The 117671-nt window shown below is 41.9% G+C and overlaps 1 protein-coding gene across 1 annotated transcript; it reads left to right on the plus strand.

Moving 5' to 3' along the window:
• The first annotated feature begins 46111 nt into the window (after positions 1-46111).
• LOC138595687 (gamma-aminobutyric acid receptor subunit beta-4-like) lies at positions 46112-111191 on the plus strand. The gene is made up of 9 exons (XM_069667058.1): positions 46112-46193; positions 48189-48283; positions 84770-84837; positions 87817-88037; positions 99353-99435; positions 104237-104374; positions 107066-107218; positions 109069-109325; positions 110313-111191. Exons 1-9 carry the CDS (start codon positions 46114-46116, stop codon positions 110664-110666), a joined length of 1449 nt encoding a protein of 482 aa, XP_069523159.1. The 5' UTR covers positions 46112-46113; the 3' UTR covers positions 110667-111191.
• The last annotated feature ends 6480 nt before the right edge of the window (positions 111192-117671 follow it).

Here is a 117671-nt window from a genome sequence, read left to right on the forward strand (position 1 = left end):
CCTTGTGTCACCTGTAAAGGAACCACCTGTAAATTCCTGTCTGTACTATTCTGTCGCTGTTGTGTTGATGTAGCATTATCTAGGCACAGCAGTACTTTTTTTGCTTACATGCTTGTGCGTGACCAAAGTTCTTACAGTTAATCATGTGGGCAATATGAATGACTGTACCAAATTTCATGGCAATCCGTTCTATAGTTATGTTTTGACCAAACTGATGGACCAACCAAGATTGCGACCCCAACAGTTGTTCGTTATCTAGACAAATCAGCAGACTCACAACAGCTTATCCAACATTGGGCTTAAACACGGGCAGAGTATACGGAGAGGTCGCGATATTATTGAGTCAGGAACAGAGCACGAGAAACACACACAGACCTGTGTCATATGTGCTCCTCTCCTAATGTCTGTCTCCTCCCCGAGCGGCATGATGATAGACTCTTGATAAATTACGCGTGGATCACCTCCGGCTCATCTCACTCACAGCGGAGATTAAGTTTATGCTTTATAAAGGTTGTACACGGAAATACAGGAAAGGTCGCGACCCTATTGAGTCAGGGGCAGAGAGACACACACAGATCAATGTCAATACTGCGCTGACCCACGTCGATTCGGGATCATCCCATATTAAAAACTTAAATGCATTCTACCTTACTGAAGAAAAATAGAATGCCACCAGCCAAATTGGCGAGTAGGAGTGACTGAGTGACCCACCACTGCTCAATTCTACCCACATTTGGCAGGTTGGCGGGTGCTAATGTCAAGCCCTGCTTGTGTCGGACAAACAAATTGGACAGCACTTCACTTTATGACCAATGGTAAGAGTAGTAAAAGTATTATGTTGCTGTTATGATGCTGGAACTAGCTACAAGCGTAATGTGACAGATGAATAAAGTTGAGCCATCGTTTAAGTTATTAGCTTCACCTGTGCCTTCCCTACCAGCTAACACGTTTCGTTGCTTTGCTTCGTGTGGCGATGAGATTTACTTTGGTCTGCAACCTCGTCAACGCCCAAATTGACGGTATAGTTTCTAGGAGCAGCGGCCATTTTTCTTTTGAATCGAATGTTAAATCGTCATCAGATGATAGCCAGTGGGATGCTAGATTGCACGAGGGCTGATGTGTTCGGCCTGTTTTGCTACGTTTCCTGTTTACAGCTAATGTGCGCTGAAGCACTAGTGGACAATGCTACCCGGACTACAAACAGAAACCAAAACACTTGTGACACCAAAAATCTAGTCCCTCGTCTACAGATTCTGCTCTTATAACATTGACACACATAAACACATTGACATAGGTGTATTGGTCTGTTAAAGCTACGCTACAATGTCGCTAGCATGACTAATAACCGATGATGAAGATTGCCATCTCGCTTGTTTGCTGCTCGTATTTTTGCTGCTTTTCAAACGTTTCAACTGTAACTTTGTTTTTGTTCAGTTCGGTTCTTCAGCACTTTGTATTCAGCCTCTCACGACGGCCTGTGTATCAAATACTGTCTGAATTGATTTGAGCTTTAAGGCTTTGTCAGGGTTTGAGCGCCGACCAAAACATGAATATTCATCCTCAACTGCTTAAAGAATTAGTTTCAGGGGTTCATGTAAGCTTAAGACTTGACCGTGTTTAAAGATTTACAGGTCTGTCGATGTAAGAGACACAGATTGAGGAAGGTTTAAATCTTCATAATAATACTATTTTTATGACTTCATGGCATACGTGGTTACGCAATTACTCCAGCAGCCCCTAATCATATGCTGAGCTGTAATGTTGGGGATTAGCCTTGGCCTATTTTTCCTTCCAACACTACAGAAGCTCTTCTACTTCTTCTTCATACGTCTCCCCTTTCCTTCCTCATCCTGTTCCCTTTTTTTTGCAGTTTATTACACTATCACAGCCCTCGATGATCTTGCAGGAGCCTAACACACATGATCATTTAATCGTGCGCTGGTGCAGCTTTAGTGTTAAGCTGTGATGGGAAGCTCTGCAAACCGGCAAAGCTGAAGGTATTTCAGAGCGTTCGTGTGCCCTTTTGCAGCTATAATTCTTCTACCATCTTTTCCAGTCCTTTATTATGTTGATGCTTTATTTTCCCATGATCTCGCCGCTCCTCTCTTTAAACACAGCCTGCGATGTTGAGGTGGGTTTTTCCTTTACCGACTGTTAAACTCTCACTCATCATCGCACCGTGTCCACTCCGGTTGATTGTCCTGTCCTGTTCACTCAGGGACGTTTGCACTGGCACGCTTTAATCTGCGGAGGCATTCTGGGTCTGTTGCCTGGTTATTTTGTAGCACCAGAGCACTCGGTGAAAACACTTCCTATAGCTACAGTAATTGTTTTTGCTATCAGCGCCTAACAACCAAATTGAATTAGGGAAACAGCTTCTGTGAGTCCGCTCCCAGTGTTGTTTTGGACAGCTGATGAGACAGTACGGTCGTCTTTCTCATATTGTTGAGAGGCAGTGTGATGGATATTCTCTGCTCTGTTCAGTGCTCTGGTACTTTCACTAATATTTGAAGAACAGGAGCGTTTTTCACAGAGAACAGTTTGAGATGTCACAGTAAGAAAGCACAGGTGTAAAGGATACAAATGAATGTTGGCACGCTGGGACAGATGAATAAAACAGAGCGGTCGTTAATGTTATTAATAACACCTGCGATGACAAAGCAAAATGTCTGCTGGGAAAAGAGCACTGAGGACCATCAAGCTGGTATTTATTGCATCCTTATTTGAGTTTTTGTGGTTAATGTAAGGTGACTGCCTGGGTCAGCCTGACTGACTGAGTGCCGGTTCTTTCAGAGCCCTAGAGAGAGAGAGTTGCGACATCGCAATGGCGGATAATGGAGTATATTGGACCTATGTCTTTGTCTATGCGGCTCTGGATACTTTGTTCTGGGAGTAGGTGGGGCTGCTCCTCCTCTGTCCTCACCTACGTCCGCAGCGCGCACCTGCTTTCAAACACGTTGTCATCTGCCTCATAAGGACAGTCCTTGTAACACAAAAGCGCACATTGACCTGATGCGGTCAGCCACATGCTAGGTTTTGACCTTGTCTTGTTTTAGAGCTGTCAGAAATTTTATTTGAAACTATTTATGTAACAGAATAATCATTCCAGGCATTTTTCATGTTAAAAACTATCAAACATTTGCTGTTTTCAGCCAAGACATTTTATTTTTCTTTCTTTTGTGATATTATATCTTTGTGGTTTGAACCGCTGGTTGGACAAAAGAAGTCATTTGAAGATGTCCTGTTTTGTCTTTTGGAAGTATTTATGTCTTTTTTCCCACTATTCTCTACAGAAGCCGGAGAGGACAAGCTGCCATACATTTTATTTACTCCATTTTCCCGTGTTAACGAGTAATATATGGTTGTGTTCTCAAAATCTCGACCTTATATGTTGTTATTCTGAGATAAAAAATGTTGTTTTCTCATGAAAGCGAGTTCCTTTCAGTTGTTTCCTCGAGATCTGAACTTATTTTTCTCGCTGGTTTTCCCAATATATAACGGGTTAACCAATCTCATTATCTCAAAATAACAAAGCTTGTTTCCTTGTGAAGACCAAACAACAGGATGCTCACTGTGACATCACAGACCAGGACATGCCATGCTGCCGTGGCCCACACTAATGAGGGAAGTTCAGCCTGTTTGTTTTTCTCGTGGTACGAGTTTTGATCACCTGACGTTACGTTTGCTCAGCATTGTCATCTCGAGATAACGAGATAAATAAGTCGAGATCTCGAGAAAACAACTGGAAATGACTCGTTATCACAGGAAAACTGGGTAAATAAAATGTATGGTGCATGTCCGCTCAGGGCTTTTGTACTTTTTGCACTTGGAAATGGTGCGTTAAGGAACCGGTTGTTTTTACCTTAGATCTAACTACAAGCCAGACTTCAGGAGGACGTCTGAATGTAGCTGCTGCACAGCCCTGTCAAGTTCTTTATTGCTGTAAGTAGGACTAAGTTGCAGTGAATTATGGGTAAATTAAGACCTTTCCCACACCTAAAATCATGGCTGAATGAGCATTTGATTGGTTCTGAATTGCTTTATATGCTCAAGGAGAATTTTTCATCTTTGGAAGAATTCAACAGTTTCAGAGACTGAGACGGGAAAATACATCAACAAGTGCAACAATAGAAGAAAGTAAAGTAGAATAAAATCACGATATGTCCGCGCTGTTGGATTTCCAAAAGGTTACTGGAGTCTAACCATCTTCTTTTTATTGCGTTGAAAGCAAACCAAAATTTGAAAGCCATTTTTTGTCACTTTTTTTGCCATTAGTCTGCAGGTGTTGCTGATTGTTACCAGTGAAACATGCCTCTTGGCTCAAGTGCATCTTCATCCAAATAATCCCAGAGGGGGATTTGTCTGACAGCCAGGTAAAAACATGGAACTTGAACATAAGCAAACAGACAAAACATGGCAAACTGCTGCCACAGGCTCTTTTTCATTCTTCAGTAAACGGTAGATGAGATGCAGGACAAGTGAATTTCCCTTTGGGGATCAACAAAGTTATTGTTATTGTTATGGTTAATGATATTGATGCTATTGATAATGATGACATTGAAGATACTCCTGATGACGCTTTGGATAAAAGCTTATTTTTGAAAAACTAATCGACGAGCAAAATTAAGTCAGGCCTACACACCAGTCTTAAATATCTTTGTGAAGTTCGTCCGCTTTATGTCTCACAGAACTTTTATTTTAAAGGAAGTGAATCTTTGTGTTATTGTCGTCTCTGACACATGATCTCTCCTCGCTGCCCGCTCACAGCGTGGCTGCTCATTAGCTGTAGTTGTGCCTGAGCTGTGTCATTCGCTACAGTCTGCTGTGCTGTTAAATATCACAGTGTTACATAAGGCTGTCATATAACATAAGGTAGTTAATATCAGAGCGATGTGAGGGATGCTTTAGGTAATCATGCACAGTGTAGACAAATAGCAGGTTGCATATGCAGACTTGCTTACAGTCATGTCATGCATGCCGACGACATGGAGCCTCTTGTCTTCGGTCGGGACAAAGGGCAGAATGGATCCTTGATTTCTAACAGCTAATACTTCATAAGGAAGCGTGGACAGACTATCTGTTAGATTCAGCGCGCAAAGTGACCTTGGCCATGTCTGGGACGGTGATACAGGAGCGGACGACCGACAGTGAATGTAAATCACGCAGGCCTTTAGCTGATTAGAGTGCCAAATGCAGACTAACAGGACAAGATGCGGAGGCCCACCCACGAGTCCCACGGAGCAAAAAGTGCCACAAATAATGCATTCGCCTCTCAGGAGCAGGCCTCAGGAGAGAATGACAGGTTTATGCGCTGGTTTTCAAACGTGCGCGTCCTTCGTAAAGAGGGCAGGCACTCGGACGCCAAATCAAAACCAATATGACAAACTGAGGCTGCTGTTGGAATACGGAACGGTGGAAGAGGACGGGCTTTTATCTGCAGGAATGTCAGGGAGTAAATGACAGCCGCAGAAGTACCCATCTCTAAAAAAACTTCCTCATACATAAAGGCCCTGGGGAAATTAGAGTGATGAGACGAGCTACGTACGGGGCGGCTTTTTGCAGAGTAAGCTGGGGGAGATGTTGTGTGAAGAGTTGCGTGAGGAGGGGGCTGCACTGAGGCAGATATTTAGTCTACTTCTCCACCATGAAATCTAATTTTCAGAGCGATAATGAGGCAGCTTTTTTTTCCGCATTCGTGATCAATTGCAGAGACTAGAACCAATATGTGTTTCCCTGCCGCTGCTCTTTTCGCGTGTGCCTAAAGAGCCAAATGAGAGACAGTCCTAAAAAGTGTGAAAAGCTCTTTAACTGTGACCCAGGAGGTCTCTGCGAAATGAAGGATAGTTTACACCTCATATTTATTTCCCCTGAAGCCCGCTCCGTGGACTCATATTTCACAATCTCTATTCAAATCAGAGGCCTCATTGTCTCGTCTGTTATGTCTCCTGTCGCCGCACAAAATAAGTTCCAGGAGTAAATCATATCTCGCACAAAGGCTCCTCTCAGCTTTCAGAGCCCCGGAATAAAAACTCTCTAACAGCTCAATGTGGAGTTTATTTGTTCTTTGCATCTTTGCTGAGCAGTTGCACCTTTGGTGGGGAGATTAAAGTGCACTTCAGCTGGTTGGAATCAGGTTTATAAGACGCACTCAAAGCTCACATAAGGGCTTCTTTTATCTGTTCAAAGGCACATCAGGAATCATTTCCTGCTGCAGTTTGAGATTGAACACATTTCCAAATGTAATAAGAACATTTATCATCCTGCAACACATGCCAGCAGGACACCAAATACATCTCATATCAGAGCTCACTAATGCTTAGACATTGAGAGATAGTTTTTATGATTCAGTGTGTTCCGGGTTTAGCTGTGACCATGTCTGATAAGTGGTTTGCACCAGGTGCATCAGGTGAATGTGCGCTTTTGTGGGCGGACTGTCCTCATTTGGCCGATGACGCGTGTTTGAAAGCAGGTGCGCGCTGCGGACGTAGGTGAGGACAGCGGAAGAGCAGCGCCGCCTACTCCCCGAACAAAGCATCCAGAGCCGTGTAGACAGAGAGTCGCGTCAGTGGAGGTCCAATATGCTCCATAAGCCGCCATTGCGATGTCGCGACTCTCTCTCTCTACGGCTCTGAAAATACCGTCACTCAGTCAGCCAAAAACAAATGAGAACAAAAGAGCGGTAACACCTCGATATACGTCAATGTCAAATAAGAAATGAAAACAATCCTTCTCCTTAAATAAAACAACTTCAGCACTTCTCAAGTACAGACTGTCCCTTTTACTAGATCAAACATGAAGCGTCCTCCTACGCTGTTGGAAAGCATTGAACACAAACCGAGCCAACTGAATCACTGTTTGTGAAGAGGCACTGAAGTCTGCATTCATCAGACACAAGCTGTGTCTCAATTCGGGGGCTGCATCGTTGGAAGAACGCACACTATGAAGGATGAGTCCTTCGTAGCCTGCGTAGACCGCCAAGGTCGAACTGAAATAACGGACTGGTCTACGGAGGATTTCCTGTTTGCGTCACCAGATCTTCCCGCCCTTACCGTTGCGTCACATAGCTCTGCTCCATGGCGCCGCTCCTGTCACCTAGCAACAGGTAGCTAGCTGGCTAACTAGCTAACATAACTAACGTCACTTATTATTTTAAAGACAATTTGTTTCAAGCCCCCTTTCGTTTTTTAACATGTGTATAGCTAGCTATTTGATTGAGTTGAACCAACAACTTTTACTTTTTACTTTTACCTTCGAAATGGGACAGCTTTCGATGCGCTGCTGTGACGCAATAGGCCTTGAAATCAGCCTCCGAAGGATGCAGCCCCTGAATTGGGACGAAAGGTGATCATTATGATGTGATACAAAGAATAATAGAACAAAAAGTGCATTTCATTTTCGACTTCTCTCAGATCACAGAGGGAATGCTTTCTGTTCTCCTCTAGAACTGAGTGGAAGCGACCTGTTTCCAGAGCCAGAGGCAGGATGCCACACCTCAGCTGTGCACGGACAGACCCCTGGGCTCTGGATTGTAAATCTCTTTAATCAGATTTATATGAAACTTCTTCAGACCATTTCTGTTTGTCAAATCTTTTTGAAAGCTCCCTTGCTTGTTATTCGGCAAATCCCAAAACAAGATTTGCTTAGTTTGTCTGTTATCAGCACGTTGATTCATCTATTCTGCCCTTATGCCACACCTCACATGGTTCCCAGTACAACTAACAAGAGGCACTTGTACTTTACCTGAGTTGTAATAACTTCACATGTAGATGAGTATCCTGGTTACATGAAGCATTACATCCTGAATTCAGAAGCCTGTATCCTGGTTATGAGAAAGCTAAATCTCCTCGCTATATGTCAACATTCATCAACGTTTCTGACTGATGCTGACTGCTTGTGCAAAACCACAATGGTGGTGTGAAAGCATCAAACTTCTGGAGTGATCAAGAGTGTTATCTTTCCATAACAATAGAGTTATACTGCCTCATTGGTTGTTCGAATGCATCAAAAAGCTGACCTATTCAAGTCTGTAGTATACAGGTCACAGGGTGCTGGATTCCCAACGCTTACATTGGAGCAAGTCAGATCATAGTATAAATACTAAGGAGACAATAGGACAGTATTTGGGGAGTGGATCTGATCCAACAATGTTCCAGCTCTAAAAAAGTTAGGATGACATGCTTGGTCACCGTACGCTGGCCCACTATAAACCAAAGTTTCAACAGCAACAGTCAAACTGATTAAATCTTTAAGTAACAGGTGCGTCAGGTTAAACATTTAGAATAGCTGGTTTAAGTTGTTCACGTTGCCAGTGTCAGATTTATCATGTAGACAGAGAAGACCTGTTACTAACCAGCGGATTGTCCAGGGTGGGATAGGCTCTAGCTCCCGACGACCTTTCGACCCTGAACAGGATATGTTTTTTTTTATCCCCCTAATTCATATTACAACCTATCAGATGTATGTTGTGACCCTCTGGCGGGGCCTGATCCCCAGATTGGGAGCTGCTTCATTAAGCTGCTAATGCATGTAAAAACTAATTAAAAGTATAACAGCTCGACCCGGTGCCAAATGCTTTTAGATGTGTCAGTAACGATTGTTTAATATACAATAATATATCAGTCACACATGCAGAGCTAGTTTATTTTATAAGTTGTGCTGACTAGACTACTACTGATTTTAAATGCCAACCTTTCACCTGTAATGGCGTATTTTAACTTTTTGTTTTATTGGTACTTTAAGGATCCGAGCACTTCTTGCACCACTGGTTTGCATCTGCATAATTGTTTTCCCTCTTTGATCGTCAATCATGATGTTTCCCTTCGCGTGAACAGAAGGTGTTTGGTCTTCTGTTTTCTCAGAACAGGATGAAGTTTGCTTTGTGTGTAAAGAAGCCTTCTTCTTTTATTTTTAGGGTTCTTTGTGCAACACAAAGGCCGAGCTGTGCTAATTTTATCTTGCTAAAAATAAAGATGAAAGCTGCTACGAGAACATCTTCAGTCTCTGATATCACTCAGGAACGGGCCAAAACCTCGACCCGCGGCTGATAAGAACACACGTGATGGGTTATTTGGTTAACAGGGTGCCTCAAACTTTTTGTAATCTAATAATAACAGATGCGTGACATAATTACATCAACAACACCACAGCTGTCGTTAAATCCGGATTTGTACTCAGAGGTACAAACGAGGCCCCGCCTACTTCATAACCAGGAAGAAGATTAATTACATAAATCTCTTCTGAAATAATAACCACAACTTTTCCAACATTCCCCTGAAAATGTTTTTCTCAACACTTGTAGCGAGAGGCTGGTTTGTTGTTGATGTTTTTTAAGGTGGAATCAGCTCATTTTACATAATTGTGCTGCAGTGCAGTTTTAGTTCTTGCCTTTACATCGACAGTCGTGTTAACAGAAGATTTGCTGTTGTTGCTGGTTTTACCTTTGAAAAATAAAACTTCCCTTGGACTCTTTATTTGTATATAAAACCACTACCACTGTTCCAGCCTGCATCAGTTAGTTAAATATTATCATAGTATGTCAGCATTCACTGTAGTGTTGGGAATTACAGCTCTTTGAAGAGAGCCGGATCTCATGGCTCCACTCCTTTCCGAGAGCGACTCATCCTTCTTTTGTTTTCTTCTTTTTCAGGGGGCAGAGATTACTAGGGTTAGGGTTTAGAGTTAGGAAATAACAGAATAATGTAGGAACATTTAATCAACGTCATTGATTTGCCAATCATTTATGATACGCTCTGTATGACGACAGAGATTTCAGCAAAAAAAACAGCAAAAAGCTGCCCGTGGTAATTCGGCATGAAGGGGAGTGGATCTAGAGCAGGCAGTCAAATTCCTGCCGTTCGCAGCAAAGAGCCGTTCAAAAGAATCGGATTGTTCTCGAGCGTCACGACACGTTCACTAGAATAAAACCTGCTTTTGTGTCCTCTCAGGGGAGGTCAAAGGTCAGGGTCTCCTGCATGAGCGTCAACCAACACTCAGCTGGTACCTTTCCGTGTGTAATATGGAAAAGGTAATTGAAACCGTAAAATAGCTTGAATGTAAAGAGCTGGATGAATTTTTTTGTCACTTATTAAATAGTGAAACACAAAGTAAGGTACTCCGGCTTCCTCCCACAGTCCAAACACACGCTCGTTAGGTTCACTGGTGACTCTTAATTGCCTGGAGGTGTGAGCATGAAAGGATGTCTGTCTCTATGTTTCAGCCCTGTGATTGACTGGTGATCAGTCCAGGGTGTAACCCCGCCTCTCGCCCAATGACAGCTGTGATAGGCTCCATTCCCCCACGACCCTGAACAGGACAAGCGGTATAGATAATGAATTGAGTTAAGAGTTACATTCCTGGTGTTGGTAAAATTTGAGCAAGAGTAGAGTTAATTATACTCCGGACAGACTCCAATCATTTAAATGTTTCACTCTAAGTTGATAAATAGTTGGTGTCAAAACCGAGTGTCAAAACTCCTCTAATTTCCGAACCTGGCTGTGACACTTGAAGTGTACATTCACCCCGCCTACATCGTCACACACGCACTGACTGAAGGAGTGCAGACAAGTGCAGACTGCACATTTGACCTTGGCTTTAGTAAATAAGGTACTTCCTGTTGGCATTATGTTTTGAAATGAACATTCCTCCTCTGGGACCTGGTCCATTTCAACGGTGAGCCAACGTGCTGCCACACTGTTACCAGCCACCCTAACCTGTGATAACTTTAGCAGCTTATTCAGACATTTTAGTTAGCTAAAACTTTACAACTGATGGAAGAGACTGTTGCTATGATACATGAACAGTTTGACGGACAGTTTTCCCGTTGAGCTGTTGACTATAGCTAAGTAGCTAAGCTAACGCTAAGTGAAGCAGTGTTTTGGGTTATGGGCTTTTAGTATGAAGTTAGCTTTAACCATATTGTTATATGTTATAAAAAGTGTACGTGGTGCATTTGTTTTAAAGTAAACGTGATAACCAAATATGACCTCTTTATTTTATCAAACTTTATTTTCCAAGGACTTTTTTAGTAATTCAGAAGCGCTAAACTGACACCACACAGTGTTAACATGAGGGTAACACCCACACAGACACTTCAGAAGAGTTGGAATGAATTCTGAGTGTTAATATGGGTATGCTGATTTTGCTGTGATGGATGGATGGACAAAATAGGGCTGCTTGTTGGGTCATCCTGAATATTTTAACTCAATATTTTGCAGCCTTTTATCATCCAAACTAATTTGTATAAAATATCAAAACCAAAAAAAAACAGTATTAGGAAAGATTATCCAAACAGATTTCCTAATATGTGACTTCAAACTGTAGACATTTGTGTCTCCAGTTGTGTCAGGATGAATGTGCTCAGCAGCTTTAATCAGAGCTCTGGGTGGGTGGGGGTTATAAAGGGGGCATGTGACCGTCAAGACAAATCTCTCATGGGGTAATTCATCCACATGTAGCTTAAGAGTCGTAGTTTCAGGAGGAACTTTGCCGACAATGAAGCAGGAAACATTTCTCATGTTTGTTCTCTGCAGCCTATAAAATCCCCCCGACCATCACTGAGGAAGGAGGACACAGGATTGAGACACCATCCAGAGGACCAGAGCGGTATTACAGGTGGGGAGCCTATAACGTGTGCAGGGGGGTTGAATTTTCTCTCCCCTCATTCATCTGCGAGGAGGCTTCCTGAATCACAGCAGTGGTCACCAGATGGTGCTGCACAGGCAGGTTTGATCCATGCGCCGCTCGTCCAGGCAGCTGGGTGAAGGAATGAGGAAGTGAAGGGCCACTCGCATCAAGATAATCATCATAACTCTGATGTCCTGCGTGCAGACAAGTGACTGATGACTGCTATAAATCCCACACAAGAAGAGGAGAGGCTGTTATGTATGCAGCGGAGGAGAGTGATGCTTTGCACTTTAGAAATTAGAGGTCCGGGGGGACAATGCTCCATGCGTCTTAATGGAAAAACCAGATAATCACTGCAGACAGTTCTCGCTATACTCGCCGTTTTGTGCCACAAATGAATGAAAGTTGTCGTGTTGCAGGAGATGGATGGACTTCTGCGGGGACTACATTTATCTTTTCAACTGTTATGAGTGTCTCTCTCTTTAGTGAGATTTGTAATACACTGATAAACACAATGGACAGGACTGGAAGCTTAGAAGCAGCAAGTTATACAGAATTCAGCACTTAGAGGCTTAACTGTACTCGTGTATCAGGTGTATCAGGTATCAGTAAAGGTGCTATTTCTTAAAACAATTGATATTTCCGCTGTAAAATTATTCATGTGTAAACATAAAAGCAGCATCTTTATGTTGTTGGTTGTCCAGATGCTAACTACTCTCTGTAAACTACAAAACAACGCATCAATGAAGAGCTTAAACTGAGTGGTTTGCTTATGAAGCCTCAAAGGAGACACTTGACATGCAGATAAAATATACACAGACATTTAGATGTTGTTATGGAGATGATGCAAATGACTAATATTATTATTAGTAGAAATAGTAGTAAAAAAGAAGAGCAAATAAATAGTCAATAATAAATTAAGACTTTCTCTGATACGAATGAATAATACAATATACAATGTTTACTGCTTGTATAATATTAGAAATGTCTTTTGTCACACAATACACCCACAAAGTCCACGCTGTTAAAACCAGACTATTATTAATGATGATTATACTCCACAACAACGATAATGTACACTTACTGTTCAGATAGCGAATACAGTCCATTGTTAAAGTGTAGTAAAACAGGTACAGGAGAACTTTGCACATCTGTTTCACAGGACAGGCGTACACGCTGTCCAACTGGCAGAGAATATATTTATTAGCCTGCAACGTTTCGATGCTCGACCTTCAAACAGTTTGTGAACAGGGGCGGGCCAACTTGGTCATCATAAGTAAACTCACAAATATATATCACAAATATCAGTCTCCTGACTAAGTGAACATAAAGTTAAAGAAATGATCCATGACAAATGATCAATTCACAAATTCAAGTTAAAGGAAACAATTAAGGTACCAAAGGACTGAATAACAACCAAAAAAACAGAAAACATAACAATAAATCACGAAAACAAAATAGTTAATCAGTAATATATTTTTTACAGTCAAACAGTGATTTATAATGAGTCACCCTAGTTAAGAAACAAAGCCCCCTGCAGCCACAAAACAACATGTTTTTCATGTTTTCAGTTGAGACAGATCATCTAGTTTTGATTTGGGACGTATTTGTTGTAGGCACTGAGTGATTTATTTCTGTGTTGTTTTCATCCACAGATATGTGACCTGACATGGAGAGCCACCATGGAGGTGCATTCTTTGACTGTTATTTTGGGGCCGATTATTGGGACTTTTTTTCTTGACTGGGGTGACTAAGAGCCCTAAATTGACGTCTTCTGAATGGTGATTTTCAACACAAAATCATTGTCCAGGTTTTCATATGCTGCACCTGCCACAGGCGTAGTGATACTGGATTTGTCAAGAGAGAAAATAGTGCCAAAAAAAAGGTGCAGTATATGAAACTGTTTGGAACCGGCCAGATCTTGGTAGCTAATAGCTTTGCATCCACTACACTGCTAGAAAGTATTTCATACAACTTGGGGTCCAAAAATCCAAACTTTCCCTTTAAAGGTGCAAAATCAAAACAGCAATTAATGTACTTTCAGCTGACTAATCAGTTAATCGTTGCTTTAGTGTAAAATATATCAAAATGGAAACATTAAAGTAAACAAGGCTTTAGTGAAATACTTCAAGTGCTTCGTCCACTGCTGCTTTCTGTCCACAGATGTGATCATCTGCTCTTTGATTCAATGTGCTTGCTGTGTCAAATATTGAAGGCGGTGAAATGGATGTGGTGTAAATAATGTTATGAGATGATGGATGCCAGACAGCAGGGAGCTCAGGACGTTTTCCAGAAGCAGAGGTTGGCTCTGCGATGGGCGCTGGGCAGGAAAACAGGGGCAGCAGATGGGGAGTCCCATTAGCGGTTGTCCTGTTAGCTGGAGCCAGCTGCCACTCTCTGGGCTTCTCTGTGGGCACGACGTCTCCCCTGAGTCTACAAAATAAACCTATTTTTATTTTAGGTCTGTAGCTTTGACAGCTCACTTGTGAACATGTAACTTGGACAAATGAAGCTGCATACAGAGCACACAAGGTCCTCTATATTTACCAGTCTATAATGTCACCAAACATGTCATAATATGTTAAATTTTTAAAGTATATTGAAAGTTTAAGCACATTCATCATTTAGTTTACCCTCAATCAGAAAGTGTGGCACCATTAACCCCACCCACCAGTGATGTCACAGCGTCCTTGAGTCCCCCTCTACATCACCGCAGCAAGGTGACAAGTTAAACCAGTAGAGGTCAGAAAAAACGTATATATTCAGTGGTTCTTGAGTTACTATTCAAGCAGTTTGAACGTGTAGGTGTTTCCTGCAAACCCATACTAGCTTAGCATAATTTACAGTTAACAGAACTCCTAATTTTTCTCACACTGGTGCTCTGTGCAGGCCCTCATACAGCCTCTACCTGAAACGACTCAGTCAGCTCTGTCCCTTTAAGAAACCCCGCCCCGACAAGCCTGCTTTCTTCTGATTGGCCAGCTCTCTAAAGCCTCTGAGCTCAGCGTTCACTTTTTGGATTTGAAATTAACCTCTGCTTCTCTTTTGGAAAAGTAAACACTGATGTCTTTCCTTCGCACCCAAAGAATCACTTCCTCCAACACATTCTGAACCAACTTGACGAGCAGAGCCGTTGAGCAGAGTGGTGGAGTGAAAACAATGTCCGAGGCAGACTGAGCTGCTGGGTGGGCGTGACCTTGAACTGTGCTGTGTCTCGAGCTGATGCCCAAATATAGAGTTCCTCCATTTGTGACATCACAAAGTGAAGCGTCTGGAGAAGTCTGTCTGAAACGTGGTGTTCCTAGCAGCCTGCAGGTAGGGGATTACTCCAACATACTTTTACCTACAGATTTGAAACCACTTTGGTACGCACATAAAACATTGTAACATTGTATATGCCCCCCCCCCCACCATCCATATTCCTGAAGTCCATTTCTGTTGTGCAGTGCATTCTGGGAGAACAGTGTGCATCATTAGCTCACTCCATGCTGCCTGCTTTCTGTCATGAGTTGCTCTTGTTTACTCGTGTTTTCTTATTTTGTATTGGGTTGTTTATTCACTTCCTGTTTTACTTTGTCACTTCGTCTCTCGTGTTGCTTTACTTCCTGCCTTTGTTTCTTTTCCCGCCTTTGTGATCGTGTTCTCACCTGCGTTTGGTTAGTCTCACCTGTCCCCAGTTACCCCCAGTGTCTTTGTCTTCCCTTGTTTCTTTGCCAGTTCGTCTTAAACCTTGTGTCAACCTGTTTTAATCTCGTGAAACCTTTGTCATCTGTTACCAGGACTGTTGTGGATTCTCCTCGTGGCTTCTTGTGTTTGGGACTGAGCTTGGACTTTTAGTCGGACCTTTTGTTGGACTTTTGCTACCAGGACTCTTACTCAGTAAGTCTCACTGTTAAAACAAAAAAACTCTTTCAGCATACTTAATTTTATCACTTTTGTCTTGTTAACAACCCTCTGTCAATATTCAAAACCTGCTAAGAATCTGTATGTGGCTGAATTCGGACGCAGAGCAAACTAGAGGATGTCATATCAGATACAATGTGAAGGGCTGCGAGGCAAAAGACACAGATAGACATATAGGCCCAATTCTTTTTTTACAGGGACATACTTAATACTTTTTAGATTTGCTATTTCCATATTGAACAGCACTAACATAAGTATATAAAATAAAAAAAGATTAAATAAGATGTCTTCTGGGATGCTGGTTTAGCTCAGCAGTTAAATCGAGAGTCCCATGTACAGAGGCTACAGCCTTGGATGTGGCTGCCCCGGGTTTGACTCCCACCCCGGCCCTCTGCTGCGCGTCATGTCCACTCTCTCTTCCCTTGTTTCCAACACTTTCCACTGTCCTCTACACGGAATCAATAAAATTAGGATGATAATGAACATAAGTATCACGATACCTAACAATAAAAGGAGAGTAAGCTAAGAGAGAGGAGGAGGAGTGTGAATGATGTACTACCAGTGTTAATAAGTGGTGTTTGTGGCTGTAAAGACAAAGCACAGCCGCCCCTCACTTTGTTCCTCTGCTGCTTTAATAAAGACAAACAGTAATGAAGGGATTTCCTCTCTCTCTCTCTCTCTCTCTCTCTCACACACACACACACACACACACACACACACACACACAGACGGGCTGTGTCTATCACTCACTCTGCTCCTCCATTTGACAGAGAAGCATGCATGCATTGTTGCTTCTCACCATTTCATTCACCAACAACACACACACACACACACACACACACACACACACACACACACACAGCTGCAGACACACACACGTGCACTTCTCTACACACGTCCCAATTTTTCCACAACCTTCCTTCTTCACTCATCTTCGTCTTTTTTTTTTTTAAATAGCTCTTTGTTCTCTGCCCATGTCTATTTTTATCCCGGCGTTCACGGGAGGAGTCAGAGAAATGACGAGGCTTGGGAGACTTGCTCATCTCCATGGCAACTATATTGCAAGCCTCCATTGTCTAACACAGCCTTTTTTTTCCTCTCCTTCTGTTATAAACCTTTGTTGCTCTTATCTTATTATCACATTTGTTCAGCTCCTTATTTTATGACGTTTCCTCCGCACATGCTCCTCGGAGCCTCGTTTTCCCCGGTGCACACTTCCTCTCGTGGATCCTCATCCCTCCACGCCGTGCTGTCCCCTCCTCCCTCCTCCCTCCTCCCCCCAGAAGCGGATTGAGCTGTCTTTTCCTCTCTGAACCAATGGGCGTGCTGTTGTAGAGTAATTCTCCGCTAACCCACGCCTCACTCATGAGACACACTTTGGATGCCGTTCGTTTTTCCACCACTACGAGGCCTACTTTCATGAGACCAAAAAAAATCTCTGTGGGCTTTGTTCGGTTCAAGGGGGTTTCCCCATTCCCCCCCTTCTCTCTCTTTTTTTAGAGGATCCTGCTGAGAAATGCAAATCTACTGGCATCCTCCCTCGTCAATAACTGCAATATGGCACCCTCTTTTGAGACACAAGCTGTACTACTGGCCTTGTTTATGATTGAGGACGTTTCTCACTATAAGTTTGCCGTGTTTTTACACATTATTTTGTACCAAGAAATATAGAGATCCTGAGATCGTAGATGCAGTAACATTTTTAGGATATTTCTGATTGTATTTCTGAGTCAGAATCCTGCCGTTGTGAGCACTAAAATAAGCAGCGCAAACAGACCATCCCCGCATTATCCCGACGTGGATTTCCCAGCGATTACTCATCTCCTCATCAAAATGTTTTCCACCATTTGTAGCTCGCTTAAAAAAAACAAAAAAAAAACAGGACATGCATTCAGTTCCACATGCGGGATTCCTCCTCGTCACGTGGCTCCGGCAGCACAAACATATGCTGTCAGTGGAAGCTGCTGTGTGCAGAGGCATTAGGTGCACAAAAACACACAGAGAGAGAAGTACAGCCAGTCATAGGAGCTATAATGGTACCAACATGAAGGGGGTGGGGGCTTCTGAGGAGGCGCTGCCATGAAACATAAGCAGGAGACAGAAATATAGCGTGGAGGCGAGCGGCAGACTGATACAGGCTGCACACGACTAACGGATCAAAGAATATGCTAGCGCACATGCTAACAATGCCAGGTGAGATAATGACGTTAATTATGTGTTGCCTTTTGTGCCAGACCACGCACGTCGACAGATGCCAGAAGCCCCGAGGAACTAAGTGCTCACCCATGGTCCTCCAGATTGCCCCTTAAAAGAAAATCCTTTCACCGGTCCGCCCGTTCGCTATGGCAACAGCCGGCCCCCCTCGGCGTCACCTGCCAGCAAGGGAGCAGGTGGAGCCAGCGGGGCCAGGTGGAGGCTTCACCTGTCACACTTCCAGAGTCGGGTCCTACGCATGCCAACGCTGACATGAACGCAGGCACACATAGTCCAAAGCTGCAGTATTTCAAGCAGGTTTCATTACGCGGAACACATGGAAGCTGCTGCACACACAAACACACACACACACACATGCAAACACACACACAGGCGTTATAAATAGACATATTTACATGTGATTAGGGCACATACAGAACACACTATATAACAGAGACTATAGGTGCTGATTTAAAGGAGCCTACAGCTCTGTTTCCAAGTGAATCTCTGGCAGTACTGGCAGTCTGTGTCGATTTCAAAGCTCATGTCAATTGATTAGTTTTGTGTTATTGCATATGTTTCCATTTGAGGTGTCACAATCCTCCAAATCCACGACTACGTTTCACTTTTGATTCAAACGCATGTTTTAAAGCTCTGTGGTAGAGAATCCATTTGCATGCTCACTTGATCTCCGTCATTATTCTTCAAATGACAATATAAGGAAGTTGATCCAAATGTTTTTATTCAGTGTATTTCTCAGGGACCCTGCATATTCTAAACTGTAGTCTGTAAAGCCAGCCCTGTGTGAAGTCGGTGCATATACGTATACGTGTAACGTTACCGTTAGACCAGATCGAGTGACACAGAAAAGGCATATTTGGTCTCATGACTTGGGGAGAAGCAGGAGGATTTTCCACTTCTGTTGAGCGTCTTTCTGTTGTTTCTCTGTTAACAGCTGTTGTTGCAGAGAAACAACAGCTTTTATGACGACACCAGTGGCCATGGTGGCTCAGAAAGTCCAGCTGCAGTCTCACATCCACTAAGCTACGCAGTGGAGTCACTGAAGTGTTTTTTTTTAGATGTTCACACTTAACCCCAAAAAACAAAGGGAATTATCAATTTCATTTTGATCAGTATTTGATGAAGAATGGAAAATTGACACCTTAAGGCGCGTTGACGCACTACAAGAAAATCGAGATGATTCTGGGCCTGACTCCCTCTTCCAACAAAAGTAAGCAAAGTCCTGATTTTGCGTGCACTGCCTGCCCCACGCCTCCTCCGTCAAGCGCGAAGAAGGGTGCAAGATGTCTGCGGTATGGCAGTTTTTGGACACTACAATAAGAGTAGGCATGATATCACTTCCTCTACAGGGGAGACTTGATGTTCTCTGCAATGACCTCAGACATAAGCCCCCCACTTAACCAAATCAGGACTTTTTATGAAACCTTGAAAGAAAGAAGATGGTTGTTCCTATTTTCTGGAAATAGGAACGCCGAGGACAGCCGAGCACGCTGTCCTTGAGGTGGACGTACCCTTTTCCTGTAAACTGTGTCACAGCTCTTGTCAATCAGATTTATTTGTCTTTTTAATATCTTGTGGATCTGTGGTTTGCCACGCGAAACAATGGCCAATTGGGAAGCAATTCAGTTTGCTGACTGAAGAAGGAAGCACAACAACAGCTAAGCATAACGTAACATGTACAGCCCATGTTCATCCGGTCTCCATGACTTCATCCATATTTTTTTCTTTGTGAATTTTCAGTATAAAGTAGTCTAAACTATCATCGCCCATCGTCCGCCGTGTTTGTTTTCTCTGAAGTCTCGTTTGACCGTGAGAGATTTTGTGAGATTTCCAGTTGTGAGAGCCGGGCCTCTGGCTGTTGGTGAATGAATCTGTTGGTGTGTGGTGTGCTGTTTTGGCCTTATTGTTTCTCTCCACACACAATCAGTATCATCATCAGTATTTGTCGTCATATGTGGGGTCTCTCACATTTTCAACATCTGATTAATATTTTTTGTTGTGGGCCAGCCTTAAAGTTATAATCCCGAAGATCTCGGTTTCGTTCTCTTTGGCGGCACCTATGGCGATAAACGGTAATTGCAGGAGCACACTTCCCTTGATATCCAGACAGTGTCGCATGTGTGACGTCCACGTTTGGCTCCGGTTGTAAATCTTGATTTTCCTCGCTGACGGTCGCTTTCCTTTTTAGACTGTTTTCCTTCATCTGAGCGTCGAGTTTGTTTCTTTTTCTTTGGATTTTCACTTCTTGTTGAAGTTGTATCTGAAATCATCCGTCTTTTCTTTGATTGTTCAGCCATAGTAGATTACTGTTTACTCGCAACACTTGCAGAGACCGGAAAAGCAGCCGCTTAGCTCCGCCTACCCTCTCTGGCAGACCAACCACTGCTGGCTAATGAAAACGCGTCACTGACTGGGCACCACTTCGTCGCACCAGACACCCAGCCTGTAATACTGCAAATGCAAAGGCTTTCATCAGTGGGCCACAGGCTCAGTCACCATTGTGTTTCCTCATTCAGCGATGGATAGTGACTTAACAGACATTTATTTAAATGGAAGTCTCCAAGATTTATTTAGATCAAGTTCTAATATTCAATTCTTTATCATTAAAACTGCAAATTCTTTGCATTTAGTCTTTGTTTTTGTCCTTCCAAGTTTAAGAATTCAAACCGAGACCCATCCTTGTATGTATATGTATTCTGCTGCAGAGAAAGTACGAGACCAAAGAGCACACTTTTAATAATCACAGAGTGCTCTGCACCAACATTAAAAGCAGTGATCTTGCGCCGGTGTTATGGCTTGTATGAGGGCTGCGTGTGACCCTTGACGTGAAGTGAGTGACAGTCAGGCAATCCACAACAGTATCTGAGGTCACAGCCCCCCACCCTGAAATACAGCGCAGTCAATGCTGGCAATGAGATGCGGTGTGACGAGCGGCCTATCAATACCTCTGGGCAGAAGGAGGTAGATTCATAAATCAATCCTGTCTTTGGGTTCTGATTGTACAAGAGCACTTACAATGGCAGGACAAGAGGGCACGTCAGCACTTTACTGTTTTATCCAAACACAAACAAATCTTCCGGCAGAAACGTTGACAAAACTTTATTGAACCACTACATTTATTAACTCCTACATTATGTAGCAGGGAGCTATTTTAAACAGGTTATTTGACTCTCTCTTTGCATACAGTGATAAAAATACGCTGAATGGAGGGAACTGAAGGACTTTTACACAACTCGACAAACAGATTGATGATTTTGAACCAAGATTTGACAAAGATGGAATACACCGCGATATTAAACTACCGGTCCGATGAACTATACTTGAAGTTGTGGCATTGACAACTAAAATCAATTCCAAATGCCATTAAAATTATATGTTTTTCTCCTTGTTTCATTCCTTGGCCTTGCTGTAGCGGCATGATAAATGTGCAGGGAGGGAGTCGCATGTCTCTTCTGCGCAGGAATGATGTAGTGGCTCCTGATACCAGGAAGGAAGGAACAGCGTCACTACATCACTACGAGGCTTACAAGAGGACATCAGGGGTTACTTATTAGAATCTACCTGGTCCCCCCTACCCATTCCCCCCTTAAAAGGGTGAGTATCCGTGCAAGGGCGCCGGGGTGTGACCTCTGGCTCCGCAGTTACCCTCAGTTGGGAAATCAATGAAGCGCGTGCGCAGAAGGGCTCCCTCAGGACAGTCCACATCTGCACAAATCAGCACTGTTTTGTCACCACCGTTTTTTCCCCCGCTCTGTCAGATGAGATCAGGAGGCACAAATGTGGCACATTTTACGCAACTACGCTGGATCCTCACACAGAACTAATCCAAGGAGGCCCAGGGGACGGGGTGAAGCCGGCGCTGCTTCACATGAGCCAAAAGTTGTTTTAAAATGAGAGAAGTGTTTACATGCGATATCGCGATGTGCGTGATCTCCTTGTATCTCACTGTTTATCAGTTATTTCATAGGCGCTGGACCCTCCACCTTTGTGAAAAGGAAGTGTCTTTTGTTGGTGTCTTGCAAGAAGAATTTCTGCAGGATAATTGAGCTAAATCAAAATGTTTAATGTGGCTGAAATTATCCAAACCTTTCTCACAACCACGACCTGCAATTAGTAATTTCCTCCAAATCTCTGTTTCTCTCTCGCTCTCTCTCTCTCTCTCTCTCTCTCTCTCTCTCTCTCTCTCTCTCTCTCTCTCTCTCTCTCTCTCTCCTGCTGCACAACCCATTTGCTTTCCAGGCCCTTCTGTCAGCTCTGCTCTTGTCTTCGCTTGAGACTGTACAGTATATGAGTTTCTCCCCTCGGGTCTCTTAGACATGCAGAATACTGAGCCGTGCACATTTAGGTTGACAGATTAGTTTACATTTGGTTTGACACCACGAGAGAAGGGCTCGGCTCGCCTGCAGTAACGGCCGCTGCTTTCTGGGTTGGTTTTGTGTGGAGGGACGGCTCGCCAGCGGAAATACTGAGGTCCAATATTCCCCCCCGACCCAGTAGGACCTGCCCACGAGTTCACAGCCCCCATGCCTGTAGAACACGAGGTGAATCATCTATATGGGAATCCATATATACCAAGTAAAGCAGAAAGAAGCCCTGGGGAAGATGCTGTTTCTAAATTAGTGGCCACTGAAGGCTGCGTTACGGAAGAATGCATAATCAGGCTTCAAGTGCGCTTAATTCAACACTGACCATCTCAGAGAGAGAGGCAGAAAACAAGCCAGTCAGTCATGTGCTTATTTGTAATATTGACTGTCATTATAGCGTATGCATTGTAGGCTTAATGAGGGCATTAAGCCTTCAGAGTTCACATGATTTCAAACAGGTTTAAATGAGCCCACTTCATCTTTTCAGACACTAACAAACCGAAAACAATAAAACTAGTGAGTTTGCTCCAGTGTGAGGACACCTCGCTAACACAGAAGCGCAGCTGCTTTTAGATGGATCAGGTCCCTTGGCTGAACCCCGGCACACAAACGGACACATGCACACAGAAAGACATGCACACATACACACACATGCAGAAAGACACACACACACACACACACACACACACACACACCGCCTTTCCCCTAGAGTGCGTTCTGCAGCTGTTCCTGTTGGGAGTCTGCGTGATCTGGATCACTAAGGCCAGCATGATGGTAGGAGAAAAAAAAAAAACGTGCCTCAAGGAAGATTAGTATGAATGAAAACAAATGTCAGATACTGAATAAAATATATTTTCAGACAGAGGAGGAATACTTTGTGCATTTATACGTCCGCAGTTTTGCTTTGGGAAAGGTCTTACAAGTCTTACACTGAGGCGCCCTTAAGCGAGGCATTTAACCCAGAGTTGCTCCGGTGTACATCCCTGGTGGCTGTGCGTTGGGTGCTCCCTGCAGCCTCTGTGTGTGACTGTATGAAGCTGGACAATTGTAAAGTTCTCTATAAAAGGGAAACAGTCTTATTATGCAAGCTAACTAATAGATATATATTGAGGTCTTATTTATACAAACTGTGACGTATTGCTTCCAGACTCATGCAGACACAACCAAAAAAGATGCAAATGCAATGAATATTTTTCTTGTGTGTTAAGTTAAGCACTCTGAATGTACCCTCATCCAAGCTGCTGGTGCAGCCTCTTTGCCTGGTCTTGGTCTGGCTCTGAAGTACTGAGTGGGGGATGGTTCGTCACAGCATACATTAGCTAAAGATTAACCTGCTCTGGTAGCTACGGTTGGGTTTCAATACTCTTTACCTTTTCAAAGGAATCAACCAAATAACCAAGTACCTGCACTCTGTCCTTTTTCTACACAGATCAAGAAAAAATGTCTAATTGCTTGAAGCTAATAAATGCAAGCCTTCTGTTTAATGTGACCTTTGATTGGCTCACAACCACAGCAGCTACAACCCATATGTATGTTTAGTATGACTATGCTAAGTGCCTGAGGCATGTGATGAAAATAAATGCATAAAATTTGAATTGATTATGTCAGGAAAAGGAAGGAATATTAGTAACATGATAAAGCACCTCATCAAGTTGTAAAGGGGTCTTATATGAATTACTTTCTTGGTACCGCTGTCACCTTCAGGGTGCTGGTTCTGTATTTTTTTCAGACAATAACCAGCCCTTCTAGTTGCTAGTCTATCACAACGCTTCATCAAAATATGCTTGTACATTTACTGTTACTCTTCTGGCAGCCGATGTGAGATTGATTTTCTTGCTATGCAGACGATGCTCTGCTTTCTCTGATCAAAAAAAGTGGCAGGAAGTTGACGGTAAAATTGAGGTTTTGTGTTGTGTTATCTTGAGCTGTCTCTTGAAGGACAACCGTATGAAGCTGAGTGATTGCTTACTTTGTCTTTTTATTGGATTCTTTGTCAAACTGTACGTTAGCACTGAGGTCAGGCGACAGTTCTTGTGCTCCAAACTAAAAAGAAATGGTACAAATTGTAAATTATGTTGAGACAATTCCAGATTTTAAAAAAAAACAAAGGATTTGCTGTCGGTGATGCTCTCAAGTGAAAGTTAGGTTGACATCAAACATCATACATATTACATCATCTTATGTACATACTCAACATAATCATTTAGTCAAAAAATGGCGACCTTTTTTTGTATACTTACTGCTACAACCGTATAGAATGAGAATTAGTATGTCATCGTGTATAGGACCAGTTTGTAGGATGGATTTGGGACATGCCAAAGGTTTCATATGAATAAAGGCGGGTTATGAAATTGTTGATGCAGACAATGGAAAAGAGTTTAATAAACTAAAGCAAAAACAAAGTAATAACACCAACAAACGACAACAGGTAAACCAAAAGGCAGAGCAAAAAGCTTACTTCCACAGAACCCGGGAAAACCGAAGTCCAACTGAAAATCCAACAAAAACAGGAAATAATATCAAAACACCAAAATACAAAACAACATAACTAAACTAGAATGACTCATGACAGAAATATTAATTCGATACACGTATCAAAATTGACTTTTGACTCAAAAGTCTGACTGACAATTTGACTCATGTACGTCCAAACGTCAGTGAGTATCTCCTCAACACGCGTCTGTTATCTGTGTGTCTGTGTAAAATCTAGTGTCTATGCACCATCCTGCATAGTATTAATTAATCTTATTTCATATCTTGATTTTGTATATAAATCATTACATACATTACGGCTGTGGCTCAGTGGTACAGTTGGTCGTCTTTAAATCGTAAGGTTGGTGGTTCGATCCCCGGCTCCCTCAGTCTACTATGGCGTAGTCTACGGTGGCATAGCCATGACATGTAGTGTAACAACACTTTGAGTGGTCGCTAGACTACAAAGGCGCTTTATAAATACAGTCCATTTACCAAAGTGTGATATTAGTTCTAATATTGTTCTCCCTGCTGACATTAAAGAATCAAATGTTGCAGCTTTAAGGAGAATAAGGGACATGTTTAACAGCCAGCCTCTCCCTCACCCACCGTATCCATGTATTGATCTCCTCACAATCAGGGAGTCCAATGAGGCATGAACTGTAAAATGGTTGCTGATTGCTCACTGCTAAAATGACATTGACCTCAGGTCATTTCATACATATTGTAAAGAGCATACAATGTTTCACTTGACCTGAACTGTAACACCGCATCACTCCTCGTTTGAAGTTATCTTAAAGCTTAATAAAGTTTAATAAAGCAGATGGAATCAACACATTTTTGTAGTTTGTACGAGAACCGTTAGAATATGTTAGAAACTCTGCAGCCACACACATCGCCTTTCTGTCTTGCAAATAAGGCAATTTCAAAGAAAAGCCTTAATTCTATTAGCAAGGGCGGTAGCTGCAAATCGACAACATCCTATTCATTATCTTTGCAGACCAACAGAGAGGAGAGACAGCAAGAAATCTATAAGGAAGTGTCAACAACTGAATTGGAAGTGGCACTATGCCACTAAGACTATGCATATGTTAGTGTCAAACATGAGAGCTCTTAGCATAGTTAGCATGCTGTCAAACAGGAAGACAATGCTGGCCTCAGTTATTTCACAGCCGTTTCGTTCTCCCCACTATGCCAGGATGGATTACGGGGTGGACCTGGATACTTGGATTGTTATTTGATGAGCCAGATGTGCTTTAGTGCTTTGGCTGGTATTGTGATCTGAATTGTATGGATACCAGCTGGTCACACTGCTTCTGAGTAATGTATAAAATAATGACAAGAGGAAGGGTCATTGTATACGAATACATTTAAAGCCATGCTAGTCATGGATGCACGATGGGAAGGAGGCAAGCCGGCGGAGGCAGTGTGATGCTTTGGGCAATGTTCTGCTGGGAAACCTCGGGTCCTGCCGTTCATGTTACTTTGACACGCACCACCTACCCAAACATTGCTGCAGACCAAGTACACCCCTTCATGGAAACGGTATTCAGCAGGATAATGCACCCTGCAACAGAACGGTTCAGGAATGGTTTGAGGAACACGACAACGAGTTCAAGCTGTTGACTCGGCCTCGAAATTCCCCAGATATCAATCCAGTCGAGCATCTGTCGGATGTGCTGGACATACAAGTCCGATCCATGGAGGCTCCACCTCGCAACTTACAGGATCTGCTGCTCACGTCTTGGTCCCAGATACCTCAGCACACCTTCAGAAGTCTAGTGGAGTCCATGCCTGGACGGGTCAGGGCTGTTTTGGCGGCGAAAGACTGACCGACACAATATTAGGCAATAATAGACCGAGCCTGTTCACCACCTGACCTGCACATGTAGGCACAGTGACCATCTGAATCTTTCTAACCCAGCCTGTTGCTGTATTTACATATAAGGATTATAAACTCCAGACAAAACTGTGTTTGGCACTGAGAATATCTGCTGGAAAAGCAGAGCTGAATTCCTGCCAGGAAAACCGCTCTGATCTCCCGTTTCTCCAGCAGAGAGGATTTCCCTCTTTGAAAGTGACACCTGTGCCATTCCTGCTGCCGATGGGATCACACGGCTGAAATATGAGAGAGAAGCGGCATACTGTAGTACATCACAGTGGTGTACTACATGTGTGATTTAAGATACGAGCGTCCAGGACGTCAGCAGTGGTTCTCGCTGATAAATGGAGCAATTTAAACCCATAGATAGATTATAGAATTACGGGCCTGGGCGCTCCCTGTGCTTGATCGTGATGGTGTCTTGATGGCCTTTATGTTGTGTGGTCTTCAATATGAAGATGTTTTTCAGAAGGACTTTGACTATCTAGGAACGTAATTGTGTTTTTATCATAACCAAGCTGAGGAGTCGGGCTTTGATAGCTCCTGAGCTGTTGTATTTGTGCGTTATGTCCATTGCCTGGCTGAACAGTGATAATAATAGTGGCTTTGAGTCCACACCGGACATGATTGGATGGTTCTTGCGTGTTATTATACACAACCAACAGCAAAAGTAGCCCAAAACAGTCTCTGCTCCTCCCCTAACCCATTAGAAATAATTATATTAAACAGGCTCTGGATTACAATGGCCATCCAGGGCTTGATGTCCCTCTTCTTTGACCCGCCTTTGGTACGGGTCAGCCAGTAACATCATGTACAATAGCAAGTCTGGAGTGCAGCAGCCAAGCTCATTGTTCTGGCTGTGAGTGTGTGGGCACAGTAATTTATCTGTCCAGCTGAGAGGCTCAGGAGTTACAAAGGCCTTCCTCTGGAAGCGTGGGTTTGGCTACCAGACGGCTGGCCTTGGGGGGGCCAAATTGTTAGCCCGTATGTTTTCTGTAGGAGGCTCCAGGGTCTCCATCTCATCAGAATCTCCGCCAAGGAAGGCTTAACTGCATCCTTGGGAGTACTGAAGGACGGGTGTAGCTCGCTGGCGAAGTCAGGTGTAATTGTAATTGAGAATGGGAAACATTGGCGTCTTCCACTCTTCTGTGGAGGGGAAGTAATGGAGCAGCAAGCCACAGCACGTGAAAGCATATGAGGGCAGAGGTTGGGCTGTAGGTCAAGAGGTCATTAATAGCTTCAGCAATAATAAAAATGGCTGCTTGAAGCTTGGAAGAAAACTAAAGTAACCTGGGAGGCTGACATTGTTCAGCTCCTGAGATATTTGAGATTCTGGTGGATTATTCCAATCGAGCTCCACTGCAAGATAACACGTCATTGTTTTAATCAAAGGAGACGGGAGTTAAAATGTATTTGCTACAAACCTTCGTGCACCACTTCAGCCGTGTGTCTTTACAGTTCGGTGGTACAGCTGGCTGCAGCTCTGAATTATGGGCGTTTTGACAGAAAGTCATAGGTGTGTCAGCAGAAGTGGACGTGTTGACAGATTGCCTGTGATTGGCTGTTGGGTTCAGGGTCTGAAGGTCAGCGAGCAGCTGTGTCTGAAGACATGCCCTGAACCACGACACATGCTGTACATTACTGTTCCATAAAACAGCTGAAATCGCCCCGTCGGCAGTTTTTTACCATCACTTCTCAACCTGTTTGGCTCGACATCGTTTAATACACAGCAATGTTTGCTCTGCTCCCTTAATGAAATATTATTCTGATTAAAATGACCTTGTGATTTGCAAGAGAAAAGAAGATATATGAAGACATTAAACCTAATATGGTGCAGCAGAAACATATGGTTTTATTATTATTATTATTATTTCCTATAGCATCTCCTCAGATTCCTTAAATAGTCCACACAGGTCCTGCTCCCCTGTTTGGGCCATATTTAACTGCCTGTGGTACAATACAGGAAGTCATAACTTGAATGTTTAATATTGCTCTAAACATTGTCGATGAAATACACCACCAGCTTAGCTGCTTTCTCAAAACTGAGAAAAGAGGTCTTTAAAAACCGTGACCTTCAGGCCAGGACCAAAATCCTGGCCTACAAGGCAGTTGTGATGCCCACCCTTTTGTGTGGGTCAGAAACCTGGACCACAGCAGGCACCTAAAGGCACTGGAGGCACATCACCAGCAGTGCCTCAGAAAAATGCTTCAGGTCAGCTGGGAAGAATAGATGCACCGACACCAGCATCCTGGCTGAAGCCAACATCCCCACCAACACTGCCACCATTGCCCAACACCAGCTGAGCAGGACGGGACATGTCACCCGTATGCCTGACTCTCGCTTCCCAAAACAAGTTCTCTACTTCCAGCTGCTCACAGGCCAACGCGCCCTGGGAGGCCGAAAGAAGAGGTGTAAGGATCAGAAGGAAGTCAAGATCAAAAAGTGCCACATAGACGTCAACACCTGGGAAATCACAGCAACCAATAAGGCATCTTGGGGGAAACCTGTCTGTGAAGGTGCGGCACTATAAAGCAACAACCTCCACCGCACTGCAGGGGAAAAACGCAGACGGAGAAAGGAGAGCTCCTCCACCAAAAAAGGCCCAAACTACACCAAACACCACAACTGCTCACACCTGCCCACACTGCACCAAAATATGCGGCTCCAGAATCGGCCTCTTCGCCCACCTGAAGACCCACGAGGACCAAGAAGGAAGACGGTCATACTCGACCCTGAGTGAAGATGATATGTTACAATGAAAATAATAATAATAAATGCATTTTGAATAAGGGGTAATGATTAAAAACAATTTGCCTTTATCATAGTGTAACCCTTATGTAACAACTAGAGATCACAGGGGAAAAGGACTCAAATGCACGACTCAGAACTCAGCGTTCGGTACACAGGTAGGGGAGGATCAGGCAAAAGGCGAAGTCAAAAACAGGATCAGTGCACGAGGATCAGGTAGACACAAGGGAATACTGCTGGAACGTTTGACACGGAGGTACAAAGACGAACTGGCAACTAGGAAGGGATACCACACAGACTGTTTACACAAGGAGGGCAGGGCTAATGAGACACAGGTGGAAACAATCGGGGAAGGGTCAGGTAATCACAGAGGCGGGAAACACGAGGACAGGATCTGAAACGAGAGAAGAGGAAACAGGAAACAAACAAACCAAACAGAAGTAGTGCACAGGACACCTGACGCCTTATGTCCTTGTAATGATTGTGATAGACACAATACAGCACATTACAACATACAGACAATACGTAACGTTTCTTTGAGTGGGAATGTTAATAGAACAATATGTTCATTATAAATTGCACATACAGTGTGAGATCATACACTACATGTTTATACTATTTAGACAACACTAGGAACGATACAGGAAGCATTCGAAACTGTTGGAGGATTTAGGGCATGGTCACTGATGTTTCTTATGTTTAAATTAATAATGTAGACAATCTGAACACATTGAATAGCAGTGTCCTTTACATACAATAAATGACTTCTTCAGTGATGCAAAACAAACTGTGACGACAGATGACAAATGCTACAGATCAACGACGTTAAAGGGACCGACTGAAATATAACCTTAAATCTGAGACTAATGTTTAATTTTACAGAAAAATTCTTCAGCTTTATTCATCCAAAGATTACATTGTTGTTTAACAGTAAAAATCACAGTGACTCCAGGACGGCGTGCAGATATTTATGAAAGAGGTGTGGCGGTGATAACACAGAGGCTCAAGGTCGCCGTGCAAGCAGAGCTGATTCCACAGCGAATATCAGGCTAAATAATGTCTGCAATAAATATCAGCTCCACATTACTGTAAAGGGGTAATAAGTAAGATTTTACTGCCCCGTCGCACAAAATGACCATAATATATCTGCGCCGGCCTGATAGGATTATTGATCAGGACCAGTGAATCAACACAACTCACCAGGTGCTGAGATTTTCTCTCTGATTTGGAAATGAAGCTTCCTGTTTGAAGACATTTTCCGCCTCCTGCTCTCCTTCCATTCTCACCTGATTCAAGATGGAGGACGGTGCTGTGAGAAACCGACCGGCATCGTCTTCTCTAACCAAAGTGTATGCTATGTTTTTAGCTTTGTGTTGAATGTATTTTACCTCATAATTACACTTTTCCTTTGCAGCGCCGCTCCTTTAAGGCCTGTAAGTGTCTCAGAGACGATCAGGCCTGAAAATGTGCCTTCGGCTGCTCGTCATTACTCTGGAGGTGTGGGCGGTGGAGACATGTGACTTGGTGAGATTGGTGAGAACCTCCTGCAAGTCCTGAAAGTCACAGAGACAAGTCACAGCAGCTTCCAAAGCTGTGTGATGCAACCTAAAGAGTTTTGTGTGTCACTTTGACATCTAAGGCACTACAGCTGTGGTGCCGACGACTTAAACGGCCAGGCTGTGTGATCTTACTTCTTAATGAGATAAGTAAAGAATCTTTGTTTCTCTGTTGTGCAATTTCTTTGTTGACAAAAAAACCCAGTAATGAATGCAGACTCACTCATAATGTCCACTTTGACAGTTTCCTGTAGAGCAATGTCCTCCATACAAAGCCATGCAGAGATAAGAGCGAAAAGAGGAAGTCATGTGACATTGTTACAGAGCGACAAAGTGGGATGCAGGATTGCATTGGATAGCACTGGACTACACACCGATCAGCCATAACATTATGACCACCTGCCTAATATTGTGTAGGTCTCTTTTGCCGCCAAAACAACACTGACCCGTCGAGGCATGGACTCCACTAGACCTCTGAAGGTGTGCTGTTGTTTCTGGCACCAAGACGTTAGCAGCAGATCCTTTAAGGCCTCCATGGAGCGGACTTGTTTGTCCAGCACATCCCACAGATGCTCGATTGGATCGAGATCTGGGGAATTTGGAGGCCGAGTCAACACCTTGAACTCGTTGTCGTGTTCCTCAAACTGTTCCTGAACCATGTTAGGGCTCATTATCCTGCTGAAAGACGCCACTGCCATTAGGGAATACCGTTTCCATGAAGGGGTGGACTTGCTCTGCAACGATGTTTAGGTAGGTGGTGCGTGTCAAAGTAACATCCACATGAATGGCAGGACCCGAGGTTTCCCAGCAGAACATTGCCCAAAGCATCACACTGCCTCCGCCGGCTCGCCTTCCTCCCATAGTGCATCCTGGTGCCAGGCCTTACCCAGGTAAGAGACGCACACGCGCCCGGCCAGCCACATGATGTAAAAGAAAACATCGGACCCGGCCACCATCTTCCATTGCTCTGTGGTCCAGTTCTGATGCTCACGTGCCCATTGCAGGTGCTTTCTGTGGTGGACAGAGGTCAGCATGGGCGCCCTGACATACACAACAAACTGCTCTGATGTGTGACGCTCTGTGTGTTCTGACACCTATCAGAACAAGCATTCACTTTTTCAGCAGTTCGAGCTACAGTAGCTCTTCTGTTGGATCGGACCACACGGACCAGCCTTCGCTCCACAGAGCAGAGAACAGAACAGAGATGTATATTTCAAAGGTGATCTGATACAGAGTTGGAAGGTACAGGCAGTGATGTGGTCCTGCTGATCGGGATGCCCAATCAGAGAACACTTTTAGGGGGCGTGTAAAAATGACACATGTGGGTACATTTTTTGTTTTGACCTCATGATGACCCCTCCCTAAAACCATAGCATGTGGTGACACTTGAGTGTGCAAGGGCAAGTGATTCTTGTTACGAGGCTAGCTGCTAGCCCCAGTCATGCTAAGCTATGCTAGGCTTAAAGTGGTTTTAATCTCCTTGTCTTCGTCTCAGCAAAAAGGTGAACATTTGTGCCCTCAAATGTTTCTGCTTCCTTTTGCAGCCATGGAGCAATCCTATTTTTTTCTACTTATGTAATAATAAATGAAAGAGGTCCTGCTGCAGCACTATAACAACATTTTGGTCATGGAGCTCAGTTTAAGTTTGTCATTAATCTTGACTGATAATTAGAAACATTTTAGAATGAAAACGCCCCCTTGTAAGAAAAGCACCTTGTAATTTCATACCTGCACATCAGCGTATAAACCTGGCGCGTAATGTCTGCCTATAAAAAATGATAGTGTCCGTCCACGGCTCATTTAGCAAATAAGATAATATCTGTTCGCGTACCTGTCTGACAAAGTCACAGAGCCTCCCACCCATTAGCTCCGCGACTTCCCCCTCTCTGCCCGTGTGATAAGCTCCGATCGTCACCTCCTCCTGTAACTTCTGGCAGCTGTGAACCATCTCATCAATTAAAAAACTCCCAGCGGACAGTTTGATCCCAAAAGGAATTACTAAAAAAAAAATGATTATCCAATTATGATCTGCTTACAGCTGTGTAATTACACTTGACCACATTTCGTCCTGCTGCGTGACGAGGGACTCGCGCAAGTCCGTCTGTTTTTAATTAACCTGCATGACGTGGCTCAAAACAGCTGAATGAGATGATGCTCTGGTCTGATTATGAATCGGCGGATCCGACGTGAGCCTTAATCTTTGACATTTGCTGACTAATTATAGCCGCTGTTTGTCGACCTCTGGAAATGGATTTAATTCATTTTTGTCGGTGAGGAGGTGAACGCTTGATGTCATCGTATTCATCTGTGCAGGTTTCATTATCAGGTGTTGCTTTAATCGAGTTATAAGGAAACAAATGAAAAGCAACAGCGGCATACTCAGGCTGATTGAGGGGCAGGGGCGAAACAAAAAGGGGCACCCGCTGTGTGCCACGGGGCACCAGGGCACAGACAGTTGTGAGAAGCCAACAGATTTTCCCACATGTATCATTTATCCATGGCAGGGGCATCCATGAGGGCACTTTGGCAACGTTTTTTCAGACCCCCATGTCTGAAGAAACGCTGCCAAAGTGCCCCCCCGGAGTACACCACTGAAAAGCAACATCACAGACTCTTTATTAATTTTAATTTACCGGAGAAACACAAATCACATGAAGAACAAAGTGGACACAGCAGCTCAAAACAACAAAGAAAACATACTGACTTATTCAAGACTCTTATTTTCTTGCGTCTGCAGGCCGTTACATGTCAGGTTGCTTTTAATGTAAAGCATGAAGAATGTTGTTTTTCCCCATATACTATGAAGTGTATTTATGTGGAGAAGTGGAGCACACTGCTCCCTCTACATCCCGTTTAATGGACAGGACACACGCTGATGGAATGTGGCTCAGTTCCTGGGAGAATTCCCTGCTCTTATTTCCGATCGGAAGAGGGAAAAAAAAGTGAATCTTTAAGACCAAAATGGACAAGAAACTATGCAAATTTCTGCAAGTAAAAAAAAAAGCTGATCTGTCTGCACATCCCTGTTTATTAATCTTTAGTATCAGTTTGTTTGTTTGTTTACATGACCCTCCTCGCTCTCTACTTCCTGCTGCACCTCCACTTCCTTGCAAACTCCTCTCTATGGACCTAAAAGCTTTTCAATGCACCTCAAAATATTTATGAATCTAAACACAGTTATTTTGCTTCGGCTAAAGTGCCGCCGAGCAGTGAATGCAGCACAAACCGGACCTATAGAGTCATATTTGCAGACTCAAGCATAAAAGTCCATTTGGGGCGAGCGCGGGAGGCTATTGACCGGCTATTGGGAGGATGGCTAATGGCACTGAAAGAACATGTTTTTGTGCTGAAGTGGATTAGGTTATCCCACCAGCACACGGCGTACTGCGCCACCTGGTTTGAAAAAAAAAAAATCTTCAGGGACAAATAATTATTGCATGTACGTGTGCGCTGCGTGTGCGTGCGTGGATTTGTGTAAGTTTTTATATTTGGGAGCCTTAGACGCATCACGGCCCTCGATCTATTCCTTCTTTTCAGCTCGACCGCGAGGCACATCGCCCGAGGTCTGTTTCATATTGTGAATTAATTATTCTCTGCTGGAATTGTGTGAGAGAGCATGTGTGTGAGTGCGTGTGTGTGTGTGTGTGTGTGTGTGTGTGTGTGTGTGTGTGTGTGTGTGTTTTCCTTATTGCAAAGGAAATGACAGAGCAGAGTATTATTTCCCATCTACCACATCCAGACCTCATATTTTTGAATGCATTAACTCCATGGCTATTGCAAATGCATCTCCAATGCCAATCACATTCCTTTGAATTGCAAAGATGGAGAGAGAGAGGGAGGGGGGGGGGACACTGGAGGAAAGAAGGGGGAGGACCCGGGGTGAGGGTGCAAGGTGGCTACTCCTCACTCTTTGTGTCTCCGCGCTTGTTTTTTTTTTTTTAAAAGGAAAAAAAAAATCCTGAATGCAGCCCCGTGCACTGGAAAGCCTCCGCTCGCTGAATTTTAAAACACCTTTGGCACCATTGTTTTTTTTTTTCTTTTTTCCCTCCTGTGTGTATACAAGCTGCAAGCAGTCACGCAGCTGTTTCCATGGCAATATCTATCTGTGTGAGGAATTCATTAACCCTTTCTCACAGGAGCTCCGTGTAGAAATCCCACGTAGAATACAGATCGGGGAAAAAGAGGAAGGGATGCTACGCTGCTATTTTTGAACAAAATGCTACTATTTGTGAAATGCTACATGTGTGGGTTTTTTTTTTTTGCTGCATAGTGGTGAATCCCTGCTCTGCTTTGGAGTTGGCTTTCATTGTTTTTCCGAGTTACGTAGGCAAGTGAAGGCTGTTGCGTCAGGCTTTGACATTTAAATTTAAGGAAAACTGGAATGAGGACACTTTGAATGCAAATAAGGGCGTTACATGAGGTGCCCTTTTGCTAGAGGAGGAAGAGGATGACCGAATGAAGCTGCTACCTTACATTTTTAAACCATCCTCACAGGGAGGAATAGATAATAAGACTGTGTTTGATAAAAGAAAAATCAACAGTGTGCTGCAATCCATCTGAGCTGAGAGACATAGAGATATAAAGGACACATAGCGTATAGAGGAATATGAGACAAACCCATAAATACACACACACTCCTGAGAGGGAGAGAAAGACTTTGCTGGACGTTGTACGTGTCACACGCCTGCTGTTTTCATATTGATAAACCATTGAGAAGATTAACCTCATGCCAGACCTTTACAAACACTTAATTAATTATTTTGATTGTATCAATAAAAGGCCACGAGGGTCTGCTTAAATATGCGCCAGCCCGAGTGTTTCCATAAATGAAAAGCAGTGAGAGTTGCAGAGGGACACGCGTGAGGTAAGGGACAGAATTACAGATTGGTATTAGTGTTTGTCCTGCATCAATAGCTATTTAGCATCGAGTGTCGCGCCTCGCCCATGTTAATTCTGGAGCCGGGGAGTCATGTGACTGTGTGAGATGTGTGTGTGTGCTCCTCCGGTGAGGAGGACACATGAGGGGTTCAGGTCAGTTAGTTAGTGCTTCCTGCAAAGGGGGGGCTGCAGTGTGGCGTTTGCTCTCTCAGAAGGATGAACAGGTAGGACACAGCTGGATGTCTGAGGATGACGGTGACGCTTTAAAGGAAGTTAAAAATTAGCTGTCGGGGCGCCGGTGTAGCCCAGCGGGTAAATTCCGCATCCCATGTACAGAGGTTACAGTCTTCGATGCAGCGACCCCAGGTTGGACTCCCACCCTTGGCCCTTTGCCGCGTGTCATCCCCACTCTCTCTTCCCCTGTTTCCGACACTATCCACTGTCCTCTCTTTCTGTAAATAAAGACATAAAAGGCCAAAAAACTAAAAAATAAATCGAATAAAATCCTTCATGTTCACAGGCCCAGACCTCACACCTGATCTCATTTCACCAAAACTTGGTTCATTAATCACCCATTGGCATCATCTTAGATTAATAATCTTAATTTCAATTAACATGTTAAAAAAACATCATGTTTTACCGTTAGATTAAAATCTCAAAGCTCAAAGTTACAGTCCTCTTTGTCTCACAAAGACATGGAAACAGCTTTCGAAGCATTCAGAACATCCACTCTGGACGGCTGTAACCTACTCCTCTCCTGCTTTAGTAAACGTAAACACTCAAGACTTCAGCTAAGTCAAAATGGAGCTAGCAATATATCCCCAATTTGAGCTTCATTATACCGGCTACCTGTCTGTTTTTGAATTGATTATCAGATTTGAGTAACCACTTTTAACGCCCTGATGGGACTGTGTCCTGAAGGCATCAATGATTTTTTGATCCCTGATGTGCCTGAGAGCAGCCGGAGATCCTCCGTTGGGTCACAAAACCAGGTTTGATCCGACCTTTCTCTCTGGAATGACCTCAGGACAACCTCTTCTTGCTCTTTTTAAAAGCACTTTCAGACGCGCTTTAACATCATTTTTTCCAGTTATGTCAATCACTTTATTAATTTATTCTTTTACGGTAATGTTCTTTTTATTCCTTTGTCTTCACACAGTAGCGCAGTCGACATGTATTTAGCTGTTGTGAAGCACTTTGAAACCATTTTTTGAAAGTTTTTCGGGCCTGTGTGCGTGTAGCATGTTTGTACTAACAGAGTGAAAATAAATTGAATTACGCCTCGGGGATTAATAAAGTATGTCTTCTTGTTTAAAGGTGCTGCACTATATAATACAGTTTGTTATTATTACTATCGGGGTGCTGGTTTAGCGCCGTGCGCCCCTTACACAGAGGCGACAGCCCTCGACGCGGCAACCCCAGGTTCAACTCCTGCCCTTGGCCCCTTGCCGTGTGCTCTCTCTTCCCCTGTTTCCGACACTGTCCACTGTTCTCTCGCTCAATGAAGGCCAAAAAATTGTCTTTAAAAAAATTAAAAAATGTAATATTATTATTATTACAGGTATAATTGCACAAAGAAGACATTCATTGTTATTATCCAGGAGGTGGTTTGACGCATCCGACCTTTGCTTCGTCTGATCAGGATTTTCCCGACCTCCGAGGACAGCCCCGCATGTCATCATTATTGATCTTTTTAAAATATGTATCGCATTTTCCCTCGTATCCTTCAAGCCCCATGGATTTCATGTTTATGGTCAACAAGGACGTGTCCATTAGTTTCCAATTACAGGGGATCGTTGGCACACAGCGGAGAGGAATCTGACATTAGAATTTAACAATCAGACATGAAACAAAGCAGTAAATGTTGAAGCCAGATGTGTTTCATTTTTATGGCCATGTTTAATAATCATGAATGAATGTCAGTCAGGATGTCATATATCACATATATCTGCCGTCCTGTAGTGTATAAACCACACCACATATAGTATTATGATCAATGGTGGATATTATTCATGTGACGCATCAGTCTGCCTTCCTCACATGATGTTTTTTTCCCCCACAGAAGCCTGAGGTGGACAAAGCAGAAGCATTATCATGCATTTTCCTTCTTTCATGTGTGTTATCTGTGACTCGAGTGTAAACAGCGCTCCTCACAAGTATTTGGAGCGTCGTGGTGCAGTTCAGCCTCGACGAGCATCACACTGCACTTTGATTGGGCTTTCCACGGTAGCATAGCAACAATTGCCTGGCTGCCTGCTTCGAGGTGGTGCTTCAGAGCCGTGTGTGTGTGTGTTTTCAAAGCCTCCAATCTCATCTCTGCGGTCAATGAATGGAGTGATGTACATTGAAGTTGAACCTTCATTTTCTCAAAGCTTGTCAGGTGCAGTGTAACACGGTGGGGAGGTGAGCTCTGGCTGCTGGTTTGACCTGTCAGTGTGATCACAGGGGGGAACAGTGGTCATAAAGCAAAGTCATACAGTACATATACAGTATAGTGCCCCTAATTAAATCAAGCTAATTCACCTGCTATCAAACTACTAATTACAGAACTTCTCATACATCATATATTTAACCTTTAATGTGAGGTCTTATACATTTTATAGGGTCAAACAAGTCATTCTTAATGAGCTCATTTAAGAGGGACCAAAACCATTACATTTAATACTTTGGATATATGCATGACGTTGTTGTCTTTTAGCGTCCTGTTTTACTTTCATTTTTTTGTTTCACTTCCTTTGAAGTACCTTGCCTATTGAATTAAGTTCTTACAATAGCTTCCATGTAGAAAACTTCTGGGTGAGGCTACTACAGGTAATTAAATGGTGCAACGCAAATCAGGGCTCAGGACAAAGAAACATTTTTAAGCCTTGTCATGTCAGGGGCAGCAGGTTAACAATAACATGTTTTCATCTGCGGAGAGCAAACATGCTTTGCATGTAGCATTGGAAAAAGAATGGAGTTAGCTAGGCTAAAAGTTAGTGTTAGCTAGTTGAGACACACTTGATTTTATGATCATTGCCTGTGTTTAAAAGCTTAACAGCTGGCCTGTGACTTAATTTCATTGATGTTGATAATGCTGAAGGGCTGAAGATTGTGTTTGAGTTAGTCCCAGGTGTCAAAGTTGGGTAGATTTGTTTATCAAAGTTGCTAAGAAAGCATCACATTACATAAAATAACTACAGCAACCTCAGTTAGGTCACACCCAGTGCTGGGTAACGTTGCTTTAAAAAGTAAGTCTTTACTTTACTGCGTTACCTGCTGAGAAAAGAAACGTGTTAGATTACTTTTGCGGTTCCAAACATTTCAACCACCTTTGCGACTCGATACACATGTCGGTTATATTGTCCACCGTAAATCTACCACCATCATTGCCTGGCCTCGTTTACGGCCCATAATCTGTAACTCTAGCGGGATAGTAACTGAAATGACACACATAACCTTTACAGCTGTTTATTATGCTAACAATCTGACTGTGAACTGGGCAGAGGCATACAGTATTAGGCACAGCTGTTTGAATGAAATCAACACAACACAGGCTCTTAGTCCCACCAGTGTTGCGGAGCTGTGTTTAGCTGCAGATGCTTCTTCACATTTGAAGTCGAGCTCTTCACAGCTGACAAGAACTTCTCCTCCAGGTACAACTTACTTTTCACTGTGATGTTTTTCTTGTTGTTACTTTACAAATTCAAAATAATGGGAATATTTCCACATTGTAAACGCTGTCCTCTCTGCCATCTTGCTAGCTTTATTAGCTAGCTACACATGCGCTCTGACACAACTGTGTATACCTTCTGCTGGTGCGCAGCTACCTACCAAGAAGCAGCAAAGAAACAGAAACAGTGCTTTAGGGATTTCCGGTTTTTGCGGTGACAAAAGGAAAAGAGAAATACTTTTTTTCCAGGAACGGATTACTTTTTATGAAAAAATAAATAAATAACAAATGAATTGCAGAACGCTTTACGTTACTCGTTACAACAATAAAGTAATCCGAGTACTCTAACAGATAACTTTGTAACACATTTCCCCAACACTGGTCACATCACCATGTTTAACAGTATCTCAGTCTTACGGTTATGGCTGAAAATTACAACAGAAATCAAAAAGTTTGCTTTCACGTATTGTCTATGATCCTGCAGTTACCTGAATATGACAGTTGTATTTAGCACAATCCCTCAGTGATTCATTCTTGAGCAGTGAACCTGAAGGCATGCAACAGTTTTCCCGCTTTGGCTAACCATGGACGCAGCGTGCCAGGGACTCAGGACTGTTTCTGCATTCTCCTCCATGAAGTAACATTGCTAACTCCTCTATCTAGTCCTGGTAAATCAAGTTGGGATAACGCAATACATTTTGAAATCTCTGTCTCTCCAGGGAGCTCTCCCGGTCTGCTCTTCCAAATCGAGCACAGCGGTGATACCGCTTATTTAAGTAGAGCTTTCTCACTGTGAGTTTGACCAAACACGAACCTGAGCTGTCATCTCACCTCACAGTTAAAGACCTCGTTGCCTAGAATACAACTTCTTCGCGAGGAGCTTTGATTGTGTTCTCTAATCAAAGGGAGCGCACAAAATCCCACAACACTTTAAGGCTAAGTGAACTTCCATCAAGTCACCCGCCTTTTATAAAACACAGATCTTCACTTCTGTCACAGGCTGCTGGTGAAGCTGAAGAAACATGTTGAAACATGTCTAAACACTTCAGTTATATATAATCTGTTACTTCGAGCAGATTGGGGTGTTTGACAGATATGAACAGCAAGAGGAGCAGGGAGTGACTGGAAGGCACCAATGCATTAACCATGTGATACTATTTATATCGGAGGAGCAAGGGTGACCCAGTAACTCACATGTTACGCAACATATGAATGGAGCAAAAAAGAGCATGCTCCATGCACATCTCAGGGGCTTGGATCTCCTTGTCATAGATGCCAATTACAGTTAATTGCAGTAATCAGGGAATGCTGTAAATGGGAGAACTGTTGTGATGAGACGGACTGTGGAGGAAAACACTTACAGAGAATGCCCAGAGACCATAGGGATCCATCTAACACGCTGTCACATTCCATACTACACTACACTTTACCATACTGACAGTGCTCTGCGCTGGCTCTCACTATTACTATGGTGCAGTTAGAGAATACATACGTGTATGGGCAAGTTTGCCCGCTAAGCAAATATCCAGCACACAATTAATGTTGGCTCGGCACCTACGCATGAACAGACTGATTAAAAAGCGATAATACATCAGGCTAGTTTATTCTCAAATTGGCTGGTGAATAATTTGCATTTAAATCACTGAATCCCATTTTGAAAAGGAGCCTATTACTAGTTAGGACAAGTAGCACAGATTTAGAGGTGACCGTCGCCTGAATGTCCAGGTTTAAGAGGTTACAAAGAAATACAGTATTTCTCTACATTTAGTGAGTGTACAAAATGTATTTTTGTTTAAAAGCAGACACTCCTTGGGGTTATTAAGATTTGCTTTGGATCCTCTCTTACAAACAAATGGCTTTTCAATCGCCGATAATCCTAGAATTGCCAAATGAACTTTATTTTATTCAGTGTCAGGGGCCATTGCTATAACCACTGTCACTATAGATGTGTAGAGGGTGCAGGTGGCAGCTCGGTGGCTTTTAAGGGGCCTCAGCAATGTAATATAATATTACAGGTTTCAATGTGTTAAAAGAGCATTATGTTGTAAGATAAGATGGGTCAGATAAGATAGGATCTACTTAATCATTCTCCAGCAGAAATTAGCCTTAGAAAATAGTGGTAAAGCTACACTCACTTCATACAGTATATACTAAAATACATGCCGTTTGTACACCAGACATAGTGATAATTTAAACTCAAAAGAGAAAAGGATGTACAGAAATCAACTGTGAACAAAAAAAGTGGACTTGTTACCAGAACACCCCAGGCCAGAGATCAATGACTGACTTTACTGTCATATCATCGGATCTGCACAAGTATTGAGGGTGAACTGGGGACATGTGGCGAAAACCCTTGACCACTTTTGAGCCATGTTCAAAGCTTTCATATTGGAAGCGGCTGCTAGGAGTTGTGGCCAGAAGGCTGTCCGTGCCTGTCATGGCAGCAACCTAAAAACCAGTTGGAGGACACTGGAGGTAAAGGAAGCCCTTCACCTGAAGAGGAAGTCCTTCCTGGTTTGTTGAGCCAAGCTGTCTTTGGAAGCAGCAGGCAAGTACCGGGTGGCTAGAGGGGCTGTGGCTTCTGTGGTTGCAGAAACAACAACCCGGGAGTGGGAGGAGTTCGGGGAGGCTATGGAAGAGGACTTTTGGTTGGCCTTAAGGAAGTTCTGACAAACCACGAGACAACTTGGGAGGGGAAAGCAGGGCTTGGCTCAGGCTTTCAATAGCAGTGGAAGGGGGATCTGCTGACCCAGACTGGGGTGGAGATGGCCTATGATCATGTCCAGTGGGGGGTACTGTGGGAATTTTGGATACTGCTGTGGCTGCTATGAGTCATCCGGTCACTGCATAACCAAAGTTAGAGCTGTGTCCGCATCTTTGGCACAAAGTTCCCAAACACCAAACACGTTCCCAGTGGGTGTTGGCCTCTACCAGGGTCGTCCCTAGTCTTGATTGTGTTTGTGATTAACATGGACAGGATCTGAAGGTGCAGCCGGGGGTAAAAAGGGTCCGGATTAGGGACATCAGAATTGTATCTCTGCTTTTTGCAGATGATGATGTTCTTTCGGCTTCATCAAGCTGGGACCTCCAGCAGGCATTGGGGTGGTTTGCAGAGGCCATGGTTCTCTGCTGTAAAACGATCGATTGCTAACAAGTGAGTTGCTGCCCAGGGCAAAGGAGTTCAAATATCCAGGGGTCTTGTTCACAAGTGGGGGTTCAAAGGATCGTAAGATTGACAGTTGTTGGTGCAGCATCACCAGTAATGCAGGCACTGTGCTGAACCTTCCTTTTCAAGAGGAGGCTGAGCCTGAAGGCAAAGCTTACGATTTACCAGACGATCTATGTTACAACCTTCACATGTGGTCTGGAGCTCTGGAGATTGCAGATACAAGTGGCCAAAATGAGTTTACTCCCAAGGGGGGCTTGGCTCAGCCTTAGAGATAAAGTAAGGAAGTCAGACATCCGGAGGGAGCGCGGAGTAGAGTCGCTGCTCCTCATCAATGAAATGAGCCAGTTGAGGTGGTTTGGGCATCTAATTAGGATTCCTCCTGGGTGCCGCCCTTTGGAGGTTTTCCGGGAACATTCAACTGGGAAGAGACCTAGGGTACACTAAGAGATTGCTGGAGAAATTATATATCCCACTTGGACTGGGAACAGGATCCCCCAGGACGAGCTGGAGAACATTGATGGAGAGAGAAACTTCTGGGCTAACTTGCTTAGCCTGCTGCCACTGCAACCAGACCCTGGATAAGCCAAATAAATGGATGGATGGATGGACGAACAAAATACAAAAAATTTACATTTACTCTAAATGATACTAATTAGTTCTGGGATAATGCCCAATAAAGTAAGGAGGACTATTGGCAAGATAAAACAAATGGCGCCCTCTTTGGAGATAATGTTCAATGCTAACCTAAAAGATCAACATCTGCTGTTTCTCAAAACTGACACATTGGTTGGATTAGCAACTAAAGCTCCGGTATTGAACAGAATTGTTGTCCTGGCTGATTTATGATCCATGGTGCCCACTACTGGCCAATTTGGGTGTCAGCTATATTTACATATCTATTCCATTTTACAGTTAATCCCACAAAAGGAATGCAGTTCAAACCTTGTTGTCCAAAGCATTTAGACAACATCTTTTCCGACAATTGTGGCTGTATCCAACCAGATTTTAACAATAGACTCGCTCAAGTGATAAAAAGCAGACCAGTCAGAAAGGTAAACAATGACTGGCAAACAACGCTGCAAAATAGTCTTTGAAGATGTAGATGATGACTTTATAAAGTAGCAAATGATCCAAGAAGCTGTTATTTGGATTGTAAAATAACCCCCATTGGCGATAAAAATCCCCAATGTTCAAAAACTCAACAAATAATTAATGGATTTGTTTCTGATACTTTGCAGCCATTCAACTATGAGAGCTGGTAAACTCTTGACTCCTGTGATGTAACTGTAAGAAAAGAGTAGGCTGGTCTGTGTCTTGCAGATCATGTTATGTTAATTGCTCACCCTGGGGTGCCAGGTCATGGTCAGCCATAGTGTTGCCCTTTGATGTAGTGTATGTGTTTGCAATGCAAGTCTATTCAAAATACCCACATTATGTTAATCTTATGAGTCCAGTTAATACACCATGCCGCGCAGCTGGAGCCCAGACAAGCTAAAATACACTTATATGTTTAAGTTTAGCATTTGAAGCAGTTCAGCTTATTTGATGAAGTTCATGTACTCGCTTGATTCTTGGCATTATTGGGCTGTATCCACTCAGATAAACACACTTTGAGTTATGTTGTGTAAAGCATCAGCTGAACAAAATGTAACTTAGGAAGACATTATTGACTCAAGTAAAAAAACATCACCAGAAAATCAAACACAATCATTACCTTTTCTTCTTGTCCGATTTCTTACCCTATCTGTTGAGAGCTGTGACATCACCTGTGGGAGGGACAAACTGAGGCTCCCTCATTTCTGGGTTTGGAGGACAGCAGCGAAAGAAAATCAACAGCAACAAATGTCTGCTGAGTACGAACATGTTTCAAACTGAACTGAGGCTACAGACTGATTGACTCGGTTATTTATCACAGCGCCTGTGGGCCTGGCGATGATGATGGTGATGAAGAGGATGAGGAAGACAATGATGATGAGGCAAAAGTGGAGTGTGATCCCCCCTGACACGCCACATTTCTTTTACATGTATCATTGTTTAAAAAAAAAAGTCTTCCCCTTAACAGAAAAGGCTCCATGGTACATGAGTTGCTGTCTGCTTTTGTCCCACTGACACCCCAGCGGTGACAGCACCGGGTCTGCTCCTTTAAATGAGCCTTTGCGCAGAGCCTTCAAATCACCACAACTGCATCAGTGCTGGCTGAGGTTGCTTAGCAACTGGACAGCACAGAGGTCCCTGAAGAAAACCTCTCCTCCTCTGTATGAAACACAAGCTTGTGTGATTCTTCAATTGTGATGTGCGCGGAAGCGATTTTTCCAGTAAGAGTGTTCATGAGTCACAAAACAAAAGAGAGAGACTTTTATTCATGACAGGAAATAAAACAAATAAATAAAAATAAAGACGGTGCGTGTGCCTGTTGTGTTGCGCGCGTGGAGCTGTATGGGTGTCTGATTTTAAGTGTGTCTCTGTTCCAAAAAATGTGCCAAAGTGGAAGAAAAGCACGAAAACACACCGGCACACACACTCCCAGCATCCTAATGCGCTTCAGAGAGAATAGGCAGACAATTCAGCAGCGCGTGAACAGGCTGTCGCTGAGGAATTCACCTTAGGTGTCCCCCCTCCTTCTCCCCCCTTTTAGGACATTATTTTAATATTAAACTAAGAAGTGAAGAAAGGAAAGGAAAAAAAGAGAGGAGAGTTCTTCATCGTGTGTTTTTGGACTGTTCTCTGTCGTTTGTTGAATTGTTTGGCGGAGGAGACGCGCGTGGCACATTAACGTGTTGAAACGCCATTTAACGTCGGTCAGCGGAGGCAGGTGGACTTTTCGCACAGGTTTGCTTCTTTTTATATGAAACAAACCTTTTGATACATACATTGGCGTATTAGTGGCCATCCATATTTTCTCGGCATGTAATTTTTTTTCCAGCAGAGGAGTGATATAGCCTGCTCTGACGTCTGCATCAGATATTACCCACTGCTTTTTCAATGTGCATTTTCCCCTCAGTGACTTTGCGCTGATCTACATCAGCAGCAGCAGCGGCAGCAGCAGTAAGAAGAAGCAGCGACGGGGGCACAAAAAACAAGGAATGAAGATTTCATTTTTCTTTTTTTTTCTTTAAACCCACCGCTCCCCTCCAGTCGAGCAGCGTTTCCAGCTCCAACAACAAATATCTGTGAACAACATCACGGTGTGGAATAGTCTGGCGCCGGAGCCTCGCTGGAACCATGCCTCTTCTGCAGATTTGGACCAGGAAATTTCATCCACCGATTTGATCACCGGGAGGCTGCTGCTCACTCATTCATGCCAGTGTTTGTGTTTTTAAGGGGAAGAACACTTGTCATCACTTTTAAAAGTATTGTGTATGCTGTTTTTTGAGCGAAGATGTCTGATCTCCTGGTGCTGGTCGAGGGGCTCTGTGACCTGCACGGATTTCCATAGCTGAGGGAAAACAGCGGGGGCCAATTTACACGAGATTTTAAAAAAGCCAGAAGCCTGTTTTAATGAAGACATCGCATGCGTACATGTAGGCTTAGTTTAGTCGACATTTTTAACAGGCAATTATTTTTTTTAATTGCCACTTTTTACTTTGTGCGTTTTCTGGAGGGACCACTGGACTGGTTGGATTATAGAAACTATATCTAAGGATTTGTGGAGATGTTGGGTCGTCAAGAAGATAAATTATGTGGAATTTTCTCTGCTCTGGCGGCTTTGTCCTTCGTATGCTTTGTTCAAAGGTAAGAAAAATGTCGCCTGGAAGAACCTTTCACACCAGCAGGCGTGATAACCGGTCATTAAAAGGGCTGAGATGTGGCAAATCGCATTAACGGGGTACCCAGGCCTACTTATTAGGGGCATTGGTGCCGATATAGGCTCTAATAGATGGAGCTGTTGCGCGCGCGAGCGTAAAAACATGCGCGTGCACTCTATCAAGCCTATTGTGAAACGTACTCCTCCTGATATAAAAAATGTGAATATACAGTTCATGTTTAGGTAAAATGAGCCGACTTTTAGTGTGATCTGAAAATGACAGCTCTCTGTAGGCTTCAGGAGGCTCAGCCGATGATTTGATGATCGGATCAATCAGCCGAAGATCGATTGATTACGCCATGGCGAGCAGCTACATGTATGAGTCTACAGTGCTCTAGCCCCTCGGCCTACAAGCCTACTTATTTAATTCATCCCTATAAACGCAAACTCTCCTGATAATCCCATTCATGTAATCAAATTAATTGCCTATTTTATTGACCGGAACCAAATCAATCAGATTTTCAAAATAAGCCCAGCAGGTGATCATCTCTCTCTGCTGTTGCTTCAAGATAGGAGTGTGAGATTGAACGTTTCAATAAATCAGCTCTTGTCTGCTCCTTGTAGTGTAACAGTATGAATTACAGCACGAGCCTTTATGAACATCATCACAGTCACAATCCCCCCTGATCAGCCCCCTTTATTGTTCTGTTGTTACAAATCCCCTGTGGCCTCCTCCTCCTCCTCCCCCCCCCCTCCTGTCTGCAGTCACCTACAGCCTCACTTATGAGATTTAGGCGCTCAGCCAGAACTGGGTCGCACCACTTTTTGACATTTTGATTCCATTAAAATAACCCGGAATAATCCCGTTCCGTGTTCCAGGTGTCACTGATATTCCCTCTCAGTGATGCTCTCAGGTGTCAAACCTACAAGTCGTGCAGCCGGCCAGCTTGATGAACAGCTGCACAGCCTATGAGCTAATTGAAGAGTGCTTCCCTGACTGAGCCCAGGGCTAGTGCTCCTGTCAGGGGAGCAATTCTAACCCACTTCCTCCACCTCGTATCCCCCTCCCGCCTACCTACACTCATCACACACACACACACACACACACACACACACACACACCCTACCCCGTAACGAGGAACCTCAGCTGGAGAGCTGGTCTCCGTCAGGTGAGGCAGGTCATGGCAACAATGTTATAGGTGTCAGTCAGAGTAGTGCGGACTATACTGCTCCTCCTGGGGACGGTCTGTCTCTGTTAGAACAGTGAGCTTATTTAAATATGTGCCAACGAATAAGGCTGGGGCCCTGTCTGATACCTCAGCCAGAATTACTTTAAATGCTACAAGTTTAACATCAGTAAAATGCTTGACAGGTGTATCATCATCGCATCCCCTCGTCTGGCTAGATGAACACACTGTAGGTGGGGCTGCAAGGGACATTTCAGAACATTCTGACTGTGCTTTTAGTTTGATGCATGACGTACAAACAATATACTGTATTTGCCTGAAAACTAACTGCAAAACCCCCCCTATCGACCTGCTTTAACTGTTTGCAGTGCGTTTAGTGTCGAAGGCCAACAATGCAAGATAAAAACAGATTTTTGTTCTTCTTTTCCGTCTCCTTGTTTCTATGTGAACCACTTCGAGCTGCATGTTTGTGTTAAAGGGGCTTTATGATTAAAGTTGTGTTGATTCTGACTAAGAATCAGATTGAAACCGACCGAATACGACAAATAAATGTTTATCCTAGAATACATTAGGTGTTTTTTAAAGTCCTCTTTCCGTTCGTCGATGCATGTCGACGTAAGGACTTCCTCCTCAAAGGTGCCACTCATGTCATTAATGTTGAGAACACAGAGTATGTGCTGTAATACATCTCAGGCTTCTTGGTACAGAATGTGTCCTGTACTGTAACAAAACATCTAGAACAAAAGTCTGTGTTTGGTTGCTGTTAAAAAACATCTCTTACTCTTGTGTTTTCAGCTCCACCAGTGGAAGCACCGGAATGTCTGTGGCCAAGACTACCGTGGACAAGTTGCTGAAGGGATATGACATCCGATTAAGGCCTGATTTTGGAGGTGGGTGTTGCCGCCTTCTTCCTCTGTTTTGTTGGGCTGTGCTCACGGGGCGAGGTGTGCACACGGCGATATTTACGAGTCTGTCGAAGAGTCGGCCTGTGGCACAATATAGGGGGTAGCTTTGAAGTGGCTGCTCCCATGTCATTACTATGCATCTATTCACATATCGAAGATGGCTGCTCCCTGAGAAATAGGGCACACATGAAGAACAGCAAGCAAACGCTATGTTTCTTTTCAAATCAGGCATAGTCAATGCATTGATTTTTAATCTGATTAGTATTTCCATGTCCTCTTTGTACCACATAGCCGTGTTTCTAAGCGCTTGATTTGCAGATCAGAGACTTCTGCCCCATTAACTTTTATTGGAAATGGTGCATCTTTTATATCCGCTCTTAGGAATAATGGTTATTTTGATAATTGCTGAAAATAGAAGGCGTGGGTTAGAAGTCATTAGTGTGCGTCATTTGGGTTGATTGTTTTGCGGAAACTATTTAACCACAAAGGATGTTAAGCAGCATAAAAATAGTTCATTTCTGCCTTTTAGCCTTTAACCCCGATGATTTAGATAATAATAGCGCTACTTTCATGTAAAAGTAACGGTTCGAGGACATTTTCAACACAAAAAATGTTTGCTAATAGGATGAATTTAAAGAGGATGTTTCCTGTTTTATGGTATGACATCATCATCTGAGGGCCGCGCAAGGCCGCTAACTGATGACGTCATACCTCCACACATGACTGACAGCCGCACTGACGGCCCTAATTCAGCACGGTGAATGATGACTGCTGTTAATTTCAGCCAGCAGCCTCATTGTTCCTGCTCGTACGCATGTATTCAGAAAGTTTGTATTCAGAAAAGCTCATGGCCACTTACTACACTCGCTGTCTGCAAAACAAAGAACAAAGGAGCCTTTTACTTCCAGCATGTTAACAGAGTGTGATGTTAATTTAATGAGAGCGAGTAACACAATAGTGTGTCTGTTGCCACTTAGATTTTACTCCAGCTCCAGTGTTGCACGGCCAAAAGTCTGCTCGATCTTAGAATATGAAATTTTCTCTGTTAGTACATCAAGTACTTCTGTTTTTCTGGCATTATGTGTTAACAAATTAGCAAAGTCAGAGAAGACTGACAGCACATTTAACTTTAATGAATGTTCGGCGAAGACAGTGTGGCATGACTCACCTATAAGATATCGGTATGTGCCTGGCAGACAGGTTATGTGAAACAAAATTTAAATTGTAGATATAATTTTGGTGATTATTACATAAGATACAACCTCATTAATCCCTGCTGAGTGTGTATTGTTCACTATTACGTTTTTCAAACAAGCTGCAGGCAGCTTCCTGTCATCACACCACCCTCGATAAGAGGATGCAGTGAAAAACGTAAAGCAGGTGCTCTTCCTCATATAACCTTCCTCTGGATGGGTTCTCTGCCAAAAAACAGATGCTCTGATGAAGGCTTCTGTGCCAAAATGCGTTAGCCTGATGTTAGCCATTGTGAAAATATGTTATAGTTGGGGTTACGTCTTCGTTCTGAGTTTTGGAGCGCTGCCAGTCCAGAGTGGTTTCATAGATGCAGTGAAAGTAGAATGAGCGCTAGCTGCAGAGAAATGCTTCTGACAGTTCAACTTCGTGTTTTCTTTTTTTCATAATGATCAACGGTAGTTAGGTTGTTTGTGAGAATATGTCATTTGTGGCAATATCTGTCGGGGAATTACAGCTTACAGGGTCTATTCTCTTTTAAATATTTAATATGGCTTCAATGCAAACAAACACAGACTCTAAGTCAATGTTTCTATAACTTATTCACACTGTACTCAGCCCCACTCATGTAGCTAGCAGGTAGTTAGTGCTGCAAAATGCCAACTCTTTGAGTTTCTCTTTGTTGGGATCAATACGCCAGCATACATGAACATACTTTTTGCGAAGAAATCACACATAACCATTTCAAAGCACCCATTTTTTCCCACCATGAATCATCAAACTATGCATTCATTTTTAGCACAAGATAAAAGAAGAAGCTAATTGCCCGACAGTTTGAATACCCATGCTTTATGTAAGGGATAATGTATAGTTAAAGTATAGTGAGCAGGTTGTTATCACAGAATGGAACCCCCTGCTCCCTATACATTATACCGCTGATTACGCGGCTATTTACTCCAATACCCTCACAATGAGAGCTGCATCCATAGGTTAACTCTAGCTTCTTTAAATGAGCTAACCAAGCTAATATTAATCACATTTAAATGAGCTAAGCTAGCTGTTATTAATCACATTAAAATGAGCTAAGCTAGCTGTTTTTACTTACATTAAAATGAGTTAAGCTAGCTGTTATTAATCACATTTAAATGAGCTAAGCTAGCTGTTTTTACTTACATTAAAATGAGTTAAGCTAGCTGTTTTTACTCACATTAAAATGAGTTAAGCTAGCTGTTTTTACTCACATTAAAATGAGCTAAGCTAGCTGTTATTACTCACATTAAAATGAGCACAGCTAGCTGTTACTACTCACATTAAAATAAGCTAAGCTAGCTGTTTTTACTCTCATTAAAATGAGCTAAGCTAGCTGTTTTTACCCTCATTAAAAGGAACTAAGCTAGTTGTTATTTCTCACATTAAAATGAGCTAAGCTAGCTGCTATTACTCACATTAAAATAAGCTAAGCTAGCTGTTATCACTCAAATTAAATGGAAACATTTCCACTGATGGTGAAGTAATGATTACAGTTAGTCCTCTGGATTGTGTGTTTAGAGCTGCTAACCTAGCAATGGTCTGTTTTTCAAAACAACGGTCTCTTATCGAGAAATAGCAGACCTCGGAATGCCGTAATTAACCAATCAGAATCAAGTATTTAAATAGCTGTGTAATAAGACAAAACAACCAATTCATACAAAACAGCCCCTGTGTATCACATACATGACTGCAAATTGCAAAAATGTGAGGAAATAAATAAGGAAATGTTTTAATTTGGATCTAGATTAAACTATTTCTCATTAACTTCTTTAATGGCAGCATTAACACTTGTAGACCTGCCTGGACTTGAGGATAATTTCAACAAACACATTTACTTTGGTTTGATGATTAAATGTTTGTTGCCCACTCTTGAGCAGCCTGTGAATGCACTTGAGTGGGTAGAGTAAGTTTTAAAGAGTGAATATCCCAGGCAGAGAGTAGCTGTGCTTTAGCCTCAGGCCCGGGAGCTGCAGTCCATCATGTCTTGATATTTCCAACATCAGTCAGCTACTTCTGTCGTGACACAACTGCTGACGACCTTCAGCTCTTCAGATTCGACAAAGAGGGTTTTAATTTGGCTCAATGCTTGACACTGACTGTGGCTCCTAACAGTTGAGCCAGCACCCCTGTGTGAAATGAAAGCTTACTCAAAGGTGTACTATGATGGAAAAAGACTCAGAATGAAGACATGATGCCAAGCGTGATGTGTTGTGGTCCTACCACCAGCAATTAAAGATGGAAAGCTCTCTCTGCAGTTACTTTGTTCAGACCCTGCCCTCTTCTCTGCACTGATTCAGGATTTTGCAAGGGATAGAAATTTTACTTTTTAAATATCATTTATTTAATGTTGTTTTTTAATTTGCGAAAAAAAATTGGGGATTTGTTGGATTTTTCTTGACTAATGCATTGGTTGAAAATGGTATCTCTCCTCTTTCATTATCTGTTTGCTTGGATTTATCACCCTTGGCTGTATCTTCCTGACAAACTGCCCGTGGTCATAGAGCTGAGTCATAGACCACAACCTCCATATAACCTGAATGATGCATAACTTAGATTTAGATCGAGCACGGCACAGTAATTACAGCAGTGCATGCCCAGCTTCGAAAGCATCATTTCTTTGAGGATAGCGGCCATGTTTTTCATTTTTAAACACATTTGCGCATTTTGAGTCATAACACTTCACTATGATAGAAGTTGACTGTGTACTGACAATGTTTAAGTGTCCAATTTAAACCAATGCATACTACTACGACACTATTAGAGTACTTCCTAATCCAAAGCTGAGATGAAAGGTGTGCTTTGAAAGGAGAACACCATGTCCTTTTAGGTCTCTGTTTCCAAGTTTCAGTTTTGTAATGTATATTATGCCAGGGCCCCCTTGAAATCTGATTGGCCACCCCAAAATCCTAAACTGATTGGCTATTTGCCTTGTCAGAGGCGGGACTTGTGATAAAAACTATTTGGGCTGTGTTGCAGGCTGCTAGTAGCTTTCTTTCCATTTCAATGTGGCACATTTCCTTTCTTACTTTAAATTGTTACTCTGACCACACATCTTCTGTTTGAGTCCTTAAAGAAGTAAGCTTAGAAGGAAGGGTTAATTAAATGCTCTTCATTTGCGTGTGTGTGGACACATGCCGACCATACATAAGTCAGTGCCCCAGTTGGGCCACCCCAGTCAAAAAAGTCTGGATCCGCCCCTGCTGTAGACGGACTGTACATGTAAAGCGCTTTTCTAGTCTTCTGACCACAAAGCTAATTTTCTAGTCTTTAGTCTTCCGACCATTCACACACCGCCCCTATAGTATAGTACATACTTGCTAGCTCAGTTTTGATGAGTTTTATGTTAGGGTAGGGTTGGACAAACCATGAGGTTGTTGGGTTCTGTTGGGAGTATCAGTAGTTGTTGATGTAATTAATGGTTGGACAAATTAGGACGTTGTTGGGACATTGGAACTTGAAGTAATGGACATTAAGATCAGCTAAAAGGAGCTTTGTTCCACTGTGTGTTTCTGGTGTGTTCAATAAAACATATGAGGAACTGGTCTTTTAACCACCGTGATCCAAAGTCTTGATTCTTGGTAGTCCTGACTTTCAAAGAAAATAGGCATTCCAGTAATTTAGGGCGGTTTGATGCCTTTGTTGTGGCAGATATGCACCAGTCATGCTCCACACCATCATTGTTACTTTTAAAGCTTGTTTGATGACATGCTCTTAGGCAGGCTGCTCTGAAGGTTTAATGATGGTGGCATACGGTGCCTTCTGTTGGCTTTTGTTGAGTTCCTTTCTTGACTTTTAAGATATCTCAGAGCCCCAAAGATGACTGCAAACAATGGACATACTAGGGTGTCAATGTCCGAGGCCAGTACATGTGCAACTGATACAGGGAATTATTATCAGTCATCTGTAAGGAGATTTACAAGGATATGTTATCCATCATCATTCAACCCTAGACAATATGATTGATACACACGTGTAAGCCCATACACACTGATTGTGGTTTCTGCAGATGTTTTACCCAAAGGCCAGTCTGCAAATCCAGATTTGTGATAGCTAAGGGTATGAGTCCCATTCTGCTTGGCCATGAATGGCTCACAGAGATTTGACTGAATTGGCAAGATGTCAAATACGGCACTATATCTAAACCTCAGTGGTTTTAAAGTGAGGATGCACATCGATCCAAAGGCAACCCCATACTTCCTAAATGCAATGATCATTCTGTGCCATGAAGGGAATAGTACAGTAAGAATTGGTACATTTGAACAGATTCAGGATTATTGTCCCAGTCTGTTCATAAAGAATGTGTCACTCCTTGTATCAGTCCAGAAAGAAACCAATAACCAAGAGCCCCACTCTTTTGCTGTGCCCATACCTGCAGATGTGACTTACCATGTACTAGGGAGAGCCAACCGTCTGGCTTTCGATGGAATGGCCTTAATGGTTTGCATAGACCGTAAATGTCAGATGAGTTTGCTCCGTGATTGCCATTGCATCCTGTGCATGGCCTCAGGTAGGCTACAGCTTTTGCAAAGGCCCACCAGTATAGTTATTATGTACAGGGGGTTATATGCATTTATATCTACATAGATAGAAGAGAAGAAGGGCAGTCCACTTCATCCTGTCCTATATTGGAACATATATGTACTGTATTGGAACAAGACCGTGTCTTGAAGATGGATGCATCTTTCGAGGAATGAGAATAGGAATGCTACCCTGTGACTGATCAAAGGTCATGGAGGAAATGCACAAGGATCCTGCTCCAAGTGTTTGGTCAATCAAAAATGGTTCAACCACCACCTTACATGATTTAGCTGGGCCCGGTTGCCTCTAGGCTGGCTTGGATTTTGCAAGTCCAGTCCAAAAGGGAGATGGTTTTCATCTATCCCAGGAATTGTGGATGCTAATTTAAAGATGGCCCCATCAGAACAAAGCGTTCACAATCCATGGCTTGCACAATTCTGCATTGCCAGGCGATGGGATTACTTTCACCTGCGACCTCTCAAAGTGTCTTTCTGAAACAGAATGTCACTCCCCAAGTAGCCAGACATTAAAGGAAGCACAAGAGGATGACTAGGGACTGTCCCAGGATTGGTTGTTTTAGCACCGCCTCACGCTACTAATGACCATGAGCTGTGAGTTGATTGGAGTTAAACAAACCCAGAGTCAAGAGTTAACCTTGCTTTTGACGTGACTTCGGACAAGAGACTGTTGGTTTGCGAGAGCTTCTCGTGGCAGCAACCTTAACACAACACTGTCACCATCATTGGACCTGGTACCATCAGTGTTGGTGCCAGGAGACCAGAGACCAGCCGACAGACTCGAAGGGTAAAACCCTTTCTAAAAAATGAACAGGGAGCTCTTATTCAGTCAAACCCTGATTGCTTTCACCCTCCTGCACCTTGAAGGTCTTCTGTGACACTGCGGTTCCAGCACAGGTCTCACTCGTTAACGTCCTGTTGTTGAATCAAACATGTCTTATTGTTAAGGTATGTCTAGTTTTATAGTTGCTAGTTTGTCCCATGTGCTGTTATTCTAAAACAAGTGTTTTTTCAATCTCTAGAGAGTAACTCAGTGTCAGGCAGACATCAGTGAGCATGCTCAGGGACAGTGCAATATTAACAGTTGGCTCTTGCTTTGCTCGTTTAACCGGCTGGGAGGAATGAACTACAGCGACCATTTTGAGTTTAATGAGTATGTCACCAAATTGCAATAATTGCTCTGTAGATTCCTTAAAAATTCTGATCTCTGTTCTTGCACAAATGCAGAAACTAAATCAGGTTCTGCATAGAGCCTTTATCACATAGGATACATATGATAGTGTGATTCAATGATACTTTTTGTGGGAATTGTTGATATCAATTAAAAGATAAAATAAAAATGATATTTCACTTAGACTCTGTTCCTTTTATAATTAAGATTTCTGGTTTTTGCGCTTGAATTGCACTTTTAACTGCACATTAAATAAGAAGCAGATTATCAGAGCCAGAACTATTTGTTCTATAGTTTTACTTTATGTTGCAACAATATGAAAGCATGATTTATAATGATGAATCAAAAAAAGACAAAATACTTCGATGCAACTGTATTTTTATTTAAGTAAACACATGTTCCTTTGAGTAAAAAATGCTCTTTGTTTATATTTTCTGCGTTCCTCCTTTCATCCCACTCGTCACATTTTTAATTCACACACACTTGAATACTTGAGACGTTGCATGTTTCTTCATCAAATGATTATTATTTGGCAATACAATAGAATCACAACCACAAACATACAATACTGCCTTTCCTGGATAACACAGTCCACACTGACGTATACAGCCCCTCTGAAACACATGCCATGGTTACAAATAGCTCTCAGTCATACAGTACATGTATACAGGATGGGATGTCATTCTAAATGATGAAGTGCTTTCAGAAAAGTAATGACCCATAAAATGTATGTGAGTAAATGTATTAAGTAGAATAATAGAACACATGACCAATACATGGTCAATGCATTTACAAATACGCTGTGACCTTATGGTAGATTAATGTTTGAACATTTCTTACAAGTAACAACTGCAAAAACATGAAGGTTTAGTGGCGGTTTATTTATATAATGGTAAAAAAAAATTGTATAGCATGTTTAGTGTTAGCTATAATATGACATGTCAAGTTCTTCTTCAGATATGTTGTACATTAATTTCAGTGTTGTGACCAAGTCATCTTTGCTTCAGTCCCAAGTAAGTCTCAAGTCATTTGGTCCAAGTCTCAAGCAAGTCTCGGGTCATTTTTTCTTGGGCAAGTCAAGTCAAGTCAAGTCCTTAGTCAAGTCAAGTCGCTTTCTTCCTACCCAAGATACATACTGTATCTTATACCTGTAGTACCCGGTCTTTATAAAGAGAAAAGACAAGGTGTTAGTAGCCCGTCTAATAACCATATTATTGGCCTATTTATATAACATGTTCAGTAAGTATGACAGTGAATTGTATCTGTATTATCTTGGCACAGACGCAGCCATGATGATGGTCTGGTCTGAGACAGTATTGAGTAGTAATGAGTTCGACTGATGAGGCTTCTATTTGGGGAAAAAACATCAGGTAGCGGGGGTCTTTGATGTTGTGTGTTGCCATAGCGAGGAGTTTGACTGACAGCCAGTCACCCAGTTATGACAATCACAGCTTTTTGAGTCGTCCAATGATAATTCCCAGTTTGCGCTGCATACATACTTGATAGTTGAAACTCAACAATTATATCAAGTCACCTCAAGTCAAGTCCCAAGTCATTAACCTGAAAGTCCAAGTCGAGTCTCAAGTCATTTATTTTTTGTCAAGTGAAGTTGCAAGTCACCAAAACAGTGACTCGAGTCGACTCGAGTCCAAGTCACCAAGTCTCAAGTCCACATCTCTGATGAATTCTACCTGCATCCTTTGTCTGCTCCGCTCATAACTTTGGTATACAGAAAAAGACTCGTGGAAAACTGTCCCATCCAATCAGAAAAACTACATGACCTTGCTTCCAGAATCAATCGATTAAGCATGCTGCATTACGATTAATTAATTGATGAGTTGATGAGTCGATCATAAGAAAATGAATCGTCCAATTTTTTTAAGCCAAACATATCCAACATTTCCTGGTCCTGGCTTCCTAAATGTAAGGATACGCTGCTTTTTGTTACAATGGCAGCCTGGCCACTCAGGGTGTGGTCACATGTCTTTATTAGTATCTACATGTGATCTAGTCAGAGATCTTTTCTTCATCAGTGTACTTCTGCTGCCAGAGGTCATGGTCTGAGCTGAAAATGGTTTGTACTTATGGTCAGGACAAAAAGGCGGGGTGGTCTGACATATTTTCTCTCACTCTACAAAGTCCTTGTATTGATCACGTCCAGTCAGAAGACCCGGCTCGGCTCTCACCTCAGTCACACATTCGTCCTTCTGGAGGACGTTTTTCATATCTAGCTGTCATCATCACGGGGATGGGTTTTATGATCTCAGCTTCCACCATTAACTAAGCATGAAGGGTGACATATCACACGCGCTGTGAACATGGCAGTCGTCCTAACGTGCGTCACCCAGGTGCACGACGTGTCCGGCTGAAATATATGTGCTGTGTGGACAGAGTGTTCCGACTGCATGAAGCTGGTACAAGGCGTGTCAAAATATGGGTTCAAAAACAAGTGCTGATAATGAAGAGTATAGAGTGAGGTTGAACACCTCCCCCTCCCCCCTCCAGTAAATATAGTTGACAGATGTCCGGGGGGTTTACTGAGGCAGCACTTTTGAAATGGTGACTTTGGGATGAGCTTGTAGTCATAAAGAGAATGTATTTTTAAATTGCCAACCATACAGGATGTCATTTCATAGTTCATGGACAGACGCAGCAAAGTAGACCCGGAGCATAAATATATTTTATGACATAAAAGGTCAAACGAATTTGATTTTAAAGTGGTAATCTCGAAGATCTCAGTTTCGCTCTCTTTGGCGACACCTATGGCGGGAATTAAGGGAGCATGCTTCACAGATATGTGTGTGACGTCCACGGTTGGCTACGGTTGTAACTCTTGACTTTCCACATGCTGGCGGCTCGTTCCTTTCTAGTTTGCCTTCATCTGAGCGTTGAGTTTGTTTCCTTTTCTTTGGATTTTCACTTATTTTTGAAGTTGTATCTGTAGTCATCGATCTTTTCTTTGTTTGTTCAGCCACAGTAGATTACCGTTTACTCGCAACACTTTCTTTAACACTCTACTTGACTTAACTTCTTACCTATGACAGTATCTGTACATGTATGTATATATGCATGTGGACTCGTGTTTACATCAGCATAGCTATATATAAATTATTTTATTTATCCATTTATTTTTATGTCCATTTTTTTATCAAGCTGAATTTAATTTATTCCTCTTATTTTCATCTTCCTTACTTATTTTTGCGTGAGTTACTTTTTCTGAAACATAGCATACTGTTGTTTTTGTATGTCTCAAGGAAGCAATAACAACCATAATGGAGAAAAATAATTCAAACAGTGTAAATAAAAATCATTATTTACATCATTAAACGTAAGGTCCTATTCTCTTAACATGATCATTTCTTTCTGTCTGTCTGTCCTCACTCCCAATAATCAATATACAGCACATACCACAGTGTTTAATGTGATTACAGGAAAGTGCAAGTTGCACTACACGTTACATTAAAGGGGACAATCACTCAGCGGCGGTTTGAAGCTCTTAAACTGATTAAAGAACACATTTATTTTCTTCTCCTCGTTACAAAGAAAAACCACGAGAGAAACTAAGTTAGCAGCTCGGGCAGGTTTTTGATGACTAAGGAGGTAATCTGCTTAATGGCAAATCTGTACCAACACATCAATTATTTTTAAACAGACGACTTAAATGAACTCGTAACAACCTGATCAGTGATACCTGTAAATGTCGAAGCATAGACCGCACAAACTGCAAGGATGCCGTGTGAAACTTAACTCACATTTAAGGCGTAAATAGGCGACAGAATGTAAAATACAGCTTTTTAAAAGACAATGGAGATGTACACTACTGCATGAACACAAAGAGTTAAAAACAGATCTCTTTATTGAAGTCCTGTACAGCAGTGGTGATGTGAGATAAACAGAAGTTCATGTACAGCTGGCTCTAAAGTCATATTTGTCGTGTTTGGGGCTGTTTCATACTATTCAGCTTCTTTGCACTGGTTGTTGATTATGTCAGCATTTACATTGTCTTTCTCCCTCTTCTATAGCGAACATGGAAAATAATTTAGATTATCAGCACAAATACAGTCCTGTGATGCTTCCCTAAGCTACTCTGCTTCCTTACTTTGTCCTTGTCTGCTGTAATAAACAGTGATACCGGCTTAGTGTGTGTTGAATGGTTTTCTGTCACTTGTGCAGCAGAGTGAAAATGAATTTCACCGAGCATACTGTAGATGTGCATAAACAGGATGACAAAGAAACTGTAGGGCCTGTAAATGTCTAACAGAAGGTGCTGCACTCGGGTAATTTATGAAGTGTTGTTTATTGATGGAGATGGCTCTGCAGATTTTAGAAATCCACGTGACTGCTGTGAAATGCGAGTGATAATTTGTCGTGCCATTTTGGACGACTTAGAATAAAGGGCTTTCAGAGGAACATGAGATTTATTGATCGAAGTTCCCTCACCTACTTTTAAGGCAGGAAGGCGGCAGAAGAAACGTCCCGTCCTTGGACTGTAAGGGCTCACCAGTGTGCAGCTCCACTGGGAATAAAACAGAGAAGGTGAAAAAGGTGACTGTAAGAGTCTCTGGAAGTTTCTCTGGGAGCATGCTGTGTTTCACAAAGGTTATCAGCTCCATGACATGGAAGTATTTTGGCTGAAAGGCCTCATAAAAACATTCAATACACCCACAAAGTCCTACATCCATGTAGTGAAGACCATGACATGGACATGAGTTTTGGTTCTCTGTAAAGTTAGGATTGGAAAATGAATCCTCTTTCTTTTTCTTTCCTGTCAGGCCCTTCACCACCTCATACATGCATAATCATTACAATGAGTTTCACTATGGTTTAAAGTCTATCATGCTTACACATATTTCTCCATGAGTTTCTTTTCCTTGACTGCTGCTGGATCTCCACTTAAGCATGTACAGGACAAAATCAGCAAAGAGATAAGAGGTACGACTTTGTCCACAGGGGGCGCCAAAATCAGCACAAACCCAAGGTTCCTCACAGGAGCTTTAAGGAGTCATCAGCTTCTTGGGGCACACAGCATTCAGCTAACACAGGCCAAAGTCGCTGTGCTGTGCATGTCCGTTATTTGGAACAAACACTTGCATGTACGTTACTGAGTCTTATTAAAGTGTTGACTCACAATCAAAGAGCAGACGACATATTGTAGCACAAAAAATAGTGAGCGGGTTGTTGTAGCAGAATGAAATAGGAGGGGTTCCTCCGCTTCAACAACCTGCTCACTATACATGATCCCACTTATTACATGGCTTACTTACGGAATCAATAATTAGGGAATTTGACACAAAACATTGATTTGGAAATTATTTTATTAATTTAAAAAAGATTTCTGTTTAAAAATAGTCTGTTACACCTACAGTGAGAGCTGCGTCCATAGCAACGGTTAACTCTGTAGCCTTCTTAAAATGAGCTAAGCTAGCTGTTTTTACTCACATTAAATGGAAACATTTCCTCTGATGGTGAAGTAAGACAAGTTGAACCAGACCGGAGGAATCAGCGCAGCACCCATCTCGTCACCATCAGAGTCTATTGACATTTTCTTTTCCATTCATCGTCTTTAAACGCCGCCTCTCCGCTGTTTCCACCCCTTTTCTTTTTTTCGGATTGTGTGATCAGAGCCGAACCCCTAGCAACGATCTGTTCTTCATAGCAACAGTTTGTTATTGAGAAATAGCAGACCTTGGAATGCTGCAATTTACGAATCAGAATCAAAGTTTGTTAAAAAAAACTCTTTAATGCTGTAAAACAATATAAAATATAGCTTCACAAAAGTCGAGCTGTAGATTTGCATTGTATGATTCTGTGAAGTGTCCTGTTTGCAGCCAATAAACAAATACCAGTTCAGTGTAGTCCTTCCAAAAAAGAGTATAGAAGAGGTCACAAATCCAAAATATCTGAACACCTGAGAGGGGAAATAAAATCTCTTATCATTATCACAATGTTCTGGTCTTCAGGCTTCTGCTTTGGCAAACTAAGCTCATGTACAAATACTGTATTTCTAATGTACAGTATGTTGAAAGTCACGCTGCTTCCGTAGCCGCTCATAATGCTGCACTCATACGTCTCCACACCAGGACGGCTGCCTCCCCGGGCTCCACTATGACTGGCCTCAGTATTTATCACAATGCACTGTAAAGGAATTTGAAATGATCCTTTAATGGCTTCAACCGAAAGAGCATTAGCGTACATTTTGCAGTTTAACGATCTCAAACATTAAAAGGCATCGATAGGTGCCAGGACCGCGGGGATGCGAGAGCCGGACTCCATCAGTAGGGCAGCTTGTGGCTATAACTGTAAGCACCTGATCTCTGTATACATGCTGCATTCATCTCTCCAGTCTGATGCAGCCTGCAGCCGTGTCATCACAGCACGCTCACCTGTCCCTGTCTGCCGTACAGGTTTTACTGATCTCATTTCACATTGACCCAAATGAGTCCCAGCTGCAGCCTGATCTTGTTTGTAATGGAAAAGCAGTAAATGTAGCCGTGAAACTGCAGCTCAGTTGCAGTGAGACTGTGAGTAGAATAGACACTTAATTGACCAAATATGAAGAGAGAGGCCGGATGTATGAGTTTAAGCAGGAGCTGCAGAGCTTTAGATCCGGTGTGTAATGTAATACACTGTAAGGGTGAGACTCAGCTGAGGCCCAGCAACAGGATACTCTCCTGATACTCGAGTCACAATCTCAACTACTGCGGTTTGAAACATTTTGCACTATACTTTGTGTTGATTTGGGGACAATGACATGGCTGGTTAGCTAGCTAATATTGTTGTTAAACACACTGTCAAATTATATTTACATTATGCCAACTGTATGCAATGTCACTGCTAGCTTTCTGTTAGCGTTCTTGCTCAAAGCTGAGCCAAAGTGCTCCACGAGCACTGCGCCACACACCAGGAAGTTGTACCTAAGATCCATGTTATTGACTGGAGAAGTGAACAATGTTTCCATCTCAGATGTTACCATAAAGTCAATGCTTGTTCTTTTAGTGACCATGGTATGATGGGATTGCGATCTGGCCTCCAAGTCGTCCATTAATTCCTGATAATGGACACCTTGACACCTTGTCGTGCATTATACCTTATATACATATATATATTACATTAAAAAAATTAAACAGGAAAACTTTGCCATAGCCACTGTATTTAATAAGATGAAGTTGCCTCACAGCTAGAAGGTTCCTGTTTCGAATCTGTGTGGAGTTTGCATGTTCTGCGTTTGCATGCGTGTGTTCCCTCCAGGTACTCCGGCTTCCTCCAACAGTCCAAAGACATGCTCGTTAGATGACTCTAAAATTGCCCGTAGGTGTGAATGTGAGCGTGAAAGGTTCTCTGTCTCTATGTGTCAGCCCTGTGATTGACTGGCGATCAGTCCAGGGTGTACCTGGACAGCTGGGATAGGTTCCAGCCCCGCTGCGACCCTGAACAGGATAAGCAGTATAGACAATGGATGGATGGATGTCAAGTAGTATTGGATCTTCAAACTGACTAAAACTCATAAAAACCTGCCATAAATGTAAAAGTGAACTTGCATTAAAATCTACACAGTCCAACTCAACTAAATGGCAACATGTTTAGACTTTAGATTTTGAACAATGCAACTTGCACATAAAAGTTATGCAGCACCTTCGTCAAGAGGGAGATTTTAAAATGTACAATACTGTTAAAATGAAATAAACAAACATGCCTCCATCTTTGTTTTAAACAACTTTTTTATCATTGTATTAAGATTAATTTGTACCGAGATAATTTATAAAGTTAAAGATTGATACTTGGATAAAATATTTCCATGCAGAATATTATGATATGATGCTGTACAGTTTTTTCATTACTCGTACCACACTGTATGTCATGTAGGTGTAATTGATCTGCGTGTGCTACGAGACATCGGACTAAATGCTCCTCACATGTGCAGATATTCACAGAAATCACTCCCCACACGATAGCGTTCCTCTCTGTGAATGTGACCACTGATGGATCCGAGGGCGACATCAGTTGCAACCTGCGTTTTGGCAGCTGCAGCTATTAAGGGATGTGTGGCAGCTGCTCTTTCATGAGCAGTGGACACTTTTGCAATACTGAGGACAATCTCTTAGTCTGAGCGCCGCCACATGTCAGATGGTGGGCTGCTTTGCATACGGGCTGATAGCACAGGCCATCGTAACTCAATCTCGCAGTAATGCCTATTCAGCGAGAAACAGGAGCGTGTTGTCAGAATCCCAGGATGGATGTCGGGGCTCGTACAAGTGATATCTATCCTGATGAAGAGAGAACACCCAGTGATTTATTTCACAGGGAACACAGGAGAAATGCTCGAGCTGGGCGCTTTTCCCTCTTCCCTTCACTTAGATTTTCTATTTGAATTAAATGAGGTGTGTATGTAGGCAGGCGGAGGGGGCCAAGGGTGCTGAGAGATAGCATGCAGGAGAAGGGACATACTTCATCTTCCCATTCAAAGTGTTGTTTTCAGCAACTTTGAAATGAAGGAGAAAAATGCTGATAGAATTGCACCAGGATGTATCGCAGTGGACTGCAAAGTACAAAAAGCCTGGGTCAGACATTGGGGAGGCATCCTGCATCCCGGGCATTTTTCCCCCTCCCCTTTTCTCTTCTTAAGGTCCCCTGTGAGTCACTTTTTGAACCTGCTGTGATTGATGGGAGGTGTGTCCTTGACAGGTCCGGGATAGGCTGGCCAAGGGCAAGATGCAGCGATCCAATTGTTTCACAAAGATAAACAAGGAAAGAAATGTCATTTACAGCATCTGGAGATAGATGCTGTCATCCTCACTACCAGGAAGCTCGCTTAAAAGCCCATCTCATTATTGAACTCCCGCAGCCGGCTGTATGAAGCCGGTTTCCACATAAAAAGGATGTGTGCATCTTGCGGGGCTGGAGGACAAAACAAGAAGGGAGAGTGGAGATGTCGGAGTCAACAATATGAGGGAAGCATTAAAAATACAAAGGGTAGACTTTATGTTTGGTTTGTGCTGTGCTAATACGCTTAAGGCCAGAGATACTAACAGAAATTTTTCCTTTGTGTTTGGCCGAATATGTGTACCACTGAACTACTGTCTATCTGCACCAAATCTTCACATTCAATCAAACATAGCAGCTTACTCTGTGGCTTCAAAATAAGACGATGTAGGTACCATTCTCTCTCATAATACATTATGCAACAGCTGGAAAGACTTTCAAAATAAAGCAGTCAAGTTAGTGAGAATAAATTAGCAAACATTGTTTTAAGATTTTGGCGATCAACAATAATTAGCACATGATTGACATTGCAAAACAGTGACAGCATGGTTATGATTAGGAACCAAAAGTACTTGGTAGATCATAGTTTTGATTTATTAACATACAGGAGCCTCTTAAGAGTTTCAAAGCTGGAAACATCCAACCAAAGATTTTACAACTAACAAAAGGAGTACCACAAGGATCAGTTCTCGGCCCAGTATTATTGACAATTAATTTTAATAAGATTTTCATTAACTGACTGTAATTTCCATCATGAAGCTAACAGAACCACATCATCTGCATAAAGCAGATACATTTCTGTGCTCCCCAAACTTGACACTCTCCGCTCCATCTCTGTTATGTCTTATATATTTAAGCAATATCACATGAGAGGGAGTGTTGTTGTAGTAACAACAGCTCCACCATTTCAACTAGTTCCACAATTTAACTGAAACTGGACTTTTGTTGCCAAGCAACACAAACATTCTCCTGCACTGTGTCTACAGGTTACCACAGATCAGCTGTTTTTATCATGTACATTTATCTGTTGTATGTTTTAATTTATCATCAACCAGCGAAATAAGTCTGATGTGTGCTTCAGAGGCACCAGTTTGATTAATATCGACATACCAGTCGGCTTTAGTCTTAATCAATAGTATTCAGAACACCTGGCTGAGGCGGAGTGATACACACAGTGAAATGTCCCAGTGATGTTGTACTCTATACATACAGTGACATATATTGATGCCATAACTAAGCTGCTACATATCTGAGGACTTACGATCAAGAAGAAGCAGATCTACAGTATTTACTATTACACCTTTCGAAGTCTTTAACAGTCTCATACAACTTACATTTATTTAATTGCAAGGGAAATTCTCATCCATTAAAATCATATGATAGGTCACCGTTCTAAATCAGGGAATAATGTATAGCAAACTGCACGTAACCATAACAACAGAACTTTGTGTGTTACAATCACGATAACACACTCTGAGCCGATATGGAAAGTGATAACAGCATTTTGAGTATTATCACTTACATATAAATGTTTGTCATCAGTAATTGTGTGCAGTAATTATGTTGTAATAATACATATATTATGTAGTCTCAGTGTGTAGTTGGCAAACATGAACCAAACTTTATTTTGAAAGTGTCTGGTTTTCACTTATATAACAGACATTTTAAAGTTAATTTATGGCGACATTTCTCTGTCACATTATAGGTATTTGACCTTTTCCCTGTAACTAGCCTGCATTATCAGCAGTGTTAGACTTATGTGCATTTGAACCACAGCATCGAGCTTTGTCATCACAAGCAACCGGCTGTTTGTTGGCACTGTTTTTTTTTATTTAATGCATGCTTTCAAAAGACGATCCATTATTCAGGATTTCTTACTTTATTTTCAGGGTCGGTACATTTATGTTGTGGGCACAGTGACTTTGTGGGTACACTGTGGCTGCTCTGTTTGACTCGATGGTTTCAATCAAACATGCAAACATCTTAAATTATTTCAGAATGTGTTACTCGGTCGACTTGACTGTTTTCGCTGGTGTGGGTGAAAATCAGTTGATCGTGGGACATTTTGTCCTTTTCCTAACTGCTGTATACAGTATTTACTCTTACCTTCATTTAACACCTGTAAAGAGCTTGATGAGTTTATAATATAAACTGTCTGGTCTCTGTTTAACGAGGAGATTCTTGTCCGGAGGAGGTCCATCCATGTGGCCTTAAAGGTCTCAGGCCTCATCACGTCCATATCAGCTGAATGATGACTGACTTTTCTTCCTCTGACATCACAACACACCTTCTGTATTTCTCTCCATTCTTCCTTTGAACACACACAAGCACAAACTGTCACTCCTTTTAAAATCTGTTTATTTTGTGGTCCTGACTTTACATTTATGCGCTTTTATTTTTTGATAAACTATTTTTAGATTTAGAGTCTGATTTTCAGCTCTGTTGACTTTTGTTTGTCACATTGTTGTTTCTTTGTTTTGTTTGAGGTGAGATGGTTTCTTTTTTTACCTCTCCGTCACAATGTGACTTTGTCTTCTCTGTGGTGCATCATCATTTCATGTGCAAATAAATGAACTCTACTCTGTTGAAGGCAGAGCAGGAGAAGCAAAGAGTATTAACTAGTGAGATTTATATGGCTAATTAATGAGTCTGATACCTAAATCTCATATATTTACATCACTTCCTTCTGCATTGGTTAACTTTAAGACAATGTTTTAATGTCTTTTTGCTAACTGTATTTTTTATATTGGCCGTTAGCCTTAGCGATAGGTTACGTCTCATGTAAAAGCAGCATCCAAACTCTTTCCTATGGGTAACAGAATAGAATATCTTTATTGTCATTGCACCAGGTACAATGGAAATTGAATGTGCAACTCGCTATCAATGCAACAATAAAACAAGTAAATAGCAACAGTAAGCCACATTAAAAACAGATAAAAGAGAGCGCAAAGCCACTGCGTTGGGACACGCCGCCATCATATATCACTGCATGTTATGAATTTGAATATTTAGGTGGGATGTTCAGCCTTATTTTGGTAGTCCCCGTAGTTGCCTTGAAGAGATGACAGTAAATAAGGAGAAAGACTGCATCCAAAGGTCCCCGGCCAGACTGAGATACAATATTTCAATGTCTTTGCCAATTCTATTTTTCATATTGTGCTTTTTATTCTGGTAGACATATGTAGATATGATGACATTTTTAGGCTATAATATGTGTTTAGTGTAAAAGCAAAATCCAATTTTCTAATATGTGTCACTATCGTAAGTACAAATTTGGATATCTGGGGACAATCTTGTTCTTTCTTCAATAGGCAGAATGTAAGAGATTACAAAAAAGATGACATACAAAGGCCCTCAGCTAGGTGTTCACCTTGCAGTTTCTTGTTGGTGCCTCAACCTTCAGGATGCCCCAATATATTGCATATCTAATTTTTGTACATATTTCTTCATAAAACATTCTTTTGCTGTTGCAATCATCATAACAGCTTGAACAGAAAAAGGATCAGATGTCATTAAAAACGTATTCGGCGTAATGGCATCCACCAACATGATCCTCCATTCCCCTGCATGCACACACAAGCGAGTGTAATGGTCACAACTCAACATATTAATAAAGAATTAATTCACAAATCCTGCTCTCCTGAGACGTATTAGCCATGATCGTTGAGGAGGATCTGCACATAATTACCACAAGTGAATGTAATTATGCAGACGGCCTCGGCTGGACTAACCGACACGCGGCGCGCCACTGAGGACGAACCGGGAATTACTGCACATGTCGGGTCACTCTGGAGAAAAGCTTTACCACACGGCATAAATACAAGGATTCAGACAGGAAAAGAATACCAAATACTGGTCCTACTTTTAAAAAAAATCATCTGTAAATTATAAAGAGACATCAAAATAACATTGATTAAAACTGTCAGTGTGCTACTCGCTGAATAAATGAGGCCTACGAGTAAATAAATGATAAGTTGGAGCATAAAGAGCTTTAAATGAATCATACTGTTCTGTAGCCAGTAAGTTTCCTAATGGCTTCAGGATAAACCCTGCAGTGGGCTCACTTTGTCCTCAGATGGCCGCACTGTACGTCGGCACGCTGCCTTTGTTTTTTAACCTTCAGGAGACTTTATTTCTTCTCCAATGTCATTTAAACAGAAACGTCACCTTGTGTACACAGCGTCATAAAAGATTCTGAGATTCTGCACCTCGATTGGTGCTATGAAGAATCATTTTGTGATATTTCAATGTTACGTCCAATTAATTTGCTTATATTTAAATCTTTTTTTTTTTTAATTGGTGGTTATGCTTCGATATTTCCACAAAAGGACGACTGATTCAACATTTTACACTTAAGAATTACACTTAACATTTACTTTTTCGGCCCATCCGGTCTCTGCAGATGGCTGTTCACCAGAGATGGGGACTCGTGCACAGTCTTTTTAGTTTGTATTTTTGGCTCATGAACATTACGTGCTAAATGTCATTCCCTCCCATCACTTGTAACCTACTGTATCTGGTGTGCACCCTCCGCAGATGATTCCATAGCGAGCGCATCACCTGCTGCGGCTGCTACACTGCCACTTCCTTCAGCTGAAACAACTTCACGCAAAAGCCCAAACAAAAGAATTACAGAATGAATCATTTGTGATAATAAAGGCTGCTGGATCGACAAACAGGCACCTGAAAACACACCCAGATAGGCCAGTCAAGTTAGCAAACATGTTTAGCTCAGCTGCATCAGCTATCTAACGTTAGCTTGCTTCGAACGTTAGCTTTGTGGGAGGTTAGCTTTTAGATTGGCGTTTGCTAAATGATAATTTAAAAAAGATAAGTGTTGATTGCCAGTGCTGTATTGGCTTTGCTATTACTCTAAAATTCATCCACGTTCTGTTGCCACGATCAGCTAGCTTACGTCGCTAACCGAGAGAAATACCACAATTAACGTCGGCTAAAGGCAAGGTTAGGTTACTTGTTGATTGTTGATACACTGCACTTGGGAGGCTAGAGGGAATGCTTCATTTACAGTAGGTCTAGATTATTAACGGTCATTAGTTGGGTCATTTATTAAACCCAAAATTGGACTTTTCGTTGCACACAAAGACTTGAGACTTGGACTTGTAAAAAGTGACTTGCCAAATACTTGGCCGATTAATGTTGGGTCTCTTTTAATTTGGCACTACATAAATAAATACAATTTAATTGATTGATAATCTTTTACTTAAAAAGAATATCTTATACTTAATGTACCTTGCTACGTCAAACTCTTCTAACTCATTAAAGCAAACCCTTCTGCGATCCACTCGTCCTCCTTTTAGAGAACTTTATTAATGATCCTCATCTAATTATAATTCATGAGTTGGACAGTCGGCCAGTAATATGTGCCGTGTGTCATAATTCACTGACAGGATCTGTGTATGTAAGTAAGAAGCATTGTTCACGTGTGGAATCTAAGTAGGTTTCATATATCAGGAGCGGCTCTGTGACAGGATAGGACGATCAGATGAGGCCACCTTTACTTCTCCTCTGTCTCTCCGGCTCCCTGTGATGAACTGCCTCTGCTCCTCTGTTGTCCCTCATCATTTTCTCCCACCGTCTCCTCTGTCCTCTCTCACTCCTCGTGCAGGAGCTGCTCTAATGATTTCCCTTTATTCGCCGGCTCTCACTAATCTTGCTCTGCTGTGTCTTTAAACATGGATGCTCTAACAGTGTACTTTATGTTCACAGTGTTTGGCAGTGTTAGCGCTACACAGTTACTCCACACTCCTCAGATAATGGTGAATGCTGCAACTGACGCAGTAACTTTTGAAACAAACATCAAGCTTTATAAATCAGACAGCATATTTATGTTTTGTTTATCTGGAAAGCAGTCATTGATTTCAGGAAATGCAAACATAATTGATGGATAAAGAAATTTAACAATTTCAAGGACTGAAGCTGGAAACGTTATCGGTAGCATCCCAGTGAATCTGCTCAGGAAAACATGGACACCCGCAGCTAACAGATGTCTGCATGGCACATCTCTGAACTTCTTTAGCCTCTACTGAGGACACTACAGCAGCTGATTAAACAGATTAGCATATGCTAAAAAGGATAGGAGGAGGAGGCTAGTACTGCATGCTCACAAAGACTTCTATCAAGCACAAACTGACTGTATGAGAAAGGCAATTACAAAGTTACAGCACAAACATGACAAAGTAAAAACTGATGATGCATCTTAGTCTCCAGCTGGAGGTCCGACTTCATGACTTCTTTTTTTGCGTCTTAAGCAGGGTACACTCCACAAGATAATCAGGCCAATTTTGGGCCTGATTCCCCCCCTTCTAACAAAAGATTTTCCAGTAGTGTGAGGTATGTTAAGAGTGATTTTACTTCCTCTGATCTGCTTGGAAGAAGCTCAAGGCCGCTCCGATGTGTATTTTCAGTAAAAAGTAGTCCAAAAGCTATTATCCCCAATTCTTCCTGCCCGCCTTTCACCATGTTTGTTTACTCTAAAGTCGCGTTAGATCGCGAGAGATTAAGCAAGATTTCCAGTTCTGAGAGTCGGGACTCAGTTGGTTGTTGATGAATGGAATCTGTTAGTGTGTGTTGTGCTGGTTTGGTCATACCGTTGCTCTCCACACACAAGATTAATAAAACTGTAATATTTATCACATCTATCTATTAAGATTTTAAATTCTTTTAGTTTTGGCCAAGCCTTAGGGATTCCATTTTAAATTGGATTGACGAATGTAAATATTCCTGTTTCAATTAAGATACTTTCCTCTTGTGGTCCCTCCGTCTCAGCCTGCTTATCACTGTATTTATCTAATCCCCTCATCAGCCTTACTGGTCATGTGAAAATAGGTGTAATGTCCTGCATGCAGCTAACAATAAAAGGTTTATTAGACACGTTTTACGGCGGACTAATCTTCTCTCAGGTTGAAATATTACCATTCAAGTTAAAAGAACAAAATGTCCTAACCTGGATTAGACATGAAATCTAAAAAGGTCCAGATTTTTTTTTTATATACGTATTTTTCAGGTAGAAAAGCTTTATTTTGGAAGAGACAACATTGGCTTTGTGAAGAACAACAGCTGCTGAATGTCCATTTGTGAGAAAAACACAATGTTGAATACGAACGAATAACAGTGGAGCAGTTATATCTAACTGTTACTGTCACAAAGAAAACAACATTTTGATAGCTACAGGTGGCATTGCAGAGCACAGAATGTACACACATGTTGAGCTCGGCCTGAACATATCAGCCTTAGCGAGTGTTACTTGCTGGTAAGACAACTTTTAAATGCTATTGAATATTTATGATACATTTGAATATTTATCAGGCAGCGTGGTGGCTCGGTGGTTAGCACTGTCGCCTCACAGCATGAAGGTCGCGGGTTCAAATCTGTCAATCTGTTCAGCGCGGAGCTCTCTCAGTGTGCAGTGTGATGCTGGCTCTGTGTCTGAGTGGGTGTCCTCCGGGTGCTCCACTTTCCTCCCACAGTCCACAGCAGGTCAGGTCAACTGGAAACTCTCAATCGCCTGTAGGTGTGAATGTGTTTGTCGCTCTATATGCATGTGAGGCCTGTGATAGACTGCTGACTCTGGAGCCCAGTGCATGCTGGGATAAAGGCTCCAGCTTCTTGCAAACATGACTAAGAGCAAGTAGAAATGAAATGATGAAATACATAAAAGATAAATTAATAAGTTAAATTTTAATTGAGGGCTAAAAAGTTTTAAATTTTATTTTATTGACTTTGTGAACTTGTTGGGAGTTTCTTTTGGTCCTGAGGTTGCAGTATGAATGATTTCAGCCAGGCTGGACAACCACAGAAGCAGTTCTCTGCTTTGACCTAAATATTTTCATTCATGAAAATGATCTACATTCACAACCTCGTGGATTGATGGGACAGTTTGAACTGATAAGGGGTAGGAGTAAGTAGATGTATTCTTCATCGTACTCCTTTTCGAACATGTACTGTTTAATTTGTTTTGAATGTTGCAGCAGAATTTGTTGTGTAGGTTTACTTTTCATATCATTTTTTTTTAAGTTAATAATCAATTTTAATTTATTAACATGTTTGATATAAAGCTACCAATCAATCAGTTAATCAATATATGCCTGTAATGGTGACCTGATTTGATACAATACATTACTCTGTCATATACAGCTGTGTAACCAAACTTTAGATACTGCATACTCAGATTACTGAGTGTTCACCCATAACGCATGTACCCTACTTTAAATTAATGTTTTTTTGGAATAAAATTTTTATTTTGAGTTTTCCAACATTATAATACGATACAGTACGATACGATACGATGTGACACGATACAGTATGATGCGATACAGTATAAAACGATACAGTACGATACGATACAATACAGTATGATACGATACAGTACGATACAATACAGTACGATACGATACAGTACGATACGATACGATGTGACACGATACGATGTGACACGATACAGTATGATGCGATACAGTATAAAACGATACAGTACGATAAGATACAATACAGTATGATACGATACAGTACGATACGATACAATACAGTATGATACGATACAGTACGATACGATACAATACAGTACGATACAATACAGTACGATGCGATACAGTACGATACGATACAGTACGATACGATACAGTACGATACGATACAATACAGTATGATACGATACAGTACGATACGATACAATACAGTATGATACGATACAGTACGATACGATACAATACAGTACGATGCGATACAGTACGATACGATACGATGTGACACGATACGATGTGACACGATACAGTATGATGCGATACAGTATAAAACGATACAGTACGATAAGATACAATACAGTATGATACGATACAGTACGATACGATACAATACAGTACGATACAATACAGTACGATGCGATACAGTACGATACGATACAGTACGATACGATACAGTACGATGCGATACAGTACGATACGATACAGTACGATGCGATACAGTACGATACGATACAGTACGATACGATACAGTACGATACAATACAGTATGATACGATAAGGTACGATGCGATACTATATATTACGGTACGATACAGAACGATATGATACGATACAGTAGGATACGATACAGTAATACGATACAGTAATACGATACAATACAGTACAATACAGTACGATACGATACAATAAGATTTGATGAAGTACGATGCAATACGATACGAAACAGAACGATATGATATGATACAGTACGATATGAAACAGTATGATACGATGCAATTTATGTTTTGTTTTCCCCTTAGGGACATTGGCAAAACAAATATACGGATTAAAGAATGAAAAAAGGAAACAAATAGCAAAAAAACAAAACACAGATATAAGAGAATAGAAAAAAACCTCCAGAGCTACAAATTACAAAACAAAAATTAGGGGACAGACCACCTATCAAATATGAGCAATGAAATAATTGTCACTTCCCAGATTTTTCACATTAATTCAGAGCTCTATTGGAACGATTTAATCCTCCAAACAAAATGACAAATTGGTAGAGATCATAGGATACTCTTATACATGAAAATATATACAGTGGTAGAGTTAAATTCACCTGACCCGCCCATAAGCACAGTGTGGATTTATTGAATTTTAAGGTGTCATTGTTACCTCTTACATCTTGTGCTTTTGATCACGGCTGCAGCCTTTGGTTGTGTTTTCTGCACTCTCTGCTTTGTATTAGTGTCTCTCTGCCAACATGGGAATAACTGATGACTCTGTTGTTTTAAACACAGAGGGAGAATTTGCTGCGACGTAACATTTTGTCCTGTGTGTTGATTTCTTGAGGAAAGGGCTTCATGAGAGCAGAGGCAGTTGAAAACAAAAGCGAACACAGACTCGACTGGATGAACCATCGTGCTTCTCCTGCAACACTGTCGGGGAAATGCTGCACAGTTGCTATGGAACCCTCTGTTGCTAGGCAATGGGTTGATTATCAGGGTTTTTTCTTTTTTATATATAAGAGGCAGAGTGTGTTTTCTGTGCAGCAAATTTGTTTTCAGCACTGACAGGACCTGTGGAAAACATGAGAACGCTTTCCTCGACTATAACGCCTTTTATTCAGAGTGATATGTTTATACTGTGCGCTGAAATCTGTTGCTTTCAGAAGATTCAAATGCTCCAAATTTACATAAAATGTAAACACCATGAAAGGTTTCACTTGTAAACATCGATGTTAGAGGAAAGCAGTGCTTCTCCGTCCTGTGTGTGACGTACGGAAGCGTACTTAAGCCGTCTCTTTAATCAGGTTTCATCGTGTGCTGATGCTGTGTGAGCCGCAGCGAGATCTCTCCGCGTCTGTTGCATTTTCCTGGCACGAGTACAGAATCAGACCCAGATATGCCAAAAGAGTTAACTCCGCTCCTAATCCTAAACCAGCACCTGCTAATTTATGCTGCTGCGCTTATTAAAATATCCAGTTTATAAGGAGTGGAGATGAATATGTGTGAGGGGATATCATGATGTTGCCCTCTTGTGGATGCATTCAGATATCAGGCTGATTAAGCCTTCATTAGTGGAGGAATCAATCCACCCTTTTTTAACTGCATATGTTGGTTTGTTGCTGCTTTTGTAGTGCAACTTTCCTTTATTCTCAGGCACATCATGAGGTCAAAGGGCATGCTAAAAAACAATGTTTTCAGGCTGTCAAATACTAAATTTACCAAATCCAAAACATGATGGATATTAGCAGGGAGATGTCACTCGCATAGCATCTTCATAGCTCGCTGAACACATGCTTACCATCCATGCAACCTGAACATACCTCTAATAAGACACAAACACAAACCTTTTGCACGGTCCCTTGAACACAACCATCTCGCCCCTGACGCCCTGTAAAGCCAGCAATTATAAAAATGACAGACATATCTTACGTTACATTCCATGAGGATGAAATTAACACGGCTGACCCTAACAAATGCCAGCCTGGAAGTGTCCTGAACTGTACTTACCCTTGTGGAGAATGCTATGCCAAACTCCATTCAAAAATGTGACAATTTAACGATTCTTTGCTCATGAGTAACGGCTGGTGTTACTGTCGTGTGTTATTTCTTTTCAGTGCTGTTGTTTATCGACAAAAACGGTGTCAGACGTCGTCAAAGAATATAAAGCTGCTCACATATACCAATGTAACCTTTGAGGAGCAATTTATATGCGAAACAGCAGGAGCTTTGGCAGACACTGACAATCCATAATGGCAGCAGTAAATGATTTTTGCTAATTTGGCGAGCAGCCAGCAGGGAAGCACATTAACTGTAACCTTTGACCCCCCATTATAGCCTTCTCACAGGCCAGGGTTTAGCTGGCATTGTCTTTACATTGACATGGACTGTCTTTTTAAATCTGTTTGAATCTGCATTTGTAAGATTTCTTCAGCGCTGACAGACACCTGTAGGATGTTGAGATGTTAGATATCTGAGAACACTTTAGTACTGCCCTCAGCTAGCACTGTAGTATGTCTTTTAATCTCCTGACCACTCCCTGACACTGATTTTATACCGTTTTGATTTCAACTCCCGTCACCGAGGCAAACATTAAATAGGGCAGCCTCATGCCCACTACATCAGTGTGGCTCGTCCGCCCCGGGGCGAGATAAGACTGTCAGACTGGAAGCCGAATGTGGCGACACGTTGTTGGAGTTGAGAGGACAGCATACATAGATAATGAGCAAAGGAGGGGACAGCTGAGCGAAATAAAAAAAGCAACTGTCAACAAGGGGTGAAAACATGATAAGCACGGCGAGATGCATGACTGGCTGGTTTTAGAGCCATCGAGGGAATGTGCTCGACACAGCAGCTGTCCTCATCGCAAAGTTGCCGGCTGGCTAGGAAACTCTTCAGCCGTTATGCAAGTCCAGCATCCGGTGCGAGAAACAGGATTTAGAAAGTTTAGAAGGCTTACTTTTTACATACCATTTTATATAGAATAAAAACACCATTTGATTTGGATACGTTGCTTTAACGATCCCTCATAGCTTAGCTGGATGACTCTCTGGGTTCAAGGTGCTGTTAAAGACATTAGAACATAATTTCTAGAACATTCTGAACACATGTCAACACGTACCTGGTGTTTTTCTAAACGTAGTTTTCTCTCTGCGTTTTGGCCTTTCGTACACACACAAACGCCGTTTCAGGTCACTGAAAACAGATTTTTTCTTTCACTTTATTTAAAGATGTTTATGAGGGAAAGGACGGGAGTGTTGTGAGAGGCAGCAGGATGACAGAGGTTAACTGTGACATCACTTTTTTTCGACAATTTGGGTTTTTATAATTACTGTCAGCAACATATAATACTAATACTATAACTAATTTTGCTCCTGCTATAGCCCATCATGTAACACCCTGTAAAACTTATCACAACTTAGTTTTTTTATATATTATATAAACAAGATACACAAATACGATGTTTGTACGTGAGTATTAGAGGTTGTTGTATGGCCAAAAGTTTTAAAGGTAGCTTTTTTTCTAGTCTTCATGCTAAGCTAAGCTAAGCTAAGCTAACATGCTGCTAGCTGTGGTAATATACAATAACTGGACAGACACGAGAGTGGTATCAAACATCTACGATGGCGTATTAGGGCCATTGTATAAAATTTAAAAAAAACAGGCGGAGGAGAAGAGTAATATTCTGAGAGAAAACTGAAATTTTGCCATTTTTGAGATTATGAAGTCTTATAAAGTTTTATTCTAGCAAATTTACCACTTTAATCTCTGAATTTTGGAGTTTTTTCTCAGAATATGACTCGTCTCCTCTGGCTCCGCTCTTTTTTTTTGTTTTACAATGGCCCTTATACGCCGTCGTTAACTTCTCCTCAAACTGCAAAATAGCAAATGAGCCAATTTCCAAAACTGTTCTTTAATTAATTTAACTGAATCACTGCAAATTCTGTATTTTACTGTACTTTACTGAATCATACAGATTTGATAGCTGTCGGGGTCAGTAGTCCGTTAATGTTCTGACAGATGACAATAAAATGGAAACTCCATTTAAAGTTAAGTTGGCCATCAGCTTCACCTCATACAGCCTCATCTAACCTGCATTAGTTAAACTCTTGTGCTCTATTATTGATGCACTGGTACCTTTACAGTGTATCACCACTAACCCTTGTCTCATGTGCATGCTGGTAGAACATGTGATCATCACTCCGCCGTGCCACAAATGTTCAAACACCACAGGGCAGCTTTTATTTTGTAAAGTACATCTGTTGTGTCTCTTAGTGATGTATCTGTGCCCAGTTTGTCAAAGGGGGCACACGCCGGGGTCAATTTCCAGCCCGTCTGTTGAAAGCTGTTCCTACTTTACTATCAGCCAACTCCAGCTAAAAAAAACACATGAAACATTTGTGGATTCTTGGAAGTTTGGATATTGTAATTGTTCAGAGACAATATGGTTTTCTTCGAGACAATCTTTTCCTCTCACTCCTCTTTCGCATGAAATTTTAATAATAAGATGACTGCATTTAGCACTTTGTTCATCAATTATTTTTAAACCGTTTCCAAGTATTCTGCGGAGCGAAGCATCTCGGAGGAAATATTTGAGATTGTGGTTGACAGTGAATGGAGACATGCTTATTTAAAGATGTTAGGGTTTCTTTTAAAGCAGTGTTTTTCTCCCAACTTGTGAAGTGCAAGTGGTTGCGGTATTATTTTGAGAAAGCTGTGGCGACAAAGTGAGCGCGCCTGTTTGACTAAAGCAGGGTCAAAATATGCAGAAAGAGAGAGAGAGAGAGAGAGAGAGAGAGAGAGAGAGAGATTTGGTGCTTTCTGTTTTCATCTAGCGAGCGAATGTACTTTGACATCTCTGGGGAAAACTGTTACTGGTTGCCTTCACAAAGTGCGATGGAAAATGGCCCTACTTTTTTGTAGAAAGAGATGGGTCAGGGAATATGACAAAGCTGCAGGGCATTTAGTGTAGTGGGAGGAGAGCGGGGGGGGGGGAAACAGGATTACAGCATGTAAGGGAGAGGATAGACGGGCCATTTCAGCCAAGTGGTTTGCTGGTTAATATTTTAGCACCATCAGTATTTGAAGAGAAACATCATAATTAACAGGGGGGAGGAATCAGCTCCATGAATTATTCACAGTATCTTAACGGTGGTATAGGTTGGAGTTTAAGTCCATCATAGATTTGAAAGTGTTTGTGTTGTTTGTGTTTCGACTCTGTGAGTAGTTTCCACTCCAGCGTGCATGTACCAGAGGTAGTCTCAAACAGGAGCAGAGTTTAACATGAGAAACTGTGACTGTCTCGTACAGTAACTCTGTGATGTCACAGATGAGTGCAGACACGACTGTATCCCTCCAGGCCTCAGAGGAGTTTCTGCTGACCCTAATACCTCCTGATAGTACGGACGGTACAGGAGAGTACAGGAGAGAACATGATAGTACGAGGTTTTGTGCAAAGCAGGGCCTTCAAGTAAAGGCCCAGTTATGATAATATTTCCCTAATGAAGCAGTTTATTAAAGGGCCAGTTTTCTGATTTTCAACCTCAGTCCTATCATGCTATTATGGGGAGCTAATGCCATTATGGTAGAACAAATTTGGCTATCCGCTTTTCCAATGGGCCCTGGAAAACCTCCGCCAGACTACGTAAAACGCGTCACCTGGCGGAGCCCAGGGAGCTCGCTAAACTACACTTTCTTTCAAAATCATCAGGTTTGAAATGTAGACTGCAGACCTGAAGATTTTTTAGACGATCCACTGGTATATTCTCGTCGTATCTCGCCTTCTTTACCGCTCTGAGCCGTTGCCTGCGGTGAAAACGGTTGCATTTCACTCCAGCGTCTCTCCCTGGGCCGTCCTTTCAGAGGGAGGGGCTTTCTCCTGTTAAGATTTGTCCAAATGGTGTATCTTTTGACTTCACTTAAAGCTTGAGCTTCGTGTTGTTCAGAAGTTTGTATCTATTCCATTCAATCTCCTGACTCTAGCTGGGTTTACATGTACACTTTTTTGTCATTCAGACTGAAGATTTCGGGTCAACTGTTTACATGGGGTGTGATCCACTACGATCTGGTGTTTACTTCGGTTCAACGCTTTGTTTATCAGCTCAAGATGGATATCCATCGTCTGTTCAGCGCAGTAGTTGCCGTTGTTGTATTGCTGTTAAGCTGCTCCTGAAAGCAATGGAGAGGAGAAGACGGGCACAAGAAGCTGTTAGTTAACTGCACATGCCTCCTCATAAGACCAGAAATCGCGGGATGAAAGTCCGCAGCAAAGATTGGTAGAGAGTTGTGCTGGTGGAATTTACCAATTTTGAATAGACGCAAAACTTTCGGATGACGCGCAGGTCATGTGTCATGAAACGTACATCACCACGCACTGACATCAAGACGGAGGGCATGACCGGGTCAAATCGTACATGGTACAATTTGTCATTTGATCGGTTTTTGAAAAGCTTTAAACCACCTCTCTGCAACCGGTTTGGGCCTTTTTAGAATGATTGATTGGTTTGGGCTTTTAAACCGATTATTAGGATCCATGTAAACCCAGCTTCTGAGTCAATTCATTCACCATATTACTCTCATTACAATTGACTTTTTTGGTACAAGCATTATTTGCATTTCTTTAAACCAATCACAATCCTCTCGGTTGGCTCTAAACCAGGATAAATCAACGCCTGCCCTGGATAAATAGTGTCAGGGGAACTTATTTTAGTGCAAGATGTGCGGAGGCGAGCCCGAGCAATAAAAGGGCCAAATGCCTGATACCACCAGAAGAATCGAGCAGGTCTGCCTCCTTGATTCACCATTTTCATCTTGTAGGATGATGCTCGGAGGTCAATGTGTGTTTCAGGTAGCAGCAGGGAATTTGCAAACAGTCACTCACAGATGGAGGAAGGGGAGGAGAGTTGTTGGCAGGCTTATACGCACAGTCTACATCCTGTGAGTCAGACTACTTCTGATGTTTCTTTCTACAGTAAACAGGAGAACAAACTTACAAACTGAGTGACTGAGGCCGCAGGAGAACACCTAAAACTTACATTTCCCTTCTGCACAGCTGCTCCGAGCATTTAGCCATGTTGTACTTTACACCCAGGTGGTGTTAGCACATGCATATTTGCTACTGAAATTTGCAAGCTGCAGCACAATAGCTGCTCAAGTTCAGATGGATTTGTGCACTGACGTGTTTGAGGTAAACGTAGTGTAGAGATGCGCATTCATTGGATTTTTGCCTCACAGTGCTTGAGGTAAGCGACATCACTCATGAATGAGGTACAAAATTATTCATGGGGAGTAGTTTCAGTGCAGATGCAGACTCCACAGTCCTTGTGGTCTGAAGCTGGATCGGATCCCGGCAGTTTGCCCTGCAGGGGGGCGTCTGGGCCTGCCCGAGCATGCAAACAAACACGTGTTAAACCACCTTATTCCCAAAAGGTCCCGGCCTCTCGATCGCTGCAGGTCAGGGAGACTTTAAACGAGGTGCTCTGACCTTATTATACTTTCATGCAGGTGTAGTTTGGATTCGATTTAGAATATGGGGATACACTGAAATGTTGTGAAGCATTGTACAATGAAATATGAAACCAACGTTGATGTTTCATCCGAGCAAACTGCTCTAATTAAAGATTAAAGTCTTGATAAAGTTTGTTTCCCTTTTGATGGACTCATTGCTCTAAAAACTAATTATTGTAAAAGTGATTTCCATTAATTACATTTTTCAGTCATTGTGTTACTGTTTATTCCTCCCTTCTTTCATACGCATCATATACAATGAGCTCCGCGCTGCACAGACTGAAGCCGCACACTGTTTGAGTGTGTGCTGCGAGGGTAAAGTGCAGACTGACAGCTTTATTTTTAGACACATCCAATAAACAGAAGAACAGTCATATGGCCTTTTCATGCACCCAGACTTTTTATTCCAGGCCTGTGAAGGTATTTTGGAAAGATAAGGGTTATATTAGCAATTTTAATACCTTGTCAAAAACCTTTACGGGCTCTGAACTGTGCAAGTCTGCAACCCATAAACATCTGCCTGCTGACTCCTGCTGTCTGCGGCAACTGTCAGGATCTGTTCTCTTTTTATTCTTTCTGCATTTCAAAGTGTGGTATTTCGAGAGGGTTCGGAAGAAAGGGAGGGTTGTAGATGCGCTCTGGTCAAAACGAGACTATGTATGCACACAGGAGGAGATTTGGTGAACTCGTGCAGTAGACATGAATCACCCTGTCCCCTGTGAGTCACGGTGACCCATCACTCTGTGTACCTTAGCCTGGTGTTTTACATACAATGTGCACATCATGTCACATTATGACCAAGAACATTAAAGGGCCAGTTCACTGATTTTCAACCTCAGTCCTATCATGCTGTTATGGGGGAGCTAATGCCATTATGGTTGGGGAAAAAAATGCAATTTGGCTCTGTGACTTTGGAGGACGCTATCCGCTTCTCCAATGGGCCCTGGAAAAGGGAACTTGCTCAACTACACTTCCACAATCTAGGACGCCCGCCTCTGCTGTCATGTCTCATTCAAAATCGTCAGGTTTGAAATGTAGACTGCAGACCTGAAGATTTTTTAGACGATCCACCGGTATATTCTTGTCATATTTCGGATTCTGTACCGCTCTGAGCCGTTGCCTGCAGCGATCAATGTCGTTGACTGGTCACAGCGCTGCCAGACTGAAAATACAGCAATATCGTGCTGCAGCTTTAAAATTATCGTACATATGATAAAAAAACAGAAAGGGTCAAAATACCACACTGAATTGCAAAACTATGCCCTGCACCATATTAATATAACAACGCAGAGATCCCGTCCTTTGTACGTGCTTCACACATCAGAGTCAGTTGCAGCCCATTCCACAATCATTCCTTCCGTTATTACCCTTCAAAACAAAAGCACCATATCTACACTGGTTGATGAAGAGAAGCCTCAGGGCGTCCCACTGTGTGCACATTCGCTTGACAACTTGGTGGAAGCTGCTTGCAAGCCGTGCTTGAGCAGCGATGCAAATGAGTGACAGGTGCATCGCTGAACTGTTAATGTGTGTTTCCTTGAAAGGGCAAAATTATCGTACATTCCGCCTTTATTGGCGTTATTGATCGTATATCGTACAGAGGGCAAAAATATCGTACAAATATGATCGTACATCTGGCAACATTGACTGGAATTCACTCCAGAATCTCTCGCTGGGCCGTTCCTTTGAGAGACAGGAGCGCAATGCACGCTGGGTGTTGTAGGAATGTAGACTGGGCGAAACCACAAGCTGTTTGTACAACTTTCTCCACAGCTATGGCGCCAATTTCAAATATTATTGCTTCTATCGAATACAGAGAACACCAGCTTTGACTGACTGGCTTTTTGCAGAGGCGAACTGCTCCTTTAAGAATCCTCACCAAAGACACGTTAGTGCTGCTCAAACTTAAAAATATATTCAGAATTTCCTGCACTTCCTGTCATTATTAGCTCAAAGAGGTTGTTAGCTGATAGCTGCTACATTGTGCAGATACATTGTCAAGGAAATAAGGCCTTGCAAAGTTTTCAAGGAGAGAGAAACAACTGATCTAACCAGATGTGCAAGGACACTTCTCGGAAGGATTGTATTGAAACATTTTAGCTCATTTCTCATCACTAGCGTCATCAGCTTTGTTCATAATTTGAGCAGTGAGTCAGTGGACAGAAAGAGAAAGGGTCTCCGGAAAAAGTAGCCTGAATAAACAGGAATTCAGTGTAGCAATAAGCAGAAGGTTTAAGGTTCTGCACATCCTGCATGTGACGATACACGTGATGAAGCGCATACTATATTACAGCTGTTCTCTGCGTTGTTTATGATCCATATGCTAATGTCATTTCCACTATAATACTACAGAACATCATCTGAATATACTGAGTCAGCACTGCCACATGAACCAATCACTGAACCGTTTCTGCTGCTTCTGTGTCAGCACTTCGTATTTTGTGGCTTTATCTTTCTCACTGGTGCTCGGGGAGGCAGTTTGAAGAGGAACGGAGAGGGGGGAGGTTTTTTTTTGTGTGTTAGGGATACAATAGATATACGTCAGGAGCCTTTACTTTACTGCTCGCTAAAAAAGGTGGATAAAGAGGAATAACAAGGACATTTAAAACACTTTGAACATGGGTAAACTTTCTGTTTTAACTTTAGAATGATCTCGCATGAATCACACTTTTCCTCTTAAAGGAGCAATTCACCCATGGAAATAGCCACTGTCAGTAAAAGCTGGTGTTGCCTGTAATCGATAAAGTTGTACAAACAGCTCGTGGTTTCGCCCCCTCAACATTCCTACAACACCCAGCGTGCATTGCGCCCCTCCCTTTGAAAGGAACGGCCCAGCGAGAGATTCTGGAGTGAAATACTACCGTTTCGCTGCAGGCAATGGCTCAGAGCGGTACAGAATCCGAATATGAGAATATACCGGTGGATCGTCTGAAAAATCTTCAGGTCTGCAGTCTACATTTCAAACCTGACAATTTTGAACGAGACATGACATCGGAGGCGGGCGTCCTAGATGGAGGAAGTGTTGTTTAGCAAGCTCCCTGGCCTCCGCCAGGTGACACATTTTACGTAGTCTGGCGGAGGTTTTCCAGGGCCCATTGGAGAAGTGGATAGCGTCCTCCAAAGGCACAGAGCAAAATTGCATTTTTTCCTACCATAATGGCATTAGCTCCCCATAATAGCATGATAGGACTGAGGTTGAAAATCGGCGAACTGGCCCTTTAATAAATATAGTTTCTCACAGGTTTCGTAAGTGCAACTTAATCTGCAAAGAGCTGACAACAACAAAATGCATTTATTCTATTTTAGTGTCTTAAGGGTAGAAGGTGGAGGCTCGGGGAATATCCCACTGAAGCACACAGTAATTAATCATGACAGTTAATTAAAATATATTGCAAGAAAACAGATGTTAAGTGTGAATTTGACTTTAATATCCCTAAAAATGAAGACAATGCTGTTGAAAAGTGTCTCTGTGAGGTGAAATACAACATACTACAGTCCCACAGTGTGTCTGAAGCCCTGTGATTGTGCTTACACGGACACTGTGAATGCATAATGCTTGTAAACCTATAGCAGTGTGAATACTGAAGTGCTCTTAGTGTTTACTGTACATGTAAGGGAGTGTATGTGCGGAGCTGTTTACATGTCTGCAGCATGTACTGTAATCATGTAAATGAGGCACAGTTTGCTCTCCCTGTTCCTTTACATGAATGCCCAGCCGAGACATCAGTCCGGATGAGCGCGTTTTCTCAGAGTTGTTGTGTAAGCTTCGGAGAGTAACTGATCTTTACTTTCTGTCTCTACGCAGGAAACGCATACGCTCTCACTAGTGTACTGTGCGCTACAAGATAGGCCTACGTTTATAGCCAGTAGTTTGCTTTAAAATGCTGTTTATTTTCCAGAATAAGCTTAATCTCTTTGTTAAAAGTACATTTGCATATGTTTTTATACATAATGTGTATCTTTCTTCTCTTACTGGTATTAAAATCTGTTACCAAACTTGCACAGAAAACGATACATACCGGTACTTGAAATTGTGTTAAAAAATTAGCATCCTGCTAATAAAAAGAACTCCTAAAAAAACAAACATATGCATATAATTTGTAATGCAAATCCTCTGCTGATAATGGTCCTTAAATGAGATGTATGGGTGCAAGAATATACAGTTTCACAAAATCCTAAGGACTTCATTTTATTAGATCTTAAAGTGAGTTAGAAATTATATTCACTATCCGATCAATTTACTTTGTTACAGTATCTGCACGTTATCCTTTAGTACTTTTTTATTGACATGTTTTCTTTTCTTCCCTCAGGTCCTCCAGTCATCGTAGGAATGAGCATCAACATAGCAAGCATCGACTCCATCTCAGAAGTAAACATGGTAAGTTGCAAACTTTACCGTAAAAGTCGTAACCACGCCAAAATCTGTCCCCTGCTGTCATGAGCCACTTCGGTTCCAACCACAGCGCCATAACGAGGCTCAGCCGTCATGCAGCCTTTGTCGTTTTACATTGGAGCAAGCAACTGCACCGTAAGGTCGCCCTAGTTTGTTTTTACGTAGCGTTCCGATGTTCTGGAAGCAAAATGTGCGCAGGGTGTAAACAAACAGGTGCTTCACATACACACACACACACACAACGCTGTTCCGCCCTGCCGGCTCCGCTGTTTACACAGAAGCTGTTTCTATTACACTATAAGGGCCTGTGTCCACTAACAGCATTTTTTGCTATACAAAACAAATGCAGTTCAGCGTCTTCAGTGCAAAAATGCCCTCGGTGTCAGCTGTTTTTTGTCGTTGAGCTCACAGCACTTTTGGAACACCGCTGCGCTGGTCAATGTCACTTCTCCCATACCGACCAATCAAAATCAAGCATGGGCAGGACTTCAGATATTAACTTTGTCAACAATGGCGGAGGAGAAAGCATATCGTTTCGATCTTTTGAGGGGACAATTTCTAGGGGTAGAGCTGCTGCTAATGCCGGGACACAATTCCTTTCCATAGTTTTTACGTGTTATTTATAAAATGTCCTTGAATAAAAGCAAATATTAAGCAAACAGAGCAATTTAAAACCGACTTAAGGGTCACTGCCAAGGGAAGTGCCGCCAGAAAACTTTCGTAACCTAGCAACAGTAAGCACCAGTGAGAACAGTGGACACAGACACTTACTGTTCCTTTAATTTTGTTTGAGTAGTGCACATTGTCCCTCACTGGCTTCCCACCCACAAACACTTCCATTTGTAAACCTTTCACTGAATGCAACCTTGAATTACACCATTTTCTCTTTCACTGCTGATAGTTCTTCATGTTTTCCTCACACTTCTCTGTTCGACAGCACACATTGTTCTGCGTCGGCACAGACTTGCGCGCAGTCGGAAATGCAGGCTGAGTAGTGAAAAAAGCAATATGGCGGCTGTCTGAGTGATGACGTCACTCTGTCTCTCAGCACTCTCTTTCTTTATTTCACTCAGCGTGACACACAGTCACTCACAGTGCAGCTCACGTGGCGAGGCAGCATCTCTGTTCTGTTGTTCTCTCTCACCTCCTCTGTCTTTCATTCTTTCATTAAGCATGCTTTCCCCTCGGGAGTGATCAAATAATTTCAACCAGCAGTCTTTGTTTTAAATATGATCTTGATTTGCTTTATATGTTTGCTTTTGAACATCTTGAATCATGTGTCAGAAGGCAGGACAGGAACATGTTTGATCAATGTTAAGTCAAGATGTAGATGAAATTCTCAATGAGAGCAGATTTTTTTTTTTCACACAATCAAGTGTTGTGTAGGTTTTTTTAAATGATAAATAATTAGATAATTTTTTATGACACATTTCAGTGAGAGGGTTGATTGATCTGTTTATCAGCAGTGTTGGGTAACGTTACCTTACTGCGTTACCTACTGAGAAAAGTAACGCGTTAGAGTGCATAGCCTCATTTACGGCCCATAATCTGTAACTCTGTAGCCGAATAACAGGAATGACAAACACAATATTACCAGCTCTTTATTATGCTAACAATCGGACAGTGAAGTGGGCAGAGGCACACAGTATTAGTCACAGCTGGTTCAGTGAAAACAATACAACACAGGCTCTTAGTCCCACCAGTGTAGCAGAGCTGTGTTTAGCTGCAGATGCTTCCTCAGATTTGAAGTCGAGCTCTTCACAGCTGATAAGAACTTATCCTCCAGACAAAACTTACATTTCACCGTCATGTTGTTCTTGTCCCTTTTGGCCACAAATTCAAAATAATAGGAATATTTCCTCAAAGTAAGCGCTGTTCTCTGCTAGCCGTCTCGCTAGCTTAGTTAGCTAGCTACGCAGGCACACTGGCACAACTGTATTTACCTCCTGCAGCTACTTGCCAAGAAGTAGGAGAGAAACAGAAACAGAGCTTCGGAGAATTCTATCTATCTATCTATCTATGTAGAACCTATTTAGAGCTTTGTATCATTAATTTCCATCTTAGCGATACTTAAGCACAAAAAAAATTTATAATTAAAACAGGATGTACCTTTTATGTTTTAGCTATGTTTTAGCTAATAATTATCTGAGCTTAATCCCACCCTTACTTAAAGATTGAATCTGGAAGATTTCACTTGCGTTCTCTTTGGCGGCACCTTTGGCGATAACCCTTGATTTCCATCGTTGACGATCACTTTCCTTTTCAGACTGTTTGCCTTCATCTGAGCGTCGAATTTCTTTCTTTTTCTTTGGATTTTCACTTATTTTTGAAGTTGTATAATTAATTACAAAAGCGGATGTATCTTGCTATGTTTTTAGCTATGTTTCAGCTAATAATGATCTGTGATGAATACCACCTTTCTTTAAAATAATTTTATTTAGTAACTACAGTGCTGTGAACTTCAGTACTTCGACCAGAGGGGCAGTGATGCATTAGCTGTCAGACATTATATCTCCACTTAAGCACTTTTCCAGTTGGACACAGTTTTATACAGAAGCACTAACACAGCTGTATTTATTGGTTTGCTGCCCATCGCACAAACGCTGAGCAGTCCAGTTTCTCTGATTGTGTTAAAAAGCTAAACAATTTTCATGATGATCATAGCAGAGCTTTTTCTTTATTGCTGCTGCATCAAAGTTGCTTATTTCTTCTTTTCTCCCTCATCAAATTACACTGTAGTAAAGCAGTGAATGCAAGATATGTAATATATATATATTAATTTGTTAGAACAAACCTTGTTCCTGTGATTTTAGGACTTTTCAGACTTTGTATGTTCCTGTGTGACTCAAATCTCTCTGAAACAATAAGCAGACAAGGTTAGGTTTTTGCTAATTGGTTTCTGTAGCTCATGATCTTGTTTCTGACTGAATTGTTTGTCGTCTGTGACTTCCTCCTTATCTCCAGGACTACACCATCACAATGTATTTCCAGCAGAGTTGGCGAGATAAGCGTTTAGCCTATGGAGAGCTGAACCTGAACCTGACTCTGGACAACCGTGTAGCAGACCAGCTGTGGCTCCCTGACACCTACTTCCTTAATGACAAGAAGTCCTTTCTGCACGGCGTGACGGTGAAAAACCGTATGATCCGGCTGCACCCTGACGGCACTGTGTTATACGGGCTGAGGTAAGAGAAAGCCTGCATTGTGTTACATACTGTATATATACAGATGTCTTATTAAGTGCATTGATTTTATTCACTCTATAGGGCTTCTCTGGTGGTTTACATCAGCATTTCTTCTTTTAATATGCGGCTGATCAATACTGTATAAGTTTGCTGTTTTCCATCCTGTTTGGTTTCATCTTCATTTAACATGAATCTACCAGGGGAACCTGAGCTTCTTGTTGTAGCTGCAATTTTTTGAGAAAAATTACAAACGTCAGGACATTTGACAGGGCTGTCCAACTTTTTGTTGTAGTAGCGTAGTGATTTAACTTATGAAGTAAGGGTGAAGAAGTACGGCTGTTTCTGTGCAAAGCTAACTTAACAATATTTAACCTAAATAATTATAACTCAGAAAAAAAAAATATATATATAGAAAATAATCATTAAATGTGGAAGGTCTTTCCAATCTGCATCTGCTCCAGTATCTTCAGGAGCCTCTGACTCTTCTTCACTTCTGTTAGACCACAGTTTGAAATGATTTCCCTAATAAAGGTCATATCACTATACAAATGTTTGCTCTTCCAATCCAAAGTCGAACAGGTAGGGTTACCTTGACGCTCTTGTTTCAAGGTGTTAGTGACTGATACTATAGCTATTGCGTCACAGTGCCGTGTCAAAGGCCGTCCCATTTCAACGGCTCCTTCAGATGCGACCGACCTATAAGTTTTCTTTTTTACCAGAAGGATGCACCCGATGGATCCTCTGTGGCCCAAGTATCCTGAGATTCATTGCACGCTAGTGCAAACAAGATGCCAGACGTCCGAGAAACACACTTTTAAATGTTTCAACTCTATTGAATAGCTAGCGATACATGTTAAGAAAACGAAAGGGGCCTTAAAACAAATTATCTTTAAAATAACAGGATAAGTTACGTGACGTTATGTTAGCTAGTTAGCCAGCTAGCTACCTGTTGCTAGGCGACAAGAGCCCCGTTTGGTGGAGCAAGGTTAAGGGCGGGAACAGCTGGTGACGAAATCCTCCATAGACCAGACCATCCCATGTCAGTTCGGCCTTCGCGGTCTACGCAGGGTACGAACGACTCATCCTCCGTAGACCGCCTTCTTCGAAGGATGCAGCCCCTGAGTTGAGGCACAGCTTGTTCCTGTATGCCTGCAGTTCATTCTGGGAGTTACTCTGGAAAGGAAGGAGCTACGGTATAGAGAAGGGATTTTTCACGTCATTTTGAATGGACTTTTGCAAAGATTTAATAATGCAGGAAGGCTCAAAAAATATGGATATAGAGGAAAATACTTCACCCCTGCGTGACCCTGAACAGGATCAGTATGAGCAGGAACAAACAGTTGATTAAATATTAGACCAGGAGACACAAAAGCACTTCATTGACGTAGGAAAAGGACGAGTTATTTTTGCCGTCGTCTTTGTTCTTTGTCGTTCTTTGTAATGTTTCTCTGTCATGCAGCATTAGTACAGCAAGTGAAAGTTTGATAACTCGCGATCACATGTGGCGTCAGACAAACAAGATCAGCGCTGCTAGTATTTGGTCCTGCAGCGGGATGAGATATGACAGATGTATTTTTGGCAGCAACAAACAGACTTTAAAGCTTTATTTATAAAGTTGAAAGTCGACAAAGTTCTGAGTGTGACTCGGGACAAACAAAAACAATACTTTGGAAGGAGACAGGCCCATTAAATGTAAAATCCATCGTCCCTGAAAGGCTAAAAAAAGGCTGCGAATGCTCACCACCTTAATGTCCCAGATCACTGTGACAAGACAAGTCAGTCATCAGTGAATGTGCACAGAGGGACCATCTGAAATCCCTCAGGGACGTCTAAAAGTAGGAAAGTGTCCTGAGGTTTGTTCAAACTCTGAACACTTTGCTGCTTTTCTTTAACACAAGATATTAAAATAAAGAATTTTGATGGAGGCAAAGGAGCTGCGAACGTGTTTTGTTCCATGAATAAAAGACACTGCCAGTGACAAGATGTGGATCATGTGAGCTGATGAATTATTAACGCAGTGATCAGTATTCACAAACTCTGAATTACTGGATTGGTGCTGACACAAAAGCAGATATGAAGGCAAAAGTTTCTCTTTCTTCTCTGATGACTCTTCTGAAGGTATCAGCGGAGCAGAAATGCAAACTCGCTGCTGCTGAAGACCCCAGATATCTGCCTCGTTTTATACACTGTGAGAATCACGCTTTGGCCTGCACAGGATGAATGTGTTGATTTGTTGAGAGAATATCAGCAGTTATGAGAAGGTACAGTTTGGCCGTGCTTCAGCAAAGTCCAATCCAATCACCGTCTGCCTGCTGTGTAATACAAAGATCTCAAACATCACACAGGCAGTTGCCGTGAACCTTATCAGTCAGAAAAAATCATTTTTAGACGGTTTTAAATGTGTACTGATCATAGACTGAACAAACGAAGTAGGTTTAACCCAATGACTGTATATAAAGATGGATGACGCGTCTCCATCTGCTCTCATTGTACAGATTGGTGCCAAAATAGCCCGAGTGATAGGCACTGTCATCTTGCAATGGGGACCTCATTTGAAGCCAGAGTTGCGCAATTGAGATTGTCGGGTGGAGCCGCTGCTTCCACTAACCAAAATACACACTTAACTTACCGGGGGGAAAAACAGCAAGGATCCCGCACGCCAGCTGAACAGCTTTTTGTGGTCTGAAGCAGCCGTTCACAGATATGAAACTTCAATAACTGTAGTGATTGTTTTAGTTATGTCTCCTATCACCTTTCCTGCTCTACTCTGCTAATCAGGAACTGCCGTATTTGTCAACAGAGCTGTCAATCATCCTTTTGACAGCATCAAATAACTAATTAAAAATAAACTTGTCAGAAAAATGAACACTTTGACGTAAATCAGTATGATAAGAACTAGCTATAATGACAGAAACCATGTTTGAGAAAAATGTATTTGGCGTGTATTTTGATTTTATAGTTTGACTCATGTCCCATCTGTTAACATGGAGGAGGCGGGCTTTATGATCTATACTGCAGCCAGTCAGCAGGGGGCGATAGAGAGGGTTTGGCTTCACTTTAAGGGAGCTGTCATGTCGGCCATCTTTTTATGCAGTCTATGGTTTAGCCTCTGATTTTAAAAGTGTAGCTAAAGCTCACAGGCCTTAAACCCTGCATTCTTGCTAATGGCCAGCAGGGGGCGACTATATTTGTTGTGAACATAAGTCCAAGTGTATGAAACCAGATGGGAAAATGACCCACCTTTTGAGTTGATTTGTTACCTCAGTAAGCATTTTCCCAATAAGTTTATGGTCTCGATCATTAGTTCTAATTCAGTTTGTGAATTAAGGTCCAATTTAGGATAATATTAGACTTTAAAGCAAGGTATGCTTGAGGGCGTGGCTACAGTGTCAAGACATAACAATGTGAATCCAACCTGCCATCCAAATACGGTCACTTCTGGTTCCAAAAAAACAAAACGTGACGGCCAAAGTGCTGAACTCGAGGCTTTAAAAGGGGTTAACAAACCAATGGGTGACATTATGGTCCATGACTCTGATGAAAACGTTACTTGCGTGTGCTTCAGCCCGACACAGCAGGTGGAAACAGGATCAGTTTCAATCCAAAATGGCACAGACATCACACCACCTGATCTGAATAAACACTCCCAGCTGCTCCTCTCAGCACATCCATGATCCCACTAGAGTACAAGCAGACACACGGAGGCTACAGTGGACTTGTGCCAGAAGAAAATGGCATTACACCTGCAGTTGCACCTCTGCTGGCCGTGTGCCTGCATGAAACACAAAGATATTGTTGCATCCTTCCATCTTAAAGCACGATGCACAGAGCTTTACAGCTAGCATCACACTTTGCAGTTATAGTAAAAGGCAGATGGCGTCGAGCCCTTGGATCTGTCCTCGGACCGTTTTTTTCAGCACTGTACAGTAATTAGAAGCGGTGCATAATCTGCATGCCGTGGTGATTTCAGGACCTTTACAAGCCTCCTGTAAGCGTGCAATTAAATCGCTTTGTTCAAATGTTTGACTTTGCCCAAGGGTTGTGGGGACATTATTTTCTCCAAGAACGGCGGAACAATAGATGTTGTATTCTCGCTTCATTTGAATGTTTGACCGCTTGAGGTTTTTGTTGCCTTAAATGCATTTTCTTGTGCGGGCCGCCTGTTTGAATCCGTCCCCAGTGCTACACTCGAGCACAGTAAAATGCAAACTGTGGACAATCACATTACACACACTGCTGCACCTTGTGCTGCGCTCTCACCTCTCCACTCACTGTGAAATGTGCTGAGACTGCTGCTGTTTGTACCTTTTCTTTTAGCTTGTATTTACTTTGATGCGGGCTGCTTTCATTGTTTTGTGAGGAAGATTCTATAGTCACATAAGAGATGTATACGCAGAGTGTTTGAACTGAGAAAATTAATTATAAATTAGTTTTTCAAAGCTGACACTCAGAAATGAACTTCGAATCATGCCTGATGCTGTCTTTTCAGTCATAAACCTACTTTATAGTTGTACTTATTGCTGGATTTCCGGGAAAGCAAGTGTTCTGTTTGAACTATGCTTGTAGTCCGAGTAATATTGACCAGTCATGTATCAGCAGGCTGCGGCATGTGCAGGAAAAACAGTCTGTGAGGAGAGCAAAAGCAGGCAGAACGTAACGCACCGTAATGGCATCCCGGCTCCCATCAGCGGCTATCTGACGCCGATTTAGCTTCTTATTGATCTCTATAATCAGACATCTGTATGTAAGTTCAGCTAACAATCTGTTCTAGATAGAAAATTCTACTTATGTCAAATTCCCTTATTGCTGTGTCACAAAAGCCGTTCAGCGTTCAGATTTTCCGACTTCCTCGAATGCATCAGATTGATCTGACCTCCGTTCAACAAACGAGCATTTTAAAAGTCGTTTTCTGACCTGAATAAAGCTTCATTTTGACTTTTTACTCATCTGCATCATGATGTTGAAATTTCGTGAAGCGTAAGACCGGTCAGTTAAAGTAAATCCCAAGAAAAACAGGCTCTTTTTCTGTGAACAACGCAGCACGCGGAAAAGTCTTGACCGGAAGTCGTTTATCACTAACCGCTGGCTACACGCCCGGCAAGTTAACCGTTGCCGATGGGATCCGAGATTGGCTATCATATGAATATCGGTGAAAATGGCCCAAAAAATAATCTTTAAAAAAAAATAAAACAAGATTCTATGTGAAGTCGTTGGCGAGAGTAATTTCCCCCAACTTGTCAGATGGTCTCATTTAAATAGGTGGTCGAGGCCCAAAGTGATGGTGCATGAGTTCTCTAGGCCCAAAATTTAAATAAATTAGGAACTTCTGCCCTCAACCACCTCCTTAGATTAATGTTGTTTTGAAGCCTTGCGTAAATTGACATTTTCTTCTACCTGAGATGTCCCAAAGCTAGATTTTAATCTTGTGCTTTATTTCTATTTGGAGCAGAGGGCACAGTCTGGGTCTGAAGACTGCTGAGCGCTGCAGAAGCTGCAGGAGTGTGGGTCTGGATGTTGCAGACAAATAAAGTCCCTCCGAACGTCAATAAAAGAAGTGTGTGTCAGTAGAAAGTGTCCGACCCGGCGTGCATGATGGAGCAGCTTTTTCTAACTCGCCTGTGAGTGGAGAGGCTGAATCATCGTTAGCGAGCTGACAATCCGGTCTGTAGTGCACCGAGTCCTGAGAGCATTGAGAGCTTTGTTGAGCTCAGCTTTGGCCAGATGGTGTTTTCTCTCTTCCCAGTCCTGTGAATGTGCTCTCTCGTGTTCCTCTGTTTGTGAAACCGTGGAGTAGTACTATGAGCCTCTTTAGTAAGCCAGACACCTCACAGACAGGGATACAGGAGCAGACTGTGTAGGTGTCAAAACTATTGCTCACATATCTGAGAGGCTCGCTCGCGGTCTGTAGTGCAGAGCCTCTGGGATCCACCTCCACACTGCTTTTTGTAGTCATGTAATGCTGGCACGAAGCACGGTCAGGAGAGCCAAGAGAGGCCTGTGAAAATGAGTGGAGTGCACCTTTAAGTGTGAAATTTAAAGTTTCCAGTCCTCAGACTCTGGGATACATTTTCTGTTTTGCTTTGGCATCAAAAGGACATTAGATAATCTCCAATTGATTTTGGCCGTCATAGTCGTCTCACACTTCTTAGTCCGTCCATCCATCCATTTTCTTCCACTTATCCGGGGTCGTGTCACGGTGGCAGCAGGCTAAGCAAGTTATTCCTCTCCCTAGCAGCATTTTCCAGCTCCTCCTTGGGGATCTCGTGGCGTTCCCAGGCCAGGTGGGATATATAATCCCTCCAGTGGGGTCCACCCCGCGTTCTCCTCCCAGTTGTAAGTGCCCAGAAAACCTCCAAAGGGAGGCGCCCAGAAGGCATCCTAATCAGATGCCCGAACCGCCTCAACTGGCTCCTTTCGATGCGTAGGACTAGCGCCTCTACTCCGAGCCTCCTCCACATGTCTGAGCTCCTTGTATCCTCAATCTAATTCTTTCGGTCACTACACAAAGCTCATGACCATAGGTGAGGGTTGGAACGTAGATCGACTGATAAATTGAGAGCTTCGCCTTACGGGTCAGCTCCGTCTTCACCATGACAGTCTGGTACAATGCCAGCAATACTACTGACGCTGCACCTTCTGTCAATCTCATGATCCATTTACACCTTTTAGTGATAATGACAAGTCCAGCAGATGATTGAAAAAGATCTAAACCAGGGCGACACACGACTAAACATTCCCCTCTTTGACTAGTAGTCATTAGTTTAAGCCCTTAGTCTACTAGTTGTTGCATATTTAGTTAGCAGCAGAAGCTAGCAGCATCGTAGCAATGAGGCTAACAGAATTGAGGCTAACCTCTCTTGGAACAACCAGCAAGACTACAACATTTATTTAACTCAGTATTACATGGTCTCCTCGGCGTCAGTGTTCCCCGACGTGGTCGGAAGATCCCTGATTTTTTTTAGAGGGAATCATATAGCATTAGCCTGGCTCGTAGCTGCTAACTAGCTAACAGAATAACCCGAAACAAATGTTCAAATTACTTAAAACATTTACTCAGGGCATGATCCCTAACGTGTTGTTTTTTGAAATGGCTAGACTTGATCCTGAGCTCATGTGGTCATTTTGTGCTGGCTACTGTAGCTTAACAACACATGGAAAACATGCGCTTCACTGTGTCTGCAATATAGCGTCACACTTTTATTTCACTCACACACAGGAAAGACTCACTTCCCTTTGCAAACTATGTAGCTAGGATATATTACCCACAATGCCACCTAAAGACTCACTGTTGATATATCTTAAAATCACACAGGCGACAGGCGAGGTGCGGCTCCCAGATGGAGTTGGAGGCTTTTGTTTGGCAGCTAAACAACCAATGCAAACTTGGTTCGACTAAGACTCTTTCCATCTACTATTGCGTGATCGTCTCTTTGGGGGCAGCCCTCATCCAAACCTGCTGCATATCAAGTTGAAGTCTACAAAGTAGTATCATAGTGCTGAGTGTCATCCTGCAGTGTGTGTGCTCAGGTCTGAGGCTGCTGCTGCTGACCCTCTCTGCTGGGACTCCAACTTGCTGACCTACATCTGCTGACATTTCCTAATCCCAGCCCCTCGCCGTGAGCCGTCCCAACACGTGCCCGCTCCGTGATGATTCTCCCCTCACTTGTTAACTGTCACATATAAAGTCCATTTTATTCGTAGTGGAGTTTTTTTTTTTTCCCTCTATCCGCCGAGGGGGTAAAGAATTCATTTCTGTCCAATACTCAGAGCTGCTGCCTCTGCAGGAGTTTCACCGCTTCACTGTGCTACCAGGGGTTTGTCTTTTAGGAGCAGTAACTGTGTGCTGACAGGAGACGTCTTCCTGTTACTGATCACACAGGGCCTCGCTGCAGCTGCAGGTTCCAGGATGAACTCTGGAGCCTTTCTCCATATCATAGTTTATTCCACTTGTTTTCTTCATACAGGAAGATGCAACTATGGCATATTTTTTTCCTTATGGAGATGTTTTTGATTTACAGATATTATAATGTTATAACACGTATTATAATGTGTTGGTAGATTCCTTCTTTCTTTGGTTTATTTGGTTTATTACTGTAGTTGGGAAAAGAAGATGTCACACCACTCAGGATTTAGCAACACTTGAATTTGAACCTGATTAAAGATAAAGAGCTTGTGAGTGAGAATCTATAACAACTTCCACCTTGAGATGGTTTAATAACTTTGAATGTGAGTTGTTAAGTTAATCTAACTGCATATCATACCAGCCATGTAATATATGGTGATGTTGCTTTTTCTGTCATTCAATGCTTTATTTATTCAAGAATTATATGATGGAAACACAAACTGAAAAGAGCAGTTCTCTTCTGCGGCATCAATGGCGACAAATAGTAATGGCAGGAGCACACTACCCAGATATCCAGACAGTGTCACATGTGTGACGCCCACGGTTGGCTCCGGTTGTAACTCTTGATTTTCCTCGCTGACGGCCGCTTTCCTTTTTAGACTGTTTGCCTTCATCTGAGCGTCAAGTTTGTTTCTTTTTCTTTGGATTTTCACTTATTTTTGAAGTTGTATCTGTAGTCATCGATCTTTTCTTTGTTTGTTCAGCCATAGTAGATTACTGTTTACTCCCAACACTTGCAGAGACTGGAAAAGCAGCCGCTTAGCTCCGCCTACCCTCTCTGGCAGACCAACCACTGCTGGCTGATTGAAAACACGTCACTAACTGGGCACCGCTTGTGATTTTTCCACGAAAGTCACCACAGACACCCAGTCTGTAATAATACTATACACTGCAAATGCACAGGCTTTCATCAGTGGGCCATAGGCTCAATCACCATTGTGTTACCTCATTCGGGGATAGATAGTGACTTAACAGACATTTGTTTACATGAAAATCTTTGAGATCATTACATATTATTTCATTGGAGTCTGTATTATATTATACAACAAACTCCCCCGTTCCCTCGTCCACACATCCAACATACCCGCAACAAACCCCAGGTGCTTATGAAAGTAAAGATTTCGCAGTCTCAAGTTGTCCTCCTGCAGGTCACCTTCAGTTTGAGCGCAGTGACACAGATAGATCCATAGTTTATTGATTTAATCTGATTTCACTTTATCATCAGACTATTTTTCTGAAATTTGTCACATGTAATTAATATATCTATACACGCACCAAACCACTGAGGGATTTGGATGTAGACGTTTTCATGTAGTAGCAGCCTTTTTGCTGACTCAGATGAGTAAATTTGAGTCATCATTTCATCAAACTGCTCGGGGACAGGATGAAAAAATGAACTATTTTTAAGATCCTTTTTACAAACCTGCTCAGAAAATATGAAGTCATCTCGCATGCAGGGAATTCATTTGGTTGCCGGGGAACACCAGAAGATACGTCAGAGAGTGGGGAAGGAAGTTAGCGAACTGTTAGCTAACGGTGCTAGCGGCTGTTAGCATGAAACAACATAACAGAGCGTGAAAAACTTCTACATCACACTCTCCTCAGTCACATCCACATTTACATCTTTAATGGTGGATGTTTAAGGTAACAACTCCCTTGATCCCACGCTACTTCATGACATCATCAAAGTACATCTTTGTGTTTTGATTGAGAGACCCCTGCCAGCAGAAATCACATAGTTAGTCTGTTTAGCATCACATCAGCTAAGGTTGAAACCCCGAATTAAAGATGAAGAGAAGAAAGATTGAGTCTTTGTTCATCTATTACATCAAGGTGGTTAAATACAAATATACCCAGTTATCTGTATTCCACAGAATCACAGCACAGAGGAGAAAAATTATGGAAAAGAGTTTCCTTTTTTCCCAACTTTTAATCTTGAACATCCTGATGGCCAACTGACCTTTCCTGTAGATGTAATGAGGCCTGATGTTATCTCCTCTCCCTGTGTACAGCGTTATCCCCGCTGCACACTCGGAGCAGAGCAGCACTGTGAGACAGCGGGGAGGTGCAGCACACTCGAGCACAACACAATGCAGTTTGAGCAGCTTAGTGCTTGTGCAGCAGAATGCAGCTCAGTGTCACTGTGAATAATAAATAAAAAAAAAAAAGCTGTCACACTTTTTGTTTATGTATTATTTTCTTATACCCTTCTGGTGCCTTCTGCTATCGTGGACCCGGAGGCCCCACATGTGTTCATCTGGCCCAATCAGCTCCAGCAGTAACATATATATTTTTTCCAATTAGCTGACGACAGCATGCTGTTCACTCACCATGACCAATTTGGAAAACTCTGTGTTCCAGCAGTATATTTCCGACGCTTATTATCTACTGTATTACTAATTCCAGGTACTGTAGATGGCCGTGCACCTTCCCTCACTGTGTCAGTGTAAAACCAGAGACTGTGGTCGCTACGGTGGCTCTGACTTAAACATGATTAATAATGTATCGAAAATGTGAGTCGTGCTTTAAAGGGTAAAACTTCATATCCCCCCCATCATGCGCTAACATGCACACAGAGACACACACTGTGCACATCAAACCTTCCCCTCTGAACGTGCTGCTGGCTTCTGACACACAGATGATGAGCTGGAAATTAATTTTTCTATTTCATTTACACAGGAGGCCAGTAAGCGAATGAAAGCTGGTGTGATGAACACACAGCAGCTGGTATGAACAGCAGAAATGTAATTACCGAAATGTGCTGCACCGGTAAATATTTCAGTTAAATGCCAAAGACCCCTACACATGTAATTTGTAGCCAAAGCTGTTTTTTCCTGGGCTACTGGATTTATTGACATTCATAAACTGCTATGCATACATCTTTTCTAAAACTACCTGGCAGAAACGCACAGTTGGAACGAGCGATAAATAAAGTGCAATGACAAAATTGCCGACGCAAAGCAGTTAGTAAGACACGTAAAAGGAAACACTGCGCACAGAAACGTAAAAAATGAATCATTTTACAGACTCTTTGGAAAAAGGAGGGAAAATAGTTTCACATGAAAACAAACAAATACGACATTAGAGAGCCGTGGTTTGCCGAGCCTCCAGCTCCTATGACCCTTAAAAGGTTCTAGAGGTCGAGGAACATGCATGCTCTACAGTTAAATAAAAAAAGGCAGCCATGAATTATTGAACTGCTGCTGTGTAGTCTTCATGTTCCCAACAAACAACCACAAAACCACAAAGTAATGACTCTGGAGTAAGTGGTGGATACACTGGTGGCTCTTCTCCCTGTGCAGGTTGTCACACACAGTAACCTCTTAACCTTTTCCTCCATATTTATGAACATGTGTTGTTTTACGTCCGTGTCACTTACAGTACGTTTCCGTCTCTCTCCCTCTCTCCTCAGAATAACCACCACTGCTGCTTGCATGATGGACTTGAGGAGATACCCTCTTGATGAACAGAACTGCACCCTGGAAATTGAAAGCTGTGAGTAATGCAGGACAACCTGCCTTTTATCTTTTGACACGACTCAGACCTTTGCACTGCGCAAATGTACGGAAGCCTATTGCTGCCAAGCCAGAAAAAAAAGCACGGATGAGTATCACAAAATAACGTGAAAAGTTAACAGTATTATTCACATTATTTTAAGATATGTTCATGTTTTTATCTCATACAAACTTATTATGTCATAATAAACTTTCATTGTTATAGTAAGATTCTATTTATTCATGTAATTAAGCAATATCACACTCGAGGTCGTGATGTCGTGACGACCTCGAGTGAGACACTGATTTTATAAAACATATATATTTACTGTATTTATAATAAAAATGACCATGATATGTCATCAGGAAACATGCTTAGTTGAAATACTGGCTTCTCCGACAACAACGCTGCAGCCTAAAACTGGACTGTTGTTGCCAAGCAACCCAAACATTCTCCTGCACTCTGTGTCTACAGGTTACCACAGATCAGCATGTTCGTTTATCTGTTTGTTTTAATTTATCATCAAGCAGTGAAATCAGAGTCTGCTGTGTGATTCAGAGGTACCAGCTTGATCAAGGAAGTCATACCCGGTCGGCTGTAATGAGGTGGAGTGATACACAGAGTGAAAAGTCCCACTGATGTTATTCTCTATATCAGCACTCAAGGAATGCCTCTTATCCAATCAGATTACTTGGTCTGAACTAACTGTTGCATAATTACAGTTATAACAATGTTTTCACATTATAAGAAGATATTTTCATGTCAAAACAAGATATATTCACATTATTATGACACACAAAGTTATTGTGCTAAAACAAGAAACTTATATACATATACTATTTACTCCTGTTATAACTTAAAGTTTCATGTTATTACAGGATAAATACGATTATACGCAGGATGAATAGGTTATAAAACAAACTGTAACGTATTATGTGAAATTCTTTTACTGCGTTGGCTGCAATATGCTTATAAACATACAGACAGCTACAGATACAATAAGCATACTTTCTAAAAGGCTGTTCATGCTGGGTAAAAATAACTTATAATAAACCACATCACCTTTGACTTACAATAATAAAGGTGTTCCAGCTATGAGGTGATTTAAAGGGGTCATTAGTGAAATATCCAGCATCTTGGCCCGTGTGTGCCGTTCGTCAGACCTCTGCGGTTGACGACTGCCTTGAGAAATAGAGATGAAATCGCAGAGCTCTGCCGATGTGCATTGATTACTCTTTCCTCAGAGTGACAGATGGACGGGGCCACAGCTGGATCATTGAAGGTTGAAGGCAGAATGATGGCATTAATATGAGGACCTTACTTGACCCTCCGAGTGACTCTTAACCTCTAAATTACACAAGTGTCATGCAGGGCCTGAATAAATGTAGTTTGATATTAGCTCACATCCAGTATAATCATTTGAATGAATAATTTGCACATGGGACACAGTTAGAGACTAATGTGTAAGTAGGAAGTAATAATTAGTTATTGGTGAAGTGCCACCTGATTCAGAGATGATTCATTAAGGAGCCGATCAGCGTGTAGATATCTGGATACCTGGTTCAGCGCCATAGTTTCCAACAGGTAGTTCTCAAATACAGTTATGATCCACTGATGTCCTTAAAGGGAAAGTATAGGATGACGCATAAGAGACAATGTTATAACTAAAGTGTATAGATAGAAGAAAAATTTACATTCTTAACCTGTAGTCCCTTCAAATTAGCATAAATGAAATAATATGTAGAAATTTTAATAACATTTACATTACTTAAATAATAGTATAATATACATTTATAGTCATTTAATGTTTAATTTAATGTGTAAACTCTTAATTAACATGATAATGTGAAACATTTTGTGCTTAAATATGAGTAAGCCTTTGACTGACCTTTGCTCAGGTTAAATACAGTTCAGTGTACCTTCTTTCTATGGTCATATATTTCTATGTATAACATCATATAGGCTGCAAGGTCATGGGTGGTTGGCTCTGTCGCCTCACAGCTAGAAGGTTCCTGGTTCGAATCCCGGTTCAGACAAAGTGGTCCTTTCTGTGCGTGTGTCGTTTCTCCTCCCGCAGTCCAAAGACATGCTCGCTAGGTTCATTGGTGACTCTAAAATTGCCTGTAGGTGTGAGTGTGAGCATGAAAGGTTGTCTGTCTCTATGTGTCAGCCCTGTGATCGACTGCCGATCAGTCCAGGTGTAACCCCGCCTCTCGCCCAATGACAGATGGGATAGGCTCCAGCCCCCCCTGCGACCCTGAACAGGATAAGCAGTATAGATGATGGATGGATGGACATCATATAATATAGGATATACTCAAAGCAGTTGTAGATTTATACATGAATGCTCAATCGTCCATTTGACATAATGCAAACGAAAGCACTTTTTAAAGACCTATCCCGCCTGGTAAAGGACACATTTAAAACGTCATACCTCACTTTCATAAACGGGCGGTTTCTAAAACCAGACAAGAAAGCCATGATTGCATCATCTGACTTATCCTCAGGCTCTAAAATGTTCCTCCTGGAAGCCATGTAAGTCACGATTCAAAGCTGTCCACAGGTTAAGTAGTACTTCCCATGGCTAGTATACTGGCCTTCATGTGTTCATTTGCGGATGTCCCCTTTAAGTTCATGACAGGATGGGAAAAAGATGGTAGATTGACTCTTATAAGGAAATCTGCCTCTGTAAGCGTGATTCATCTGTGAGCAGGTATACAAACAAATAGGAGAAAATAAATGAGACTTCACATAATATTACACAATATCTTATAATTGAATTGTTTCATGTCTCTCTTTTTTTTCCTCCCAATGCTTTAATTTAGATGAATCAATATCCAGGAGAGAAATGTGCCGGTGCTGTAATTAAAAATTGTATTTGCTTGATCATTTTCATTGACCACAACATCAATCAGCCCACTTGCTCGGTGCGGCAGATATTTGCCGTTCTTGTTGTTCGGGATAAAAGTGCAGAGTGTTTACCCTCGGGGACATCAGCAGGCAATGAAATATGGATATGCCATGAATTAAAGGAATATCTGCCGTTTTCTGCTCTGCGCTGGTGGGACTCGTGCACATTAAGCGTCACTTTGATTGATTAGGCCGGCAGTTGTTTCAATTTCATGGACAATGTCACATTTGCTTACCCTATAACCTCGGAGAGAGATTTAATGGTAATGAATCCCGGTCCCTTAGTGAGTTTAATGCCATCCAGGTTGGACGTGGGGTAGTAGGATGTGAAATGTAGTAACACTCCCCGCGCTGAGGAATGGCTCCGCAGTGAATGCATACTGCCCTATTGACATAAATCTGCTGCTGTGGTCACTTTCAATTGCACTGCCAGTGGAGAATGTGTGGGAGCGCCGTACCAAGTGACACATGTTAATAAATATTCATGCAGGTGGTAATGCATGCAGGGGTACAGCTGCATGAGACAGACAGTGGAGCATGTGACTGCAGGCCGAGAGGACAGGCAGGTTTGAGTCTGAGGCAGGAAGGAGGATATTTTGTTTAGGGGTGATCATGTGTGCAACAAAGTTTTGAGCCCCTTTTTTCACTTCACTTTTTCAGTTGGCCCCCTTTCAGAAAGACACATCTCTTTTTTTTATTTAATTGAGTTTAAGAGGCCTTACAGAAGAGAATAATGTCGATTAATACCCAATAAAAAGTCTCAATTTTTCAAAGTAGCATTGCCAAAATGTTTTTCCAAAATCTGCCGTCATAAAGGCTGGGTATAGTTGGTCGAGCAGGCGCCCCACGGCATGTACAGAAGCCACACTCCTCGACGGAGGTTCGACTCCCGCTCTGCCGATCATTTGGTGCATGTCATCCCCCGCTCTCTACTGCCCACATTTCCTGTCTTCAGCTGTCCTCTATAATAAAGGCTAAAAGCTAAATTCTACTTCTAATTGTACCATTTTTATGAATGGTTTAAGTATTCAGTCGTATAATATATATAAAATGCCACCAATCAAAATGATTTTTACACAAATACAATTTAACTGCTGCTGCGGTAGTCAGCCAATCACGTGCTGCATGCAATTGAAGAACCTGTGCAAGCACAACCATAGAAGCAGTTTGACGTGATACTGGGTTATTTTGGTTGAATCTTTAAAGGTATCGAGTTCTGATAAACGTCTGAAATTAAACAGCTATATGTGTTAATTTAAGATATAATTATTTGAGTTATATTATTACGATTATTACTTTTAGATAGATGTTTAGTAGAAACAGTACTTAGGTAAATACAGCACAATATTATTAATATTGGTTTCAACATTGACAAATGTCGCTTAGATCACTGGGTGCAACTTAATGGTTGAAGAGGAAATAATGTTAAAACAAGTCAGCAGTGGTTCTTTGAAAGCAACAAATAAAGGATTCATCAACAAAAAATCTCTTGGCCCATTTTAGAGATCATTTTATTCTGAAAATATTTCCTGTCTGAAGTGTTTTTTGATTAAGTTTATTCAAAATATCAAGAATATACTTAACAAAGTACACTAAAATGTATACATTTAATTGCAATAAAGCATAAAAAGAGAAATTTCTTACAATTTGAAAATAAGACGTGGAGAGTTGTTAGATTGATTTTTGTTCTTAGTGCCCAAAGAAAAGAATGAAAACTATTTTTACATTGATTTTTGTTTGCTTAGGGCTGAAAGGAAATATAAAAAAAGTGGTTGATAATTCAGAAGCGCCTCCAAACTCGTTAAAAAAAGACATCTACGTTTTACAGTCGGTTCTTCACCACACTAACGCTCTACATGTTCTCTCTTCTTTCCTCCTGACCTCTGCACAGATGGATACACCACAGATGACATTGTGTTCTTCTGGCAAGGAGGGGACAGCGCTGTGACGGGCGTGGACAAGTTAGAGTTACCTCAGTTCTCCATCGTGGACATCCGCCTGGTGTCCAGGGAGGTCAGGTTCACTACAGGTACGGCTGTTTCAAACATAATAATGCTGAAAGTGATGATTCTTACATGCTCCATAAACACCTCTGCATCCGTGTCATCGCTGTGAGTGGGGGCATCAATAAACACGTCATTGTTACTGTGGGGACGGTGATGATATTTGGGTCATGCAGAGAAACAGTCCTCTTTGTAGGAGCAGATTGTGGGTGGCCATTTCCACACATTTGTAAAATTGTGAACACACTTGCAAAAAACAAAGTGAGACTGAAACACCAAACATTGACTCACAATGATTTTACAGTAAATATTTGCTGACACATTTGGTCGCCAGTGTTCCCGTTAGTATCATAACGACTGCAATGACTTTCTTATTTCCTTCATCCTGTCATTTCTTTTACTTACCTACAGATGTAGTGACTTTGTTCGTTTTGACATTGAGTTTCTGGATTTAACTACCTAAAGGTTTGTTTCATTTTAACTTCAGATTGTACATCATAAATAGTTTGACACTGTGGGGAAGCAGTCATCTTACTACATAATAAAAGTGAGGTAATAAGATTAATTCATCTCTCATGTCTGTAGGCTGAATATGAAGCTGCAGCCAGCTGATGGTTAGCTTAGCTTAGCATACAGAGTGGAAACAGCTTAGCTAGCTCTACTAAAAAATATCTTATCAGCACCTCTCACACTCCCTACCTAACATTTTATATCTGCTTTATCTGACAGATACAGATATAAAATGTAAGAACGTCAGTTAGTAGTTTTCCAAGGGATTATGAGCCTAATTCTGTCGAGGTGCAGTGACTTCCTGTAGTCCTATTCAACATATTTACCGGCCGGCCATTTTCCTGTGTGGGAAACTCAAATGCTGTGATAACGTTTAACTGCTGCGTTCAAGGTTTACACGCCCCTTTAAATGTAAATCATCATTTTACGTCACTAAAGTAGATTATTTGTAAACCAAATTAGCTCATTAGCTAGCAACAGGTGCCTAACAGTAGCCAACATTAGCATTCAAGCAATTCCTAGCTAACAATATTGTTATCGAGCACAATACTGTTAGCTAGCTAATACTACCGTTAGCTTGGTATTTACACCTTTCCTTACACTACAAACAATAATGTTAGCTAGAGTGGTAGAATGCTAACGTTAGCTTTTGTCTTACAGTAATTGTTCATCAAATATATGTTGTTTTATCTTAAAATATGGTAGATTCCTTCTATTTTATAGGATTTGCAAACTTGGAACGCAACAGTACAATGTGTGAACAGCATTTGAGCTTCCCACCCTGATCGTGACATGAGATGAAAATGGCCGCAGTGTGAATATGGTCACTTAAGGTTGCCAAGTAACCAGCGCAAACTACTGAGTTTATGGGATTCTTGTGGTTGGCAGAATTGGCCAGGCTAGCTTTTCCCACTTGTTTAGAGTTTATATGCTAAGCTAGGCTAACTTTTCCTGATGCTGTGGCTTCAAATTTAGAAAACATAAGAGTGGTATTGATCTTCTCACTCAACTCTCTCAGAGTATGAAATAGGTGCATTTCCAGTAAGTCTTTCTATGTTATTAAGAGAAGGGGTTGACCTGTTAGAGTGTGGTTGTGGCATTCAGTATGATTTCAGTTCTACATTTAATTACTGACAACATCCAAAAGTTAGTAATGGAAAATCTTAGTTTTAATGTATCAGTAATCTTATTCAGCTGACCCATCTATGAACAACCGAACATCTAAATCTAAAAGTCAAATGTGAGTGTACGTCTCATGTTGGAGTTTAATGAAATGTGTGAACATTTGTTGCCAGCATTAATCTGGATGTACTTGGGTGATCTAAGGCGTTTGTCTCACACTTGATGAAGTATGTATGCTGAGGTATTGATTCATTAAAAGATTTAGAGCAACCTGGAGATGATGAGGTCATCCATCACTGTGTGTGCCCCATAGCAAATAGCCTTTTAGATTAAAAGCATCACGCTTATCTGAAGCCCTTTTTCTTTGGTGACATGTTGGAAATAAAACTGTAGATAGAAAACACAGGCTGGAATTTAACTATATTTAGAGCTATTTGTATTGTTTCCAACCTCGTAAATAAGCGGCTCGAGCAGAAGCAGAGATCCCACCATGATGTTTATATTGCTTTTTGCATCAGCATTGTATTGTTGTGCTTGTTTAAATTAAAGTGCAGTCAAAAGAGCAATTAATGTCTTGGCACAGTCGGCTGATATTTTCCTGCAAACTGTGCAATGGACTGACTTACCACCTTGCAAACACATACTGTATATTTTCCCTCCTCTTTCAGTGTAAAAGCATGTGATGCAATTATGCACTAAAATGGCCTTTTGGTAATGTTAAGAGGACAGAGGAAGTGTGAAAGAAAAGCAGAGCAGCTCTCTGTGACAATCCTCAGAGGGCTGCTGGAGCTGCCTGCTGAGATAGGGGGTTGCAGAAAAATCTGCCGTGTTTGCGACTTTCTGCCATGTTTAATTGGAATCGAACTTGTCCCTGGAAAGGAATCCATCGCTTTGGGGAAATTAAGTGCTCCATCTGAACAAATGGAGAAATGACTACCCTGCGCGTTGTCAAAGTGCAGACTTCAGAACTCTTAAGTTGTGCCAACGTTTCCTCCTTCTCTCCTTTTTTTTATATCCACTGATGTGTTTTCACTCTGCCCTGCTCCTTTTCAGACCTTCACTCCATCCTCTTTTTTTCCTAACAGGTTCATATCCAAGGCTTTCGCTGAGTTTCAGGATTAAGAGGAACATTGGATATTTCATCCTGCAGACGTACATGCCCTCCATCTTGATCACCATTCTCTCCTGGGTCTCCTTCTGGATCAATTACGATGCCTCTGCAGCTCGGGTGGCCCTGGGTGAGACACAGCCGAGCGCTGCATTATTCAAATTCTACATGTCTAAAGTGAAATCCAGCAAATCTCGTAGGAGCTAACAGCTGTCACATGTTCAATGCTGTGTATATTTTGTACATGACACTATCTACATTGTTACTAAAGAACCACTAACTTCTGCAACAACACTCACAGGCCACATTCTACATCAGTTATTCTCCTCTAGTCCTGTCATCTCATGTGCTGTTCACATAAGTCAACTAGTACTGTTGTTATAAAGAGACATTTTAGCTTTCTAAAACTTTCATTCATGCCTTGTTTAACTTATGTTCCCATACAAATGTTAGGCAGAGAAAGCACACTGCACTGTAGCTTGTAAAAGTTCTGTCAGACCGGCTTGATCAGTTATCACCAAACAATAAATACTGACACATCCATCCTGGGTGCTAAATACTGTATTGACATTGGAGAGTACCAGCAGTATTCTGTAAGACATTCATTCATCATACAGAATGAAAGGACCTGTGTCCACTAACAGCGTTTTCTGCACTGGCGGCGCCCACGACCTCAATTTCAGAGCACTTCTCACCGGCGCTTACTGTTGCTAGGTTACGACAGTTGTATCGCTGCACTTCTGCTTCCCTTGGTGACCGTTACGTCTTCTTTAAATTGCTCCGTATGCTTAATATTTGCAAAACAAAAAAGATGGAGAGGAATCATGTCCTGGCATTAGCAGCAGCTCTACACCTGGAAATTGTACCCTTGACAAAACATGTATAGTATTGGGGTCAGTCACCGCCAGGATTAGTTTCTTCTCCGCCATTGTTTTTAAGATTAATTTTTTGTTTTTTTGCCTTTATTGGACAAGACAGCTGAAGAGAGACAGGAAATGTGGGGAGGAGAGAGTGGGCGATGACATGCACAAGTGACCGGCAGACCAGGAGTCAAGCCTGGGATCAGTGCGTCGCAGAATGTAGCCTCTGTATATGGGGCGGCTGCTCTACAAACCATGCTAAACCAGCGCCCCTCTCCTCCCTAGTTGTTGACAAAGTTGATATGGGAAGCCCCACCCCTTCTTGATTTTGATTGATCAGTGACGGAGAAGTGTCCTTGAGCGTGGCTGTGTTCCAAAAGTTGAAGCATTTTTAAAACAGCCACAAAACAGCTGAGGACGCTGAGCGCTGAAAACTCTGAACTGCATTGGTATGGTTTAGAAAATAGGTGCTGCGAGCGCAGAAAATGCTGTTAGTGGACACAGGCCCCAAAACAGTATATAAAGTAAATGGACTGTACTTATATAGCGACCACTCAAAGCTGCTTTTACACTGTCACATTCACCCATTCACACACTGATGGCAGAGGCTATGTAAAGTGCCCAACTGTCAATCATTTATCACATTCATACCCATTGGCCATGCCAACGGGAGCAATTTGGGGTCCTTGCCCAAGGACACTTAAACATGTAGCCTGAGGGAGCTGGGGATCGAACCTCTGACCTTCAAATTGAAAGACCACCGACTCTACCACTGAGCCACAGCCGCCCCTGTAGTAGTACCATCACATTACATATGCAGTTAAATACTGCTTGTATGCCAATGTCTTAAAAGTGATAATCCAATAATATAATGATTAATAAAAATGAGGTTATTCTGTTGCCTTAATTTCTCTGTTTTATGCACATTGTACAGGTGATAGTTTTACTACTTTTACTTACAGAGTATTGAGTCCTGCACTTTTAAGCTGCAGTATTTTAACTACACTTAACTAAATGATCTCTCCACTTCATTTATCACTTAAAGTACAGTACCGTACAGTGACATACAACTTCTTCTTCTGATGCTGAATTCTCTGTCTCTGTGTGCTGCTGATCTCAGGTGTGACTACGGTGCTCACCATGACAACAATTAACACCCACCTTAGGGAGACTCTCCCAAAGATCCCGTATGTGAAAGCCATCGACGTCTACCTCATGGGCTGTTTTGTGTTTGTATTCCTGGCCCTGCTCGAATATGCCTTTGTAAATTACGTGTTCTTTGGCCGGGGTCCCGCGAACCAGAAGAAAATCAACGAGCGGCTCAACAAATCCAACAACGAGCGCACGAGATACGAAGAGAAGCGCCTGAGGGAACAGGTTTGCATCTTCCTCTACTACCTCACTCCCCCCCCCCGACTCCTCTGTGTCAGTCAGAGTTCAAGCACAACTATACGATTTCCAGCCATATTCATTTATCCAAAGACACATACAGTGTACGATATTCCCTGGAGTAATCTTCCAGGAGCATACTAATGCCACCACAGCCCTATATGCATTCACCGACCATCATCCATCGCTTCTCCCTCAAGCACTGACTGCTACTTATCGAGCAGAGCCTTTCTCATTGAGATAATGATCCATGTAGCTCGACAGTGGTGTTAACATTCTCATTCCTTATTTAGGGTGTTGTCTATGTTTATGCTGGAGGCTTCATTCACTCTGCTACCTCGTGCTTTCACGTCTGATTTCCGCTCAACTGGATAAAATATGATAATGCAGAAGAATTAAAACGCTTTTACACTGAAAACATCGGACTGAATGAAGCCCCTCCCCCCTGTGGTTTAGTGTGTGTGAAGTACTAAATGCTTATTCAAAGTTGTTCCTGTTTACTCTGTGTCTTATGCATTGTGTAACCTTTGGAAAATTGTGCTTATTTGCCAGGATTTTTATAGCCGTTTAAATGTTCTCTTCATTTTTCTTTCACATTGCAAGGACTCCATTTCCTCGCCGTTTCAAACCAACACCTTCAGGTCATATACACAGCGAAGAAATCTGTATCTCGAGGAACAAAGAAAAGTTGGGGTACATGTATTAAGCAATCATATCGGCTGTAGGCCAGCCTTCACAGTAAAAGTCTGATGATTAAGTGAAAAAAACACTAATAGTTGTTTCTATTAAGTTTGTTAACTATTTCTGATGCATGCTTAAAATTACGTTCCATATCATCCCTACATTTTGCTTTAGCTTGACAGCTTTTGGGACGGGAGGCGGGGTTAATATAAGTTTCATTAATGAGGGAATTTGGGGTTATTTCTGGCTGCTCCGCCCTCTCTCACTGTCGGTGTCCTTCCCCTCTCCTCGCAGGTGGATGCGTACGGAAACATCCTCCTCACCACGCTGGAGATGAACAACGAAGTGATGCCTTCTGACGTGGGAAGCAGCGTCAGTGACTCTCGGAATTCCGTCATGTCCTTCGACAGCTCCGGGGTCCAATTCAGGAAGCCCATGGCGCCCCGGGACGGCTTCAGCCACCACTCGCTGGATCGGAGCGCCATGCGGAGCCGGGCCAACTGTCGGCTACGGCGACGCTCCTCCAAGCTCAAGTTGAAAATCCCAAACCTGTCAGATGTTAGCACCATTGACAAGTGGTCCCGGGTCATTTTCCCCATCACCTTTGGATTTTTCAACCTAATCTACTGGTTGTACTATGTGAATTGATGTGCATCCCACTAGGAATCATGGGCCATATTTTGAGAGCACATTAAATTGGCTTTGATACAGTTCCTAAAATATGTATACACATATACAAGTTGAACATATGTATATGCATATTTCTATATATTATATTTCTATATACACATGTGAAACCTGAAGGACCTTTCTGCTGTACAAAGTATTAATAGGATGACTTGAATGTTTAATTGTGAGAGAAGAATTTCAAGGCTTTGAGTTGTCTTTTTGCTCCTGAAAGAAACAAACCAACAAACACAAACGAGACCCTGTCAGGGGTTTTTGGAACTAAAGACTGCATGATATTTTTGCTAAAAAAAAAACAAGAAAAGAGAAAGTGAGAGCTCTTGAGAGGGAAAAGATGTCTCAGAGTCCCATCGACTTTTTATTGATACTTCTTGTGATCAAAAATCCTCGACTGCAGCTCATGAAACCGGTGGTGGCTCGTCTGTTCAGACATCAGCTGAGTGAGATCCTCGACGCCCCCCCCCCATCCCACAAACCCCACCCCCTCCCATTACCCATGGATAACATGCACGGAAATCTCCGGTTCTACTATGTACAGCAACCTTGTTTGGATTATGTGTTGTTCCTTGGGTTTTTTGAAGTGATATCGTTCTCTTTATCAGACATCAGCTCTGGCCTCTCGGTCTCCATCAGAGCGCCGCCTGGATGGGATGTCTGACCGCCGCAGAGTCGACGCAAACTTGTGTTCCTTTCTCTTCTCATGTTATTTTTAGAAACACCTACATGGGGGGAGAAGCCGGGCGGGGTTGGGGGGGTCTTTTTCATTATGGTTAAAAACAAGTGCTGATTATTGTAGATATGATTTTGTCTTGAAAAATACTGTGATTTCGGGGAGTGTGAGAACATGTTCTAGAGCTAGGGCATTATGAGGTAAAAAGAGTCAAAGGTATGCATTACTCATTTTGATTGTGTGAAAAAAAAGAAACATATTCTATACATTTTATCATTCAGATGCTCATGAAAGTAAACTTGTACTGTTTATTTCCTCCTGTTGATCGATCCACATCGAGCTCATCGACGTCACATCCTGCTTTGTGTTTGCTCAAAGGGAAAAACGGGGGGGGGGGGGGGGGGTTGCTTTTGTGATTCGTTTGACATGTTTCCACAGTTAATATGTAAGGACGTGTATATTCAAAAGAGTCAACATATCAGCCCACAGTTTGACCAGTTGTCATTCAGTATACAGTATTTATTTGTTTGTTTATCTGCAGTGTTGGAGTCACGGTGTCTGAAGGCAGGATAATGGGGAAAGTAACGGGCAGCTGGGGTGAAGGATTCATTATTCCACATGCAAACGCTCCAAAACCAAGAGGATCAGAAACGTTAGCCTTATTTTATGGTAAGAAAATGTGTGATAAATAGCCAGGAATTGTTAAAAAGGCCTTTAATCTATATAAACACATACATAAAACTGCATTTCCAGGGCTCAGGTTCATGCAAAGGGAAGACAAAGTAAGTACAGATCATCACATAGTTATGGATTGTGGAACTTAAATCCACTTCAACATGTCATAAAGATGAAGTCAGACATTAGATGGACAGTGGAAAGAGCAAAAACAACACATTTAAGATCCTCCCATGCCTGTAAAGCTTCAGCTGAAGTGCAGATCAGCATCTTCCTCGATGACATCTTCACTTCAGGCGTGCCCTTCTGGGAGAAACCGTCTCCGAGCAAAAAAAACCAACACGACCGAATCCACCACTGCGTCCTGTAGCAAAATAAAGTGATACGCAGCACAGCGAGGTCCCTGAGAATCATACAAATGGAGTAAGGGAGGGAAATTGTCATATTCACAAACACATGGGGGACTAGAGGAAGATGGAAGGGCTGCAGAGTAATCAATTTATCATCAGAAATATCCACTCCTCTCTGGAGCGCAGGGCGCAGTATGCATACGACGTCTTCGAAAAGGAATACTGATGAGAAACCAATTTGTCTCCGGAAGTCATTGTGAAGTTTGTACAGTGATGTGGCCCGAGCTGTGAGCAGAGTTTCATATTTCTTTTTGTTTAAATTGTATGCATCGTCGTCATCATACTGTAGGAAGAAGAGTAAAGATATACAGGACGCGTCTGAAGTGATGAGAGGAACAGGAGGACATGCTGAGCTTTTATGTCTCTGTCTGCAGCCGAACAATCTGTTGTTTGTCTCTCAGTCAACTGTGAGGTCCAAATGATAACACGACCAAAACATAGTGATTATACTCAAATGTGAAGAAGGTAAACCTGTTGTTATTGATGAGAAGAAGCGACAATAGGTCAAGAGCAATGAAGTGAAGTAGCAGCAAATAGAGTGACGAAAAGGCCTCTACCATCTACAAGCTCGTGAGCAGCTTCTACTGTGTTACATAGACAGCATATTCAGTATTTACTGTAGGTGAGACTGAAGGCCAGAATGGTGGCATATGAGATGATGCACAAACTGAGAGTTCTTCAAAAGTTGCCAAATGGAAGTGAGTTGAGATTGAAATGCAATGTTTACAGTAGCATCAGTTTTTTTTTTTCACTTTACAAACACTCAATTACAGATTGACAGGAGTACTGTGCGGGTTCAGCGTTGCACTCGTCTAAAATTGTTGCACTCAACATGGAAAGTTTTAAAAAAGAATCAACATTGATGCAGCAGAACCACAGTTATCTTTTTTTTGTTTTATGTATTCTTCCTCCTTGTCAAAATCTGGTGCCTACCCTACCCACAATGCATCTGGTCTGCCAGCAGTTTTGGCGGGAATTGGCGTTTGTTATGCTAGTAGCAGCTAATGTAGCATCTAGCTGCTAGCCTCTCAAGCAGAGATGAGGGAGGAATGACTCAAACATTTTTTTCTAACTACATCCCCAGAGTTTTTTTTTGTGTTCAGCCCCAACTGATAATGACTCAAGTGACATCACACGAGGCAATTTATAAGATTTGTAAAAAAAAAAGTAGCAGCGCACACCGCTCCAAAACAGTGCTAGCACACAAACAAAACTCTCACACAGATAAAATAGTGCTCTTAATTATGCAGGGGACAAGGTTTAGCTAAATGGCACGCGCCGTTTTTGTCCACAATAAATAAGAGGAATATTTGATCTGAGTGTCAGAGCTCTGTTTAATTTACACGATTTCCCACAACTCCCCCTAGAGACACAAAATAGGCTTTATACACCTTTTTTCACGTATGTAAACGTTGGTAAATATGACCTGGATGTGTAATATTGAAAGAGTTCCCCTTTAATATATAATATAAATCCCTGAGATATACTATATGCTGCAATTCTAACGAAATAAACGGTTCTGATTTGATCCGTCAGATGTTAGATGTGGATAGACGCGTCTTAGTCAGAGGTATTCAGGCACTTTTAAGGTGGACATTCAAAACTATGTTTACGTTATCCTTAGGAATTTTTGAAGGAATAAAACTAAAGGAAGGTGTTTATAGCGCGTAATGAATGCGAGTCCTTTCAAATAGTACACCATTTTTGGCATCATTTCGTCCTGGTCTGCCACTAACAGCTTGTCAAACTGTTTAAAGGCAATATGATGGAGCTTTACTTAAAAGTTGAGTCAGACTGTGAGGCCTGAGGATACGACTTGTTCCAGTGAAAAACTAGAACATAATGTGTGTAAAAATGTGGGACTCAAGGCAACCATAAGTGTTATTTAAACTAAGTCAATGGAACATGCTGTGGTTTCACATTTTCTAACCCAAACTAACACAAAAATCTGGCTGGTTTATTTCCAGAAATTAACACAAATATGCCTATTCAGGTATAAACTTTTTTTATTTGAGATATCTTTAATAAACTCCAAACACAGAGACAAAGCAGCCCCTGCATGCTCGCAGTAAACACCACTCATTTCACCCAGAACATGTATTACCTGCTTTCTGGACATGAAATCAGCACATTCATCCCAAAAGCTGTGAGGATCTTCTGTTCTATGCTTTTCCTTTAGGATATTTGCTTCTACGAGAGAGAAAATAGATTTCTTTTGACACATATGTTCAAGGAGTAGAGGAGCAGAAAAAAAAGTGTTGAACTGATTTCAATGTGAATTTTCTTGCCTCTAGTGTATATGTGTAATTACATGTGAATTGTACTGTAAATATGATATCTTTCACTTAATAGTTCTTAATGCATGAACAAAAACATGGCAGTTCGTAATACCAGCTAGCCTCACTGCTAATGGCATGGACAGCTTCTCTAGCATTGGCATACTTCTGCAAACGAAACCTAAAAAATGAAACACAAGAAATACACGGTGTGAACAAAATAATGGAGGAATCGACGTAAAGTTTTCTCACAGTGAAGGAGGTTCTGGTGGCTCGGAGCTCGTATTTCTTTGCCCCTTAGCAAGAGCGAGGCTAACGCTAACGCAGCTGAAAATTCCCTAAAGTATGCCTTGTTTCACTGTTAGCTAATGGTATGATAATGTATCAAATGGGCTATCCCATTAACCATATATAAACTTTCAGAGATTTCAGCTCAGTTTAGCTGCAGTGTTTACCTCAGACGTCAACAAAGCACTGAATTGTCCGCGAGTATGCTAGAAAAATGGAGGGCATTATCGGCTAGCTGGCTTATAGAGGCTAGAGGAGCAGGATAGCCTTAAGAGGGCGAGTGGGATGTTCTTTCCTGTTCCTCAATAAGACAGTCATGTGTGCCCTTGAGCAAGGCACTTAGCCATTTGCCTAAGAGCAGCTGCTCAGTTGCTAACAGTAGAAGTCTGTGCGGGCTAGCTAACGGAACCAGGCTAACAATGTTTAGCTTTGTGCAGGTATTGACATTAATTTGTTCTCTGGATAAATGCATAGAGTAAGAACAGTTCTACAAACACCCCTTGATTCTGTACGAGTAAATCAAACCCAGTTTTGTAGCGTAATTAAACAGTCAGTGCCATTATTACCAGCTGGGATCTGATATTGCAAAAGTTATAAATCATGTCATTTTTTTGTTGACTCCAGTTTTCATTCTGGGATTTCAGCCCTCCCCAAAAAAGATATGCATGATGGGCTAAACCCATAAACACAAAACTGCTGACTGTGACTTATGAATAGCACTGAGGCTGACCTCTAATAAAAGAGTGAACCTCCACCAATGCACGAAAACTTCACCCACCAAACACCAGAACGAGGCTGACAGACCCCTCACTGTTGGAAGAACTTTAGCTGGTGCATTCGTTATTTTGTACGTACCCTGTAGGTTTTGTTTTGCATGAACTGAGTTTTGAAAGGTTTATTTTCATATATTTTTACTCCACACCATCAGATTCACCGCCACAGCCAGGAAAAAGAAAGATCCAGTGTTTACATGCTTAAATTGCACTTGTTTTACAGCCAGCTCTTTTAAATCTTGTGAAACAAAGTTGTGTGCGTAAAACTGGAGGACAAATGTAAACATGGAGCGTGCATTGTGTGATTCGTATGAATCATGTGTATGTACTTCTATACGATGTATTTACTGTAAATCACACAATTTGGAATAAATGCAGCGAGTGCATGCTGTAGTTTTATCAGGTTCAGCATAAGCATTAACATCAACCGCCCTTCAACTACAAAGGATGTAAAGATGCTCAGCAGCAGCGTCTGAACGTAAGCCATGTGTTTGCACACTGAGTGGGTGTTCCCTGTATTTTCTCTTCAATAAGTTGCCTCTGGTTATGGTCTGTTGTCGATTACTGTATGATGATACATGCAAGAAGCTGTGCTGATTCCCAGTTACACACCAGTATACCTCCCCAGTTTGACAGAGCATACCAGGGAGACTTTCTCATGTTTAACCAGTAGGTAGGAAAGATTTTCAAACACTTTATAAAAATTGGCAATGACAGGAAAGAAACCCACAAGACTTAACAGCCCATTTATTTTTCAGTATTATTAGTAACTGATTTTGTTTTTTCATTTCTGTGTTCATTTCTGATTTACTGTATTTGTTGCATTTGTTATGGATTGTTATTCTTACTGTTGTTGTTGTTTTATCATAAGAAGGAAATGTAACTCATCTGATATATTGGCACTGGAAGAAAAATGCATTTGGTTTTTTGTACTGTAATTGTTTTGTTCACATTGGGCGCTTATTTGATTCAGTTGTTTAATACGGTGTTTGGTTTCATTTGGAGTCTCAGTACTCATGGAATCAACATTTTGTGTAGTATGAAGTTGTATTTTTTTTGTCAGTGCAAATTAATGTTATAGTGTCAATCAGCTTTTTTAGGTGTTTGAACAAAATGTGTTTTTTACAAATACAAGGTGTTCAAGTATGTGGTATAAAAAGGGTTATCATTCAAACAACAGACTTTTTACAAATAAAGGCTTATACAGTAAAGAAAGCTAACGTCTTTTCATTTGCCCTTTGAGGACTAATACTCTGCCTCCTTTCTTTCACTTTTTATCCGTTTATTTCCAGATATTAGTCCCCAAAAGGTAAATAGCATCCAACATAAGAGGGTCAAATCAGGTATTTAACATTGCTGTTCCAGGTTGCTGTCAGAGCGCTCACCTCTTAGTTGGTGTTGCTTTTGATGAGGACTAAAAAAAAACAAAAATCAAGAGAATCTTCTTTTAACATAATTACAAAACATTGCGTGTTTATGAGAATAAACCTCCTTTCATACCCTATTTCCTGAATATAGATGAAAAGTGACTCCTGCTGACGACTGTAATATTTGCCCCTTTTTCAATTCAGGAACTATTTAATCATATTTTTTTCTTTACAACTAAAAATAATACACTCTAGTACAGGTGTGATAAAGTATCTTTTTTTGCCCGTCTGGGGCACTTTCACTTCTGCATCCACAAAATAGTAGATAATTAATTTGTTTAGTCGGGAGGACAGATGCAGCTGAAATGCTTAGCTGAAACTTTTTGTCCTCACGGGGAGGTCGTGGCGCTATATATGGTATCACATCTGGAAGTTTTATTCTTTCTGTATCCTCTCTGGGCTCGAACTACAGCGAGTGTTTAGGCGGCGGAGGTGAAGAGAACGTCC

The sequence above is a fragment of the Semicossyphus pulcher genome, unplaced genomic scaffold (assembly GCF_022749685.1).
Source record: "Semicossyphus pulcher isolate SPU_LCO1_2020_fin unplaced genomic scaffold, fSemPul1.0.p SCAF_10, whole genome shotgun sequence".
Lineage (NCBI taxonomy): Eukaryota > Metazoa > Chordata > Actinopteri > Labriformes > Labridae > Semicossyphus > Semicossyphus pulcher.

Coding starts and splice junctions, on each gene's coding strand:
- LOC138595687 (XM_069667058.1), top strand. CDS start 46,114: ATGTTGGGTCGTCAAGAAGATAAATTATGTGGAATTTTCTCTGCTCTG. Junction 46,194..48,188: donor TTCGTATGCTTTGTTCAAAG/GTAAGAAAAATG, acceptor TTGTGTTTTCAG/CTCCACCAGTGGAAGCACCG. Junction 104,375..107,065: donor GGAGGTCAGGTTCACTACAG/GTACGGCTGTTT, acceptor TTTTCCTAACAG/GTTCATATCCAAGGCTTTCG.